Consider the following 144,179-nt stretch of genomic DNA (forward strand, 5'->3'; position numbering starts at 1 on the left):
AGTTTATAAATATGTTCTTACTCAAAAGATTCACTTCTAGAACTGAAACCTTCAAACCTAGAAACCTCTTTCACCGCCAGCTTTTTTTCTTTATTTTTTTACCAGTGCCAGCATTTTTTTTTTTTTTTTTTCACAAAACTTTCATGGACCCCAGATTATTTTGTTGTACAAAAAAATATGTGGGTGTAAAAGTGACATTTGGCGACATTTGTTGGGGGGCGACATTTTGGGCAAAGAGCTGAGAAAATTGCATTTTTGTTAAAGACTACGTCCGGGTCGGATTCAGAACAATGATCAAAACATAGAAGGAGTAGATTGTGTCCATCAACACCTCCAAAGCTTCACAGTTGTTACACCTCTTCTTAGGATTGACATTTCTTTCAGTAAAATTAGTCAGTTTTGATTTATATGCTGTTCAATATTTGGTGATCGCGTTAGCTAACATGTGACTAAGCAATGCCTCTATCTCGTTTCTGCTTTTTCTTGTTGCTGTACTCTTTCCGAAGATGAGAAATAGCGCCCCCTATATAACAGTGAAAATAAGGATTGACGGAAAATTCCGTCAATGTCAGGGAAAGAGTAAAGGGACCATATTTGTTAAGAGAAATTGTTGTTAAATGGCTAGCAATTCCCATCCCAATACATGTTTATCACATTATAAATTCATTTTATTTTACACCTGAGAGATTTTTCACAGTCTTGGGAAGTTTTGGGACTTTATCGCCTTGTTCTAACGAATGCTTAACTTTTAATGTCCTTTTAAATTTAATACAGGTGGAGGAGAGAAGCCCTTTGCACTTTGGCTGGAGAGGTACAGTAGTAGTGGATTATGGGTAGCGTCTAGATATGTGCTATGCAAGATTATGCCAGAAAGAAAAACTAATTTCGAGGTCCGCTGTGGTGTTAGCTGCTTTACTGTTTACGCTGTATTAACTATGTTGGATGTCTCTCCTTGAGTGTCTGTGTGAGTATATGCATATGTGTGTGCACGTCAGGTTCGCCCGGCTCGGAGAACGCGTGTTGGCACTGTCAGTCGGCATGACGATAAACATGCATTTCAGTGAGGGCTCTTGCTATCTTTAAAGCCCAGGCGTCGGAAAAGACAGACAACATAGAGGCAAACATTCATTCTCATTATCCTTTCCGTTAAATTATTCACACTGTGCATTGCCCACTATCTCCCAACAGCACCATTCTGCTTTAAGCTGCCCTTTAACCATAATCAAGAAGCTGAAGACTTGCCTCCTTCCTCTCCTCCCGCTCTCTCCCATTCTCCCTCTTTTCTTTGCCCTTTGTTTTTCTGACATTGATCCTCACAATAGAGGTATACGTCTCCATATCTACTTTCTTTAGCATTCAGTCTGTTCGTCAGCGCCAGTGCAATGCACTAACAGGTGGGAGTATTTCAGGGATGGAATTAGAGCGGGACCCTCAGACCAGGAAGGGCTCCTGGAGTCGTTGATGTTGGCCAACCCGCAGGTAACTGGATGTCGGTACACATCAGTCACACACACACCCCAGGGACGGCACAGGCCACGTGTACGACAGCTGCCCCCTCTCACCCTCCTCCGCGTGCATGTTTACGTGTGACAATCTCAGTTTTTTTCACCGATGTTCATTTTTATACTCATTAATACTAATGAGGCAATGATTAAATACGATAAAGAACATTTTATCAAGGCCTATTAGTATAATGCATCAGATAATAAGTCTAATTGTGTAATTAGATTAGCGGCAACTGTTTGTTTAAAGATCATAAACAGGCAGCTGTGGCAGAGATTGCAGCGTAAAGATAAAGAGAAGACTCCCGAAAGAAGTCATTATGAGCGTTTTATTGTGCGTAATGGCTTGTGAACAAAAGACATGCAAAAATGTGCACGTCACTGACATAGCTTTTCTTTAGCCTGCCGTCTGTTTAGCTTTTGTTAATTTGGCTTCAGTGTGAACAGGTAAACAAATCCACTTCCTTTGAGGAAATTATCCACTGTGAGACGTCGGCGCTGCATCTAGCGGCATTATTACTTTCCCGCTTTTGTTCAGTGGCATGGAGAAAAATCATGTGTTACGCAAACCCGTCACATTTTGGAGATGGCACAGGTCACAGCTTAAGTCTCTTGGTCAATGCCTGATCGCTCTCTTTTCTACTCTGGATGTAAGCCACTGAAAGCTCTGGCTAATCCACAGTTAATTAAGCTTAAATAGAGCTCTCTTCATGACAGAGAAAAAAACGAGGCCTCCAAACCCTTTCCATCTGTTTCTGTCAAAAACACATTTTCTTCCCCCTTCTCGGTCATATGCCTTGACATTCTTTTTTCTCACTGGCATACAGTACGCTTGCTTATTTGCTTTGTTATATTGTGTGGTCGCAAGAGCTAGCTTCATATATCTTAGTTACCTCTCCTTTAATAACACAGTGAGTCTTCTTATGTACATTGTCCATGAATACATAGGAAAATAGCTCCTATACTTTTTTATTAGGGATTGTTCACTCCAAAAAAAGTAATTATGGGCTCAACAATGCAGCGTTAAATTAGTTTTCTTCACCACTCTGGCATTAATAATCTGGATGCAAATGTTTGCTATAATTTTATGTGTTATAAAATACATAAGTGTGAGATAATAATGACAACAACAAAAACTTTTTTGGGGTTAATTATTCCTTTAATGTAGTCTAAAATCCCAAATAGTGAAAAAGCAGGAATATATTCCTGGATCAGGAAGCTGGAACAACATTCCTGTCAACCAAATATATTTTCTGGATTAGGCTTTTCAACCTGTTTACACCCAATTTATGCAATTTATCAATTTAAGCATTGACCATAAATTACAATCAATTAAATAAATGTGATTACTAAGTTAATGTTATTTAAAATGCCCATTAATGTGGCCATTGGTTGTGCTAAAACCATCTTATTATACTCTTATTAATTCAACATGTGACACATTACATTGATCAAAAGTGACAGTTAAGATATTATTTACATTGTTATAAAAATTATATATAAAAAAATGCTGCTCTGTTGAACTTTCTATTCATCAACGAATCCTGAAAAATGTAAGAAAATAAAAACACATTTTAAATATATAAAAATAGTAAGCCGTTATTTTTTTTAATTGTAATGGTTTTACTGTATTTTTGATCAAATAAATGCAGCCATGGTGAGCATAAGATATGTAGCGAAGTTAAAGGATCAGGGAAGAAGGAGTCGGGAACCGGCGAACGTTTCACACATTTTAACAAATAAACAAACATAAAATGAAAGGAAGACTGCCACGCACACATAAACAAAACATAACGTAAAGTCCAGGCCTGGTCCTCTCTCGTCCTTCACTGTCGTCGCTCCTCCTTTTATGCTTCCGAAGCTCCTCCGTGAGAAGACCGGTGTGTGTGCTCATTATCACTCACGCCACCGGCCTTGTGCTAGCCTCGAGAGACATCTTTCAAAAATGAAAAAATGACCCAAAACTTTTAAACTATAGTGTATAGGCCTACATAAAAATCTCACTACTCATATTGCGGATAATATAAAAGCTAAATTATTCCACAGCTTTGTTTTTTCTCTATTCAAGAGCTTCTTTTCGAGCTGCCACATCTGCTTGTGAAAATGAATTTAAGGGCAGGATCGGACAAAAAGGGAGGACGTTCAGGCATCAAGATGTCAAGTGTTTACCTCACTTTCCCTTCCTCCACTGGTCACTCCAGCATCTTCAGAGAGCAGCCTCTTGCTTTGGGTGACATGTTGCTGTTTATTGGAGAAGGGATCATTTCTGCTCTGCCGTCCTGTTCCCCTACAGCGGGCATGACTGGACATCGGCTTTCGGGTAGGTGAGATACTAATCCGGTGTTTGCGGTTGCAGGGAGCGTGAGAAGATTACACCATTCCCTGAGGTAGAGCTCTGTCCAAAGGTCCAGTTTCTCTGGGGCCTCGTATCGTCTTGCCATCTCTCTGCAGAGTTCTCAGTCAAGGGCACAGCTGATGGATCCTCACAGATTAGGTAAAGGTTATCTGAACATTTTGCTCAAGTGGGCCTCAGAGGGCAAATGAGTAGGTGACGGTAGTAACACACAACTCTACTGCCGCCAGGCTAATGATCACGACTGTTGATGAGGAAGGCTATGTTAAGGAATTTTTTATTTAGTTTAAAGGAGAAGGGGGCTATTTTTGATATTGACATATTTTACCCAGCTTAATGGGTATATACAACTATTAAGCTATTTGTATGTTGATTTTCTAGTAAAAAAAATAGATACCACAACAGAAACCCTCTGTATAATTTCCCGATCAGTCCAACATTGCAACTTTTGTTCAACCAACGCCGTTAATTTAGGGTGAAACCTTAATAATCTGAAACCCGATCTGGGCTATATGTCATTTGCTATCTGGGAAGGAACTACATGTACATTTAAACAAATTCAACTGAATAACTTTGAATGGTGGCTTGATAAATATTTAACTTGTTCAAACTTTGAGTTTGGCTTGTTATAAGCCTTATAGATGCCGTCTATAAATTTAGTATAGAAATTTCATATATATTTAGAGAGCAAAATTGACTTTTTTGGACTAGGCTTTTTTGGAACTGTGTTGAATTTCTCTGAGCTACAATTCATTTAATGTTTTTCCCTGTCATTCCAATTGAAAGTCCTGTGTTGTGTCGAAAATTTTCCCATTCTAAATTTTGCACAACCCAACTCCCAGTTTTATGTCTTATGTGGTGCAAGAATAAATCTTTTTTTTTTTTTTTTATAAAAAAAAAAATATATATATATTCTAGATCTTCTGTGTATTATTTAGTGTTACAATGGCTAGTTATTATCATTCATTCCTTGCAGTTATAATAAACCAGTTCTCAAAAGAACCCACATTTACTCAATTTGTGTCAGAGAGAGAAATGAGAAACACAGAGCGACAGAGATCCAGAGAGAAAAGAAATAGAGCCAGAGAGTTCATAACACATGAAAGAGAGGAGCAGTGGGGCTGGCTTAACTGTATTAATTGACTTTGCTAGCGTGGTTAATAAGGTAGACGTTCTGTAGGCAACGAGATGAGCTCCTGAACATAATGGGTCTCTGAAGGTAACTTCCTCTATGAGACAACACACAGACCTCCCTTCGCCATCTGTCCTTCAGTCCGAGCGCATGCTGAGTAAATTACGCTGCGTATAATGGACTCGAGTGAAAAATAGGCCGCTCTCAGTGCCTGAGTGCTGGGTTTAATGCTGGGGTTGCAGCAGCGATGTGAAGATACTTGGCGGTAAATTGCAACAATGTTCTAATGTCACCTCTTATGAATGAATCCCATCTGTGATTTATTTAATGGCATGTAAAGTGAGTAAATATTATTGAAAATGCCCCATCCTTTGAAACACCAGCGTGGCCCTATTTCAAAGCGGATTTGTTTAATCCTATGGCAAATTGATCTTATTCCTATAGGAAATTACACAAAATCGTTGGTAAACGGCTCTAATTCTATGATAAATTATCCCTCCTACTCCCTGCATATGCGGTTGACACTGGCATAAATTGGCCTTGGAAAATAGAGCCAGAGAGTCATTTAGGGACAAGAGGAAGCAAAACACCATTCAGGAGAATGATAACAAAGATGCACTAGCCAGAGATTTTAAAGGAAAATTAGAGGTGGGGAGCTGGAATTACTGTAACTATCCTTCGCTTCTGCTCATTTATTCAGAAAATGTTTAGCCAAAAGCTTAGAAATTTTACCCCAGACATCTTTGTAAGTGGTTGTTACCTGTACCAATTAATCATACACTTTGCACAATTAGACATGCACAAAGACCAATGTTACATTTATATCGCTTAGGCTGCATAATTGTAACTGTAAATGAAAAAATGGAAAAAAAAAAACGTGTACGGTGCATTTGCATTGGGTCCAAATGTCTGAGACCACTATAGGGAAAAACTTTTTTTTGTTCTAACATAAATTACACACAGTCACGCTTTGGTTACACTTTATTTTGATAGTCCACTTTAGACAGTTTACTAACTATAAGTAACTTTTCAACTACATGTCAACAAACTCTCATTTGAGTATGAGTATTGTAGACTGTCAGACTGTTAGGTTAGGGTTAGGTGTTAGGGTTCGGGTTAGGATAATAAGTTAACTTTTAGTTGCCAAGTTCCTTAGTCAGTAGAATATCTGTTGGGGGACCATCAAAATAAAAATTTAGCAAATATTAAGCAGACAGTCTACTAATACTCTAATGACAGTTAGTTGACATTTTGCTGCAAAGTTACTTATGTAGTAGAACGTCTAAAGTGGACTACCGAAATAAAGTGTTACCAATACTTTAAATGTGAACCTCTGTGATTTGTACTACAGCTTCCACAAGGATGTGAACTTATGAAGGATGTTCTTGATCAAATTGAATTGTTGTAGAAGTCTTTATGTCGTTTTTTAGGACATGCATCAGTATAGCTGTACAGAAATTTCCTGCATGTGTTTAGCTTTAGAGGTATTTTTAGAGGATAATTGAATCTAGCAGGCAATAAAAAGTCATATTGACCCCTGTGGTTAGAGGCATAGCTGAGTGGAATAAAGCACATGAGTCTCATATCAAAGCGAGCATGAAGTAAACATGGAGGACAAACTTGTCCCCCGGTGAGCGGCTCATCTCTTCTCAGCATGTTAGAGGTGCCTGAGTGCCAGCATATCCTGTGGGACCCCAGGAAACTAGACCAGAGTGGGTTTGTGGTGAGAAATGCACCAACCCTGTTCTCCCTTTGAGGAGCTGTGTGCACAGATTGATCTCAGCAAGCTTGTTTATTCACATGTAAAAGCTCACCATCACAGGCTCTCTGTACACAGTCATGTGGGAAGTGGATTATGCCACAAAAAAGCTCCTTGGCTTTCATTTTTCAAGAGTGTGATTTGCTGTTGTTGTTTGTGAGAGTCTGTTCGTGTTCTGAAAGGCAAAGCAAGCGGGTGAAAGAGATTGCATTACATTGTCTTTGTCAAAAGAGCAGAAAATGAAAACATGGCATTTTTTTCCAGCTTTGTTCAATATACTATTAATTCAAATGCAGTGGAACAGTCCTTAAGACACTAACAGTTTACTGATGGTTAAGGTCACAGTTACAATAACTTAGGACACTAAAGAGACATTTCTACTGACTAAACACCAAAAGAAAGATGCCCAGGGTCCCTGATCACCTGTTTGAACACGTCATAGTCTTGCTGCCGTAATACACTTAAGTGTCCATAATGTAAGATGCATATGACAGTGATACAGATAGACAGGAAGGACAGCAAGCCACATGTAACCATATGTGGAGTAACATATCACAGCAAAAACTGGTAAATCTGCTGCAGTCCATGAGGATGAGATGGGAAGCAGCTGTTTAGAAATTTGCTGGAAATGAATGCAACTGAAAATACGAGGACGTTTCTTTTTTGCAGAGTTTATATTGAATTACATAAATTACATTGATCAAACCAGACAGAAAGACTGCTCTTTAAAACTTTCTATTAATCAAGTAATTCATCTTTTTTTTTCAAATAAAAAAAATAGTATTTCAAATTATTGAATATTCATATTAATTAATATGAACTTATTTAAAAAAAACACTCCGATCTCTTGTTATTCTCTTGTTATTACAAAAAAAATCTACTAATAAGAAGCAACTGGAAAAATCATGGAAATCCATTGGATTAAAAGTTGTGGGTATAGCGATGACCAATTTATGAATTAATCATTCAGACTGGTTTCAAATCAACTCAAGGAATGATTCTTTCACAAGTCAGGCATCAGTTCTTCTCTCATTAAAAGTCAGGACAAAACTTGTGCTATGGATATTAATTGTGGACTTCATCAATCATGTGACTGGTTACACAATATTTTGAAGATACTTTTTTGTTAAAGCTGGAGTCTAAATTCTTCAGACTCCACTGACTTTCATTATATGAAAAAAAAAAACACTGAGGCATTTATCAAAATATCATCTGTTGTGATCCACAGAAGAAAGCAACTCATACAAATGACAGAATAAAACAATTTGGGTAGCAATTATGTGGTGATATACTTCAAATTTTAACTGAAGGTGTCAACTGAGAAAGTTTTCAGACTATTTAAAAACAATGCAAACCTGCTTCGTGGGATGGCAACAGTCCTCTTCTTTTGGACTTAATATCACTCCTATCTTCCGATTTAAATAATTTTTCCCCAAGATTCGCAACAGAGGTTTAAAATACAGAAGTTCTTACTGATAAAACACAAATAGGTTCTGATTGGTGTCATGGGAAGGCAAACAGGCGCCCCTGGCAGGATTCGTGGAACTTAATTAGCGCTTTTAATGCTCCATCAAATGTGCATTTTGGGTTGGAGGTGTTACTTAACCTTGACGAGATCAGCCAGTGTGATATTCCGACATGTACCTCCATTGGTCTTTATGGATGGCTTTCAACTGCTAATTGAGATCAGATGTTCATTTATGGGGCATTTTTGCAGGAATGGGCAAGGAAAGCATTAGGATAATCAAAGGTAAAGATAAGAGCAGCAATTAAGACGATTCGTTAACAGATCTACATTATTCAGCGTTATTTATCACAATATCACTTATTATAAATCATTTGTATTAAGCTGCGCTGCTAAAATATAGGCCGCCCCTGTTCTGAACATCTAGAGACATTGTTGTTTGAAGTCAGTAATTTACTGACAAAGAGAAACCTTATAGGACTACTCTATGTTATACTACTCTATACGCTATCAGTGTAGCACGCGGCTTGTGTTTTTTTTTGGCTGCATGCTTTCATGTTGTCTGGTGTGGACGCACAGTCTGTGAGTGCTCTCATTGGGGTTTCCGTGTTTGAGCACATGGTTAGTGAATGTGTTCGCTGGCCATGTGCTCTTGTTTTTTGTCATGTTTGGTCAGAGCACATAGCTTGTCATGTTTGTTTCTATGTGCCATGTGCTCTCCTGTCATTGACGTCACTTTCTCACTGGAACACACACCCCTCAGCCTCACTGAGTGGAAAAAGAGCTGCTGCGTGACTGGATTTATTATTGGAAACTGTGAAAACGTGAGTAAAACAAACGATTATCAGTTTAAATTAAAGGTTGGACTCGATAGTGTTCCTTACAACTTACCAAAGATCCAGTGATCCATGAATATTGACATGCAGCCAGGAATTGTGTTCCTGATTTTTGACGCCAGGGAAATACATAAAGCTATAATTTTCCTGTGAACGCTTTATATAAATACAATATAGGTCTAAAATAAATCCATGTGATCACTTATATCAATGCTATATGTACCGTCATATCGACCAGTCTTAAAACTTCTATAGTTCTTTGTCAATGTTTATTTAAAAACGTCCAATAGGCAGAATGGTAAATATTGAATTGATGAGTTGTCAATATATATATATAACAATACAATATATAGGGTATGATTTTACCCCTAAATTCAGCATATGGACACGATGATAATTGCAAATCCACTTTCGCTGCCTGGAGTCCAGTTGTTTCTCTGAATTGCAGCGATCCATTTGCTTCTCTTTTCTGTAGCTTTCAGCGGTTTGTAAAAAACGTACCACAAATTTCTTGTCAAATGTGGTTGTACAGTCAATCGCAAAGCTCTTTCCCGTTTTAGATGTGTTTCGTGTGTTTTTCGTGTGAAAAACAGATGCTGCTGCTCAGTCTTTTTGCCACTCAGTGAGAGTAACCGCAGTCACTCCGACCGGCGGTGACGTCACGCGCATACCCTCTATTGTCTTAACTCTTAACCTTTAAAAATTGTATCTGATTATTGGTTCATTTGACCTACCTCTTCTCCCTTGTTTGCTCTACCTATTTATCCTCCTTGTGTTTGCAATCCTGTGCCAGATCGTTCTCATATAGTGCATCATGTTTACCTGCTCCCTGCCTCGTCCTGCCTCGCCGGTCAGGTTCTCCCCAATGCGGTAGTTTCGTTTGTTTTTGTTTTATTTTAATGGATATAAAGGCCATATCTGCATTTTTTTGTCCATCCCTTCACTCAACCCTAACATTTAGATTTGTCAAACTTTGCAGTTCATCTCTTTAGATGCTTGGTACAGGTACAGTATAATATACTCATGTGCCCATACCTGCTTTTTCATCTCTATATATGTTTGTAATAGTCTTTGAATTGAAGGTGCACTGTGGGTCGGGGCGCATAAGATGTATTCTGCCTAGCTTAAGGCCCCCATTTGGCCATGTTTGCCTCTGTATTAAGCTGGGATAGGAGGAGGTATTTATTTTTTATTTTTTTACAAAGCTTCAGCTTTAACAGACAGCTTTCCCAGTGCATTAGATACACCTTTCATCATTCTTGTTAAGAGAAGTCTGGAAGTTTTTAGCGTCTGATGATCAGAGAATTTCTGTTCCTCTGGTTTTCATGTCCTTGACTAAGCAAGGTGACAGAGAATATATTAAGCTAAAACGAATCTGTGTGCGAGTGTTTATGACCTGCCTGTCTGTGTGTGCACTTAGCAGAAAATTAAATTAGTTCACGAAGTGTAATCAAAAACACACACACACACACACACACACACACACACACACACACACACACACACACACCCGCACACACACGCGCACACACACACACACACACACACACACACACACACACACACACACACACACACACACACACACACACACACACACACACACACACACAGAGAGAGAGAGAGCTCCGGGCTAAAAGCACATGATTTTGTGGGCTCGTAAATCATTATGTAAGTCTCTTAGTCTCAGCCTGCAACACAACATTATGGATACGACTGGTACCCTGGGTGAAAAACAACTTAGAGCGGTGGGCCTCTCCGAAAGATGATGACTGAAAATGAATTTAATCGGCATCCAGCAGAGAGATTTCTCGCCTGTTATATACCCCCGCTCACATAACATTGCTGTCCCTTTTGGCCCCTAGAGAAACCGAATAGGTGTGGAGGAGTCTGGAATGTGTGTTTCTATGGTTACATATGGCAGTAGAAAAGAGAGGTTTTAGCCGGAGGGAAATGGTCAGGATGCAGGACGCAACCTCCTTTCACACTCCTTTTCCATAGAACTTTCACCTCAATTTTTGCAGCAGGAGACCAGAGGGAGGAACAGGCAAAGGTCACTTCACTGAATGCCTACTGCGTTTCTCAGTGTCCCTGCATCATCTCAGCATCCGCTGCACAGTTTTAACTTGTTCTCTGCTTAGGTCTGAAAATGTTTCACAGCTAACTCGTAACAATATTTCACTCTCTCGCAAACATGCTTTCGAAAACAGACAGAGCAAAGCACACTGGGACAGAACACAAGGGTATCGAGGTGTTTTAATCTATTTTAAACGTTAACAAGCCTGAAATAACTGAGACGGCGGCCAAAAAAAAAAAAGAGAAAAGAAAGAAATCTGTCCAGAAACATTGGCCAACACTTTGCAAACGTAAGTTGTTAAGTGTGATAGAGTTATCTTCAAATATCTGTGTGACATTCAGAGATAGCTATAAATGTCTTACTTTAATTTGCTCAGCAATGGGGAAAAACACTTATTGAAGAGAAAACCAGTAGAAGACAGTACGTAATGCTGCATTTGAAGGACATTATACAGAGACAAAGGAATTTGTAGTGATCTTCTTTTTTCTTGCTCAAACAGAAAAATGTTGAGGAATGCAAGGGCGAAGCTGGCACTGTTTTTAGGGCACCTACACACTTGAGTTTACAATATGAGTGAGTTGGGGATGGTGTGTCAAGTGGACGTTAGCAAAACTGACACTTTATGTAAGCAACAGCAAGAAAAAAACAAATTTGTGGTGCCATTGACCAATGAGCATTTCAAACAAACATTAATTAGTATCAAAGACAGAAGACGGGGAAGTGACATTTTTGCATTTGATATATTGCTTGCAAAAATAAAAAATATATATAGTGCGTAGTACAAGTATGCAAATTGGCTCATAGCCGCTCTCCGAAATGTCTGTCTAATGTCCATCGCTCTCCGTCTCTCTGTGTTAATTACTGAGATCAATAGGGCTCTTTCTCAGGCACACTAACCTTGAGCACTCGGGAAATGACTAATTAAATCTTTGCTGCCTACCGTGTGTGTGAAGAAGAAGGTATGTAATTTAAAAGAGGAGCAGTTGGTCACGCCTTTAGGAGCGCCCCCTTTTCCCCTGGTGGAAAGAGGACGACCCAGACAGGCACATTAGACATCTTTAAATGCCTTTAATTTATCCAGCAGGTCACCGCAACGACACAGTTAAAAGAATGAGAGCGTGAAACTGCAGTTTACTTCCACAGAATATGTTTTTTGTTCTGTTCCGTATGGAACTTTTCAGAAATATGGAAATAGTACAAAATAGTAACAAAATATTTGTTGTTGCTTAATTTTAAAATATTATAGTGATGGTGGTTTTTACCTTTGGGAAATTATGATTGGCAACTTCACCATCAAATTTTTTTTTTTTTTTTTTTTTTTTTGTTAAAAACTAACCTCTGGAGGTCAAACTAAATATATTATGATATTTTTTTCTTTCTTTTTTTGCGAAATGTTAAAAAATAATAATAATTTCGAACAATAAACATATAAACATACAAAAATATATATATATATATCAACATTGGCTAAAATTAAGCCAAATAAATTATGTATAAACAAGGGCTAGCTTGTTTGGGGCTATTATGTAAAATTATGTCAAATTAACATAGAATGATCATTTACTTATAATTTAGTTATAAATGATGGTCACAGATAGTCACACAGTTTCGTTTTTGTAATATTTTTTAATACTGTAAATAATTACAATAAATTTAAATATCAATATATAAAATTAAATTCAGTTGGCTTTTTGGCGTATAAATGGCACGAGACGCACTTTCATGAGATCGGGCTGCAACATAGCAAGGGTCAGTTCTAGTGTTCACCTTAAATCTTCCCCTTAATGAAAGTTAATGAGTAAGGAGTTAAATTGATTTGTAAATCTAGTTCATTGGCTGTAATTCTAAGCTTCCCTTGTTCTGTTGAATCTAGACAAACGCTTGTGCTCCAGTGTTGCCCCAGTGTTTTCCCAATGAATTGGTTTATGGTGGTAAACATGTCTCTGAGTCAAGAATCACTCATTCACGTCAAGACCTTTTGTTGTTGTGACCTAATGCATTTTTGAGCAGTGCATGCTTGAAAAAAGAACAGAGGAATATCTTCCCTATGTGGGATTTAAAAAATGCAACATCTTTACTTATTGATGGTGTATTGTGTTCGTGTTTATTTCACGACAGACAAACCATCTTAGTCGGAGTAATATCCCCCGAAATACAAAGAGAAGAAACACTGACACAGAAACAAATGTTGGCTCAAACTGTTAAAATTGCCAGTGAATGTTTTAGTCAGTATTTAAGATGGAAATCCAATTTAATAAAATTTTCTAAAGAAAATATGTGGTGTTTGTCCAAAGCAAAAGTGTAGGTGAAAGAGATGAGGGGAAAAGACTCTTGTTTGCTTTGGCTCGACTCCGATGAAACTCAGCTCTGACATTGACTGTTGCGCTCTCTGACACTCTGGCCTGTAATTTGCACAGATCAGCCCTTTGTGTGACAAAACCCGGCAATCACCAGATCCAATTAGACAAGCAAGAGGGCCAGAACAGAACCCGCTGAGGAGCACTGAGGGCATTACAGCGTGAAGAGAGGTGCACGGAGAATGCTAAACTGAACGCTTCCCGTTCTCGACATTAACAGGCACCGCAGCACGGCATATACGCTCCGTACACAACCTCTCAAACGGTGTCTATTGATGAATCGATTCATCCATTTACCCTCTCATTCGTCTTCATTTCAAAGCAATGAGATGTGTAGTTTTAATTGTGCTTTTTGTTCTTTTTTTACAATCCGAACAGACTCGCTTTGTATTTTGCTCCCGGAGGCCTGCAGCACAATTATGTGAAAAAATGTTCACAGTGAATGTTTTTTTTTTTTTAGCATTGCTTTGTTTTTATTGTTCGCTCATGTTGATGAGGTTCACAGATGTTGTAATGATTTGAAATGAACGCTGTGTTATAGTATTACAGCACATCCTCTCCTTTTCAACGACTCAAACGACTCCTTTTCAACGGATTTCAATAAAAGCTGCTATTGTTGAAAAGACTACAAATATATTTACCTAGCAACAACTTACTTGCTAGCAAGATTTTTGAGTTAACATACGTTTTTTTCTACTTATTCTAAGAACCGGCCACTGTTATGCAATTGACTGCTGTAAAGTTGTTACATGTTTTTTTTCACCCTAATCTATAAAAATAACTGGAAAATACATTTGTTTATCAGAATTTTGCACGTGATCCTTCAGAAATCAATTTAATAGGCTGATTTGGTGCCCCAGAAAAACATTATGTTGAAAACAGTTGTACTGCTTAATATTCCTTGATTCGGCTTTGTTGTTTTGTCAAGTATTTTGATATATAATATAATGTTGTATTAACTTAAAGGATTCATAAACATTTGTACATCTCTAAATTTGTTCATATGCAAAATGCTGACATTTTAGATGCTGAAAATGCTTGAAAAATTTATGAAAATGCCAACGCTATCCCACGACCAATTCGTACGAATTTGTACGAGTGATTTAAAGGTGGCTAATTCGTACGAATACGTACGACCTCACTCGTACGAATTCGTACGATTTGTCTAAACCCACGTGATGGGTAGGTTTAGGGGCGGGGTCAGGGGTAGGTAATTCGTACGAATTCATACGCATTTGGCAACTCGTAAAATATGTACGATTTAACAAAAATCGCACAAATTCGTACGAGTGAGGTCGTATGAATTGGTACAAATTAGCCACCTCAAAAATTCGTATGAATTGCTGTGAGATCGGGTTGGAAAATGCATGTGATAGAGCCACACTTTACTTATATCTAATACCATCTGTTAGCAGCTATATTCAGAAAACAACTAAATTAAACTCATTATATCAAGCCACAATCTTTTAATTCTAAGGCTGAGATGTCATCACTCTGAGCTGGATCATGTATTACATGACAAACAGCATCAAGCATTCTGATTGTGACTTATGTAAGTTGTATTTTGTCGTATCTAAAGAAGACGCGATTGTCTTTTATCGCAGGTGGTGTTTTGTTGTAAATGCACTCCATTGATGCTGCATATTTGTTTGTATAAGTCTCAGAGTCTTTCTCTCTGCCCCTCAGCATCACAGCTGGAACACTTCTGGCTGTCTCTCTGAACACTTGAGTGCTCGCTCATGTTGCCCTTTATGAAAAGAGCTCTTCTGCATCTTGTTTTTACCGAGCGAAGGTAAATATGAGGATAAGTGCTCGTCTTAATACCTTTCTGCTCTCTCTCAGACACTGTCTGTTTGCATGGGGCGGAGAGTGGTGGGCGTTGGGGACTGGGTGAGCTAATTGGCCCTGAGCATAGTGCTTAATCCCCATCTAACTCATTAGACAGAGAAACAAACAGGGCGGCTCAGAGAGAGACTATAATTAAGAGAGATCTGTGACACCAAATCCTGTGTGGCATGAATCTGATGCAAACACATCTGTCAAAACAACCCACCTCAATGTTTTGTTTTTGTCCCTTTTTTCTATCTTGAACTTTCTTTCTTTTTATTTTATTTTCCTTTATTGTACCAACAATTTAATTCTTCCATAAATCTCTCATTTATCCATCTACACTCCAAAAATAATGTTGGGAGATTTGACACCATGAGTGTTAAAGTAAATACTTTCCGGGTGGAGGACATACAGGTCCATCTTTGATAGTGTTCAGTTAATACTGATCAAATGGTTGCTTTCAAACACCTGTCAATTTTAAACACCCACGGTATTGAGAAATTAATACTCAATTGTGTTTAACATCTATCTATTTTTATATCTACCTACCTACTATCTATCTATCCATCTATCTATCTATCTATCTATCTATCTATCTATCTATCTATCTATCTATCTATCTATCTATCTATCTATCTATCTATCTATCTATCTATCTATCGTATCTCTGTCTGTCTGTCTGTCGTATGTCTGTCTATCGTCTGTCTGTCTGTCTGTCTCTGTCTGTCTGTCATCTGTCTATCATCTGTATATCGTCTTTCTATCATCTGTCTATCGTCTGTCTGCCTGCCTGTCTGTCTCTCTGTCATCTGTCTATCATCTGTCTATCATCTGTCTATCGTCTGTCTGTATGTCTGTCTGTCTGTCTGTCTGTCTGTCTGTCTGTCTGTCTGTCTGTCTGTCTGTCTGTCTGTCTTTCTGTCTGTCTGTCTGTCTGTCTGTCTGTTTCAGACTAGCCTTAGTCAAGCCAACATTTAAAGATTATTTGACAAACTTTGCTTTTCTAGTTAAAGTTTTATTTAAATAATTGAAATCTCAATTCATTTTAATTCTACCTTCTTTCATTTAAATACAAATACAAATTGCAGTTCTGCATCTTTGCTAACTCAACTGAAATTCTATGTAGGCTAAATTTCATTTATTAAAATTACATTCAAATGTGAATTCAACACATTTTGACAGATTTGTCATTTTCAGGTGAATTTAATGTTGTTTTATCTTTTTGTTTTCCCAAAAAGAGAAAAATGCTCATTAAGTAAATGATTGCTCAGTGTTCCCCCCACACACCCCAAGTCCCCTCTCTCTCAATTCAGAAGAGTGACATATCGACTAATGCATCCCCAAAGCACTCCACTAATGCCATCTCGAATGTGTAATTTAATGATCGCACACACACACTCTGTCACTTCTCTTCTCCACCATCATAATCCCCTTTTCTTTCACTTATTCTCTTTCTTTTCTCAATTTCAATCGTGCATGATAAGCTCCGGCATTAATCCTGACTGTCGGAGAGAGCCACGGGCCCGTTCTGCCCTCCATGATGTGATATTTACACATGGCAATCAGCTCACACACACACAGACTCTGTTCTCTGCAGGGCTACAGATTGTATCATTACAGTGCAACATCACACATCCATCAGTTTATGATGCCAAATTATTGTGTGCAAACATCAGTCATGCCCTCTGGTCAAATTTGTACTCTGACAGTTACTGCTTAGAAAGGGATTAAATTCACTCGCTGATAACAAACACGGGCACACAACACACCTGATCAGGACTTTGTCATTCACTGCCGCCGACTAGACTGATGACACCCAAACCAGGGTTATTATCGTTAAATAAAACTAACTCTAAATATATTAAAAACTTGTATGGTAATAGCTGAAATCAAATAAAATAGAAATATTGGTTGAAAAACTAAACAAAAAGTAGAAATGTTGCCTTGGCAATAAATAAGTTTGTTAAAGCAAATTGTTGCACGTCCTGATTTTGCAGAGTTATGTATGTTCCTGGGTATGTATCAACATTTTTTGTTGATCCTGGAACAACATTTCAGTCTGAAAATGTAATATGGCTACCACTAAACCCTATCCATAAGTTTCTTAAAATCAGAGGGAAGTTAGAAGCGCCTATCCCTGGGCGTAAGCCTAAACTTGTTGTCCCTCAAAACTGATTGGTTGATTGGAATGTTGTTCCAGGATCAACAACAATGTTGATCTAGGATAATGTTGTACTTGGTGAAATCAGGTTCTGCAACATCATCATGCTATTTATAAATAAAACATAATAATAAAATGACAAAAGCACATAGTTAAAGCACATTAGTAAAAACTAATGAAAACTAAAATAAAACCTAAAATGTGACCCTGGATCACAAAACCAGTCACAAGTCACACGGCCATATTTGTGGCAGCCAACAATATATTGTATGGGTCAAAATTATAAATTTTTCTTTTATGCCAAAAATCATTAGGATATTAAGTAAAGATCATGTTAATTGAAGATATTTAGTAAATTTCCAACTCTAAATCTATAAAACGTATTTTTTTTGTGCGTGAATGCAGCGTAATTGCGATCATAAATGGACAACTTTAAAGTTTTTTGCTCCCTCTGATTCCAGATTTTCAAACCATACATCAATGGAAAGCTTTTTTATTCAGCTTTCATGTGATCTATAAATCTCAATTTCATAAAATTGACCCATATGACTGGTTTTGTGGTCCAGGGTCACAAATAACACTGACCCGAATGCGAAAATAAAAAAAAAGTAGGATCCAAAATTGTATGAAAATGCTTTTATAGCTTAATTTTATATATTTTTTTACTAATTTAATCAATTTTAAATGACAAATTAAATTACAAGGTTGTAGTGTCCCGAATTTGTCCCAAATATTTGATTGGAGACCAAGAAATAGTGCACAATATTATATTTATGATATTATTACATTTATTTGTATGAATGAATTAATGAATTAATGAATTACATGTAGTTGTATTGCTTATATTATGATTAGTTCATAACATTCTTTGTTTATATATAACATTAATATATATTAATATATATATTAATAACATATATATATTCAGTTACTTATTCAGTAATATATATATTAATATAACATTAATATATATTAAATGTTATAATTCAAAATAATAATAATATTATATATAAAAAATTGGTATAGATAAAAAAATCTAGACTTTTAATATGCTCTTATATCTCATATCTTTTAATATGCAATAGTGTCTACTCCACTGTATCTTAAAATCAGAAGAAAGAGGCAAAGCCTCTATAGTACAATCATGGGAAAAAATATTGAGAAATATATGGTAGTTCAGTTTTTTTATTTTTTTGTTTTATTATTTATATAGAGTTCAAGTGTGTGCAGGCAGCATAGCTTGTTCAGAGACAGCACTGGCCTGAGGGAATGGTTAGATGGCATGAATTAATGTTGCATCTTTGGACAGAGGTTGCACCACTGCCACAGGGCTGCGGTCCAGCACTTTCTGCATACTTGTATTATCTAGACAGAGCATGGGTGGACGACACAGGGATCAAGGCTTGAGCACAATTACTTATTCAGTAGCACTGTAAGTGCCCTGAGATATGCACTCAACTCTCACCTACCTCGTACAGTAATATTCAAACTAATGATACAGCACCACACTTGGAAAGACAGTAAGCTGCCCACATGCAAGAGAAGAGACTTTTGTATCAAATAAACATGAAGCTAATTCTGCAAACTTGAGTATAGGCCTAGAGTACATGATTAATGTAGATGTGGAATTAAAACTTTGTTAGTGTATTACTTTATTGCATAACATGATTGTTACACAACTTTAAATATGATCTAGACTTGAATGTTCAAATTTGTCATTGACCCATTTACAAAAAATGACTACATTTAAGTATGTTGAATTATGTAAAGCACTAATACTACATCTTGTCATCATAAACCCAGAACGGTTCACATAGACCGAAATCATACCGTCCGTTTCTACCAGGTAAGCGCTTTGGCGCAGTATAACCTTAATCAGCCTTAGGAATGAATAAATTACCAAACCATTTGCCTCCATTAGCCTATGCAGATGAGACTGAGAGGGAAATGACACCTGACCTGCACTGGGGAAGCAGCTGCCATTGATGGAGGACAATCCAGCCTCATTTAGCTTCAAATTACCCCGGAAACTATAACACCCATGATCACCTTCAACATGGATCATTCCACTCCCACTCAGCCAATCACAAAAGAGCTTTAAACGCAACATTTTGGATATCATTTCTCTTCGGTTATTCTCTCAGTAAGTGCAGTGTTATGGTCAGTTGACTGGTAGTAATGGTATCCTTTAAGACTGATTAAGTTCATTAGTTTCTACACTCAGGACACACAGTGGAGCGTAGGATATCTCCATCCGACCCCATCCATCTTTATCCAGGTACATTGCTTATATCCTCTCCACTTGCCAACATCTGCCAGTAGTCATCATGATATGGATAAAAATGGAAGCGCTTTTCAAAATTGAATCTTTTGTTGCAGTTCGCCCTTATAGAGTGAAATGAAACAAGCGTTCTTAATTATACTACAGCTGAGGCCCCCAATGTTCCTGCCCTGAGAGAGAGAGGCGGCGAGAAAGAAAGAGACAACTTTTTAATACTTTAAAGTTTTCTAGAATGGTTCACCTGCAGATACATTAGTGAACAATTCATGTGAAGAGCTTATATAGGTCAATATGCTATATGATTGAACCAATTATATTGCCTTTGTTAATGTTCTTTTATGTTGCATTGGGCTGCCGAACTGAGCTACTGAAATATGTTTAAAACCAAGTCACGTGACACGTGGAAATTTCACATGCCACGTTGTACAATTTTCAGACATTTTTTCCTGTATGTTTAAATGACCAAAAAAAAAAAAAAAGAGAGCCAATTTCACTCTTTCCTTTCATTTCCCTTATACACTTGAGCAATTCCATAGTCTTATCAAAATACAGTAAAATCACTTTTCCCTTCTCGATGCCCCGCTTTTTCTTTTGGACTAAGCTGTCTTTCCAAGGTAACCTTTTCGGTGAAATCCTCCGCCTCAATGACTTATTGTGTGAATTCAGTGAGGTATTAAACCGCATATTTGCTCATTTCAGCCCATTCTCATATCCATCGTTTCACATGCATTTTTATGAGCACCCCGCATGCTTACAATACAAGCTACTGTGTCTCAATTAAAAAATGGTTTGCGAGAAGACCTCAGGTAGCACATCAATATGTAGAAATGAGAATTCTCATATTTTCTGCATGTGGAATCCATAAGAATGGCAATCAAAAAGCAAATTGATTAATGTGCTGTTGGAAAATTTGTAACAAGGCAATTGAACATTGTTCAGCATGGGCTTTACTTAACTGTAATGACAAGCTCACAGCCATTAAAAAGGGTGTAAAGTGCCTCCTAATCCATCCTGCCTGTAATTGCGTATTAACAAATGGGCACTAAAATGTTAATGTGCGAGTTGGCCGGTAGCTGCGGTTGTGTTGATTAACATGTTGTGCTGAATCGTCCAGGTCACTGGGAAATGCTCTTTGAGGTCTTGAAGGCCTTGTGTTTAGATCTAGTGTTGCTATTCTGGTCAGGCAGATCACTATATTAACACAGTATCGTATTACGCAACTTTAATTTTTACATAACAGTTCCAGTCATTGGAACTGCGAGCCCAGAGGCAATATAACAGTCCAGCAATACCGAGACTTTTCACTGTTTGTATCACTCCGCTTTTCTGTGTTTGCACATTCTCAGTGGTAGACGGTTTTCATTAATTGGCTCTCACAGGTTTTATTGTAGTGAGTCATTGAATCATATACTCAAACGATTTATTCAACACGAAGTGAGTGGGTCAATTCATCCACCTAGTCGAGTCTCTCAACACATTCATTCAGTATTATGAAACAAGTATCTTTGAGTCATTTGAATCATCACTCAAACAATTTGTACAACAGTATTGATTAACCCTGGACCAAAACAAGATACTTATCTTTCATGAATCATTGAATAATTCACGCAATACCGATTTGCCTCCAGTGTTTAACAACACTAATTAATTCAGAAACTTCAATGTACTGTATGTCGCTCTGGTATTCGGTTGTTAGTCGAAGTACATTCACATAATTTCATACGCATTGAATGTTTGAATGTACATGAAATGTTAAAGTCATCAAATTTATTTTAAAACATTACATTTTCAGTGCTTTTTGGTTTTTAGTGTCTTCAATAAAAATTATGTATAATTTAAAATCATTAATAAAATGTAAAAAAAAATTGATTCACAAAGAGCCCATTTATATATGGTAATTTCATAAAAAATGCATAATGTGTTGTTTTTGTTTCATTCTAAAATATATATATATACACACACATTTCTATTAAACATCCCAATTTTCCATTAATATGTTTCTAAATCCTATACCAAAATAATTTCATTTAACAGCTTAAAAATTGTGCCGTTCATCATCTCTGTGAGTGGCTGTATATGACACAGAAGCAAGATTTGAATACCAACAAGTACCTGAGGCTTATTTGTACAGTCTGACTGCAAATGATGAGTAACACCTTTAGTCCTCCCCAGAGTCGTCCCATTAGTCCTCAAAATGCATCTAGTAGCGCTACTAGCACAGTAAACTAATTTATTAGGTCATAATCGCCAACTGAATTCTTGTTCGCTTCAATTTTGTGGCATACAACAATGCTGGATATTTGACTTGTATGGAAAAGTGTTTTTTTTATGAATGACTAAAAACATCAGGACTCTTTACACTTCATTTCCTGGTCCATTATGTTTTTGTGAGACGGTAAAAACGAATAGCCTTTCGGTTTCACTTCAAATGTCCTAAAACCATGCAAATAATGCAAAACAGACACGTATTATATACTAGACAAGCTTCAGATTTGGGGAAAACTAATCTAAAGAGGACAAAGTACTGCGTTTGAACCGTGTCGTGGAAGTTATACTAAGTTGCCCAGCTGTTGCCATGGTAACCTCATGTATTTGCCTCATAGTAAAGCACTTGATGTTGTGAAGTAAGGCCATCCAGCCTTGGGCCTGTGACTACAGATGTGTTTTTCCTCACTTTTTCACACTGTGGGAGGAGTTTCTCAAGGGCATCCTTTAAACATTGTCCGCTTTGTTCCGTTTCCACCTCGTGCTCCGTTTAAGTGAATATCATACATTTATCATCAATTCATTTTAGCTTTATTTCTCACTTCATTAGATTTTAGGGCACCGCACGGAGGGAGGGGGGGAGATCCGTGCCTCCTTTGAGAGTTAAAAATGCAATTTCACAGTCAACTTACACTGAGATACTTTACACAACAATAGAGGGAGAAAAAGACAGGAGGCCTACTTGAACACTGCAGTCTGTTATCAGACACCAGAGTCACGGAGGAATAAAGTGCTTGCTGGAGAGTGCTAAATCTCTTTAAACACCGCCAGTTAAAACGCCATGGAACGGATCTGTCCAAATGTGATAGGATCTGTCCCAACGAGATAGTGTACTGTCCCGTTAAAAACGTTTGAACATCCTCCATTGCCCAATATCGATCAAACATCCGAGATAGCACATATTTAGAATAGAAACAAAAGAAAGAAAATCAGTTTTGGAAGATAAGTTGAATTTTTATATACATTTATAAACATTTTTAGCTAGCACACAATCGTGCGCACATTTGAGTCACATTTGAACATACAGACAGCCATTTCACAGTGAATCAGATCACACTAATGAAGGAATCAAAACATCATTTATTACAGCAGCTTCCACTCAGTCGCGCTGGCACGCTTTCCTACATACACACGCTGAGAAGGCAAAGACATGACAGGGGCTGATAGATTTTTCCTGCTTCATTACCCACAGTCTTTCAAAGTGTAGCATAAGTCCGCATCAAAATCAGCAACCAGCTAATCAAACAGAGGCATAACTCAAGCACTGCTGGAAAGGGCCAAGGCAAATAGAATCGTTTGGACAATTATCCTTTTCTTCCTTGAAATGAATGGGCATTTGGCACACCTTAAAAAAATGGTGTATGGCAATTCACATTTCAGTTTTTTCTTCACAAAAAGCTGTTGTATGCCTTCGTGTAATATAGTGCACAAATCACATGGACTACTAATGCTTTATCATCCTTTTTGGACACTATGTATGTGGTCATTGTGAACTCCTGTTGGAGGAAAGGCTGCAAGAAGAATCTCTAAGGAAGAAATAAATTCATACAGGTATTCAGGGTGAGTAAATGTCCCTTTAAAATTAGATTTATTGGATTATTGTCTTTCAGAAAGGCAGAGTACAGCTGTCCATCTCAACTAAAAATGAAATGTGACAATCTGCTCTGTCGCAGAGCCCAATGAATCTGTATAAGGCTCGTTTAACCCTCATTGCGTTTGTCCACCCGGTGCAGATCAGATATTAAAAATTATAACCCTGAATTTAAGTGCAGATCATCTTGTCCCAATGCAGAGCCACAGATTTGATTCAGAGTTTGCTGCTCTTCTGGAATTGCGACACCAGTCCCAGCACCTGCTCCGAGGCCTTGATGAATTTATTCTGCATGTAGGCAGCGCTGTTAGTGCTGGTCTCTTGCAAAAAGTAGCGATAATTAACCATTATGCCACAGGAGTTGGCGATGCCCCGCGGGCTCGTGTCCGCTTGCCAGTTCAGCCTCCACATGGTGGCGCCGTTCTGAAGGTGGAAGTTGGCCACAGGGTTTAGAGCGTAGCCCCGTCGCTTCTCTCCATACAGGTACCAGGCACAGAGCCGCATTAGCGCAGGTTCCAGAGAGTGGATCAGGCGATCCGAGTGGATCCACTCGCTGGTGCCGATGAGCCTGCGCAGGGCCTCCAGAGCCGGAGCACCGGGAGCAGTTCCTGTCACATCCTCCACCTCCCTCCACTCCTGCTCAGAGAGGAGCTCGGTGGCACGTCCCTCCTTCTTGTGCTGTCCCAGAGCCCCTTGCAGCCATGAGGAGAAGCCAGGGATGGGAGACAGACTGGAGAACTGGGCCATGTGGGGGAACTCACTCTGCACAGAAAGATAAACACTGATAGTTAACTCTCAAATATCTATACTAAAACATGCACAAATTAATAAAAAAATCATGCAATTTTTTTAAAATAATTAAATCATCTATCTTCTATCTCTCTCTCTGTCCATCCATCCATCCACCCATTGTGTCTCAGTATAGATATCTATCGCTGTATTTATTTGATCAAAAATACAGTAAAAAGAGTAATGTTGTAAAATACTATTACAATTTTAAATAACTTATTTAAATATATTTTAAAGTATGCGTGAACATTTTTCAGTGTAACACTCTTTCATTATAGACTTCATTATAATATGCTATTAGTTGTTTTTATGGTGATTTGCTGTTATTATAAATGTTAAAAGCAGTAGTGCTGCTTAATTTTTTAAGAAAGTTCGAAAGAACAGCATTCATTTGAAATCTTTTACAACTTTATAATGTACGTACGGTCACTTTTGATAAATTTTATGCATCATTGCTGGATAAAAGTATTAATTTCTTTCAAAAAATAAAATTTTGAACAGTAGTATATCCTCTCTACTTCATCATCTTTTTTTCTCCTTATTTCCTATCCCACACATTCCATTTGTGCTGATTAAAAAACCATGTTGAACAAGTCCACAGCGTCTCTTTCTCTCTCTCTCTTCGCCCACAAGGGCATAGACACACTCATATTCTTATGCCCACATTCAACCAGAAGAAAGCACTGAACAAACCAAATGTGTCAGACTGGGCCCAGAGGAGCAGAGATTTTAAGTCCTCCACATCTCAAGTCCATCACACTTCTCTCTCGCTTTCATTCTTTGCCATGCATCTCTCCTTCAGACAGGCCGGAGAGAAGGAAGATTAAGCATGTCCAAGGGTCACTTTTCATTCATCAACTCAATTTACTGTAAAACATCGGTCAGCAGGTTTAAAGCTACAGAGAGCGAGAAAGAGAGAGAATAAAGAGTAAGGACAAGAAGAGAGTGAATGTAAGACTCATGAAAGTGAGTGCAAAAGAGCCCCGTGAGGATTCTGCTGAAAGACAAGCAAACCCTCCTCCTCTTCTCCTAAATCACACCGTGACCTTTCTCCACCTCTTTTTTTCTGTCTATCATCCATCCATCACGCCAATCATCCCCTTGTGGCATGGTGAGTCACCTTTTCTCTTTCTTCAGCGGAAGGATGAGCTCAGACTCTTAAAAATAAAGGTTCTTTATTGGCATCTACAGATGCTTTTCCACCGCCGTACCAAATCGTTCTCATTGCTTAACTGTGAAAACTTGAGAAGACATGTTTGTCTAAAGTTTATAGACCTTAGTCAGGTAAGACGCCATATTGAATGAAAACGAGGCTGTGAGGGATAGACGTACAGTTTTTACAATGGCACGCACTGTATAAAGGTCATAGGTCACGTGATTTTCACAACTTTTAAAACGGTTTTATGGAGTTTTTGTATACTGAAAGTTTTTTTCAGAAAGATGATTCATCATTGTTGTTAAACAACAGTGCAATGACAAAAGTCGCTAAATAAAATTGCTGAAAGCCTCATTTACTTTAACAGTTAAACTTGGCACTGTCCTTCAGAAAATGAAAAAAAAAACGATTTATAATTTACAATAGTAACTATAACTGTGGATTTTTTTTCAAATTTTGATAGAAAATATGGTTGTAAGGCTAATGTGAATATTTATGGACTGAGATGGAGAGAATTCGATTCCAAGATAAACGAGCGAGCCACACACATACTTCAAAAACAATCTAATTCAAACACAAATCCAGAGCATCAACATGCACAATTTGCATGAAATAATATCTATCAGCTGTCATTTCCACTCAAATGATGCCTTCAATCTCTCACACGGGTAAATCAGCACTCAGAGAAGCGCAGCCGTTCGCAGAGAGCTCTTTGCTAGGGTTTACCTCTATTACACGAACAGCCACCCGGCACTTTGTTTCACCAACACTCCCGCTGAAGAAAAACTCATCCAAATCTATAAACCTGAGTGCCTCTCGTTTCTTTTCCATTTAATTCCGCCTTCATCTAGTAAAGAGGCAGCTCTGTGACATGCCATGTGTCCCTCCTTCCTCGTGTTATTGAGGGTGACAGCTGAAATGTTATTAGTTTTCCTGCTTTTTTCTCCCTTCCAGATAGAAACATACAATGTATGTAGATAGAAATATACAATGCCAGGCACTAGGTGATGCTGTGGGACAAATATAGTAAACGTATAATAGTATTTAAGGTTGTCAATCAATTTTTTATTTTTTATTGAATTGTTTACAAAATGCCAATTAATTAATTGCATTTAGTATTTGTTGACAAAATCCCCTAGACAAAGATAATTTGAATACATTACATTATAAATTAACATAGGCCCCTTTCACAGATTAAACCTGGAAAATTACTGGAAAATTACCGTATTGACTTTTCTGGGAAACACACCACATATTCACACGAGTACCATTAAACTCTTGCTCAATTCTAAAACCGCATATTACTCTTACTATTTCTGCCATGGAAAAATTGTAATTTACCAGTAAAAACTGTAGGTGTGAAAGGAGCTATTGATTATACATACAAAGCGGCTTTAGAACTCGTTTATGAAATCAATATATATATTTTATTATTAATATTTATATATTGTTTTAAGCATTGTATATTGCTTTTTTCAGCATCTTACGCCATGAGCACCACAATTTAAGATGTTACATTGTTTGTTTTTTAAACTCAATGTAATTAATGTAATATTATTAATAATATATTGAAAAATTCTAACTTTATTGCTAAAAACATTAAATCAAGAGGTAAACTGAAATTGGATTGATTTTTTCCCTCAATAAGTTTATTTAAAAAAAGTTCTGAAATGTCTAAAATAATTTATTAATTACTCTATCAACACTTTTAGTTTTTGTTAATAATATATTACAGATTATTATAATAGTTTATTATATTATTAAAGCATTATATATAGGAGGATTCTTAATTTAAGAGGATTTTTAATTTACCAAGATTTCGATGCAATAATTCTTAAAACAGCTGTGATGAACATAACCAGCGCTAACATCTTTGTATGATTTATGTTCTCATTCATTTGCCCACCTGCAGTTCTCGGACCACCCTCTTGATGAGGTAATTTCCAAGCTCCACCCCCTGCAGCCCAGCCTGAGTGGAGGAGATGGAGTAGAAGATGGCAGCATTGATCTTGTTCACATCCTCGTCTGCATCTAAAGTGGCAAACTCTCTCACGATTCCCTGGAAAACAAGAGGCACATAGTAACAGACTCACAGGGGACACACTGGAGGCGTTGGCAGATTTCTGTACATTCTGAGCACATTGTCTTTGTTCTCTGTATTACTCCTCTACTGTCTCTGAATACATGTGCCTGATCCTGCACAAGGACACTTTCTACCATTCATGGACCCAATAACACATTTAGGGCCCTATTGTGGGCGGATCTCGACACAAATCTAAAATGGGTTGGTCTGAAGTAGCTACATTACTCATAGGTGTGGTTTGGGCATAACGTGTAATAAACCAATCAGAGCGCCATCTCACATTCTCTTTAACAGCAGGCGCGCTTGTTCCATGGCGGATTGCTTTTATAACGGCGGATTTGCCAGGCGCGCGCAACTTACATGCTGGTAAAGGTGATTTCGCAGTCTTCAGAATTTTGTTTCCTGGTTCTTAACGGACAGTCAGATGTCCTTATATACCCATGTATAACAGGTTTGATCCGTCATTACTACAATCTTCATGGGCACCACAATGATTTCCCTCGTGTGGTAATATTTTTCCTTGTAATTATGTATGGTTTTCAAAAATATGAACTGCTGCGTGTGTGTAGATGAGAGAAGCAAAGTGTATGCGCGTTGTGCACACGCTACATTATGGGCAAGCATGCGCCCTTAAAATAGCATCTGAGTAACGCGCCACTGACTTTAGACTAGGTTTTTCCTGGTCTGTGGAAGAATTGTTTTCGGAAACTGCAAAATAGCACCAGGGAACGTTTGCGCCGGAACACGCCTCTATTAACTGAACCGCCCTCGGGAGCGCAAGTTCATTCCCTAATTTACCGACGTGCATCTGTGGAGGGAAAAGTCCGCTGTGCGTCGGGTTCAAAATAGGAATGATACATGCGTCGGCGTACAAAGTCATTTGCGCTGGGTGCAAGATAGGGCCCTTACACTCTATTTCAATTTTGACCATCAAGCCATCAATTATTCTTTGTGATGTTATTTCCATTTGTATTTACCTGGATATTATTTGCTATGTCTTCAGTTAAGGCAACATGCAGCACCACCAGTGGTTCACCGGGCATCGAGGCGTGGGTGAAGGCATAACATCGACGGTACGGCCCCACTCTGCGTTTGATATCCGTCCAGTTCCTCACAGGGTGGACCGCCTCGTACCTGTAGGATCAGACAAAAAAAAAAAAAGGCTCAACTGGGATGGAAATTTAAAAAGAAATGTTTACACGTACGAGAGAGATCTTACTGGCTGATCTTCTGAAGGATCTCGCAAGGTGACTGCCAAGTGATTCTTTCGAGTCGGAGTAACCCAACAGAGAACCATTCTGACAGAAGACTCTTCAGAGTGCTGTTCAGATCCTAACACACCAATACACAAACACAGAAGAACAGATGAAGGATGTGAGGAGTGAACATGTAGTTTCCACACCAGCATATACCGTCCTACAAGTCCCCTTTTTTTAAGTTTTGAACATTTTTATGTACTATTATTTATGTACTATTATCATATTTTATGAATATTTTGAATGTGGTTTAGGTTTAATTTTAGTGCTTCAACAAACTTATTTTTAATATAATATTTACATTTCATTTTATTTTAATTCAGATTTATTTAAATTAACAAAAATAATAATAAGTTATAATAAGTTCATTAATAACTAAGTTTTTAATTGTTTTAGTTCACCTTAATAACCTTGGAGTGAACCTGACCCGAATTAAACCAAATCAATCAGACTCAAATAAAAAGGAATCATTTACTTTTTAAATGTGATTCCAGTCGCACACATTTTTCTATAGGCAGTATTAGGCAAAAAGTTATAAGAGTTATGTTAAAATTAAAACTGTTAAATTAATGTTTTAAATATTTTTATTTCATATTTTTTCATTACAAATCCAACACAAACCTAAAGTTACATATGGAAATACTGAATTGAACCGCCTTGAAATGCAAGGTTTGGAATGCAAAAACGGAGCAATTCCAAGAGTACAGAAATTGAAGAGGTTATATGTCTTAAACATAAATCTTTTTTGCGAAGAGGTTATATAGTCTTAAAAGTATAGCTGCAAAACCTGTTTAATCGTAAAGGTCAAAGATAGTGTTGAAAATGGTCATGCAAACCTAAATCATGTGCAACAAATATTATAAATGGACTTCAGGGGGAAAAAATAATATGCTGCAAAAGTGTAGATCATTGCCGGTTTAATATTATAACTCATATGCAATACCCAGCGATTTTCAAGTACCGTTCTCAGTACAGCTGCGCTCATAATGGTGCCTAATTATAAAGTGTGCGGCTTCCGTTGGTGGAATTAATATTTCACAGGCGCTTTCACAGATATTGTGAAGCAACCCCACCAACTCACAGTGGCTGCCATTTCATCTGTCCCGTGTACAACACTTTCAGAGGAGTCTCATTTCCCTCTGCAGCTCTTAGCGTCTGTTTATTTGCTTTGGTGGTGTTCTCATTAGAGCACAGGAATCGGTGTTAGCGTCCATTCGAGGACGCTGAAAGATTTCTGTGGTAAACACAGTTCCATTTCATCAAAGAGCTGTTGCTCTCCACATGAGATATGGTTCTGCACTCTCCCTCGAGGGTCAGATTTCTTTCATAATGGTGATGAGCAACACAACACGCATACAAATATCTAGATCTAGTTGCAGGCGCACTCACACAAAGCAGCTTTAAAAATTCTAGGCTAGCCTGTCCCACAAGCATGCGCTTAAAAGAACTGTGGGCCTGTCAATCAAACATCAACACCGGCCGTCTGCGTGTGCTTCGCCCTCATCTACAGGTAGTGCGCGTAAAATCTGACCTTATTGTAGCACTTTCGGCGGTGCCTGCAAGAAAAAGATCTCGAATTATCATTTCTCAGCACGCTTTTCCCTATAAAGCCCGCTTGCTTAGATCAGCATACATAAATGTGCGACTAAGTGATGCATTTGCATGTAGAAAATAACCAGGGGGTGTGAAGGTAAGATGTCTGAAGCTCCCAATAGCTCAATAGCACCAAAATAATCGAACAAAGTTCAGATTGTAGTGTTTCCTGAAAACAGGATGGCTGTTCAAGGAAAGCAGGCCATTGGGGACTGAACTGGAGTAGTAGTCTACAGCATTTTGCTTTTCTGTCTATCTCAGCTTTCTACAGCCTATGGCTGCCCCAGAAGTCACCGTTCCACTTAACATTAAACTCATCAAATCCTCTCTGGGCTGGGGAAATTACTTCTAAGCATTTATTCGATGTTCTACCTTCAAATTCAGGGCAGCTGAAAGCATTCGCCCAAAAAGAGTTTTGTATTTGCTTACACGGCTGAATTTACTCTGGGGCCAACCGTGCATAAGTGGAATCCAACTTTGATATGTACCATCGCACAGCAGGCCACAACTTTCAAAAGCGCCGCACTGTTTGGGCCATTTCTTTTATTTTCTTGTGTGCCTAAGAGAGGGGAAGATATCTAACTCAAACTAAACTATAAGCGTCAAGGCAGATGCAGAGATCACAAATTATTAATCCCACCAAAGTGCTCGAAAAACCTCTGCCACGCTGAAACTTAAAAGGGCAGAGAACATTTGCTGTGTGGAAACTGCACCGCACAAAAGCAAGGATGTCAAGGACGTGTCAATGACTGCACCTGAAATTGGGCTTTTGACATTCTCAGATTTTACCGACATGAATGAAAAGTGGAGAAGGCAGGTGCAAATGGAAGAAATCATGGCATTAGAGCAATACCTGTTCACACATAAAATGAAAGCCTGTTTTACACCGTGAGCATTTAAGAAAAATACTTGGTAACACTTTCTATGTAATGCCTTCTAATTGTATTACAAGTATTAATTACTTAATGCATGAATTACTTATGCGCTGTAATGCACCTTATAATGTATTCTATGGTCTCATGAATAAATGTAACCTAACCACAGTTATAATATTTATAATAATGCTTACATATAATACTTATCTATTCATTGAACTTACCTTTAGAAAGTATAATGCATTAAAACACGACAAACTAGCAATTTTAGATGTAAATGTTATAATGGATTTTAACTTTATTCACAATAATTAAAACAAAAATATATAATGCATTATAACATTCATTATAAATACCTTTATAATCCATTATATACAAAGGCTTAAAGGGATAGATCACCCAAAAAAATTTAAATTCCTTCATGATTTACTCGCCCTCTGGTGGTTTAAACCTGTATGATTTTCTTTCCTCTATGAAACACAAAACACAAAAGAAGATATATTGAAAGTCATTAGGGTCCAAACTATATTTTTTGGGGAGAACTCCTTTAATAGCAAAAAAAAAAGAAAAAAAAGAAAAAGAAAAGTATTTTCTTATAAACTTAACTAACTGTTAAGTAGGCTATTTCTATTTTTTTACACCAAAAACACATAGATGTAAACACTTTCAAAATATTAAATTCATAAATCTAGCTTAGTAAAATGTGTTGAAATGGCATATAGAAATATTAGAATGTTAATCAAATTGACATAGTTATTGCTGTTTTTGTTTTAGGATTCAAGCCAAAGAATATTTTTTTTCCTGATACATCACTAATGCTTCAAAATGCTTTTTTCTTTTTCTTTTTAAAATGCTTCAGAGAGTAGACCTCTCTGCTATAATAAAAACCTAATGTAAATCTCAAAACTAATGGACTGAGGAAATGTAAATGGCTCACTGACAAGGCACCCGATGTAACTTTCAATCACTAATATTGCAGAGGGCAAATCAGTGCAGTCAAACTAAATTGCTCTGAGGAAAACTGTGGAAAGCTTGCCGAGAGTCCAACACAATGCAGACTCAGAGGAGATTTGCAGGACAGCTGTTTGAGTCCAGACAGACTACATCTGTTTATCGATTATACATCAAGAGATGCACCAGCCCAGAGATGTGAACTGACATTTCTTTGGGATCCTGCTAATTCTGCTCGGGAGAGTTTGGGAAGTGTGATTAAAGTTTACTGCAAAGCTCAGCATCTTCTGTTCTCGTGTCTTGACCGATTATTGTCATTTTAATGCATTTTGCTCTTCAGCACTCTGGCTGGTAGGAGGGGAGCTAAATCAGTTCAGGTGCTAGTTCACAGTTTATGGGTTTTGGATCTAGTTTTCACTCTCTTTGTCGGTGAATCAGAGTTGTTGTAGTCATATAACACTAACATAAGGTACACAGTATTAAAACAGTTTATTTTTATACCAATCTTGAGAAGTGATTCCCAATTAACGGGTAAATGCTAATTTATTCCTGATTATTCATTTGAAGCATTAAGAATGTTGAAGAAAATATGGTTTGCAATGTCACACTTCATTCCAGTCCATGTTCTAATAATATCCAATGTATTTTGAACTGAAAATTGCACGTGAAGCTTGCAACAGTAACTTATCTTAGCAATGGTTCAACTGATGGACATTTTGGGTGACAGGAAAACTCTACCCTGCATCTGGCTGCTATTCCACCCCACTGTCACTAACTCAGACATATTAATGACACAGAATCTGATTTCTGATCGGGCCTAGTGGGCTGGAGGTGTGCCAGACGGTTTCTCTGAAGCATTCCTTAGGGATATGCTGTAATGCAATATTGTTATAGATAGAGAGCAGCAAGGGAAGCCAACGCTGAGAGCTGTGCTAACACTCACTAACAGGTAAAAGGGCTTTTAAATGAAGTGCAGAATACACAATGAATGGTCATGTGACCAAATTATTGCTTGGCTGAATGTCAGCTTGACATCAATTGTGCTTTCAGAAAGTATTCAGCTTTCATTGATTATTTCCCACTCTTATGTCAAATTACAACCTATTTAAATTGAAATGTTATTAGGTAATTCTGAATCATATATACAAATAGTTGTTTATAGTGGAAAAGGTTCTTTAAACACGCTAAGAAAAAGATTTGTTTCTTTTAAAACGGTTCACTGGAAGGTTTCGTGAGGAACCAACTATGATTATTATATGGCATTGTGGCAAAAAAATTATATATATATATATATATATATATATATATATATATATATATATATATATATATATATATATATATATATATATATATATATATAAGCTGTTAGTAAATCTGACCCTTATTCACAATTCACCTCATGTATTCAATCCACCTGTGTTCAAAAAAAAGAAAAAGAAAAAGAAAAAGAAAAAAACACTTGAGAAGGCCATATAAAACACTGACAGAGTTTCAAACTTTCTCAAAATCACTATGAAGTCCTTTGTAACAAAATGGGGGGAAAACATTGGAGATTGGACTGCTTCAAAAATAAGCATCAGGACAAGATACTGTGCAAGTGACCCAGAGGCCGTCCACAACACTAAGATATTGCACATCTCTTTGGCTGAAACTGTCCAGACTTCAATGATTTCTTTGCACTTCACACACAGAAAAGCTCACTTTTGAAAAAGGCAGATAATGTCATACTGATGTTTGCTAGGCACCATGAGAGAGAACCTGAAATATATATAAAAAAATTTGGTCTGGTAAGGCCTACTTGGCCTCAAAACACTCAAATCAAATGAAGCCCAACATGCCGTAATTCCTCATAGATCTTATTCAGAGTAGACGACACATTAAATTGTTCGCAAATGAAAGCAAGGCTGCCATTTAAAAATCTGAAGAACCTTCTTAAATAACCTTTTGTGCAATGGAAATGTTCCATGGATGCTTAAGGTTCTTGGTGAAAACATTGATGCCAAGACCGTTTATTTTTAAGAGTGTATGCTGTGTGAAGCATGACATTATCTTTCTATGACTGTTGCCATCAATGCCAAGGGCATTACAGATGAGGCCAATTATGGACAAATCTTTGAGGAGAAACAGTGTCAATCTGTTAAATTGAGTTCATGGAACGAAAAATAATTTTTCAACAGAAAAATGACCCAAAAGACAAGGAATGGCCAAACCAGACTTAAATCCTAATGAATATGGCTTAGTCCAGCTGGACTATTTTCACATTTTCTACAGCTGATTTTGAGGGAAAATATCTCCCGGATTCTGTAGAAAGGATTTTAAACATGGTAAATGTGTAAAATTATGCTGAAAGCATTCTTGCCGGTAGCTGGAAGCATAATCAAATTTGCCAAAATATTTAACACACAAACATGCAAGGGGATTTGTTGAATTTTGGGAATGACAGGTGTTACGATACTGCAGAATTCTGCAGAAGCATAAAGTAAAAAAAAAAAAAAAACATTCTTGATTTATGAACAATTAATTCAAAAATATTTTTTCTTCTTTAAAAATTGAATAAATTTGACCAAATTTAGAGGAGGGAGCTAAAACAGGAACAAAATGTAGACTTCAGGCACTGAAGACTGTATCACTTGTGCACGGACATGTGTCCATGTGACGTCGTGACTTAAATTAAAACAGCATGCCATGAATTCAAACGTATTTTTGGCACCAAAACATTACAAACTATGTCACAGCTGAAGTTTGTGACGTTCACAAATGTGTGACAAAGGTCATCTGGCACCAAACATACTAGCCATGTGAAATCAGAGACCACCAGGATCTGAAGTAGGGGAAAGGGCAAATCACAAGTAACCAAAGCCTTTTTTTAGGAATGCAGTATTCACTGACACCATCTGAAAAGCCAAAAGGTCATTCCATGACACGGGTGCCTGGCTACACAGTGTTTATTCAAAAAAATTATGATATTTATATCACATTTTCAATAGCAAGTTATTTACTGATTTTGTATATCAAATCTTGGAAACTGAGTTATAGAGAAATAATATACTGTTACTGGTATAAAAAAATAAAAAAGTTGAAAGACATAGCCTGGGGACACAACTCAACTTTATTGTTCACTAAAATCTAAATATATATGTAGGTCTTTATGTTTTAATTGTTAATCATGAACATTTCTGCTAACAAAGCAAGGAAAATACTCAATGTATAAATATATGTAGCCTATATGTATAGTGTTGGGGTGACGCATTACAAGCAAGGAGTTATGTAATCAGATGACTTTTTCAAGTAGTAAAGTAACAAATTACTTTAAAAAAAATGTTTTTCAAATAAGTAAAGCAAAGTTACTTTGTTTTCTGATTTATAGAGAATTTTAGAGTAAGGTGCACCGCATTTGTGTGCGCTGGATCATTAAAGGATCATCTCAGTTTTGGTGTGAAATATAAAATAATAATTTCACTTTTGGTGTGAATGGGACTTTATATTGACCAAAAATGTAACTTTTGTTTTTAGCCATTTATTTTCGGTTTTAAAAACAAACAAGCAAGCCCAACCCAGGTGAGAAAAAGTAACGCAAATTTTACGTAACGTATTTCCATAAAATTTAATATTAGCCTACTTTTTTTTAAGGAGTATAACACAGTATTACAACATTAATTTTAAAGGTAACTCTCCCTAACACTGTTTGAAGGACACAAACTCCACCTTTTTTCTCTTGGAATGAACCCAAAAAACAATTACAATTGATACAACGATGAAATTATGAGTATTTACCCTCATATGTGGGCTGTCACTAATTTTTGAGGATGCGAACTCGATGAGATCTGCCCTGAGGTCCACCAGAAACTTCACCCCGCCCTGAACCTTGCTGATGTGCGTGAGGAGCTGTCGGTACCGAGGTGTTAAACTGTACCGTAACCTGTCCTCCACCTGCAGGATCGTGGCCACATCCCGCCCCTGAGTGTCCAGCAACTTCGCAGCCAGATCCGAAGCCCATCTGTGATCTACCCCGAAATCATGAGACAACTTCTCGAGAAACTCCAGCCTTTGCTCTTTCTCTAAACTCTTGTAGAAGAGCATAAACTCCAGACTGTTGGATTCAGGTGGAGGTGGAGATTTGTCTCTCATCTCATAGGTGGGCAATGTGACCACTGTCTTTTTCAGGATCTCCTCCATGCTATTGTGCTCTGCGATGGAAGTGCATGGATACATGTTTCTGAACTCCCACGCTCTGAGTCCCGGGACTGTTTTTAATACAGCTCTGTGTCGATAATGCTTTAGCAAAGAGCGCGCGGCTGTAGAAAAGTGGAAAGGTGTCATTGCGCGCCTGACAAATTCGCACCAGAAATAAACCTTGTATACAATGTTGAAATGCACATTTACTTCCGGCATCTCTTAAAGGAACCGTGCACAATTGTATGTCAAATGCATTACCTGTTACAAAGTACTATTTATTCTGTGTGATGATCATCCTACAAACTCTGATGTGATGATCATCATCCTAAAAAGTCTTTTAGACTTTTTTTTAAAAAGCCATAAAAGAATATTTCAATGTTTTTGCCTTCTCTCAAACAATTTTGTGTAGGGTTCACCCGATAAACTTTGTGTTCGCTCGTAAATAACTTTTGACAGGTTCATCTCTTATGATTGTGCCAATGCAGTTTACAAACAGTGATAAAAAACATGGCACCCAAAAAGTGTGTGTGTGTGTGTGTGTGTGTGTGTGTGTGTGTGTGTGTGTGTGTGTGTGTGTGTGTGTGTGTGTGTGTGTGTGTGTGTGTGTGTGTGTGTGTGTGTGTGTTACTTGATACACATGTTATTTTTTGACCAGTTTTAGTTTTATTACATTTTTGTTCCTGAAATCCAACCTGCTGGGATAATCTTTATTGGAACAAAGATATTATTAAAAAACTTTTGGACACAAACTGTGATTTGATCCAGATCAAAACCAAGTTTGGATTTTGTGTTCTAATCTGATTTTTTTTAACAACCCTTTTTCAAGATTTGATTCAATCTGATCCGATGTGAACAACTGGGCCGGATTAAATTGAGATTTTGAAGGGCAGGAAACCCTGTTCCCGTTCTCCACTCCCCAGCTAAATTATTTTAGTGAAAATAAAGGTAAAAAGTAGGCTGTAAAGCAAAAAAAAAAAAAGTAAATTAATTAACAAATAAATTTTTCTATAGTCTTCAAAAGTTCAGATTTATTTTCTGGAAATGTATGCAAATGAATGCATATTTAATTAGAAATTGCATTGTTTGAGTATTTAAACATAACGTTTCAGAAAACTGGTCATACAAAATAATTGTCTTTTTTTAGGCCTACTGTGATTAACGTTAACGTTAATCAACTGGTGAAGTAGTTACAATCTCCAGTTCAGGGGCCTCATTTATAAAACTGTGCGTAGGATCCTTACTAAAAGTGTACGTGCGCCCAAAAGCCAGAAATTGCGTGCGCAAAAAAATATTCAGACTTATAAAACCGTGCGTACGCCAGAACCTGCGCAGGATTCACTTTATAAATCCCACTCAGCGGAAGATTGTGCGCACATGCGTCTCCTCCCCGAAATAACCATATATGGAGCTTACAACGCCTCATTTTACTATGCATATCCTCATCTGCATATCATTTGCATGTGATTATTCATCCACGTGATAACATGTTTAACGGTACAAGACATTAGGAAAATATGAAATACGGATGTGCCGTCACATTACATTAATAAAAATAATTTAGTAGCCTATCCTTGCCTTGTTTTTGAATAATTAAATCAAATAGTGTAAAATACATTTCAGAGAAAGTTTTTCTCAATCTTTTCCACTGACCAAATAGTATTTTTAATTGATTTATATTTTTAATGGAAACATAGATAGACCTTTGTTGTGCATTATATTTGCACAATCTGCTATTATCATGATAAGCAATTATCTCTGTAGTTAAAACATTAAAACACAACATGCCAAAGGAAAAGTGTTCAAAAGTATTGCATTCACAACAAATATTTATAGGCTATTTATATATATAGGCTAAATATATATTAACTTTTCAGTAAATTTCATGTAGGCTAGTTTAAGTGTTTAACTCCATTAATGAGAATGGCAAATTTAATCTAAATGTTTATATCGGAAGTAAAACATATTTTAAATCATTATTTTATTTAAACTATAATTGTGAACATGCACTGTAGCCTATTATGATTAGGACTCATAATGAAGATTTACAGTTTTACTTCATCTGCCGGTTAGATATGCGTCAGTTTCACTAAACGGCCCAACGCGCTCGCTGGCGCGGACATTTAAGATGTGGATATTTGCTTCAAGTGATAGGCTTGGTGAGTGAAATTATATTTGAATTATCTTTCTGTATATGTATAATTTAATTTCGATTTTCTGTCTAAAAAAGTCACCAAAAAGACATTTAACTCCAGCTCACCATCGGTGTCGCCAAACTAACTCCGTCTCCAAAACGTTCGTACGCATGGGTCAGAGTTTGCGTGCAGGTGCGCACATTTTCCCGTCAAGTTTGTTTTTATAAATCACAACTTATGCGTCGGAAGTGGCGTACGCCTCTTTCAGGGCCTGTTTTGCGTACGCACCGGTTATAAATGAGGCCCCAGAAGTTCAGTTGGTGTCTTGCCTTTAAAAAAATCAAACCATAACAAATTATATTTTAAGACATGTATAGTTGTACTTTGTAATATGTAAAATTAATTATATTATTAAATATTATTTTAATATTTATTGTCCGGAGAAATCACTCCTTTCTCTAAAGAGTGTTTACTGGCGGGATCATGTTGTTTCTGTGACAGGAGAATAACCGCGGTGTGTTAGCCAATCAGAAAACGTAGAGACGGCTCTATAACAAAACCAACCAATGGCGTGATCTTGAGGCGGGAATACCTTTTTGTCAGACCAATGGCAGACGTATTTGGGGAAACCTGTTTGGAAAGGTTTTTTTTGGCGCAAACGCGTGCGGCAGCTTTTATACTGTAACGTTACACTCCTCCGAGACCTTTCAAACTCACATGCGACTTTATTACCGATTTTAAATGATTATTTGTTGAACCAGGTAATTTTATAATTACATTTTAAAGATAGGATAAACTGGATTAAAAAATACACACGACATCTAAACCTCAAACCAGTGGATCGTCTGTATGATTAGGAACCACGCGGATTCATAACAACTGCACAATATACGGATTTGCTGGTATTACATTAATGTTTATTGATTTGATTCACATGCCATTAGTGAATTGTGTCTTTTGTGAAGTTTGTGAACCAATTAAGACACCTGATTTGCTTTCTGTGATATTGTAAAATTGTTGAATTTCTGATCGGCATCAACTTTTTAGGAATGACAGAAAACTCCGGATCTGCGAAAGCCATGGAAAAAGAGTTGAATGATAATCCATGCTCGAGTGAAGATGCATTTGCGTGAGTACAGCTGTTATTGAAATTACATCGCACCACTAGGCCCTTTATACATCACCAACAACTGTTGCACTGCTTGTCCAATCACATCACATCCCCAAACACTTGTCCAAATGTTCTGTAGGCAAGAGAAGCTCTTGCTCTTGACTTCCTGACATCCTGTAATTGTGCTCTTGCTGGCACACACACTGCATTCAAATTCACACATCACCTCTAATGCATCTATGAAGTCTGCATATGAGTGTACGAGTAGGCTAAATATTTGTTAGTCAACTGAGAATAAGCGCTATTTAATGGCAACACAAACAACAGCTGCGCATTATTATACACAGCGCTGCACTTTGCAGCACGAAACGCCTTTCGTGTTACTGCGAAAGATGGAGACAAATTGAGCCTCGCAAACAAATGATGTGCACCAGAAATCGTAAATCTAACCAAGTGTGAACTGAGTGCCAGAGAGCTTGCATTCATTATTCAGAGAGTTGTACTCCATCTTCTTTATGAATAAATTATTTTACTTTGATATCTAATGCATTATATGAGCGCGCTAACACCGGGGGGACATCCATCCGTCTCTGGCGTTTGTAATTAATCTGATGAAAGACTTGGACACCTGTAAGTGTTGCTGACAGCAGCCTGTTGTGACGAAGCCTGCTGGCAGACTGTCAAACACTCCAGTGAAGGGAGAAGTTTATTTTAAAGCGATTATATGGATTCGGATTTCACGAGCATCGTCTCATCCATTCCCACCCCTTTTTCTTTTCTCATATATGTTTGTCTTTAGTCTCATACTCATTTCCTCGTCCTTTGTGTTCCTCCGCAGAGTAAACCCAAAGAAAAAGAAATCGAGGGCCAAAGGAAAGGTGAAGCCTCAGCATGAAGGGAAGGAGAAAACGCACAGGAAGGTAGTTCTTCAATGTCACCATTAATTTTCTTTCGTCGTGCCCCTGGGATTCTCTCAAGTCCAGCTTAATTAAGAGGCCCTGTTAGCTTTGCTGTAAAGGAATATTTATGTCGTCATATCATTCAGAGCTTTCAGCCTGTTTCAGGGACCCAAATATAACAAGAACGGACTGCTACACGGAGCATAACCTAGAAGCGTTTAGTTGGCGAGCAATCAAGTCTGTGATCTGGATGACGGATTCATAGGTTACGAAAACAGAGATGTAGCAAGAATAGACTGTCACGCAGGGCAAACAATGCAATCTTCCCTTTTCAGGGCGGTTGCACCAAACCACTCATTATCTGTGAACGATAGTAATCGTATGTTCTCTAGTGCAACCTACTTCCAGCCATGCAGATATTTTTGTAGTGGAATATGACTCTCCTTGACAGCTTCGGGCGCCGGTTTGGCCTCAAGTGATCTAGATGGCTTTCCCTGATAGCAGGTTGTAAGCCATTGATTAGACTGGGCTTCCTTGTGGTGCGTCAAACCTACAAATAGCCCTTCTTTCCCTCTGCACCTTTATATCTGCATAATGCGGATTCTTCGTCTCTTTGATATTTCCATGTATTGCCTCTTCTTCATTTATTACCTGCCACCTTAATACAGTGTTTTACTGGTTCTTGCACAGTGGAATGAGATGGAATTGTAAAGGTATCCTTGTCAAGTCAGTAAGTAGGTTGCTTGGAACTTATTTTAGATTTGTATTATTCAATTTGTTGGGATACACACACAAGCACACACACACACATATATACTTATTATATAGATAAATTTAGTACTTTTTTTTTTTTAAATGTGTATACTTTTTTTCTACATGAATGCTTTAAATCTGATCAAAAGTGGCTATAAGAAAAACTGTTACTGTGTTGCTAAATGTTTTCCATTAAATGCTGTTCTTTTGAACTATATATTATTCAAAAAAGTTACTGTTAAAAAAATATATTAGGCAAAACAATTATTTTCTGTGTGTAAAAACTGTGTGTGTATTTAAATTAATTATTAATGTAATGAATATTTTATTTATATTATTTTAAATCCATAGTTGCATTAAACCCTGCTGTTTAACTCAGCATCCATTGTTATTGATCGCCGTCCAGACGATCAAGGCAAGTGCCACCATAACTGGGGAAAAGAAAAAGTTACAAAAGTTACCATCAGCTAGTTGTCATGTTTTTGTTTTTTAATCTTTCAGATGAAAACGCCTAAAGAGGAGAGCATGGACTTTGAAGAAATAAGGTACCGTGAGACCACTGTCACATGTGAGGGTATTTTTAGTAGCTAGCACCGCACATGTAGTATTGCAGATCCAGACTTTTGATTTAGAGAAATGGCATCAGCAGCTGCACTTGGAAATGAGTTTTAATCCATTTACAATTCAAATATGCAATCATATTTTTTTCCCTCTTTCCTTTAGAGTTGATGAAAATTAATTCTGATGATTTGAAAGTGCGCAGTTCTGGACAATATCCATTCCGATTTTCTCGCTACATTGGCTGTCTTTCAGGAAATTAATTTATTTATTAGAAAGAAAGATGTGGCATGTCAGAAAAGTAATAAGTGAAAAGCATTCAGATCAGAATGGGAGGAGGGGGAGGGAAGGGGGGTAGATTGGAGCCTGAGGCACAAGTCTGGGAAAGCAAACGTTTAACATGAATCTGTATTTCATATAAAGATATAATTTAATATCTAAGATTTTTAGATATAAAAGTTAGACCATCTCAAATTTCTCGTTGACTGTTTCTGTCTCACGATAAGAACGGTACGTCTCTAATCAGGGACTTTGACAATCAGACGCTTTGTAAATCAATTCCCGCTGGTGATTGCAGGTGGGAGGTTGATTTACACGACAGAGGTCAGACTTTAAAACTGCTGAAGGTGTCCGAGTGTTCTTTTACACTTAATCTCTCCCAGAAAGTTCTTCGCTGAATTGAACCATTTGTTATTGTGATTGTAATTAATTGGTTTGGTCTGCTCACCTCCCACCACATCTGAATCATGCTTTATGGAAATTGAAGCTTGCATCTCTTTGCAATTATCCTTGGACTTAATTACTGTAATTATATAATTATCATCAGTGGGCATTAAGCATTATTGTGTAATCACCATAATTTAGTCATTGTCATTGGTCAATGCGTTTTTGTCCTTTTAGGTTTTTTTTTAGACTGAAGTTCTCACAGTCTTTTAATTTGTTATTGACTGTTTGTCTCGTTTAGGTCTCAAGTGATTGTGAAGGAAGAGCCAGACAAAGATCCAGACTTTGTAACAGAAGGGAAAAAGAGGAAAAGAAAAGCGGATAAAACGGATGGTCCCTCTTCTACCCCTGAAGCACCGTTGTAAGTTTTTGTTTCCCTGGGTGTAGCAATGAATAAGACAGTAACATATCCCCTTTCCCTTAAAGTGGGGTAAGCTGTGCTACTTTTCACTTAAAACGATTGCTCACCTAAAAAATCCAAACCTGTATGACTTCCTTTTACAAAAGGAGATGTTTAGCAGATTGTCAAAGCTGCTTGTTGTCCATACCATGAAAGTGGAGGGTACCAAGGGCAGGCATGGTCACCATTTACTTATGGAAATGAAATGATTTTATGGGCCTAGAACAAGCAGCTTGTACATTTAATGAATCATTTATGGCTAATCTTATAATCAAATAATTAACATGGTTTTGCAAATTGGAGGATCACCAATATACATGTTATACCTGAATTAGAGCATCATTTAATGTAAAATTTGCATTTAAATAACAAAGACCTTGCAATTAAAACATTATCTAGCTCCATTTATTTAATGACCATTTGATTACTATTACACAAATACTATGCAACTAGACAAATTTAGTAATGTGCGTCTTGTCAGCGGAGGATGGAATTTCTGTTGATTCTGTTTATCGACTAAAATAACTAGTTTCCGGCAGACGGCCTTCGCAAGTCGACTTAAGCCAAAAGAGTAACACTTGAAGCGATGTATGACGTAGGAGTAGCGTAAGCTTTGACGCCTCTCGCGGTTCAAAGAGGACTGGGCAACAAATTTCTCCGACATTTCTCTTTAAAAATTCTAATTTTAGACTTCTAGTTTGTGACTGTTTTTTTGTTTTGCTCTATCCTCTGCGCTTCTGCGTTCGTCGATGCGTCATGCGTTGGGTCAAGGGTTACGCTTTCGCTGTTAATCTGACCTAAGCTAGTTATTTTAGTTGATAATGTTTTAAATATGGATATTTTTTTCACAAAAACACATTATTTCGCTTCAGAAGACCGGATCCGTGTGGACTGTGGAGTACTTTTATGAAGGATAGATTCACTTTTTTGGCATTCAAATTCATATCCTCCATTCACTGCCATTATAAAGCTTGGAAGAGGCGGGACATTTTTTTTAACTTTAACTGAGATTGTATTCGTCTGAAAGAAGAAAGTCATATACACCTATGTTAGCTTGAGGGTGAGTAAATCATGGGGTAATTTTCATTTTTGGTTGAACTATCCCTTTAAAGCGATGATTATTGCTGAAACTTTTTAGCATAAAAAAAAGATAATTAGGATCAATCACAGACACCTGTATATGATGCACTTGTATATGATGGGATTGGTGTTATTTCTTTTTAAAGTCTCTTTTTGAAAATATCTTTTGCTCAAAATTATGCTCACCCAGGCTGCATTTATTCCTTTCAAAACCCAGTTAAATAGTAATATTGTAAAATATCACAGTTTAAAATGACTGTCCTATTTTAAAATGTAAATTATTCCTGTGATTGCTAAGCTAAATTTTAGCAGCCATTACCCCAGTCTTCAGTGTCACATGGTCCTTATTCAGAAATGATTCATTTCATTTCATTCAACACTTATTCATCAGTGTTGAATGAAATTAAGAGACGAAAAAGCTTTAAATGTTTTGACTGCTAATTGTATGTCCCTGAAAGGCCAAAGAAGAAGAAGAAGAAAGTTGCAGAAGAGGGACAGGGAAACTCTGCAACAGAAAAGAAGAAAAATAAGGACAAAAAAGAAAAGGTGGGCTTTACCCAGAGTGCATTAGTGGTACATTGTGAAAACAGCCAAAGATACAACGTAGTTCCACAGAAAGTTTTTTTATTACATCCCTCTTCCAGCAACAAAACGTGAAGACCTCACCAGTCTCACTAACCCACGTGATCAACACATTCTCACAGACTCTCGCGATAATACATTCCCTCGCACATGAAGTTAACAATCTCCCTCTCTTCTTTAAATAAAAGAAACTAATGAACGGGTGATTTTGACATATAAAACATTGTCACCAAATATGAAATATTTTTAGAACACAGTAACATTTAAGTGAGCTTGAGTACTTAAAAAAAACTGTACCAAGATAAATGCTCAATAGTCCAGATATTACAGTTTCCATACACCCTCATACAGCGCTTTAAGAAGCATAAGTGAGGAAGCACCTTTCTTCGTCAAACAGTCAGCAAGTTGTGACTTGGCTTCTGACCAACGCACTTCTTTGATTTTGTTAGCATGTAGGAGCTCTTTGACACTGCTTATTTCTAATCTTAGTCTCTTCTCTGTGACCTGTTTAGTAGACTTAAGAGCGTCAAACAGGGAATGGTTATCAGTAACACAAATAAGGGGGAGAGCATTAAGATCAGCTTTACCAGTGGTAAGCTCAGAGTAGAGCATAGCCAAGAACATAGCATTGTCAATACCATCTGACATGGCAAGGGTTTCTCCTGCCAGCGTGCTTCTTACCACACGTCTGATTTTTTTAGATTGCCAAAACAGAGGAGAGAATTTTCCTGTTTTTTCCATGAGGGCAATTAAAGCCCCTCCCTGTGTACCTCCATCTGGTAGATTGCCCAGTGAAGCATCACTAAAGACCACCAAACTCAAATCATCACTGTTGCCCAAGTGTTGAAACTTAAGTGTGACCTTCTCTGACTTAAGTTTACGGATCACTTTGTTCACTTCATGTATGGACTGAACAGTAGCATTCTTAATGTTGGATGCTAGGCTACATGTGTCAAACATAACATCTGGTCTTGTTTGTTTAGCAACCCACAGAATCTGTCCTATCTTGGACCGGAGTTGTTCTCTTTCTTTCTCGTTTAGTGGAGCCTCTCTCTGTACAGCACGTGCTGCCTGTAAGTGAACTGGTTGTAGGTTTTCAATGTAACTGTGCTGATGCACCTGCACAACACCACCCACAGTAGCAATGTCCATCCCCACGTATGAAAAACTCTCATGCTCTTCACGACCCACATGAAATGCAGATTTAAGTACAGGGATTACATTAGTTACAAAGTGCTCTGAACCTGCCCAAAAAAAATCATCCACATGGCATGCCAGTACTCCTGTCACCTCAGATTGCTCATTCTGCCAAAAAAACACTGCAGGATCAACCCGGGACATTTTACCACCACTGTTCAGCATGAGTTCTTTGACCTTGTTGTACCAGTAGAGGGAAGCGTCTGCAAGTCCATACACGCATTTCTTTAGTTTCCACAACGCATTGTCCACGCCTGCTTCTGGTGGAGGACGAATGTAAAGGTCTCTTGAGAGTTCCATTCCCTGCAAAAAGGCAGACTTAATATCCATAGAATTTACTTTCCATTTGTTTTGACAAATAACAGCTAACAGCAGCCTGAGTGACTCTGATGCACATGTGGGAGAATCTTTCTGTAATTCTTGAATATTGACTTCTTCAAAACCTCTCGCCACAAGGCGAGCTTTGGGAACAATACCATTAGAAGTTTCCTTCAACGTACAGACCCATCTAGTAGAAATACATTTTTGACCCTTGTCTGTGACCTCTTCGTAAACATTATTATTTTGCCAGTTTTCAATCTCTTGCTGTTTAGCAGCATCAAAAGAGATGTCTTTGGAAATGAGTACATCAGCATCGGTGTTATCACATTCAGTGAGAAGATCATCAACATGTGACATGTCTAAAGCTTCCTTTTGACCCTCGCTGCCATCTGGTTCAAGATACTGCACATTGTACCAGTTTTTATATTGCCCTTTTGCTTTTCCTGCTCTGCCTAAAACTCTGGCAGTGTGTTTAGTACCATCATCTCTGTTTGTAAATGTTACTGTCTGACCTGTTCTCAGTTTGACACCAGTGGAACTCACTGTATTAGTAGCATCACTCTCTGTCTCATTAATTTGTCTCACGTCTTGTCTATCATCTGTTTCTGTGTTTTCAGGGATTTGCACGTCTCCATTAACACTCGTTTCATCAGCTGAATTCTCTGACACATCTGTGTGTATTACGTTTTCATTTTCTTTACTATTTTCAGGAATATCCGGTAGTACAGGTTTATCCTCATCCTGTGCATTGACTTTATTCAGCCTGGACTGGTGTACTCTGACAAGAATCCCACCATGTCTGATAAACACTACAGAGCTATCCTGACCGATAACTACAGCAGGGCCTTTCCACTCTGTACTGTCTGCTCGTTTGTAGTACACTCTGTCTCCTGTCTCATACTTTTCATCTGTAGGCCTGAGCTGCTTTCGTAAAGCTCTTCTTATTCTTTCTGAGCATTCCACCTCTGTGAAAGCTCTTCTGGAAGCATGCAATGCTGCTAGGTGCTGTCCTACTCTAGTACTCATAGAAGTGCCCTCTAGAGCAGGCAGTTTATCAACCAAAACGGAGGGAAGATTAGGACTGTGACCAAACACAAGCTGATGTGGGCTATAACCATGCACATTAATCATACTGTTTTTGGCCATTAGAGCCCAGTCTAGAGCAGTCTGCCAGCCACACCCGTTTTCCTTTTTCACCTTCAAGAGGATCTCCGTCAGTGTCATGTTGTGTCTCTCCAGCAGCCCGTTGCTCCAAGGACTGTATCCCGCTGTAGTCTTTATCTCAGTGTTGAATTTTTCTGCCATCTCTCTTATCTCCTCATTGTTGAACTCACCACCGTTGTCTGTGTATATGCGTTTGGGGGCACCATGAACACTTATCCACGAGTGAATGAAGGAGTTGACGATCTCCGAGGCTTTCTTTGTTCTCACAATGTTTCCAGCGCTGAAGCGTGTGAAATGGTCGATGATGTGGAGGTACCATACGCCAGGTTCCAGCTCATGTAGATCCATTGCCACCGTCTCATTGTACTCAGAGGCTAAAGGCAAACCAACAGCAGGCCTGGGCTTGGTCCTGCTATATCTTTGACATACCTCACAGTCACGGATGATCTCTTGCAGAATAACTGGACAGTCTTTGTCAGTATTTCCAGAGCTGAGGATGAGCCTCTGCAGCCGGTCTGCGGAGGCGTGGCCAAACTGCTTGTGGAGCTTCAGGAGAACTTTACGCTTCTCTTTTGTAGACATCTCTGCTGTGACGACAAGGATTTCACTTTCATTGGTGTCCGCTTCAGTAGTACCATCTCTAATGTCAACACAATAGTGTCCCGAACTAGTGAGCTCAAGAGGCACTGGTTGCTTGAACATAACAACTCTGTCATTCTCCATGTCTAAAACAGTTCCTGCTCTCTTTAGAGACATTTTGCTCAGCAGTAAAGGAATATCAACAGGAACAACTTCCGTTTCAATGTGACATTTTGTTAGACCGATCTTAGCGGGAAGCTTCACCTTTCTATTGGAGTGTACCACCTGACCATCACCAAATCTGAAAGGTCTGCAGCTTAAAGATTCAGTGTGCAGCAGTTTGTTTATTTGGCTTTGGGTCAGGTCTTTCATGTAACTATCCAGCCACTTCTCACCACAAACAGTACGTGTGCATGCAGTGTCAATGATAGCTGATCCCAGTGATTCAGTTAGGAAGATCTCAGAGTCCGTCATGACTTTTGTAAACAGTGTAATGTTACACTCTTCCACATTTTCATCTTCTGCTAGCTTTACTTCATTTCTCCGATGAGGACAGTCTTTGGCCCAATGGTACGTGCTCTGACAAATGACGCATTTTGTTCTCTTACCATATTTGTCGAGTGGGTTTGTACCTTGCTGTGGCTGCCACTGTCTGCTCTGTGACGGGCCGTTGTTCCGTCTGAATTTTCCCGGTTGCCTCTGCTCCGTGAAAAACGCCGCATCTTGAGTCTCGCTGCCGCCGCTTGCTCCACTGGTTCTTCCTCCGAAAATCCGCTTCAACGCTGACTTCATGGATGCGAATGTCAAATCCGTGCACGCTGTTAGTGCTAGCTGCCTACTCTTCTCGTCGAGACAAGCCGTGTCCAGGAGTTTAAACGCTAACACAGCGTCAGGCAGGGTCATGTTGTACTTCTTCATGCGGTTGTATCTCTGCTCAAAGTCTATAATGTAGTCCGTCATGGACACCGCACTGTCTTTGGAAATCGAGTCGAAATGAGAGTATGCTTCATAAGCGCGGTCTTTTTCTTCTCTCAAAAATATCGCGTCCAGCTTAGCTAGCAAGGTTTCCATACCGTCGTCTTTGTTTAGATCGTTCGCGGGTATTTCCAAAGCGGTCTCTCTGGCTCGCCCCTCGAGCCCCAGCACCACCGCGAGTGCCTGCTTTTTCTTGTCCAAGTCCGTAACAAGCCTCCAAATACTAACTTCATTTTTCCAGCACTCGTATGGTCGGGCTTCGTCAAGCTTAGGCGGTACTCTGTAGTTGGAAACCATCCTCTGCTACCATTGAAAACAGCCAAAGATACAACGTAGTTCCACAGAAAGTTTTTTTATTACATCCCTCTTCCAGCAACAAAACGTGAAGACCTCACCAGTCTCACTAACCCACGTGATCAACACATTCTCACAGACTCTCGCGATAATACATTCCCTCGCACATGAAGTTAACACATTGATTATAGAGAGAAGAACTTAGTGACTGTGTGCTGAAATGCTAGTAATTTTGGTATTGAAAATAAAAAATCTTTAAAAAGGACACATGCTGAGATGAGTTGCATAAAGGCACAGTCGGAAAGTTCTGAGGTACTGTACATTAGTGAGTTTTGCATTATTATGAATGGATTTTATATTAATGCCTCCACCAGGTTTTTTTTTTGTGCATAAAACGATGAAAAGAAAAAATAAATATTTTTGATTGAAACTTCAGTTCACATGGTGAAAAGGCATGTTAGCACTTTCAATTTTTTTTCTCACAAATCATTTCATTCATCTTTTGCTATTCAGCTAAACTGGCATCTGCAGGTCAACGCAGCTTGTCCTTTGCAGTCACCCTACAATCTGATGGATTTAAAAGACCATGTCACAAAAGCGATTCCATGTGCTGAAAATACATAATTTTGTTCAACAGCTGTCTGTTGATAGTCATTTTAGTGCTGCGGAGAGCAGTTTTGCAGAACATTTCTCTCTTGCAGAGCTCAAAATCTTATTCTCAGGGGAAACCGTTTACAGTTTTGTGTTTGGCTTACTGTGAAAAGATGCTGCCCATCTCCACACTGCCCCTCAGGATTTCATTTTGGTCAGGTGTTGTCTATTTTCCCACCGCAGACTTAAATTTTCCAAGTATTTTGATCTGTGTAAAAGTAAATGTTTTTTTGTCTCCTGTGGATCCACCAACATTTCAACCAGTAAAGCTTTTTATCAGAATAGTCACTGTTGACGCTATTGTATTCCTCCATTATAACAAAAAAAGTCATGTCTAGAGATGCCCTGAAAGTTTTACATAAAATACTCTCTAAACACCAAGAACTTGTGACAAAATTATCAACAGCAGTTAATCATGTTTGTACGTACATCCTATTTTTACAGTTTCACAGATCATACCTGATAATCCGAGAGTGTTAATCCTCCTGTTAGTTTTTGGTATGTAATGTTGTGGCAAAGCTGTCATGTAAGTGATATGTTCAATTAAAGTGAACATCTTTTCAGGGCTCCTTTTTTCATTTTTGGGAATTCTGCTTATGTAAATGTAAAAAAAAATGTATATATATATATTTTATAACTAGAGCCCTCTTTAAAATGTGCTTCAGAGCTTTAAATTTGTAACTATTGTATTTGAAAGGAAGCAGCAATTTTAAATCTAATTTTCAGGATACAGGATTTTTAATTACCACATAAAGAGAAACTTAAATTATGAAGAAATGTGGTAGAAATGTCCTCCACAGGTGGCGTTGAGTCCAGCAGTGCTTTGCTACTTTTGCAAAATGTTCACAAAGTTTGCAGCGATGACCCCTTTTTCCCTTTCAAAGGTGATAAAAGAAGAAGGAGAGTGTTCTGTCTCCACTAAGAAGAAAAAAACCAAGGAGGAGATCCAGGCAGCCAGGGCTCTCAAGATAAAGAAGAAAGAGGAGGAAGAGAAACAAAGATGGAGATGGTAGGCTCTCTCTGCATGCTATTTCGTGAGACCTCTTTTTGCCCAGAAGTTTTGTTTGATACTTTTCTTGACTTTTTTTCACAGGTGGGAAGAGGAGAAGTACGAGCATGGAATTAAATGGAAGTTTCTAGAACACAAAGGGCCGTATTTCCCCCCTGATTATCAACCCCTTCCTGATGATGTGAAGTTTTACTATAACGGTATGTGTTCAGACATTATGAAGTACTGATGCATCGCGTGGAAGCGTTTCACAGCAAAACGTGTAAAAAAAAGAGAGAGATTTCGTTCAGAGAGGGGGTCAGTTCACTGGTCAGTGCTGTTCCCATTCATTTTTCTGGTCTGGGCACTCAGCCCAGCTCAAGGTTGACCTGTTCCTCTGTTGGTGTCAGGCCTACTTCAGAGAGCACAGGAAGAGTCTTTAATCTCTTCGCTAAACTTTAAGGTCAGCTTCTTCTATTAATATCCACTCTGCCATTTACCGTAGAGAGGCGTTTCTTAAACTATAAGTGCGTTTCGGAAGGCCCAGAGTCCCAGACCATTAATCTTGGTACAATAGCCCTGAGGGGGAAGTATTTGGATTTTGTACCTGAGACTCCCTGAACGGTAAGCTATAAATGCAGTTTTGATTATATTTGTCCTAGGCCATGATTCTCCGTGATGCATTTAAAGTCCTATATTGAGGGGTTTGCTGTCGAGTCCTGTGGGACTCTGTCTGAAGACTCATCTTATTGTGGTTAAAAAAAAAATGCATTGCTCACTCGTTCTGTTGGAGATCTGTGGAAATGATATCTCGTTTATCTCTGTGCTTTTTGTTGTCACCAGTTATCTTGTGAGAAATTAAGTTAATAATAATGTTTATCTACTTTATTTGCAGATAAACTCATAACTCTTAGTCATTAGTGATGTCTATTATTTACATAATTATGGTTTGAGGGGGTTTTTGGGCCCTAGAGATGTTTTGACATGCCCTGATATTTGTGGTTACTTATAACAGATTGTACCTCTCATTGGTTTCATACAGATTACATAATCAGTGACTATTTATTTCATTTCAAAGTAGACATTTCATGCTTTCTATATGTTTTTTGGCAAGTATTTGCTGAGGTTCGGTTTTTGTGACGGGTTTCAGAAAGATATTCACAGAGACTCTTTACAGTTGCAAATTATGTCTTTTAGGCCTCGTTCAGACTGATTTATAATATATTTAGTTGTATGCCTGAGATTTAAATGAAAACCACAAAAACATGCAATTTGGGTAAATATTTTTTCCAAATATTTGCTTCTCTTACCTCCCTAAAAATGGTTTAGTCCGATCTAAAGTATTTATTAATTATTCAGTCAGAGACTGACTGACTGAAAAACTGTCGGGGGAAAAGAAAACCTAAATCAGGGTACCAGAAACGCCATGACCAGAATGAGAGTTGTAGTACCCCAGTCAATCAAGACGTTCTTAAAGACAGGTTGTATTGTTATTTAGCTGGGAATTAGAAAACGTCTCGGTTACGTCTCTGAAGGAGGGAACGGGAGACGTAACGTCGACTTGAGCGACTGAAAGGAACTACCGTCTACAGCCTGCCGGGTACTGTCACTTTGAATTATCGGAGCGCACCACAATCGTCTGAATGATTACGTGGTCAAAATCCCTGTCATTTTACACTATTGTAAAAAGAGTTAAAAAAAATTTACACGAGTCACGACACTGACCTGCCGGCTGATGATGTATTATATCAAGAAAACACGAAAAATAAGACAATAAATTATTTTATTTTTTTAATTTGACTGCTTTCTTGTCAATTTCTAAATGTTTACTTTTTGATTTACAAATTATTAGAAAACTTTTTTTGGGGTTTTAAAAAATTGGTTTTAAAAATTATTATGAATATTTATTAATATTATATAATTAGCCTATATTAAACAATTTCTTGTTTTTTGTTAGTTTTTATTAGTTGTAATTTTTATATAAACATTTAACTTTTACAATAAAGGTTTTACAACAACAACATCACCATCTTCTGTTATATGTGGGCCTCCATGCTCATCTATTGACAGTATATGATATTGGTGGAGGGTGGTGGGGGCCCACATCAATATTTTTTCAGGGGGCCCCAAATCCACTAGCTACGGCCTTGAGGGCGAGTACTTGGTTCTATTAATCAGTTGTTGATTGAATTTAGAAATGTGGGCATTGCACTCAAAAACGGAGGCAGATGAATGTGAGTTTGCAGGGGCAGAGTTTAAACAGCCTAAATGATTGGAGAATTCCTGCATACGTTACCAGAGAGAAGTCTTTTCGTTTTTATCGGAAGATCCAGTTATGACATGTGTCATGCCAAAACTAGATGGTGGTAAATCATATGCATATTTAGATTACATTTTTTATTTTAACAGTATGACATTTATGTTGTTCATACTTGAACGCAAACAACTCCAAATTGGTTGCTTTTTTTCACACTGTGTGAATGTTCTTCTTGTTGTAGGAAAGGCAGTGAAACTCAGCCTGCCAGCTGAGGAAGTGGCACTTTTCTTTGCTCAGATGCTGGATCACGAATACACAACAAAAGAGGTCTTCCGCAATAACTTCTTCAGGGACTGGAGAAAGGTAAACCATTCCTTCACATGTAAGCCTAGCTCAGTGTTTAACCAGTCGCTTTTACAGTGAGGAGGGATGGATGTCAGGTTATGGGTACGGAACAGTTATGAAGCTTGCAGCATCCCAGAAGGCCTCAGGGCGTATCATGCAGAATTAATTTCGTGCTGCTTAGTGCTCAATGCTCTTGAAAATACGATTTGTGTAAAGGCATTGATATGCTAATCCAGACAACTCGCTTCCCGCATATGAACAAATCCAATTTAACTGTTTTATTATAACACGGAAGCCCCTGCTCGCTTCACTGAGCACAGTCTCCGCCCCGTCCCCGACTGTCAATCACGAGAATGAGCGAGAGGAATTCAAGTGATGAGACATTGGCTCTATTATTACAGCGCTTTCGAAAAGTGTTGTATGAGTGTTTTTGTCTCTACCTGATTGTTGCTCACTGTTTTCTTCTGAGTTATCTGCAGCATGTAGCAAAGCAAACGGTTGTTTAAAAATGTTCATATAGATATTTCATGACCTTGTTTTGACCCATTAGTACTCCTTAATAGAGACTAAACCTCTGAATACAATTAAGTGTTCAGTGGATAATGAATTTCTTGTGTTTCAGTATATGACCACCCACAGTTGTGCCCACATTCATTGACTGTGCAGTGCAGACTGCAATTAGAAAAACAAGGTCAATGAAAAGTGGAGGGAGGAGGCGTGTTTATGTACTTCTTAGCATTTGGCAATTACTGCACATTAGAGACCCGCCAGAACTGGGCGCCACAGGACGTAATCGGAGAGCCTAACTCCTGTCTAGCTACAAAACTGTGTTCAGGATAAGTGGATTCATCTTTGATTGTCTTAGTGATATTGAAATTCTAGCTGATTCTGATTATATATAACATTATGGCAGGTAATCTAAACGCATTATAAATGTTAGAAATGTATTGCTAAAACGCATTACAAAGACTGTGAAGTACCGAATTGTGGAGTTAGACTGTTAAACAGTTTTTCACCATTGCTGTGTTCAGAATTTTTTGGGCGGGGCTTAAAACGCCCCTAATAATATAACTAGAGCACATTCACATCAGTTCGCCGCTTAATCGCGAGTTACTTTCAGTACTATTAGTTACTACAGCCTACAGTTTGCTGTAACTTGCAGTTAGCGTATTACCTGGATGCCATCACTTACAAAACAGATCGGTGTCCTTATTTCAATTTCCAAAAACCAATCATATCAAGAAAAGGTGGTTTCATTTTGTGAAGAGCCACCTTGATGGAGAGCTGAGGATCACCACCAACACTCGCCTCTGTAGTGATCATTTTACACAGGATAGTTTTATAAACTATCGTCGGAGACAACTGATAATCCGCTGTTACTGGTGAATATAGGCCTAACCGACTATCTCCCGCCTCGGCCTTCATCCTCCCGTGGTTTCAGCGCAGCCAGCGGACATGCCCTCAGCGCTTGAGAGCATGTTTTTCAAGATTTTGATAGCTTATTTTATTTACTTGGCGGCTTTTTTATCACTCAAATTTGGCTGGGTGGCTAAAAATTATTTTTTCTGTGGAGTGACAAACTCAGAACACATCCTTAATTTTGACTTTACAGGGACTTAAAAAAATGCTTTATGTTTTATAATGCACTAAAAACGGTATACTAGTGAGGTATTTAACGGTATTTTGGCATCACATCAATATATACAGCATGAAAAATAGATAAACTATCCATACATCCATACAATGAAAGCCAATGGACACCAAAACTGTTTGGAAAAAACATGGGAGTGAGTAAATGATGATTGAATTTTAATTTTTGATGAACTATCCCTTTAAATGAATGTCATCATTATAATAGAGGAGGGACCTTTGAACTGCTGGTTACATTTTACCTGAAAAAAAAAACATCTTTGCAATAATCTACAACACTTCAGTTGTGTCTTACCTGTCCAATATATACTATGCACTATGTACTCTACAATCTAGTCCATCTATCAATGTTATAGGGTTATAGAGTCTGATAGACCCTCACATTTTAATTTATTTATAAACAGTAAGGTTTTTTTCTTCAGTTGATATAATGTGACAGGAAAGACTTACACAAATTGTCTATTTTAAACGAATACAGTTTTTTTTTTTTACTCTATACATCAAAGAATCCTAGAAAAAATATATATATCTCAGTTTCCACAAAAATATTTAGCAGCACTACTATTTTCAAAATTGATAATGTGAAATGTTTCTTGAGTGTCAAATTATCATATTAGAGAGATTTCTGAAGGATCATGTGACACTGACTGAAGACTGTAGTAATGATTCTGAAAAATCAGCTTTGAATCACAGGAACAAATTATATTTAAGTTATTTAAGATTATATTATTTCACAATATTACTGCACTAGCATTACATATCATTTTAACAATAGCTATAGCAATGTACTATTTGTAATACTGCAGCAACATGAAACCCATTATTCACAACAAATCATGGGCTTTATAAATGGATAAAATTGCACTTTAGCATTGCACTCAAGGTAATTTCCATTTGTTGCAACACAAAAATGAAACGTTTCCTGTAATTGACGCATTTCTCAATTGCCAGTTATTTGTGATCGCCATTTAGTACATTTGATTTATTCAACAATATAGAGTCATGGATTGTGCTGCGCTCTAGTCCTGACCAATGTACAGTAGTTGATTTGTGAGTCTATGAGGTTTGAGAGTGTCTGTTTGTGTGCCATTTTTTTGGGGACCTTTCTTTCCCTTTCCCTCTCATTTTACTCTTTTCCTTCTCTGTGCTCTGGGCTCTGCTCCCTGGCTAATGGCCCAGGGGTGCCATTTATGGTCGAGGGTGTGTATGTGTGTGTGTGACAGAATGGGGAGATGGAGGGGGGCAGGTCAGATGAAATTGCTTGTGTGAGGTCCCGTGGCGCAGGTTCTCTTCACCAGCCCCAGGAGGAGAGATTAGAGTGAATCAGTGTTAGTGTGACATTTAGCACCGCAAAAGTGCAAGAATAAATCATAAGCCGACAAAAGGGAAACGCGTATGTCAGTCCTCTGTGACCCCTCCATCCGATACTTGCTTTTCTCTCCTCTCGTTTTTTGGTTATCCTCTATCTCCTTTCCTGTGCCCCATGGGAAACTGTGATCATCACAGGTGAGGGGATCTCGGTCCTCTTGTGTTGTTTTGATGATCTTTAGTGTCTTCTGATGTAGGAAGTGCTTGTTGTTATCGAATGTCATGACACAGGCCATATCCCGAAGCAATATCAGTGCAAAGGATCAGAAGGCACCCTTTTTCTAGTCATTGAGATGTATAAAACTGCTAAAAAATATCAGAAGTGGCTCACTTAAAAGGACTTAACTTTTGAAGTAGGGCTGTTTCACATGATATATCAGTTAATTAGTGACATATTTCAGTATTTGCTCCTTAAATCTTTGAATAAACAAAATGGAGCTTTAGAAATCAATTTATTGTTTGCTTTATGTCATTGATTTTTTTTATCTGTCTGAGGTAGACTTGGGCGTGGTTAAACAAAACGGGTTCTTGTATTTTTATTTTATTTTTTCAAAGCAGCACTAGGCAAGAAAACCAATTTTGACTAGGCATAAATATTGCGAGCAAAAGGAGAAAGGTTCTAAAAAAAAAGACAGCCTAGGCATATATGATCAGACAGCCATTGTTTGATCAAAAGTCTCAAGCCCTTCCACTGAACTGAATCTTTTGCCTAGTCTGATGTAAAATGTATGATGTTTCCTCTTACTATGTTGCAATTCATGACAGGACTGCCAATTGGAATCAACCTGAATGCAAGGTCAACTCAAAAACCTGCTGTAAATCTTGACCCCTAAGCAAGTTCAAAGTCAAATTTCAGCCTTTTCCCAAAATTTAGAGGGATGTAAATACAGATTTAAAAGTTTGAGGTCTGTAAGATTTTATTTATTATTTTAAAAAAGTATTTTATGCTCACCAAGGCTGCATTTATTTGATAAAAAATGCATTGAAACTGCAATATTTTGAAATAGTATTACAATTTAAAATAGCTGCTTTCTATTTTAATATATTTAAAAATGTATTCCCATGATGGCAAAGTGAATTTTCAGCATCATTACTCCAGTCTTTAGTGTCACATGATCCTTCATAAGTTACCGGTATTCTAATATTTTGATTTGGTGCTCAAGAAACATTAGAAAACATCTATCCTTGAAAGATGAGGTCATGCTAAAAGTTTTTCCAAAGTAGTAGCTGTCTCATGGAAGATGTATTGATCTGAATATGTACTGATTGCTGTCATGAATTGTTTTCGTCCATCATTCTACTTCGAGTGTGATGATTCAAAGCCTTTTATTACAAGACAATTTGGATAATGTTTCATTGATTCTCTCACATCAATTTCTTTTCACATATTCTTCTTTGTAGCCGTTTTTGCTGCTGTTACAAAAAAAGGCCAAGTTCTGATCTGTGAAAATTTGCAGTCTTGCAATGTATGTGTAGCTTAAAAAAAAAAAAACATGAGGGTGCGAATCTTTTCTGATCCTCACACATATACGCTTACCCAAGGTCAGCTAAAGTTCACTCAGTTCAAGAAATTTGTGCTTGGTCTATCACCCTATGTGGATACAAAACAGTGCCCTCAGCTTCTTTCTTATAAGATGTCTGGTAGATGTATGAAGTGAGCAGAAACTACCTTAAAACCCTGCATGGATGGGACTTGTTTTCCCTGAGGAGTTAAGTTACATTTCTGTTTCACAGCCTTTCATATTGATTTTAATCCTGTCCAAACTGTTTTTTTTCACCTAACCGTGGGACAAGTTTTGGTGCAAATTGTCTACTGTTTCGTCTACCCTGGGGTCCTCTGAGAAACAGTAAATGTCATCTGGCTAGGGATGTCTATGATTGCTGTGTATTATTTTGGTACAATGATTCTCCTAATGTTTATTGCTACTAAGGCCGCATTTACATCACATTTTTCAAGTGGCCCAATCCAGATTTTTTTGTGGCACAGATCCGATATGACACATGAATGTGTAAACAGGAAAAAAGCACATGGATTCTGATATCCTCACACCTCTGACATCCTAAATATGTGGAAATAAATCTGATATGAATCGGATACATGCATTTGCGTCTGCCATGCAAGCGGACAGATCCCGTCAAAGCCTGTATTACGTTATTGAAAAAGCGATGGTGGCAAATGACGTTGACTGTATGGAAAGCAAAAGCTTGTATCCATTGCAAATCGCGTCGTTTTTACTTCCTTTTCGGCTTACGCTTTTCCAGGTCAGTACATCTACCTTGGGTTGTTTCACCAAGTATATAGTATAAATGCAGATAATGGATATGGGTCACTTTTAAAAGATGTAGTAAGCTGGTCATCAAAAAAATCAGATATAGTCAACAAATTGGAATTGGCCGTGGGGCATCATTGTAAATGTGGCCTAAAGTAAAAAAAAAAAAAAAAAAGAATCACTGCCTGGTGAGCCTTTAATAAGAACTTTTTGGTTAAAATAACAGTTGGTGGTTCAAGTACTGCTGACATCTCATCCGATTTAAATCAAAAAGGAAAGTTACAGACTGCTGAGAACACGGTCACTGTAGAGCAGTGTGTGGTCTGATCTGATAGTTCACCCAACAATTTAAATTCTGTCATTAATGTCTCACCGTCATGTCGTTCCAAACCTGTAAGACTTCCGTTCATCTTCGGAATACAAATGTATCTTTTTGATGAAATCCAAGAGCTTTCTGTCCCTCCATAGACCGCTACGCAAATGACACTGACGCCTCAAAAGAGATAAAGAGATAGTAAAACTAATCCATATGAATTGAAAAGTTTAGTTAACATTTTGTGAAGAGACTCAGATCACTTTATATGATGACCAGATTGAATTTAGGCTTCGTTTTGAAACACTTCCTCCTTGATGGTTTTGATGGTTTGTGCATCTTCTTGTGTACAGGAGATGACTTTGGAGGAGAGACAGCTAATCATGGATCTGAACAAGTGTGATTTTGGGGAGCTCCATACTATGCACAAAGAAAAGGTGGAAGCCAGAAAGAACATGAGCAAAGAGGAGAAGTTGGTGGGTGTCCTTCGTAACATCTAAATGTTTGAAATATAAATCAATCTTTGAATGGACCGTCTCATCCCTTACACTAGGTAACCAATGTTCTTCTGAATTGATAAATGTTTTCCAGGTTAATAAAGAGGTCAATCAAAAAATTGTTGAGGAGTATGGGTTCTGTGTGTTGGACCACCATCGTGAGCGCATTGGGAACTTTAAGATAGAACCTCCAGGGCTTTTCCGAGGCAGAGGAGACCATCCTAAACAGGGGATGCTGAAGAAGAAGATTCGACCTGAAGACGTCATCATCAACTGCAGCAAGTGAGGCTTTCGTGTCGTAACACTCCGCAGTCAGCATAGCTTTATCAAGAAGTATTATATGTTCAGAATCACTGTAGCATGAATGTGAAGACTAACAAATGGGTAAAAGCTATTTTTACTCAAGATCTCTTTTGAAAAACCATATATATGCAGTTTCAAGTGATATTTCTTTCATCAATCAGTATTTTGTTTTCAGAGGAAGTATAAGGTATGAATTTAACCCTACAGAGACTCTCGTATCCCAGAACCTCCTGCTGGTCACCGCTGGAAGGAAGTTCGTCATGACAACACTGTAACGTGGCTAGCCAGCTGGACTGAGAACGTACAAGGATCTTGCAAATATGTGATGCTCAATGCCAACTCCAAACTTAAGGTAGATATTAGTCTCCGCTTCAGATTCAAAGCTTTAGCACTTGTGTATTTATTATTTTTATATATTTATTTAGCTATTTAACTATGTACAATTAAACTGCATGTATATGGTTAATTGCATTTGACTTTTTTACTTAACTATTTATATGTACTATTACTAATTTGTTTATTTTTTTATTATGTTTTTGCTACCATATCAGAACAAATTTGTTGCAAACCACCATAGATCTAGAGCAGGGGTTTTCAGACTTTGCAGGGAACCCCCGTAAATTATTATAAATGTGTGTGAAATATATGGAAAATTATTAAGTATAATGTCAAATTCTGTAGATTTTAACTACCATTGTTGTTGTTATTATTAACTAACTGGCCCCTGGAGGTCCTTGGACCCCAATTTGAAAACCCCTGATCTAGAAAAACTTACTTAAGATAAATCCATCACTAAACAACACATAAAACCATAACAGAAACTGAGATCGGTCACTTTATGTCGGTGGGACAATCTTTTCCTTCATAGAGTACATTAGCCTGTCCACTTTTTAGTATTTTTATTTCCATTCATTTTTCCCATTGGAATTTTTAGTCTTTGTTAATTAAAGCGTCACAAGCCTTAAACCAATCCAACCAGCTACGAGGTAAATCATGACATTACAAACTTTTATTTGAAGAAAAAAAGTATTTGATTAAGAATTTGATTAAATGGTGCTTCATGGGAGTGTGCATTTCCCACCAGCTATTTTTGTGTGACTTCATGCTGTTAGTCAAAAGTCTGGTGGTGTGATGGTAATATTTCCTTACCATTGACTTGATTAAAATGTACTTATTGCCCTCTCCTTTCTCTCTCTGCCTGTACACCCCTTCATTTACAACTCATCTTCACGTCCTTTTCACCTCATGACTGTCTGTCTCTGTCACCTTGTTAATAATAGATGTGATTTGATGTTGCCTTTTAGCACTGAGTCCGGGCCAATCAAACAGAGCTGATGTGTATTCTCGCGTTCTGCCGAATCATGCTCACTTAGCACCTCATCATCACCCTCGTTCCACTCACTTCCTCTCGCTAATTAAATTAGGAAGAAAATGATCCATTTCATCAGAACTTAGTGATGGACACCTCTCAAGAAATCTAAAAATCAAAACAAATTCACAGCCACCGCATTACTTTGCTTTTCTTTCCTAACCGAGGCCATTCATCTGTCTGCTTTCTGTTGCTTTTTATGTACTGAATTAGTGTGTGAAGGTTATTCTACACTATGTTGGTCACTATGCTGTTGCTGTGACAACAAAGTTACTTTTTTGTATGTACAAATTAAAGTGCTTGTAGCTGGAATCAGACAACCTGACCGTAACATGCAATAAGGTTTTTTTAAATGCCTGTTTTCAGGATTTATTAGATGGGAGGTGGCGAGGCGCGCTACAATGTCCTGTTCATTCATCATCAACTGAAAACAGCATCTAGAAAAATATTGATTCTTGGAATTTAAAGAATCTGTATCGGTTCATAAAAATCAAGGAAAAATCTATATATTTTTTACCCAGTCCTAATCTATATTAAAGTAATGTTCTTGTAAACGTTAAACTTTTAGCTGAAATATAAGCCCTTAGATGTTCTGATCCAACTTCCTTGATCAGCATGGAGAAAATTGCACTGAAAATGCTGGCAAGAAATTTGCATTTGTTTCGTGGAGTCTTTAAGATAATTTTTTCTAAATCTTTTAATATGATTTTTTTTTTTTTTTTTTTTTTTTTTGTCAGGCTGAGCTGCCCCAATTCATGTAATTTAGTTAATTGCTTTACTTTGTTGATTTATTTTGTTTGCCGCAGGGTGAGAAGGATTGGGAAAAGTATGAGGTGGCTCGTAGACTGAAGTCGTGTGTGGATGCCATCCGAACCCAGTACCAGGAGGACCTCAAGTCCAAACAGATGGGCACACGCCAGAGAGCCGTTGCCCTCTACTTTATAGACAAGGTCAGGCCACACAAGCTGCTCAGACATCATTTGTGCACATTAGAGGACTTTCGATCGTGACTGCTTTATTTTGGAAAAGACCAAAGGGTTTGAGTGTACCGGTAATCACCTCACGTCAATTAAGCCTGTTGAGAATAAATACAGCAGATATCACAGTTCTGAAAGTTACAGGTATGTTTTCATAATATAATTGAATTAATTATTTTAAAAGATCAAAGTTCAGTTCCTCATGTTATGGTCAATTTAAAGGGGTCCTATTATGCCCTTTTACGAAGTCTTGATTTGGCTTTTGGGGTGTACTAAAATGTTTTCATGCTTGATTGTTCAAAAAATGCATTGTCTTTCACATATTTTAAATACATCTCGAACACAGCAATTTCGATGAAGCCACCCATTCCGAAATTCGAAATGTGCTGTGATTGGTTAGCTGGCCCAGTGTGTCATGATTGGCACCGCATAGCGCGTGTTCTGGAAAGGTCCCACCCCTCCATAATTTCATAATGGCAATGTGACTTTTTTTCATAATTGCAACTTTTTCATAATTGTGAATTCTTATCTCACAATGGGCTTTATGCACAGCTGCACTACTTTCTGAACTTTAGCCAGCTCCTTTGTTTCCTGTCTGGCATTATTGGACAAACTGATTAATCCAGGTGTGTCTGATTATTGTTGTTGGTCAGGTCACAGTAATGGCAGACAGGAAACAAAGGAGCTGGCTAAAGTTCAGGAAGTAGTGCAGCTGTGCATAAAGTCCTTTGCGACTTGTCACAATGAAATTATATTTCACAAAATGACTATTCAAATGCAACTTCATATCTCCGAATTTAAAATATTTCTTGTAAATTTGTCATAATAGTTTTTTTTTTTTAGATCTTATAGTGTGACATAAATAACATCATGAATGAAACTTTTTTTTCCTAAAAAAAAAAGTAAATATTTTTAGGCCGGCAATCATCTTTTGCTCGGTTTACAAAAACGCGTGCTCACACACAGCCTAGTTCTGTGTGGAGATACTGGATCAAAGGTTACATCCAGTATCAAAGGTTTTCAGAGTCTTTTCTTATTACATTCAGACATACTGCAGCTTTCAGTCCACTGTCATGTCCAAACAGCATTCACTCTAAGATGTTCTGAAGATCTAGTGTCATGTCTGTATGAAGCAGGTGTGTGTTTGTGTTAAACTCTTCAGCTGGCTCTGAGAGCAGGTAATGAAAAGGAAGAGGGTGAGACGGCAGACACCGTGGGCTGTTGCTCACTACGCGTGGAGCACATCACTTTACACGACACACTAGATGGGCAAAAGTGTGTGGTAGAGTTCGACTTCCTGGGTAAAGATTGCATCCGCTACTACAACAAGGTCCCTGTGGCCAAAAGGGTAAGAACTTTTGAAAAGTAGACAGATTGTGCTGGCTTACATTTACATTTCTTACATGTATTAACATTGGAACAACACAAGCTTAACTAAAACACTTCCAACTGGAAATGCAAATCGGATTCATCGCATTTATCAATTACCTCATGTATGATACTTTTAGTCATAACAGGTGGGTTATTGTTATTTTAACACAGCTCGTAGCTGTAGAAAGTATGTGTGCTAGCGTGCGGGTCAGGCTAGAGGGGCAGTGAGACGTGTGCTGTACTCAGACGCTAGATCTTGTTTGCTTGCATAGGTTTCGAAATGTAAATGAGAACATTTGAAAGAAGCTCATCAAGTGAAAATTAATTAGTTTCTGAATATCTTGCAAGTTTATTTGGCGTCAGGCAGACTTTGCGGAAATGTCAGATATAATTGCAGGTATTGTGAAAACCGACCCCCACTTTCTCATCATCGCATTACGACATAATGAATAACAATTAAAGCCTTTGGAACTTGAGGCCACGTGGTCCTGAGCTGCATTACCATCAATATGCTGCTGTTCATTTTCCTTTTTTATAGAATAACAAGTTTGTTTGAATAACAAACTTTTTGTTGGAATGTATCTATGTCCTGAAGTCTGAGATCACATGAAATATCTGGGATTCAATCTGTCCTAACCCAAACCTAATTTGAGAAATTATGGTTACGGTTACATTAATCCGGATGCATATTAGAACAGCGCAAAAGAGTGAAAAGAGACTTTCTGTAATTCGCATTCATTTAATTTCAACTATTTTGCTGATAATGTAATTTGTAATGAGAAATGTTGAGCTATATTAGAAAAATGCAAAAAGAAGCGTTTTCGCTAGTGATCTGTGAGCTTTGGACCCGCATCATCTGGTCATTAAGAGTGTGTTGAATATGTGATAATGTTAAGTGTTGATCTCCCCTCTGTGTGCGTATTAGACAGGAAGGTCAGCATATGAATCAATCATTACTAACATACGGCCGTGTTAAATTGGGGGAAAATATTCCAGAAATATAAATTCTGTCATTGCTTGGCGAGCGGTCTGTTTACTTTCTTCTTCATGCATTTGGCTCAAGGATAAATTGTTATTCAAATGAGACTGATTTAAAAGCACCACATCTGCTACCATTAATTAGTTCCATGCATATTTTAGCTGGTTTATTTAGTAGGAGTGGAGAAAAACAGGACTTCTGCGAAATGTCAAATATAATTGAGAGTGCCTCTCCCTCTTTCTTTCCTTTCCTTTTTCTTTCTCAACCTCTGTTCTATGCATATGATAAACAAGCAAACATGTGTTTTCTGTTTTAGGTTTTCAAAAACCTTAAGCTTTTCATGGAAAACAAGCAAGGAGGAGACGACCTCTTTGATCGACTCAATGTGAGTGTAATGTTCTGAAACAGCGGCAGACAGTCATAGATTTTTCATTCTGAGGGATACGATTCTCGAGAGGCTTGCGTCATACGGGCTCGCACTAAAGGATGGTAGTTTTTCTTTTCAGCTCGTTTAAAAAAAACTATTTCAGTCTTAATTTTTGCAGACAAAGGATTCTGCCCTCGCTGAAGGACAGAAAGAGAGAGAGACAGATTGTGAGAGAAAATTGGAAAAAAACTGTGTATGAGAGAGAGATACAGTGACAGAGAGAGAGAAGTGTGCCCCCTCGGTGAGGTCAGGTTGGTAATGGTGGGCCATCATGGAGGGGGGGGGGAGTTAATCTGTACTTTGGGCTCTTCCGATTGATATGGCGAAAGGCCGAGCAAAGGGGTGAACGAGGGAGGATGCGGCAGAGACTCTAATACTGGCCCTCTTCCACAAAGTGCTGCAAATCTTATTACATGCTGCTGTGCTTTTAAGCTCGTGTGTGTGTGTGTTTATATATGCTGCTAAAAAAATCTTCAACTTGGCTGAACCATCACCAGTTTTATATATTACATACAATCAGACTCATTTTTTTTAGCTACATAGATTTTTACTTCTAATGATGGGAGCTTGCATAGGAGAGTCGTCTTAAGATGTTTCCCCCAGCGTACCATAAACCAGAAGAAAATGTACCATAACTTGGGATGTTTTATTTTGTTTTTCGTTTCGTTTGAGACATGGCCAAAGGCTTGAGTCGGTAATTTCTGTATCTCTTTCTATTATTGTTTTGTATCTCACTGTTTGTATACAGGTACTTACAATTACTTTTTTTATATATTTATATATATATTTTTGGCCTTGTTGCCAATGTCCCCAAAAGTAATTTGTCCGGTTTAGCTATCACTGGAGGACATTGTGCAGCAGTCGTGTTCCCAGAAGTATAGCCTGGGTAAACACTTAACACACACACACTTAAACCTTTACCTGAGTTCCTTTGAGTCACTGGGTGTCTATGGCAAGCCGTTTAGACTTTTAATCATTTGCAGGATATATAATTCAATAGTTAATTAAATTAAATAAAACAAGTGTTAAAATGCTAATTCTTGATATCAGGAATTTTATATTTTTACTAGTTACAAAGTAATTATTGAAATCAAAAATTACGATTTTTACTAGTAAAAATTGTATTTCTGATATGTGAAATTGGAATTTCAACTAGTAAGAAATCAGTTCTTGATATCAACAATTGAATTTAAATGGCAGCCCATGGTGATATTTAACTAGTAAAAATACAATTGCAGATATCAAAAATTCACATTTTTAGTAGTGGAAATGTAATTCCTGATTATTAATTACCATTGTAACTAGAAAAAATCCAATTTCTGATATCAGGAATTAGCATTTTAACTAGTGAAAATTGTGGGGATGCACGATTTAGAAAATTTTGGTCGATGCTGATAACCGATGATTCTTTATATTTGAAAGCCGATATATTGGCTAATAAATCCACATTTTTATATACTTTTTGAAAGCCTGAATACACAAACTAAAGTCTCACAATTAAATCCATGCCCCAAACACACAATTATACTGATGTTCTCATTATAATTGTATGTAGCCTTAGCCTGTATGACAGACTTGCACTTCACATGTTGCACTAAACTGTATTTTCCTTTTTTTAAATGATTCCAATCATATTTCAAGCAATTCAAAACCATCATGGTCAACTTACAGTGTGCATCTGAAGTGTTTAAGCTGAAGGACATAGTCCATTATTTATTGGCTTTAATATATCAGCCAAATTTTCTTATTGGACAAAACATTAAAAAAGTGAACATATATCGGCCAATATGGTGCATCCCTAGAAAATTAAAAATTTTATATCACAAATTCATATCCTGCGAATGATTAAGTCAAAACGGCTTGCCATAGGGTGTCCTAACCCAAATGTCACAGTGTTCCTTGGTGAACAGAGCTGAAGAGACCGACATGTTCAACATGCTTCAAGCGCCTTGCCCTGCGCGTGTCATCAGACGGCAGCACGTGCTGAACATTAGCAGTGGTTGACATGCTAGAACACAACTGGTGTCATTAGCATTAGTATCTTTAAAGATATCACATCTAGCTTCATTTAGAATGCAGATGCGTGTGACGCCTTCCCCTGGGTCACACAAAACACAGTTTCTGGACTGAATATATGTATTTTCAGTACTTTCAGCATTAAAAGAAAAGTGAGGAAGGATTTTTCGATTTAGACGTTTGAGTCTGATATAAGTGTGCATGCACTTGTTGGTCGTGGAGCTTGTCTGCGAGTCCTTTTTAAGACGCTCATCTTGAAGATGTAGCAGCAGATTTAATGGATATGTTTTCTTTATGTCTGGAACATACAGCCCATACTCCTCCACTCATAAATCCATTAAAGTTGGTACGAATTTCTGATGTCTTTGGGGAAAGCTTGCTCTTTTTTTTGTGTATTATATTTATTTCTAGACAATCAAGGCAAAAGCGCCATCTAGGGGTTTGCAGTGAAGGTGGATAGTAAAAAAGTGATTTCTCTGCTTTTGTGTGCGAGTACTACCTTTAATATCTTGTTTTTGTCTACAGACTCAAGTGCTGAATAAACACCTGAGTTCACTCATGTCAGGATTGACGGCAAAGGTTTTTAGGACATACAACGCCTCTATAACCCTGCAGCAACAGCTGAAAGAACTTAGCCACAGTGAGTGCCTCTCTTTCTCTCTCCCCTTTTCTTCTAGCATTCTATCAGTCAAACTTCAAGTGAATATTCAACTTCAAGACAACTTGTACAGTTTCCAGATGTTTAGCCATGCTGTCAGTATGGATGCGAATTAGAAACATTTGCTAAAAACACTCAAATATGATGCCAATATGGATTGCTCTCAGAGTGTTGAAAAACAAAACGTACATTTTGACAACTGTGAGTCCACGGGAACATATGGATATTGTTAGTATGACAGCGTGTCTAAACTCAAGCGAGTGACATAATCAACCAAGTTTCTAGTCTGCGAGCGTGCAGCGTGACTGGCCGCAGTTTCACATTTTGTTTGAGTCTGGAGTTCATCGCAAGCTCACTGATTCTCCATCAGGGTTATTATAGTTTTCATTTTTAACTTAATTATTATACAGTTTTTATTTCTACTTTTTCATTTAGTCTTTTTAATGTATTTACATTTCTATTAGTTTAATGTCAGTTATCCCAGTTACATTTTGTTTAGTTTAAGTAGCTTAACTAAAAATAAATGTTGACATTGAGTTTTGTTTGAGTTTTTCCCTATGTTACTGCCCATAAATCAGATGTATGGAGCCCAAACCACAAAGTATAAGCTATAAACTGCTCAAACATCTGGATTTAGTCAGATTAGAAAGTGTTAAATGCTTTTATGTTTGTTCAGGAAAACTCTGTTTTGCTAAATTTTTATATGCAGTATAAGTATTTAGTGCAAATTATTTGAACCACTAATCTGATTTGGACAATATAGAACTGTAAAACTAACTGTTAAATAAGGATTAGTTATACACTGTGCGAGTGTGCGTGTATGTGTTTATATATATATATATATATATATTAGGGCTGTCAAAGTTAACGCGTTAATTAGGCGTTAACGCAACATCATATTAACGGCACTATTTTTTTAACGCGCGATTAACGCAGCGCGTATTTTCAATTTGACCCGTGGCCCAACCCCTAGTTGGAGAAATGGAGATACACCGTGTTGCCAACTTAGTGACATTGCAGACACCTTTAGCAATTTTTTTCTCTTCAATAAAGCGCCCAAACCTTTAGTTTCTGAATCGCCGGTGCTCTCCCAGCACGCGCGCACCTCTCTCTCTCTCTCTCTCTCTCTCTCTCTCGCTCGCTCGCTCTGCGTCTCGCGCGGTAGAGAGGAGCAGCGCTTTAATTCAGTTAAACACAGATATTATGTTGCTTCTCTAATTTTACATGCACTTATAGCAGAAATCACAGCACAGATATTGTCTTTATCTTATTTGTATTTGATTTCATCAGACGACGGCTCGATTATCAGGATTGTTGTGCAGATTAACATCTTGGAAGGAAGAGCTGGTTATGTTTAATGGGTCGCGTTTCAGTCACTATTTCATATTCATTCCGTTGTTTGACAACAGAAACAGTAAAATATACCAATGAAAACAGTTTTATTGAGAATTTAGCTTCATCAAAATGGGCACAGCGAGAGACAAACTAATGTAATAATAAATAATAAATGTACATTTAGCATTTTCAGAAGAGCTGCCCTGCCATGCAAAAATCTAAACATGTTTGTTTTAGTAAATTGCTCAGTGCAAAGAAAGAGAAGTAATGGGAACCTGGTATTTCTTTATTCTTTCTTCATGTGTCTAATAGACATGAACAAGTTCTTTGAAAAACATCTATGACCTTTGAAACATGTCTCGTCTTCATGCTCTATGTTGACTATGGTTTCAATAATAAACATACTTTTGCATAAAGCATCCATATTTATCCATGCCCATAATGATTAGAGTATTACAAACTTGAAAAGTATTAATTTAAGGTACATTTAGAACAAATAAAAAATGTGTGATTAATCGCGAGTTAACTCATGGCAAGCATGCGATTAATCGTGATTAAATTTTTTAATCGATTGACAGCCCTAATATATATATATATATATATATATATATATATATATATATATATATATATATATATATATATATATATATACATATTTTATGCAGTAGGTTATTGTCTGGCAAAACTACCTTTTTCTCTTTGTTTGCCATAGTCATAAATTGTTGCAACAAAAACTGTTTATTAACATGGAACAGATACTGGATGACGGACATGTTCTAGTCTGTTGTACCGCTAGCTGTGTAAATAGGATTCTCATCATTAATTACCGAGTTGTTTTTGCGCTAATGAGACCGTTATGTTTGTTTGTGGGTAGTGTAACTGTGAGCATCTCTAGAGCGAGTGTCTGTGTATGTGATGTGTGTGTAATGCTGGGGTTGGTGTGAGGTGTGTGTGTATTGCTGAGGTGTCTGAGCGCCGCTGAGAGGGAATCTGTTTTCTGCATCCGCTACAAGCTCTAATTAAATCAGCTCAGTGTGTGGCAGGGTCTCGCCCATCAGGTGCCATGTGCGGTGTGTGTTAGTGGGCCACATGTTGGCTTGTAATTTACACATTTGCACAGAGAAGCTTGTTTAAGATTCTAGAATTATCCATTTGAAGCATTACAATATTTATTAATATTATATTCGAATGAAAATGTTAATTATAATGAACCTCAAAAAATGCATTTTAAGAATGTGTAATTACTTCAGCCCAAAGTTAAAAGAAAAAAATATATATTTGTATTGAAAGGAACAAATCATTGTTTTATAGCTATTAAGAATTCATTTATAATTATATTTATTACAATTGTTTTTTTACTATAATATGAATAATAATTCATAATAATATTTTGTATTATTATATTTAAATTAATACTTTATCTACGTACTGTCTTGTTCCATTTTAATTTTTAAATCATTTTCAAATCAGGGTTATATAAACTATTAAAATATTTCTGTTAATTGAATTTTAAATAAAATATAAATAATAGTTTTAGTGAATTAATAATACAAATAAATGAAAACTAGAAATGTTGCCTTGGCAATAAACTGAAATGAATAAGTTGAAGCACTAAAATCATTAAATGGAAATTAATAAAAACTAAAACTAACTAAAACTGAAATAGAAATAAAATGAATTATACCTATATATCAATGTTTATTTTTATAAAATTGTAAAAGAAAATTAATAATAACTAGTATAATAATATTATAATAAAACTAAAATGGCACTGATTCGAATAGGATGATTATTAAAGTAATAAAAAAATGTATGTATATATATATTATTTTTGGGAGGGCTGCAATATATCTTCATATTTTCTTTGTATAATTTTGGGTTACACTTTATTTTAAGTTGGCATAGTTACATTGCACTGTACTGTAACTGTCACCTTTTTTTAATAGTAATAAGTCATTTTGAATACCGGTAGTTATTTTTCAAATGCATGTGACATGATTGCTCTGAAGGAGGAAATCTTAAAGGGTTAGTTCACCCAAAAATGAAAATAATGTCATTAATGACTCACCCTCATGTCGTTCTAAGCCCGTAAGACCTCCGTTCATCTTCGGAACACAGTTTAAGATATTTTAGATTTAGTCCGAGAGATTTCTGTCCGTCCATTGAAGCTGTATATACAGTATACTGTCCATGTCCATAAAGGTAATATAAACATCATCAAAGTAGTCCATGTGACATCAGTGGGTTAGTTAGAAGTTTTTGAAGCATCGAAAATACTTTTTGGTCCAAAAATAACACAAAATAAGACTTTATTCAGCATTGTATTCTCTCCCGGGTCTGTTGTCAATCTGCGTTCAGGACTCCGCAGTGACGCTGCTGACGTAAGACGCTGATGACGTGTTATCTGGTGCGCCCGAGCTTCGTTTACAGTCTGAGGGAGACGCACGCTATATTCAAGCTATTCTACATTGTTTGCGTGGATATCATTTTTTTAATGGTGCGTAAATGTGCATGTCGCGGATGAGACACTTTTACAGCGTGCGTCTCCCTCAGTCTATAAATGAAGCTCGGGCGCACCAGATAACACGTCATCAGCGTCTTACGCCATCAGCGTAACTGTGAAGGATTGACAACAGACCCGGGAGAGAATACAATGCTGAATAAAGTCTTATTTTGTGTTATTTTTGGACCAAAAAGTATTTTCGATGCTTCAAAAACTTCTAACTAACCCACTGATGTCACATGGACTACTTTGATGATGTTTATATTACCTTTATGGACATGGACAGTATACTGTATATACAGCTTCAATGGACGGACAGAAATCTCTCGGACTAAATCTAAAATATCTTAAACTGTGTTCCGAAGATGAACGGAGGTCTTACGGGCTTAGAACGACATGAGGGTGAGTCATTAATGACATTATTTTCATTTTTGGGTGAACTAACCCTTTAACTCCACATTTAAATGCATCTCTGACTCTCAACATATCTTCTCTCTCTCGTTCTGTATGTGTGTTAATGTGTCTTTCTCACTACAGTGAAGGATAATGCGGTGGAGAAGTTGCTCTCTTACAACAGGGCAAACCGTGCGGTTGCAATTCTATGTAACCATCAGCGGGCGCCGCCAAAGACCTTCGATCAATCCATGGCTAACCTGCAGGCAAAGGTACTGGAGATATGAGACCGAATAGTAAAATAAGAAACATTTAAAAAACAAAGGAAATGTTTCAGTGTGATGCTGTTTTATTAGGTTTGTTTTTCCTCTCATCTCTTGCTCCATTTAGATTGACAGCAGGAAAGAGCAGCTGGACTTGGCTAAGAAAGAGCTAAAGCAGGCCAAGAAAGAAGCCAAAGGGAACTCCGACAACAAGCTGCTCATGTCAGTATCTCATTCCAGAAAAGCGGCGTTTATTTGCTCTTCCAGCCTTTGGGATCGTTTATATACATGAGTACGGTATACTGTGTTTGTGTTCAGTGTGGTGGAGAAGAAGAAGAAAGCTGTGCAGAGGTGTGAGGAACAGCTGCTGAAGATGGAGGTTCAGGCTACAGACCGAGAGGAGAACAAACAGATCGCCCTGGGCACCTCCAAACTCAACTACCTGGATCCACGCATCACCGTGGCCTGGTGATGATGTCACACTCAAACACACAAACATGCTATACTGATAGGTTTGTTATACATTATATCAAAATTATTATTTCAGTGTTTTACTTTATTTTCTGCTTCTAGGTGTAAGAACATGGAGGTGACGCTGGATAAAATTTACAACAAAACCCTAAGGGATAAGTTTGCCTGGGCTGTCGACATGACTGAACAGGACTTTGTGTTCTGAGTGGGATTTCTTCATTTTTCAATTCAACCCAATGTTTTATGCAAACATATATATTTTAATCCAAACTGTTAACTGAATTGTGCAGCCATGTTCTTTGGTGATGTTGGCTTTTTATATTGTTTTTTTATATATATACATATATAATGTTTAACCAAATTCAGCTGTTCTAAATTATTTTAAGAGTTCAATAAATGTTCATTCCATAAAATACAAGATTATTTTTTGACCGTACGGATTTTTTTGTTTTTCTTGCAGTGTGACATTATCACAATTATTCTAATTATAATGATGTGAAAAATAATACAGTAATGAAAGCCTTCTGGTCCAGAATTAATTTTAATAGATGTTCTTCTTATATTATTATTAAAAACACAATTAATTAAATTCTATGTGACATATACTGCCATGATGTATGAATACTTTTAAATTTAATGTTTTAATGTATTGAAACATTTATTGAATATTTTTATGTTGGGGCAAAATGCAGACATGTTCTTGACAGATTTAGATCCAGTGTGATTCACCAATATACATACACTTATACACTAACTCTTTATCCTGATTTAAAATGAAATATTTCATGAAAAAAAAACTTAAGTCTTTAATAATGGTGACTTGATTTTATAATTTCTAAGGTGTTAAGGCATTAATCATCAACTTACCCAGCTTACATATTGACCGATTATGACAGTCATATAGTCATTTTACATTTCCAAGAATTCACCCTGTTAGTGTATTTGAAGCACACTTTCATTTTGTCATTTGCATGTCAAGATGTTTCTTTGACGCATTTAACTCACCCCTGCCAGTAAATAAATGGAGGTAAAATAGTGAATGGTTTAATAAATCTATCAATATATAGAGATGATGGCACAGGTTTTAAGAAACAACTTTAATTCAACAACAAATTTATTTGAACAGGAATGGTGTTATCTTGGCACTTGGGCTAGTGCTGTTATTACAGTAACGCAGGGTTCATTTCTACAGTTGGATGTCAGGTTTAAAAAGTTCTTTGCAGTCCATTAAGCAAAAAGGGAAAAAAAGGGTAGCATACAGTCACAGCATTAAGACTGACTTGAATTCCTCCTAAATGTTTTTTTAAAAAAGCATCACATCAAACCAAAATGTTAGTCACCATAGATAAAATCTTGCTGCTCCTGAATAGTGTGTAGTGTCTTCTCAGCATCCTGTGAAAGATAACCAGTGCATTTTACTACAGTATGCCAGAATTAAATGCCATTTAGAATCAAACCTAAAGTACTTTTAAACAATAGAAATCAAATGAAACTACCTCTACTAGGAGGCCTCTCCTCCCTCTTTGACCTTGTTCTCTCCTTCATTCTCTTCCACTCCTGCCTGAGTCATCAGGTCTGCTATGTTCTTCTCTAGATCATCGATACGGGTGCTCATTTCATCAAGTGAATCTTGTTAAGGAAGATGGGAACTAGTACAGGTATATCAAGAGGACTCCTAAGTCACTAAGACAAAATCACAAACAATCCTAATGGCTGTTGCTGGCAATCCGCCCAGACACTGTACACCATTGACACAATCGTGATAGAGCCTTGGGTGCTGAACCTTTTTTTCATAAATGCAATTAAAAAATGTTTTACTTATAGATCTTAAGGATTAAACACCAAAAAATAAATCTTTATTAAATAAATAATGTCGGACTACCAGTGGCAGTTTTCACGAGTTCACACTTACAAAGTGATTGAATAAAGTAAAAAGATATAATAAGCGTATTTGGCGTGCTGTCTAAGGGGATCGAGGGGATCGAGGGCTCCGAGCTTAAAATTTTGCCCAAACCCAGAGGTCTACCCTGTACATCCCCAGCCGAGACTGAGGAACGGGGTAGCGGAGGGATGCAGAAAACTGTAGAGGAACAGGTGAGTCGGCTGTCTGTGTGTATGTATGTATATATATATATATATATATATGTGTGTGTGTGTGTGTATATATACCTCTTCTCGAGATGATCAGATAGACCGTTTGAACGTGCTCCTAAAACATAATTTGTCGCTCGGGGGGACTACAGTGGCTCAACCATAAGTTTATCGTGAGCCTACGTTCTGACATACAACCCAGAAGCGCTGCGCTGTAACACTACGTGAACTCACTCAGAGACCCACACAGAAGAAAATTAATAGTTAAATAAAGTTGTTATTTTAGGGGTTTTTTTTGCACACAAAAAGTATTATCGTCTGCCTGTAGTCACTTGGACTATTTTAAACATTGTCTTTACTAACTTTCTGGGCATGCAAGTTTGGATTTAGAATTAGAATTGGACCCTAATCTAAAGTGTGCACAAATTCTAAATATGACATTCAAAGTCAATTCTAATCATAACTTTGTAACTCACCATTTCGATTCATTATGACATCATATAAACAGCATCTCAATTATGACTTAGTATGGTAAAATTTCGACTTATGTCATTATGATTTACAAAGCTTGCTTTTTCTTTTCTTATGTGGCGGAAATGGGCTTCCAATACTATTTAAATAATAAAGCATATGCTAAATATGAAGTAACCTCACTTAAACACCTCTAAATAGCTTGCTGTGATCTTAAAAGTTGAGGTAACGTTATATCGGAGACTACAGTGGGCCTACTTGGAATTACTCTATAGCTCTATAAAAAAAAACAAGAAAGGATATTTCTCCCGATGATCTGGTCTGACATTGTCTGGAACTTGTCCTGCATCTGCTGCAGCAATGTCTGCACCTGTTAGGGAAAACATGCATTCAATCTAGCGTGTATAAATGCACAAATATATGTAAATAAGTTAAAATAAAAGATTATAACAAATAAACCTGCTTCTTTAAAACACAACAATAATATTATCCGAAAGAAAATCTAATTTGAAACGTTAAACGAAGTCTATATCGCATCAAAATAATCTAAGTAGAAAAGATAGCCTAGCCTATGCTGGCCTAGCATTAGCCTAGCTTCGCAAACCACAACAATTTCGTTCATTTTCAAACCTACCACTGCTGTGAGATCCTGAACCGATTTCGGGTCTGTTTCGGCCATATTTTTTTTATAAATAGATTAGTTCAACTGCAAAATACGCTTATTCTTCTTAAAATTGTGTATCTTCCCAGCTCTTTGCTTTCTAAAAATCAGCTGTTGGTCAAATCACGGAGTCGAGAAAAATATCGCGAGATTTTAGAGACCTCTCGGTGAAAGATTCTCCCAGCTGCAGGCACGCAAATCTGCTTCTGGCGTGATCGGACAGACGCGCAGCAGCAGGGCAGGGCTTCTCATCCAAAAGATGCAGTCATTTATTTTTCATCTATTAAAACCAGCGACAAATTACAACAGAACATGCCAGAAATTAGTTAAATTATTAATCTGATTTTGTTGCTTAATGGCAAAAATGGTTGTTTTGTTCATTTATTTATTTTTACATTATAGGTGTGAGAGGCAGAGATTAAGTATTTGTTATTTGATAGAGATATGTTGTCCTTTAAGCAGTTTTAAAGTCACGCTTAAGACTGTAGGTTCAAATGGGCAAAACAAAATATAGATTGGACGATATTAGTTATTTTTAAAAAGATGTTGTGGGGGCAAGTTGTTTATTTGTCATATTTGTTCAGTGAGCAGTTTATAAAGCCTAAAAGGGTTGTTGTTGTTGCTGTGACGTTAAACTTTACTGTCAAAATGAGTACAATGGTAGCGCTATATTTGGTTTGATAAGATCTGGTGTTCTCCCTGTTTATTTATTTTCCCTCTTCCTCTGTAACATTAGACCGATGAAAGCTGCGCGCGGCCAAACCCACATCTCCTAACTGCATTAGCCTGATTTAGACTAGATGATGGCTAGCCTAGATGAGACAGCATATGAGTGTGCTGCTGCTATAATAAGTTGTCAAACAAGTCTTCGGCCGAAATAAGGTATGCTTGAGAACTTACTAGCCTACGTTTTGTGTGTGTGTGTGTGTCTTTGTGACTTCTTTTATGTTGTTACAGTAAAGCGAAACCTGCTGAATATGCTGAGAGTTTTGAGTAACGTTATAGTGCTTTGCTTCTTTCTCGGTGCCTGAAATTGCTGATCTGAGAGTTCTTAAAACGCGATACTGCATTAATGTTCACTCTGATTCATCAGGTTCACTTTATTGAACAAGACAATACATGCAGACAAGGTGTAGTAGCTACACACAGCGGTCCTAATGGCTCGAGAACCAATGAGTGAGAGAACGTGGTAAGGCGAAAAGTTACTTTAATTGGCAGATAAAATAGCATAAATAACTTTTACATAACTTTACACCTGATGATGAATTTTTTTTAAAGATGAATTTATCTATAAAGGCCTATAGATAAGTAGCCTACATTCAAATTAGCCTAGTTGGGTTCGAGTTGAATCATACATGACTGGGACACGTATAGCTACAATTAAACTACAACTAAAACTTAATTTAAAATCTAATAAACAGCAACGATGACGTAATAGAACCACTATATTTTTTGGAACCATTGGTTGACATTTATCAAAAGAGTCGACTCGCGTAAATGATTCAGACTGGCCATCGTTTGTTTGCTGCGCTTTAAACAGCTAGAGCGCGTGACGGAATTAAATTCAGATCTCGACTTTCGAGACGTAAATACTTGCAACGAGCAGCCTTGGAGCTACTGTCAAAAATCGCATGTCCATACAGAGAAAAAGAACACAGTTTAAAAGGTGCTCGGTGGTGGAACGCAAAAACGGGTTCTGTGTGAACCGACTCTTCAGGTTGGAACCCCATGAGGAATTTATCTGCTTTCCCAATGTGCTATCCGGTTTCTAAAGACCACAACACAGACGTGCACATTGCATGAAGTGCCTCAAGCATACGTGTTTTATGGCCATGTTTGCCATTCCAGAAAATGATAGTCTCTTCTTTTTTCTTTTTCTTTTTGAACCTAAATCTATTTACTGTAAATGTGCATGTATTGTAGCCTAAACAGAGAGAGGTGGAGACATGTCAGAAAAGCCCAACCCCCCTACAGAATGCAGAAGTTATGCAACGCATCTATGTACTACAGTAGCACTTCTCAGAAAGTATACTTTACTGAAAGACCTCCACTAGGATACTGCAATGAGAAAGTTTTTGGTTCTAGTTGACTTGTATATGGATTATACCTTGCTAATCTGACTACTTAAACCCACAAAATACACTTTAAAATGTTGCAGGGCCCAGTTTGATTTTGATCTTGTTTTTTTGTTTAGTTTTTTTTTTTTTTTTGCATGATAATTGCTTTAAAAATATTTTTGCTGTGAAATGTAGTTGCTCATGCTGCTTTTCAACCATGAACACTTGTCAGCAAGGTAATAGATTTTCTAACTGGCTAACCAAGATAAAAGTTATGAAGAAACTGATAGTCTAGTAAAATCAGTAATGTTTTGTATGCCATATTTTTCCAGCAATGTTTTTTATAGATTTATTTATTTATTCCCGTTTTGGAGTTATATATATATATCATTTTTATTTTATTTTATTTTTTATAAATGTTGGCAGGTCAAGTAGAAATCTGAATTACATTTGAAAAAACAAATATAATCCAATGCAATAAACTGTGGGAAATAGGGGTCAAGTGTTCAATAACACAGTGTTGGTTTAAAAATTAGCTTCTTCCAGGCTTTGTGTTAGCATAGATTACACATTCTTCCCTTTTTTACATCCTTTAAAGAATGTCCACCCCCTCAGAACACATATGTCCAAGACTTGTGCTGAATAGGGGAATTGATGCTGCGACATAAGCTCAACTATTTTGAAACTTCTCAGCAGTGTATTCTAGATCTTGTGACTCAGCGTATATCATTTTGAGGAGATGTTTGTCAGGTCAGAGACAAAGAGAAGCCTTATCTTTTGCTGCACAAATGTCCTGTTTAGCTGAGATACCGTCAGATTGGGGTGGCAGCGTGTATAGACGACTGTTACTGTTTCACTGCTATGAAAATTGCCCCTCATAGGATTTCATTTCTAGAGAGGCACACATTAATCCTTTATAATGTGTTTATTGTAAGTATTGTTGATCCTGTGAGAGCTTTAAGGATACTGAAGGTGGCAGTGTTGCTTTTATTGGTGCTGTAAGGGCATGTTGCTGCCTCTTTTTTGCATTGCATTGTACTTTATTTTATGTGATCAAATGTAAAAGTGTCCTAACCTCTTCTTGCAGGGGATATGAGTGTAAAGACAGTGTTTTGTTAAGGACTGAGTGATGGAGCAGGGGTCAGAAGAGAACATAGAGAGCTCGTGGACTCTGCTGTCCTGGGTGGCTTCGGGTGTGTTGGTGTTTGGGGGTGCGGTGCCCTACGTCCCCCAGTACCAGGAGATCCAGAGGACCAATAATGCTGAGGGCTTCTCCACAAGAGTCTGTCTGGTGCTGCTCATTGCTAATATACTTCGCATTTTCTTCTGGTGAGTGGAGGGGAGTTACTGTTACTTCAGCTGCAGTTAGAGTTCACCGGTGGCGAAATGTGGAAATCTAAGTGAAATAAACAGGAACAAAGCTTAACTAATAAAGGTTGAATTTTTGTGTGACATTTTGTAGGCCTGTTCCTTTATTTATTTATTTGCTCCCCCTTTTGTTTGGAGAATAGCCTTTTTTTTTCTCAATATATTTTTATTGTGCAGTTTTATGCATGTTTTAAGCTAAACATTCAAACATTAAAATGGAAAAACACTCAGTATGAAATGGAAATGCATACCCAAAATAAAGGTTCCAAAATAAATCTTCATCAAAGATCCTTTCAGTGAACAGTTCTTAAAATAACTTCTTTTTTTGTGTGTGAAAAACATTTTAATACCCTAAACAACATTTTTCCACTATAAGGAACCTTTTGTGTAATGGAAAGGTTCCATGGATGTTAAAGCTTAATGGAACCACATGCCGATAAAGAAGCCTTAGTTTTAAGAGTGCATGTTCCAAATGCATCTTGCTGATCGTATTGCAAACAATTCATCCATGCATGTGTTTGTTTTTTAAAATGTCATTATTGATAATTCAGCGAAAAGGCGTATGCTGTTGGCGGGACGTCTCCAGTCATTTAGTCTACTTTAATCTGCCCCGTTTTTACAATCGACAAGCTCATTTTTATTTTTGATAAACCGTTTCACTCGGATGTACGTCAAAATGTGAGAGAAAAGTCTCTGCTTTCTTTACATTGCGACTTTAATATATAAAGAGAGCCATAAGTTAGCCATTCACATGTTGTATTCTCTAAAAAGCATAAACATTTTCAGCTCTGTGGCTTCAAAAATGGCTTTGTTTGTGTATCCGAACTAGGCCAACATAACAGCAATGGCTCAACCGATGGTGTGCGTTTGGGGCACGGTTTTCAGTTTGTTTGACAAATAGAAAATGGCTGGGGAACCTGTTTGGAAACAGTTGTTATATTCGCAGTTCTGTCTGGTTTATCTAGAGGCACAGCTTTTACACACTTTACCTTTAAATGATGTATTGCTTTGTTTTGCAGGATAGGCAAACAGTTTGAGCTGCCTTTGCTCCTGCAGAGTGTGGTGATGATTCTCACCATGTTGGCTATGCTTCATTTGTGCTGTTCCATCCAGTCCACCAACCGTGTCAGTACCAAACAGCACCACATCACAGGTAATCACATTAAACAACACGCCGGATCCATCGGTAGTGTGAAACCGTTTTCTTGAAAGCTGTGCTCATCTCAATTCAATACCATTCATACATTTTTAAGTGTGATTAAAGTGTCCAATATTTTTTTGAGGATCATATTAAGACATAACTCGTTGAAAAGCATAGTGATAATCTCTTGGATGAAAGTAGAAATTTGTTAAGTGCCAGTTATATTGATTGCTACAAGGCCTTGCCGTATTCAAGTGTTGTATTTACGCCTGAGGTGATGTGAACGGTATATATGCAATATATATGCAAGAACATTACTAAACAGATAGCGGATCTTTCTCTTGCTGTCATGTAGATGTAGGGATTAAAAGAGCATGAATGTTACTCATTGCCTGGGGCGCCAGTCTAGTCACACATTAATTTATAATGAAGATGTTAAGTGTCTGAGAATATTGGTATCACGTGGACCAGGGCGCAAACTGTGTGTAATTTCCTTTTTGCTCATCCGCAGAATTGATTTATGATAAAGTCAGGCTTCAGTTGATTGGCTTTTTCTGGTTTTATAACTCAATCTCAAGTGAGTTTATGAGATCTCTGTCTTGGAGGGAGCTTATGATAAAATGTTTCTATGTTGTAATATTCAGAAAAATTGAATGTGAAATCAGACAGAGCCCTAAATCACCTGCGATGTTGATTGATTATGCTGGAGGCGATAGCTCTTTCTTTCACTTTGTTATAAAGTGTGTGAAGCCTGTGTGAATGCTGACCACATTGTTGAGCACACATTGTTGGAAAAAAAAAAAAAATGTGGACAGTCAGCAAACAGTTTTTTGAATGAGTCCATGATTAACTTGTGAAATAAAACCATTAAGGCTGAAGCTGTAAAAAGCTTCTTCTCTATTTAATGAGACACCTGAGCTTTGACTGAGAGTTTTGACAGTTGTGGAAGAAACCATGGTGAAATTCAGAGAGAGACTTTTCCGAATGGTGAATTTATTTAGAAATGAAAATCAGATGGGATAAGCTATCAAAAAGTAATGTTAGTGTCATTATCATTGACACTAAAGAATTATTTTAATGTTTTGACAGCCCTAATATCACCCATTATACTAATAATACATTCACAATTTGTTTTTATAAGTTTAACAATGCATTCGTGATTTTACTTAATTAACTTTACTTTTATAATGTGTGGAAAATGATACACCTTGTCAGTTAGCTTCTATAAAATAATGTTTCCCAACTGAAAGATAACATTTGGATATTTGTTTTGTTTTTGTTTAATAAAGCAGACTATTCAGTGCTGAACATCCAGTTTCACAGAGAACTGTGTGTGTCAGCAGGTTTGCCTTAATGGCAGTTAAGGTGTCCGGTTACAGCAGGAACAGAAGGGAAGGGTGTGTGCTGGACCCAGAATAGTACGGACATCGGGTCCTCCCTCTGAAAGTTAGACGTCAAATGAGACCCTCTTTAATCACTGGCTGTCCCGCTGGCTATGTGTGACCTACAGCCCACCTGTCCCTGCATAACTTCACACCTATACACACACAAACACAAGCTGTGAGTGTGAGGCTACAAAAACAGATCTTTAAAACACACACACACGCACGCACGCACACACACACACACACACAACACGCACGCACACACACACACACACACACACACACACACACACACACACACACACAAATGCGTCTCTATAGCACGCAGTGTGTTTATCGTGCAATTTATACGCGAAAATGAGTTTTTACGTGGATATGATACGCAGTTTTGCGCGTGCATATGATACGCACTTAATTTCGTGATATACACACGCACCCCACACCACTAATCCTACCCAAGCGTATAATACACACGCACCCTACCCAACCCTAAACCCAACCATGTGCTATCCATGCGTATACTATGCACGTAAAAACTCATTTTCGCGTATATATTACACGATAAACACACTGCGTGCTATATAGACGCATTTGGTGAGATCGGGTTGCACACACACACGTGTACACTTGTAAAGGTATGCTCAAAGTGACCAATTAACCTGCTTTTGTATACACACTGTATGACGTGCCCTCACACGTTTCATTTGTAAGTTATGGGGAACATGTAGGCCTAAGGTTATGTATAAGTGTAAAGCTCAGGTCTGTTTTACACGGCAGGAAAATGCATTATTTTGCATGGATTCGCAATGATTGCCCTCAGGCTGTTCATTAGATTCACACTGTTGTTGTTTTGACATGAATTCATAGATGTTGAGAGAAGTGTTATGGTATGACCTTTAGGAGAATGAATTAAGAAAGCTAATGTCCCGTATTTCTTTCATCTGTTGTTTTAGAGTAGGGCCTATGCTTTAAATGCTAGTGAGCTTTGCCCCGGAGTTTGTGTCAGATCTATTTCATACAGTCTACTTTTCTGTCCAGTGGCCTTTTCAGAGTATATCTGCATATTTAAACACAACTGTGTCACTGCTTCACAATAATTAGCTGTTTTATTACCGTCATAAGGACAAAAATAAATGTACCCTGCAGCTAAAGATTACACACAATTTGGGATTGTAATATATATATATTTTTTTTATTACAGTTTTTCTGTTCATCAAGGGTGCATTTATTTGATCCAAATATAGTTAAAACAGTAATATTGTGAAATATGGTTACTATTTAAAATAACTTTTCGATTGTGGTATAATTTAAAATGTAATTTATTCCTGTGATGGCAAAGTTGAGTTTTCAGTAGCATTTAATTTCAGTGGCACTTACGTGTCGCATGAAGATTAGGTATTTGATTGAATGGTAACACTTTTAGTGTGTACAAATTTATTTTTAAACCGTAAGATGTTAAAAACCAGAACAGCAGAGTCCTCTTGTGGAGACACGTGGTACATGACTTGAGTTTGATGGACAGTGTCCCCAAATGTATTTAGCTGTAATGTTTATGTATTTATTTTAATGGGAAATATATGAAGTTAAACTGAAGAAACATACTTGCGTAATTTGTTTGCAGATGTAACTTGGTTTGATATTTTTCTGTGAAACTCAATTTTTTAAGTGTCGAAATACTTTTTGGGTCACTGTGATTTAAACCAGGTGATTAAATGTAGTGAAGTGTTTGTTTGAGCATGCTCAGTGAGTTTATTGTATTATCTGGGCAGACGAGTGGCAGGTGCCGTTATCTGTGCCTCGCAGAGCTGAATTGTGACCAATCAAGTGCGGCCACTTACTGGGGTGTCAGCTCTGATACTCATTTCATTACGCCCTGGTGTGTGTCCAATTGAAATTTAAGAAGTACATGTATCCAAGTGACACCATTTGGCCAATGATGCAATTGAATAAGGTTTACATTTTCAGAATTCAGTTGATGTATATTACATTTACATTGTGTTTATTCATTGTGCGCACATTTTCAGTTTTACAGCAGTGTGAACTGGCTCATGTTTATGTGAAAAGCAGCTGGAGCTCCCACTGTGTTGTAAATATGGTATACCTGACATAACTTTAAGGTGAAAGCTTAACACTTCTGCTGTAAAGACCCTTATGAATTATTAAGACTATATGGAATATATCATGGATCCTTGGAAGAACCTCTGCCTCCTCTTTTCCATGAATGGGTTTTGATGTTTTTATATTGGTTCCTGTGTAATTGTCAGATTTTGTGATATACGTATGATATCAGATGGCAGGAATTAATCTGCTCACATTTCCATCCTCTTGCTAAATCAGAAAAAATTGTAATGCAGTTGCACTGTAAAAAAATATTTTCATAATTTGTTATCACAACTTTTTGTCTTTTGTCAAATCAACTTCGATAACGAATGTGTGAAGATAACATACTATTTTGAGTTTCTGTTTATTAAACCATTCTTATTCATTGTAATAACTCAGTTTTTATTTACAATAAACTCAAAATTTTAAGGCAACAAGGTAACTTGCTTTTTTAAGTTAAACCAAGATTTTTTTTAATAAATAGATTATTTTTACTTTTGTTAGCACATTTACATTGGTTGTCATACCTATATACCATGTGTGAGACTTAAAATCATTTACTTAGGCTTTTTTATGTGACTTTTTGTTTAGACAACAACAAAAAAACTAAGATTTAAATCTTATAATTGGATTTTTTTCCTGCTCTTACAACCAGAAACCCCATAGAAACGCCTTGGAAACCACATACAACATCCTCACTTGTGAATGCATTGCATCACTCACAGTACCACTGACAGTATCTGATTTTAGTTTTTTAAGTACTACTTAATTAATTTAACATGGGCTCAAAGATCCACTATTCCTCAACACCTAAGAGACATGCCAGGGAAAAACAAGAAACAGTTGATTTATGAGGAGAGCAATCACAAGTTTGAAGATCAAAATAAAACTGAACACCTCAAAATTGCAGTAAATCAAGGTCGACACAACGTCTACAAGCACTCAAGTCTGAGTTAAGCTCAAGAGTTCAAAAGGGGTTTAAGGAACAATATTCTTCAAAAAGTTCCCTTGAATATAACGGATAAATAAAATAATGTTAAATAAAATGAAATAGCCAAAGCCTACTTGCACTGGACACTGGTTTCGGCCTCTTCACCGGCTGCAGTCATGTCCTCATCTCAAATATAAACACCTCTGATTCACAACTGCTAATTCATTCGCATTCGTGTAAAGTAGCCTTGTTTATTGACAAGTTTGTTTGAGGAAGGGCAAAACTAACAAGGTGTAGTACCTTTAATGCCCTGCAGATGGTGATATTACTTATTTTGCAGCAGAAATAAACTGCGGAAAAAGTTAGGTGCCATGCAAAATGTAACAATTAACAGCATTTCTCGTTACAAATGTATTGGAGTAAAGAGTGCACATACTTATTCAAAAATGTAATCAAGTATAGAGATGGCTAAATATCTTTGATACTAAAACTACAAAGTAGCCAAAAAGATACTTAAGAAGTAACTAATTACGTTTACTCAAATACTTAACACTACTGAAAAAAAGCTCTTTGGTGTCTGACTGTGGCATAACTATCTGCTGGTTATGCGTGAGCCGCTTTTATAAATTCCCGAGTTCATCTTTGACCCTCGGTCCTCGAGTCTGGTCTCAGCAGGGGCTTCTCGCTCACTGAATCAGCAGTGTATTCTGACAGGCAAGTCCCCTCCCCATCCCTCAATCACTCTGTGCTCTGACAGAACAGTCAATGGCATGTAACAAGGTGAAAGCTAAGTAAGGGGACAGTCTTCTGAAACAGTGCAGCAGGGTCATCATCTCTAGCTCTTCTGATGATCGCTTTTGAGAGTCTAAATCTCGTTCTCCTTCTATGCACTTTTATTTTCTTGCTGCCCTTTTGCTGTTCTTTCTCAAATCTTATCTCCATAATACCTTTGGCTCCTACTCTATATCCTTCTCTAACTTTTTTTATATCTCTAGATGGATGAATCTCACAGCTTAAATTTCATGAAAAAAGAAGGAAAAAATAGACCTCATTTTCTTTATGCATTTTTTTTTCCCTTTTGATTTTGGGGTGAAATGTGACCCTGGGCATGTTTTAATGAGATTCACCCCTCTAGCTTTCGCTTTGTAGTGAGTTTTTACACTCATTAATGCTCTTATAGGGGCTGCTGCATTGGTTATTCCTGATTCAAGATCCCTAATAAAAGTCTGATCCGGGTGACCCCACTATTTTTATTTGACTTAAATTACTGTTCAAGGCGTGCAGCCCACATTGCACGACGACTCATGAGCTCACACCCACAATCAAGTTTCACAGTCCAAAGATGCTTTTTGGCAGCATACTGGCACATATTATGCCTATTATGCAACATATGATGTTCTCATGATCATTTTCTGCATCATCGTCTTGTTTAGTTTAGTCGTAGTGTTCATTGTCACCTTTTGTCTGAGTTCTAGTCATTCATTAGTTGTCATGGTTTCTCTTTAGTTCTCACCTGTTCCTTGTTTTGTTGATTGCCTTCATTGTATTTAAGCCCGCAGTTCTCCTCTGTTCATTGTCTTGTGGTAAAGTTATGTTACTGTGTAGTGTTTAGTGTTCATTAAAAGTGTTTATATCGTCTTTCTGCGTCGCGCATCTCGCTTTGTCAGGATTATGCTACACGCAACCCCTGACAGATGTACAGTAGACGGCGCAATGGCTCCTAAACTCTCCCTCTTTTTCACACTGTAGATGTGAGAGCTCTGGTGACAGAGTCCAGATGGATGATAGATGAGAGTGCTGGTTAGCCCCCGCTTACCCCCAGGAGCCTCTATTCCACATGTTGCCTGCCTCATTTCTATTATTAATGAGAGTTCACTTAGACCCAGCACTGTAGGAAAGAAATCCTGTTCAATTTACAGTAAAAAGCTGGCAGTTGCCAGAAATTCGCTGTAAAAAACAAAAAAAGAACTCCTGTGACAACCAGCTTTTGTATTACAGAATGGAATATTGGTGCATGTTTATTTAACAATTTATAACTGTATATTTCAAGTGATATAATGTTAATATACCATGCTACCTTAACCACCAAAGTCTCTTCTTTATCTTAAAGTGTACTGATACCTACCATAATTATGGAGTTGACAATAGAAAGCCACATGAATTCGAGTTCATTGTAAGCATGTTGCAATAGTCTTATCTTCGCTATTGTGACATATATATCTGAGTGAAACAGCTTCTTGAATGAGAAACAAATGTGGGGCGGGACTTGATTTTGTCAATCGGGAATTGATTGGATCTTTGGATCGTTGTTGTTTGCTATTGCTGTGACCTTGTGTGAGTGACTGACAGGACATCCCAGCCTCACGCCGAAAAACACGCCATCAGAGCAGAGAAGAGATGTTGCCCTCAAGTGGATGGGGAAGTTATTTTGATTAGAAATGATGAGGACACATTAATTTAAAAAAAATTATGATGTGCACGGATATATCATTTATAATAAATACTGCAATAAAAAAACAAGAATTAATGATTTTGATTTAATGGTGACTTAAATCAGACCAATCTCATGAAAATGCGTCTATATAGCACGCATTGTGTTTATCGTGCAATTTATACGCGAAAATTCGTTTTTACGTGCATATGATACGCAGTTTTTCACGTGCATTTGATACGCACTTCATTGCGTGTAATACACACGCACCGCACCAATAATCCTAACCAATCGTATAATACACACGCACCCCACACCACTACTAAACCTACCCATGTGTATCCTTGCACTAAAAGGATTGACACGGGGGCACTGATCCATTACCTATTACTTGCAAAACCCATACATTTGACAGTATTTTACAGTAAATTACACCCAACTTTTCACCACATGTGGTACGGTAACTTAATTAACTTTCCCGGTTTCATTTGGACTTTGTTCTGTCCTGACCATGCGTATCATGCTGTGCCTTCTGGACTTCAGTTCCCTCGCTACCTCATTAAAAATGACCGGCATCAGATACATCTCTCCAATGCCCACTCGGACCTCGGAGTTGAGTTCTGCCTTGCTGTTAGCGCCACTGCATATTTCCTGTAATGGATCCCCACTATTCTTCACTTCTTCCTTTTGCTTTCTCCAGTGAGCCCAGATTCTTTCCTTTGATTGCACTCTCTCGTTCTCACTCGGACTCTAGCTCTCCATCTTTATCTCTCTCTCTCTCGGCTGTTTCTCTCATTTCCTCACTTGCTCTATCCCTTTCTCATTTTCTTTGCTTTCTCTCTCAAGGCCCATTAAAACCGGATCTGTATCATCCATCAAACGCGTGCAGACAGATTCCACCTATTTCATTAGGTAGGAGATAAAAGATGTCCACTGCTCTGTGCTACACCGAGCTACATGAGCAGAAGACAACTTTTGTTTGTCTACCAACAAACTTTTAATTGTGTATCCGTGTGTGACGGCTGTCATTTGTCCTGTGGATAACTTATTGTCTTGACTTGTCACAGCCACTACACATGGAATTTATGTTCTAGATCAACCATATCTGGGTGCTTCTTTTTAAGCGATTTTATATTTTATATCATTAGTGAAAACGACACAATTCTGTCTATTTGAAGGGTAAATCTCACTTGTGATCACAATATGTTTCCGCCCAAGCTGTAATTTTAAATATGCAAGAAGGGTGAAAATATTATTTAATTGTGAGTACTGTGCATGAAATGTCACCTATGAAATTAGTCAAGCCATTTAATTCCAAAATTGTTCAAAATGTAATTTCCCACACAAAAATGTATGAACGTGACTCTTTTGGTAGGAATTTTCATGACTTTCCTATATATTCTTTATTCTTTACTATATTCTTTCTAGTTTATTTTTTTATATTTCATGTTTTGTACATTCACTGTTGGACATTGTTAGGAGACATAAACTAGTGTAAAAAAAAATAGTTTTAAGAGATTAGATTTTTTTTAAAGCCCACAGGACCAAAAGTGTCCATAATTGGATGTCACTTGATTTTCTACATCATTGTGGCATCCTTGAATACACAAGGTCATCTGTGTCCTTCTTTACACTTAGGTATAAGCATCAAGTTAAATATATGTAATACATATATATATATGTATGTATGACCTTTCACCCTCATGACTTTGTGGTGAGATGGTGAGATGAAGACGACAGTAAAGCATCAACATTAAAAATGAATGACAGAAATCAAGAGGAGGTTTGCTGAAATGCATTTGCTAAAAAGAGTCACAGCCTGTTAATGGGATGGACTGTTGAAAGTGCATGTGTGTGTGTGTGTATGTGTGTGTCCTGGTAAAATATCCCCACAAGGATATAGGAATACCATATTTCTGGTATTTCGGAGAAAAAAAAATCTCCCCATTGAAAAACTGCTTAAATATATATATTTTTTTATTATTTAATTTTTGTGTGAAAATGTAATAAAAAGACATTAAGATTTCTTTGTGGGTTGTGTTTAGAGGTAGGGTTGCTTGATAGAATATAGTTTGTACAGTATAAAAATCATGTCTATGGAAATCCAAAGTGTGTGTGTGTGTGTGTGTGTGTGTGTGTGTGTGTGTGTGTGTGTGTGTGTGTGTGTGTGTGTGTGTGTGTGTGTGTGTGTGTGTGTGTGTGTGTGTGTGTGTGTGTGTGTGTGTGTGTGTGTGTGTGTGTGTGTGTGTGTGTGTGTGTGTGTGTGTGTGTGTGTGTGTGTGTGTTGGTAAACCCTACATTAGATGGCGATATCCAAAATCCTTGTCCTTGTGGGAAAAATGTTTTTGTCCCCATGAGGAAAACAGCTTATAAATCATATGAAGTGAGTTTTTTTGTGTGAAAATATTAAGTTTTAAAAGTTTTCTGTGATGGGTAGGTTTAGGTTTAGAGTTAGTGTAAGAGGATAGAATATACAGTATAAAAATCATTATGTATATGGAAAGTCCCCATAAAACATGAAAACATAGTGTGTGTATGTGCGTGCGTGTGTGTTGCATGGCTCTGTAGTCCTGTCCATTTCTTTCTGTTTCTAGTGGGGGCAAATAGCTGACAGTGGTGGGATGTTAGCTCCTACAGGCTGCACTGCAGCATATCTTAATTCAGAGAGAGATGCAGTAAAAGAGACGGTCAAACTAAATAATTCATTCAAGTCCTGTGGCTGTACATCCTGCTTTTTTATTACACAGCTCTCTTGAATATTTGAGTTGTGGCATTGAGCGGTCAGATATTTTTGACTAATGACTGCTAAGATGTTTATCACTGTTGCCCATGCAGTGCTACTTTTATATTGCTTTTATCACTCTGTCTCTTTCACAGCAGCGGAAGAATAACTAATTGGCATAAATATCAGAAATTGGAGCACTTAGTGGTAAGTCTGTAGACACACTTATTTGGTCAAAAATAAATATTTACACACTTTTTTAGCATTTTTTCCTCGTTTTTATTCATTTACTTTTTAAACTTATTGTGTTGAAATGACATGGCAGTGGTGGAAATTACATTTGAAACATTTTTGTAATAAAATGTCTAATTTCACCGCTGGCATAATATATCCAAGATATACATTGTTAAATAATATTTTCACACTTTTTGCATAATTTGTTTCTTTTTGCAGAACTGTTGTCATGGTGGAAATGATGCTACAACTGAGAACTGATTGGTTGACAAAATTGATTATGCTTAATTTTCACTCTAAATATTGAAGCTAAATGCATTGATTCAGGATTTCATTCATGATGAAAGTATAACACATAAATGATGAAAATAAATGTTGAAAGTCACGTTGAGAAATGTGTGACCTTCATATAACAAAACGATTCTTGAAACCTTAAAATCAACTCCTCCTGGAGCACAAAATTTCCCGTATTTGAAGAAACCCACATTTATGAAGAGACAGATTCACCTTGCGCCATTATAATCCCACATCCTGCTGTAGTTGTTGATGAATTGTTCTGCTTTGACTTTGAAATGAGTTTCTAATCTTTCTTTTTTTTCACCACTCTCTCAACCTCCATCTGTACATTGTCCGTTTTTTGTCTTGGTGGCACTTTTTTCCCCCTATCTCATTAACACGAGTTTCACGCCCTTCCCTTTCACTGTGAATTATGCAATTGAATGGATTGTGCAGCACGGATCTCTGCAGTCTTTACGCAGTCATGGTGCGGCACAAACGGCTGCATTGTCATAGCAGGTAAATATTGCGTTGGCTCAGCTTCGTTGTTTGGGGAATCCCTCCTGCAGCGTCTGTGTGTGTGTGTGTTCTCTATGCTGTGTCCTTGGCTCACCGTCAGTGTGTTGCGTAGTCTTATGTAACCCGTATCTGTTTTGCTTTTAGTGCTCTCCTCTCTCTCTCATCTAGCCTTTCTCTCCCTCTCCTGCATTTCGAATGCTTCCTAACTCCAGAATCCCTGATGAAATACTGGTCAGTGCTGACAAGCTGTCCGTTGTGTATTTGGCTGGGTAATCGCTGACATGAGGTTAAGATTTCATCATACAGGCAGAGAATCCATCACTTGACATTGATGTGGTAGTTTGGACGCATGAATTAAGAGTTACTTAATTGGTTTTGAGTGACCTCACACATCCCTTGAAAGTGGACTGTGGCCTCTTATATTGGATTGACCACTTTAATTCTACATACCATAAATTTCCCTTATGGCTGACGCTTTAAATAGCTGATGTAATCATTAGTATTTAAATAAGTATATTACTATATTTTATATTTAATTAATGTTATTAAATAACAAGTGTTTTTTAAAGATTAACTTTAAGTGACCGATTGATGATTGTTACTAATGATCTGATATTTAATCTAAATCTAAAAATAGCAGATATTGGGGAAGGTGTGCACAATCAATTAAATATCTTAACATTGGCACAATTAAATATTTCACATGTATCCAATTTATATTGACTGAGACTATATATTAAACATATTTAATATTGCAGATAATTGAATTGCATTGAATTGAATTGAATTGAATTGAATTGTATTGTATTGTATAAGCCCTAGTGTTTCCTGTGTTCATGGTCAGGTCTTGTTCTTCCATGGTTGTGTGTCATTGCTCTCGTCTCGTCTCTTTATCGGACTGTATGATATCCATATTTAGCTCTGCATATGTCATAAAATAAAGCAACTTCCGGGAGCTTCCTCCGTTTCTCTGACTGAAAATAGAACTGTAGAGAGTGCTAAAGCTCCTCAGGTCATATTTTTGATGGCATATTTGTAGAAATTATTATTCTTTCTAAATGTTATGTGAATATGTCCTGTAACTACAAATGAACACGCGACTGTATAAGTATAGCCTAGTGTGTCCTCTTTCTTTTGTGAAATAACGGTAAACCACTTTATTTCTGTGTAACTCACTTTTTTATTGTAAACCTGTGGTAACATGATGCTTGGGTTTTAAATCTTTAAGTAAACAACAAAAATGCCAGCAAACATTCACTGTTATCATGTTCGTTTTACGACCTCGCTAGTTTTCAAAGATTTCTTTCCGATTCGTTTTCTGATAAAACTTCCATTCATTGGTGAAATGATGGGTTTGTGTGACGTTGTAGAGAGGCGTGTTACGGGCTGGTTTTAGTGAAGCGCTGCAGAGCTTCTGGCCCGACGGTGGAAACGCAGCATGGTTTTGGGCTCGGTGCTACAGGTCCGAGGCTTTTAGCCCAGCACGGCCCGTTTAAAGCCCTGGCTCGCACTGGCCCGACAGTGGAAACGTGCCTATTAAATACCTTTATCTGCTTTCCTTCATCTCTGAGTGCACCCGTGTTACAGTACAAATATATTGTGAATCTTTAATTCAAAGTCCTGACGGTTATGAATGGTTAACCTCTTTGCTTTATAAACATTTGTGTGTTTGTTGCAGGCTCAGGGGGCATGACTGTAGTTAAACTTCTGTTTTCTCAGCACAGCTGGGAAAAGTGATAGAGCTTTCTGCATGAGCCCTCCCTCCATGGCCACCTGCACTTACCGCATTTAGCTGGAAGATGACTGAAGGCACAGGTGGACCTAAATAATTGCCTTTGCAAAGCGATCTCGATGTCACTTCCTGAGGTTAGAGATTGGTTAAGGATGACTAGTGAACTCAAACAGAATAGACATGCAGGCTACAGTCTGAGACAATGCTTTCACACTCAAACAACTAATCTCTCTTTTCCCCTCTCATTTTATGGCCACTTAGATTTATCACAGAGAACGATTAAGATTTTGTAGGATAATCCAGACACATGCACACACACTGCGCGAAGGTGATCTGTATGACCATCAGTGGCAAAGCAGCTGGACAGGGGGAAAGTGTGATAAGCAGAGATGGTCTGAAGAAAATTAGGCCTCTGTTCAATAATGGATTCAAATATCGACCAGTATACACCATCAACAAGGGAGCTGAGAGGAAGATAGGCAGCTTTAAATGACTGATAATCCCTAGTGTACGTGCTCTCTGATGTGCTTGGGAGACCTTCTTCATATGTTTAGTTTGCGATGAACAATGACTGACCTCGTAGCTAAAAACCTGGTGTACCTAACAATTTATTGTGTACTAAAAGTTATAGTTAAAACTAAGATGGAAACCAATAATCTAAAAGCTTTTTTGTAAACTTAAATGTTGCAAGGTTCGTATGTCATGGGAAGAAGGAGGCGGGAACCGGCGAACATTTCAAAGACTTTAATAAATAAATAAACAAATACAAAAACGAAAGTATAAGACAGCAGCCTCTCGCGGACGACTGCTGACCACACGAAACATCAACTAAAACTCAGGCCTGTTCCTCTCTCGATCTTCACAGTCGTCGCTCCTCCTTTATGCCTCCGTTTCTCCGTGAGAGATACGAGACCGGTGCGCCTCACAGGTGTCGTTCATCATTAATCACTCCACCGGTCTCGCGCCGTTCTGTCACGTCCCTCGACCTCGTCCTGCTCGCCACATAAAACTTCTGTTAAGTTGGTTTTTCCAATTTGACTTTTTATCCAAACAAGGGGTAAAAACATAACTGAAAACTACTCAGACAATATATCCACTAAGGACAACACCAGACAAAGGTCATAAGAAACACGGGTATACACACAAGAGGAGATTGGCAAAAAAGACACACCTGGGAACAATCAGGAATTAATCAAAAAGAAACACTACACTACAAGACATGGCACGAAACAGGAAATAAAAGTCCACACAAGACAAGGGGATCACAAGGCAGGAATCATGACAATCTGACATAAAGCTGTATTAATATTGAATTTCAATGCCAAGTTACATGGAACATTCTGATAGCCCGTTAACCCAAATGTAAGACCAGAGGTCCACAACCTTTTTGTCATGATGTGCCATTTTATAATTTTCCTAGTTAGAGGTATACACTGTACATTTTGGTCCCTCTGTCGGTTAAAAAAAGAAAACTGCATGCAATTAATGGAAGAACAATGTTTTGGCTGTGTTTCGGGTCTACGTGACTCTATGGATAAATGTGGTTCTTTCTTATAACTAAAAAAAGAGATTTTACTGCTCATAAAACTTTCACTACTAAGAGATATTTAGATGGAAAGGATCTTAAGCTGACTAGCTGAAGGCGTTACTGTAGCTTTACTCATTAATAGACAGGGTACTTCCTTGAAAATATATTCCAGCACAGTGCTACAAAAACCCATAATAATGACCCTTCACAATATAACGCTTTACAATGAACTATGTTAGAGAGCTACATATGGCAATTTATCTGTTCAATAAGATACCTTGTGCTGAGTTCACGGTGAACGATTTTAGGCCCAATTTTCAATCGCTGACAGGTTTTGTGAGATCGCCGACAAATGCCCGGAATCATAGGCAAATCGGCTCGTTCACGTGAGTGACAATCACGCAGTGTGAATTATCAAAGACGGTCAAAGTGGTTCCCTGGAGGTTCGAAATTCCATGTCAACCTGTGACAACTTACCACATGCGTCAAAGTAGCCTGAGCAACTTTTCTCTATTTATAGATATGAGACACGCACATTCGAGTGACAGTGTATGTAATTTCCCATAAAAAAAACTTGACTGGTCTAAAATATAAATATAATAGGCGTACCATAGTGAATTAGAAGACAAAAAATATGTTTTAGATGAAGAACTGATGATGTATTGACTCGTTATTAAAATGTTGTTAATTTTAAACATAAAACAGTTACATAGTGCACCTTTAATTACTCTATCCTAAATTAATATTCATGAGTTGCAGTAATATTCATCAGTGAATTATCAGCTCTCCTATTTCAAGCATCACTGTTGGCTACCTAGAGTAATCTTGCTGTGCTGTGATTGCAGTATGTTCTAGTTTTGGTTGTTGCGATAGAATTCCGGAAGGTTGCGGGCGATGTTACGAGTGAAGTTAATCCGCAAGAGTCCTCTTTAACCCAAGAGTGCTTTGTGAGAGAAAAGCATCGACCTTCATGGATCACAAAAGGTCACACTGTAGTGCTGTGAATTACTAAGGTTAAATTAATCATTCGCCTTTGTATTGTCAGGCAGTCAAACCCCTAGTGACATCTCTCTGGCATCTTCACAGATGTTCAACCTCTAGATGCTTAAGTATTTTCTCAGCACAAGCTGTTTTAGTCATTCCCCTTGGGGTCAAATGCTTAATTACCCCTCCTGATCCCCTACCTAATTATCTTTTTCATCTAATTTAAAGTCACTTATAGGTAGGATCTCGATCGATTACCTATTTCCTACACGAAATGTTATCCAGCCAAGGGCAAACCTTGAGGCGACCCATCACACTATCATAGTTTTCTCAATGATGTATTGCTGTAAAGTTGCATCAGTGCATCAGGGCTGTCAGAGCTCACCAAGGTTACCTGTAGGTTGTGGAAACATTTGGGTCGGGGTGTTCGAAGTGGGACTTTTATGCTTGACCTCGGACTGTTCCAGATGTTTCCTCATAATCCCATCAAGCTGTTTCACAACAAATTTGACACATGGATGTAAAAGGCACTTTTCCTTGATAAACAGCTTCACTAATTAACCCACAAGGTTGCTAATTAAAATTCAGAGAGCTCCACATGGATGTTAATGTAGATAGACTGGTCACACTTGGCAGGAATTAAGTGCATGCTAAGGGCACACATGCATGAAATCCTATGCAAAGTAGTGTGCGTATCACTGTATTGCATGAATATTCATTGAGTGGATCAACTCAGAGTAGTTTTGATTGTGTCAGTCAAAAAGACAGAATGAGAAGGTTCATTAGGACTCATACTGCTTATCATGGATAAATTGTGTGCGTAAGAGAGAGAGAAAGAACTGCTTAATATAAATAGAACGGTCACACTTGACAGAAAGTATGTTGAACGCATGCATACTAAGCATTAATGCAAAGTAGTATCACCACGTTGTATAAATATTCATGAAGTGCATCAGGTCTGAGTAGTTGTGATTATGTCGGTCAAAAACACTAAGAAAATAAGAACTGTACTGAATGTTTATTTGAGGAGGTGGAGTCAAGACCGTGTGTGTGTGTGTGTGTGTGTGTGTGTGTGTGTGTGTGTGTGTGTGTGTGTGTGTGTGTGTGTGTGTGTGTGTGTGTGTGTGTGTGTGTGTGTGTGTGTGTGTGTGTGTGTGTGTGTGTGTGTGTGTGTGTGTGTGTGTGTGTGTGTGTGTGTGTGTGTGTGTGTGTGTGTGTGTGTGTGTGTGTGTGTGTGTGCTATTTCTGAACAGTTCTGGGCATCTGTTCTTAAGCATGCTTACTTTAATTAGTGTTCTCAAAACCCAGAAACCTAGTACAACCACCATAGATGACATCCACACATTGGCAGGGACATAGAAATATAATTCTCAACACATTATAAATCTCATCAGGCTCTTTTCTTAAGTATGAAATTAATGCAAGTGCCATTTAAAAGCCTAAAAATTCAACTTTCCGCAAATGTATTAATTTTGTCTGAAAAGTTGATTGATTAGGCCTAAAGTATTATTGCAACAAATGTCAATCTAAAATGCATATAAAAACGACGGTGAGACGGTGACTAATTAAAATTTCTGAACTTTTGTTTGGTGATTGAGTCACGTCACTTGACATGTTTACAGCCAAAAGATGCCAGATTAGCAAGAACCGATACTATAGACATACACACATATACATGCATATACATACATACTTTGGACTATATATGCCTATATGTATCAGATGCTCACCAGGACTGCATTTATTTATTTAAAACAGTAATTTTGTGAATCTTTTTATATTTGTAAGCCCGTCTAAATCGGTCCAATGGCGGTATCCGATAGAACGGTTGAAGGTCTTTTCCACATGGCAAAGTAATTTAGTTCCAATTGAACTTATCTGACTCCATTTTATCACAACCTCAAATGTTGGTTAGAATGCCAGTGGTCATTTTAATAAGTTTAGCAGCACATTAGATTATTCTTTTCAACTCTTTGCTTATATTATACACGTTCATATTAGGAAGCTATGACGCTTTGAGGTCCTCACGCCTTCTGTTAAACGCGGGTCTCACGATCACAAGCTCGTCAGTTTTGGTCACTAAACAGAGGTAATTGGCTATATATCTGAGATGGTCGCATTCACGCTTACACAATCAAAGATACTTTGTTATAGCCCCCGTGGTTTTACATACTTGAATTATGAAGTATGGCCCCTACTACAGATATGAGTAGACCAGCATTACAGCATTCAGAGTCAGTCAGAATGAAATCAAATGCTTACAATTTATTATGTCAGGTAAATGTATCATGCCAATTTCAGAATCAGTTCAAAGATATTAAATACAAAACATCAAATGCTCTGGAATAAAGAGAAAATATGTGAACCTGACATTAGAAAATACATGATGCTGAGTGTCTTGCCCACACTCTGCATCACGGGCTAATTTGAGCTACAAATCGCGCTGCGCCGTTGCATTTCTTTTTATAGACAGAAACTTCTTTCGCATTGAAACATTTGCTAACAATGGGAATTTGCATTCAGAGTTTACACCTTTTGGGCAGGATGCCATTTGCCTGGAAGACACACCCTCCTCTGTGTGCAAGTTATCTCTAAACTCTTAAAAACTTTAAACCTTTTGGTTTACTTCTTTGGGAATGAGACATTTGTACCAGTCACACTGAGACATTTCAAATGATACCAAACATGTATAATACTGTATGATGTAAAGAGATGTAAATTAGGATGATTCTGAGGTGAGATTTGCGTCTCAAATGGTGATGCTAACTTCACAAGAGAGAGTTTAAATGTGAATTTCCTTTGTTTTCTCAGAGAGTTGCCCTCTCTTCCAATTTGTCCAGTCTTACATATGTATTGCTTTAGGATTCACTGTTTTGTGGTAGCACATAATCAAGCTTTCATAGCATACTAGAGACATGTGCATCTGTAAATTAATATGCATGATCATACATGCATGCAAAATTAATCTGTGTATAAATAAACACTCATGGAATTCTGCAAACTGGACTACTTCTTCAAAATAGCCTTGAATGGCATTGAGTGTGCAGCTTATTAGCAGAGCCAGCAAAATTATACATCCAGGCACGGAGAGAATATAAGAAAGGCTTCATCAGGCTACAGACCTTGGGAACAATGGTTTCTCCAAAGTTTTTTTTTTTTTTTTTGCTGAGATTGAAGTGCCTCATAAATCAGTAGGGAGGTAAGACCTCTTGTATCTGCAGATGTTGTGGCCTGAAAGCTTCACTTGATGTAAGTTTTTTTTTTTTTTTTTCAGAGAATAGAGCCACTGCAAATACAAAGGTTACGCCAAATTTCCGACATTGATAGATGCTATAGTAATTGATATGTTTGATCTGTGGACATCTGAGAAGAAATGGCTCTGCTCTTGTTTTTTGCACCTTTATATTCTGTTTTGAAGTGTGACCGTTCCGTTGAATGCCACCAGTGGATAACAAGACGTTCTGGAGCATGACAGGTTATAGCTTGCACATCAGCCAGGATGAAGGATGATGGCATTTTATAAGCGGTTTCTAGGGTGTTCTGGTTGTTTGCAGGTCAAAAAAAAAAAAAAAAAAAAAGAATCTATGACATTCTGGTCCAAAATTATGGTTTGGATGACCTGTTCTGTGTGTAATTCTGTGGCGTGTGCTTTGTCTGTTTTTTTGGTTTTTTTGCCTGTAATATTGTCGATCAGTTCATTTGTTTAGAAAAATAACAGCAGATCTCTCCTCAAGGAACAAGCAGTGATCTATTAGTTATGTTCAGTTGAGCAAGATTGTGGGTTTGCTTTTTCTTGTACTTTCCTTCCTTGCTTAAGCACGTAACTTTTATGTGCTTTCCGAGGCTTTCTAATTCCTGATCTTATCTGTACTCTCACTTTAAGCTGTGAGTTTTCTGATAATATGATGCATTACTTACTCAAACATGCACATTGAGATGTCCTTTACAACACAATCATGCAAATGTTTCTGAGCAGTGGATTGCTAGGCAGCCACACCACAGTACCGGTGCCTGTCCGGTAGATGCATACAAGTAATCAGAGCATAAAACCTTCTAAATGACAGCGTGTGGTCTGTGGGCTCTCTACCACTCAACGTGACACTCCAGTCAGAGCTGTAACAAATAGGGCTATTATTTAGCTATCAATTCTCTGGAGCTGATGTCAGCTCATTTAAGGATATCTGTGCTATCAGTATGGGAGAGAGACAGGTAGTCATTGATCATGTCAGGATGTCTTACATGGTCCGTGATCACTAATGTAGAGATGACCAGTGTGACGAAGAAGCCCGTCTTCACTATCCTGTGTCTTTTTTTGTCTCCTCACTGGTATTTGAGAGGCTGGACAGAACATGTCCTACATTTGCCATATATTCTGAAAATATTTCCATTTTGATAATAATTAGAGAAGATCACTATCTATCTATCTATCTATCTATCTATCTATATAGAACCGGTGCCTGTCCGTCCGTCCGTGCATCCATCTATCCATCTATCCATCTATCTATCTATCTATCTATCTATCTATCTATCTATCTATCTATCTATCTATCTATCTATCTATCTATCTATCTATCTATCTATCTATCTATCTATCTATCATTTCAAATATGTCTTCTGTGACCAATTTCAAATATGTCTCTTGTGACCACTTGCATTCGGGTGTCCTCTTATATCATCTACATCACTTTCACTTTATATACTGTATATGGAGATGTTATATTACAATGGCGATGCAACATTTTCAGTGGCCATCACTTCAATCTTCAGTGTTTCTTTCCAAAACAATAAATCGTACTGCACCTAAACTTTTGTATATATATCCATGTGCATATAACAGTATATATTTAATAGATATGGCCTTCTTTGCCTTGGACTCGATTACCTTCATGGTTTTGTGTCTTTATTTTATGTGAGTGCTTAATCTTCACTGTTGAATGTTTGGCTGTGTTCCCCTGTAGAGCCTGGTCATTTATTTCATGGCTCTCAGGAAAATTGTAAATGAAATGTTGAGTTGTCGTAAATGGGTTTCTTTTTATAATGCAGAATTGCAGAGAGAGGCATACAGGTTTCAAAGCTCATTTAACTTTTCATAGCGTGAGAGAGTTTGTGTGAGGTGTTGAGCATTGTGATATGCATACTAATGATAAAATGCTTCAAAGTTTCCCTTTCCCTTTTTTCTTGGGTATAGAGAAGATGCTTGGAGATATCTTTTTGTCTGTAAATGAAATACTTGGAGAATATTTTTAATGCATTTTTATGATTCTTTTTATCTTTTTCTTTCTTTGTCTCTCTTCCAGATTTGGACCTTCGGTATTTCTGGAGCTGGAGTTCTTTTGAGGACTATCTGGTGTTCTGCTTTGTCTTCACGTTGCTGTGTGCTTTCATAACATTCCTCTTTCTGGACTGGGTCCTATTTGTGGAGGCTCTGGGCTCTTTGGCGGTGATGTTTGAAGCCATGTTGGGCCTGCCTCAGCTGCTGCAGAACTACAACAACCACTCCACCAGAGGCATGAGGTAAACAAGGGCCAAACTGTTCTTGATCATTCTTTAAGATGCTTCATTTGGGCCCTTTAATTGTTGTGTGTAAAATGCTGCATTAAGGGTGTGTTCTACGGGTCTTTTAAAAACTAAAGATTTCAGATTCCGACCCGATGGCAATTTTTTTCTAACCTGATTGGACCCAAAAGTTTGGCCTTAAATGCATTTAGATGGTTTTCTGCAAACGATCTAGCAACAGCACATTGTTTTTCCACTTGGGCGAGCAACTCCAAGTAGATAAAACATAATCATAAGCATTATGTTTCATCTCAAATGACAAGGAAATGTATATGTATTTTAATATTAGGAAGAAAATCCCCAAACTCATTCTCGGGAATGGCTTGGGTATTTGGTTTATAGGAAGTGAGCGCTGCTGCATGGACCAGTATCCTGGAGGGTTTGGCCATTTATACAAGGAAGTGTGTATTGACAGAGAAGGGGTAAAATAACATTGTCATACAATTATTTGGTATGCATTTGTTTTAAATAATAATATATTGTTAAACACCTGAACCTAATAGTGGAAAGTTGGCATTTTTTAAAATAATTCAGATCTTCTTGGGTCCATTCTGTAAAAGCACTTTTTTTTTTATTACCAGAGACTCCAGGCTACTAATATCAGACCTGGGGTGCGTTTCCCGAAAGCATCGTTAGCCAACTATGGTCGCAAGTTCCGTCGTTATCAGCATAGTTCAACGATTTGGTGTTTCCCGAAACCATCGTTCCAACGAACGTTCGCAAACAGCATCGCAAACTTGTGTGGTTGGAACGACTGCTCTCGAGCTGTGGTTAGAAGCATAGTTTCTAGTTTACATGAGATGTAGACTGAATAAATCCTTATCTTTAGCTAAATAAGCAAGCTGACATTCAGTACAACCCGTGTTATTTATTTAGAATACATACAAATGTAATTTACGTATTTTAGTTTGTCAAGAGATTTAAAACACCGTTTTTGAAGACTGCGCATGTGCGAACGCGCTCTACTATGTAAGAACGAGCCAAATATTGAGTCTGGTAATAAAGCAAAATAACTGAGAAAAATTAGAAATGGTCTTCAGATGCCATGTCTGTAACTTATATGACAAAATCTAGCGTTAATTCGATCTCAAACAGATTAATTAAAATAATTTATTAGTCCACCACGTGCGAGACGTCATAAACCAGCGTGGTTGAACGATACTTTACGACATTCGGTTTCGGGAAACACTCGTGACTAGCTAGTTGATTTCTCCAACGATGCATCATACTATGGTAGTTAAGCAGTGAGCTATATAGTTGTACGGGAAACGCACCCCTGATCCGTATCCAAGGTAAAAGTTTTTGACGCAAACCTACTCAGGTCTTGGGTCGGACCTCTGATTTTCGGATCCAAGTGGACCCGTGAAGACCTTTACACTTGTAGCTTGGTTCTCTAGGTTCTTTTGTTCTAGAACCAAAAAAGAAAATGATACATTTAGTCTGGGTAATTTTTAACACTGTACAAAAAGATAAAATAAAAAATACTTTTATGATATATATTTTGCAACGGATCTTACCAAACATCCAAAACAATGCTGTGTTGTATGTGCTTGTTGTACGTGCACACATATGATGGTATTTTTTACCAGCTGAGAACTCACGAAGAGCCAAAAGGGTCAAAACAGAGCCAGGAATTCCACCATTGCACACAAATAAATAATCTACTTCAAGGAGATGGCGGTTTTGACGCCTGTACCAAACTGTAATGGGTAACATTGCTCCTGCGATGAGAAGAACCAGGTGTTCTTGAGCATTCTGTCCTTTTTAGGATTACATCTTCTGACATCACATCCTGTTTTTGGTTTGTTTAGATGTCTTTAGTATGTGTTGTGTTCATAGTTCAGTCGAACCGCACCGCAGGTGGGTCTCAGTCTGCTTTTTGGTGCGCACTAGGGTTTGGATGGCAGCTTTCACACGTATTCCAATGAACTGCACTAACAGAAAAAAATGCACTGAAGTTCATTTTAATCAAACCAAACCTACCAAATGTGAACAAACCCTGTGGAAAATGCAAACCCAGAATGAATTGTAAGAAAAATGCATTTAAAGTTATATTGACTAAATTTTAGGGATGCACAATATACCATTATCATATAATTTATCAGCTGATATTAGAGGTATTGGTCGATATTTGATACTTAATTGTTCATGTAGGTGTAGATGATGCCAATGGTAAAGTTAATTTTTAAAAACAATAATCATTTATTAACAACTCTATCCTAAATAAATCTCAAAATGATTATATATTTTTTATACTGTACATTGTAATGTTGTGATGCATAAATCCACTTGTACTATTTTAAACAATTGATTTTAGTTTTCAGTGTTTTATATTTAATTTAATTAGACACAATAATATATTTGTTTTATATTGCCACTTATCGGCTTACCTGTCTGATTTGTATTATTGGTGAATCCCTAATAAATATATAGTTATATTTCATTCAGTACTGAAATTATTTCAAGCTACTGGAAAATGGACTATTTACCCAGTATTGGTGAATATAATGTAATCCAATGTGCACAGATCTTTTGCCCTTGTAAAAAAATCACTACAACACTACTGTCCATGTATTTTATGGTTCCATGGCATGTAGCATTTAAAAAAATTGTAGCATTCAAAACATGTTACAGCCTATGCTACACAACCTTTGTTTTTGTTTTTTTGCAGTGTTTGCCCATTGGTTGCCATAATGTGTGTTAATGTCATCTGTGCCATGGCAGGTGGAAGGAGAGAAGGTTAAATTCACACACAGTAATTGTTTGCAGGACATGCCTCACTCGAGACATCCCTCATTAAAGGCACATAATGAAGATTATTAAAATTAGACAGCTAATGAGCTTGTTAATTGATGTTACAGCCCACGCTGCTCAAATCCAAAGACTCCTTGGTGAAACAAAGTCGACCTTACTGGTACTTTTTGAAAAAAGCCCAAAATGAGAGCAAGAGAGAATTTAGAGTAAATCTAATATCTTTAGCCTCCGGCTACAGTCAGCATTATAATCACAATATCAGCTCCACCTTAGCTGAAGCCAGCACTTTTTTTCTCTCTTTCTTTTTTTTTTTAAATAAAGGGAAAAAGCCCTTCATCTCATGGTCTGTTCTACAGAACTTGATGTGACACACGCTCCAGGCTCCTCTTTATGAGCCAAATTAAACATTGTGAGCACAGTTTAGGCTGAGAGAGGGGAAATGGAAGCCAATGTAAATGGTGTTTCTCCGGAAATCCATCTTTTTGTGAACACAATGAATGTGTCACCACCGTCACGTGTAGTGTGTAATGCCTTTGCCCTTGATGTGATTTCAGTGTCTGCAGGCGTCGAGGGCCCTCGACCGATCACTGCACTGACATCTGTGTTTTTTGTACATATGAATGTGTGAATTTATTGTTGGTGAAGCCTTTGGAAACATGGTTCAGAGTGTATTTTTGAAGCTGTCCATCAACATATATCCGTGGAAGATAACTGTCACCAAGACACTTAGCCAGTGTTTGTGTGTGTATACAGTATATTGTGTATTTATCAGTGTATAAATAATGAACCCTTAAACCTGAGAAGGCTGCACCCAAACCTTTTTGGATTTGATCTAAAATGATTAAATGTGCTACTACTAACAACAATACTAGGGTTTAACATAATTGGTTCTCGCATTTGTGATCTCTTTACAGAGCACTTTACAGAGTGCACCTCTTGATGGAAACATTTATATCCATCAGGAGGTGCATACATTTTTGGTCAAGATCTTGTATTGACAATGCAAGAGTCAAGCACTCTGTAAAGTCCCAAAGACTTTCAATGAATTTAAGGTCTGGACTCAGTGGTGCCAATTCATGTGTGAAAGTTATTCTTCGTGCTCCCTCCCAACCATTTTCATAATTTAGGCCTGATGAATCTTGGCATTGTCGTCCTTGAATATGACCATGATGTGTCTTCTTACATGTTTGTTTAAGAAATTAAAAGATACGCACTCCATCAATTAGGGTTAGAAGAACTGTTGCCAAACATATAACCTAGACACATAATAATCACTGCAATAAGGATCCAGTCATCGACTCCTAAGCATTTGCCTATTTAGATCCAAACAGCCATTTTTTTTTTGTCTGGGCACTGTATATTATAGTTTACTATTATGCAATATGGTAAAAGTGTTTTGATTTCATGACATAGGATAATACAACCACTCAAAATAAGTCCCTTTTGTCTCTGAAATACATGTGAAAAGGAATGAAAATAGTTGATGTTTAACTGCCACTAGTGTTCTTTTTAGCTTAAAAGTGTGTGAATTGTAGGTAAGTTTTTGGAGTTTGTTTTAAATGAGCCTAGGTTGTAAAATGCTGTCTGTGGGCAGCATACAACTCTAGGTTGTGGAACAGAGCTTGTGTAGGTGTTGCCGTGCCCTTGTAGAGAGAGTTTTATGAGTTATCGTGACAGTCTCCACATCACTATCTTCACTAACGACACGTGAAGTACTGTCTTTAACAAGACCAACCACCCATACCCCCCTACAGTCTTTAATATGGGCCAGTAAAGCTGGGAGGGTCCAACACTGTGCCCTTGAGCCAGACATTTATTGAACCTGAAGGATTTAAATGGCCCATCTCCCCTTGCTATTTTTTGAAAGCGCCCTTCTCTCTTGTTGACCTTTTTTCTCCTTGTTTGAATCCTGTGTCCACTTCTGCTGCTGTTTAAATTCATGTGTTCATTTCTGGTTAAAACACAGATGTAAGTAGCAGTGTGTGTGTCAGCCTGTGACTGACATTAATGGACCAGGTACCCAGTGGCACGCTGACTCCCCTCTCCCATGAGCCTTTGTCCCATTTTACAACTTCTAAAAGTTCATATTTGTATTTTTACTGATTCCTAATCTTTTTCTTTTTAGATTTTGGACCCTGAGGGAACTGTTTATTTGAGCATTCTATTTTATCTGACGTTATCCCTCACACTATTATGTGTGTGTGTCTGACAACCATATTCAGTATGAATTATTTTATGAATATATCATCTTTAGCTTTGGGGTGGACTGTTTGATAATGGTTTTAATTTTAGATATGTAATGGCCCAGCAGACATGGACTCTCACCTTGCGAATCCTCTTTTCTCTTACAGACTAACACTCATTATCCTTGTTTTAAAACATCTCGCCTGATGCAAGCAAAGACCTCAGATACAGGTTGTAAAGGGATGTGATCGAGAAATTTTTTTTTTTTTTTTTTTACATTTTAATAATCATTCTAATTCTAAGAGAAAAGGGAAGTACACACCACAACTATAACAAATATAGAGAAACGATATCATTGGAATCACTTTCAGAACAATTGTTTCATGCTGATGTACGATAAAAACATTGTTAGCCAATTGGAATCCATACAACTTTACAATGAAATCAAAAGGGACAGTTTTGGGGAGGGTGTTTATGGAATATTGCAGTGTTTATTATAAATTATTTATCCGTGCACATCATTCTTCAAATTCATGTGTCCTCGTAATCTTTAATCAAAATTGTATCACCTGCCTCTTGCAACAACATCTCTTCTCATCTTTTCTCCGATAACGTGTTTATGGGGCGAGAGGGGGAAAACCTTAGTCTGGCTATCACCAGACCAAGCTCAATCTTTTATAATTGAACATTGGTCTGGGGAGTCTGATGTATATTTCTACTGCACAAGAGGCGTGGTCAACGGGCATAGTTCAAATAACTGTACGCAATTGGATAGTCCTTCAACCAATCAGCGACGCGAAAACTCCAGGCAGGAAACGTGTCAACAAACGTGTTGGTATGTAGCATTGATCAGCGTTTTGCAGAAGTAGCAATGGATTTTTGCAGGTTGTGCAAAAAAAAAACATGAAAGTGAGTGGTATTTACACCCACTCGAACGATTTGTTTGCTAAAGAACCCATTGAGCATCGTCGAGAGGTTAAACGGAATTGGATTGACGTTCGTGCGAGAGATGGGTAAATCAGATTCTCTATCGTCATTGGGTTCAACCCCCCAATAGGTTGATAAGCCAGTTTGTGATTGGTTCCCGCAAATTTGGAAAGGAAGCAGGATAAATAAATGTGCAGGTTTCCAGCCTGATCTGCAGGGCGAAATCAAATCGCCGGCAGATCAGGTTGGGTTTACCCAGTCTAGGAGAACCTATCACTCACACGAGATCACAGCAATAGCAAACAACAATGATCCAACAATCCAGTCAATTTCAGACAAAAAGAAAGTCCCGCCCTACATTTTTTCTTGTTTGCAAAGCCATTTCACTCGCATATACGACATAATAGGGAAGAAAAGACTATCACAACTTCCATTCCATGCCGACTTTAAAGAGCTTGAGCATTTTAAGTACCGGTAGTATGGTAGTAATAAACAAAACATTATCATCTTTCATATGGACGCTAACAGTTATCTTTATTGTTTGGAGTTTCATTTTATCCCAACTATACTCAGATTAAAAACAAGAATCACACTGCTGCCACTGTCTTTCACCTGCCGTCTCTCACCTGATGTCTCTCACTTCTCCCAGTTCAGACGCCTCCACACAAGCTCCACACAAGATTTTTTTTTAAAAAGTTAACCAAAAAAGTTTGAGCCACTCAGCTCTAATGTCGGCTGAAACCAGTTTCCGGGGTTTGGGCTCCATGCTAAGTCGAGAGCGTAGTTAGCATCAGGACCCTGCTGTGTTGATGAAGCCAAGTGCACTGTAATCTGTCTCCCTAACAAGCAGGGACACGCCGCCAGATTCTCCCATGAGACCGAGCTTCGCCATGGGCCTCGCTGCTCACACAGAGCCCTGATCGGCCCTGATTACCCCTGGGAGTTTCACGCTCATAGGAAACGTTTCCCGTGTTTATAAAAATAAGGAAGCAGTGGATTTAGCTGTACTGGGTATCTGGGGAACGGAAAGTGTCCTCGCTAGCATAGATGTAGTTCTGTTTTGTTGTGGCTGCTGTTATGACAACTGGTCGGAGCTATTTGTCTTTCTGTGGTCTGTTTGTGCATGTGATCTATATGCTTCAAATGGTGCTCAGCAAAACACCCAGGTGGAAAAAAACTCATTTATCATAGGTAGCGAAGCAACATCCATGAAAATGGACACAAGCAGAGTGAAAGAAATGCTTTATTAGCCTTACACAAGTCAACAATACTGAGAGAACCTGTTTCTTTTCCTTATTTGCCAACAAGAACATGAGCTATACTGTTGTTTGAATGGAGAGTACTGCTACAAAGTATACATTTGTAGCCTATATTGTATACTTACTGTTGTTAAAAAATATGTGAAACAGTTTTAATTGATGACGGGCCATTTAATTATTAGAAAAATAATGCATACCTGAGGTGGTAATTTGTCTTTTAATGGTCCAAAGTGTTTTGGACCAAACTTTTTGGTGCAAAGTGTCATAATTTTTGGCAATCTGATAAAATTAGCCAAGATGTAATAAAATCATTGTATATTGTTGTTCTGGTACTTTACCCATTTTCAATTATTTTAAGAATTCAATGTATAATCTCTGAAAAAAGTATGATTCGCTTACACAGTTTCACTTTGCAAATAAATGTAGGGTTTTAGAATTTATTTTGATCATTTTACTGCAAGACAAGAGAAAAAAATATTGATTAATTACATATTTGTATATACTACAGTTTAAAAGTGTGAACTATACACTTTTTATTTGTTTATTTTTGTTTCAGTTAGTAATGTTTTGTCATGTTTTTCAAAGAGGTCTCTTACTGTATGTTCACCAAGGCTGCATTTATTTGATTAAAAATACAGTAAACCCCATAATTGTGAAATAGTATTACAATTTAAAATAGCTATTTTCCATTTTTCCCAAGCTATCCCTTAAATTAGCCTTTTAATTATGTCAGAATATATCATAATAAAGCTTAAATAAATAAATCTTAAAAACAGTAAAATATATTTAAATACCCAATTCTAATAAAACCAGAAATGAAATACCCAAAACTAATCAAACTGATAACCGATATCTTGCCTATTGTGCATCCTTAATACTGTGCAATAGTATTCATAGTGATTGACTTGCTGAAACCTGAAAGTGATGTTTCACCTCAGCACATATTAACAAGGTATGTTTTGACACACTTCGATCTTTGAGTTGCTATCGCTTAGAGGCACGCAAACATACAGACCTCTGTCAGTAGAGTTGTTGCCCTCACAGTTGTTGGCTGTCATGTCTGGGTTAATTAGAGAAGAAAAAGCCAGTGGAGTGAATCCCCACCTGACCCAAGATGAGCGGAGGTACGCCGGCTTCCAGCACAGTCCCCATTGATCAGACTTAGCCGTGTGATTGAATTAGATGAGCCGCTAGCAGCCACGGCTTGCCAGGACCAGTACCGCAACAGAATTATTCACATTCCCTCCAGGTCAAAGCACAGCGGAGTAGGGGAGGAGACGAAAAAGAAAACATTAAAAAGAGCAGAGTGCCGGCATTCTGGAGGGAAAGACAAAGAAGGGAAAGAGGAAACCATCCGTTTTTCCAGTTGACATGCCTCTTTGTATGACATTAGCATTGCTCTTAATGGGTTTGTGTATATAGAAATATATCACACGGGACATTATAACGTCCAACTGAATTGATTTAAAGGCTGCTGGAACACTCCGTTTCCATCCAGAGCGCATCGCAGCTGTGCTGTATGTATTTCTAGATTGTTCTGATTTTGTTTGTAAGACAGTGATCTGTGTGAGCTTGCTTGTTAGCCATATGGTAGAGAAACATAATTCAATTTAAGATTTTTAATGTCCCCATCACTCTATCTTTCTCTTGGAGGTTTTTCTGTCTTTTTTTCTTTTGTGTGGTGGAGATCTCTTTTAGAGAATGTGCAAGCTCTCCTGTGTTTGAGCCGGATGGATCGATCTACATACATATTTCATTTTCTTTCTTCTTCTTTTTCCCCTCTCACCAGACTTTTGAATTCACTGGCCAAAGTTTTGACGAGCCCACTTTTCCTCCAGCCCATGAATGGTTCATACGGCAGCTTTCTCTGACGGATTCTCTTTTTCTTTCCATAGGTGAAGAGCAGGACTAGTTTAATCAGGTCTCTTCACTCCCTTTGTGAGCATATGTACTCAGTGAGGGTTTATGTGGGAGCTTTGGTGCCTTTCTCTCTTTCAAAGGCTTCTCGCTGGTCACGGTTTATCCCTCCATCGATGTAAACTCAGTAGAGAGAAACCGGAGAGACTGCGCAGAAGAAAGAGGCCGGTGTGTCGATACATCTGTCTGGAGCAGATCTACAGGATGTTTCCCCTTCCTTAGATATCTCTGGCAAATGTCAAAACTGAATTCTCTGTCTGTCTGTCGTTCATTCTATCATTCTGTCTCTATTGCTGCTGTTCTGTCTTTCTATCGTTCTACAGTATGTATCATTCCATCATTCTGGCATTCTAGCTATTGTTCTGTCTTTCTATTGTTCTATCTATTATAGTTTTACCATTCTTTTTTTCTATTGCTTTATCTATCATTCTAATTTTATATCATTCTATTTTATTATCATTTTACTTTTTTCTTTCATTCCATCATTCTATTTTTCTGTCTATTTTACTGTCCTTGATACATGTTACATGTAGTTACTGTAGTAATAACTAATTATGCATAATTGCATGCAACCAACCCTAAACCAATACCTATTCCTAACCCTAACCCCAACACCATAGTATTGTTCTATCACTTGCTCTGTCTATCATTCTATATATGTGACCCTGGATCACAAAACCAGTGACATGTTGCATGGGTACATTTTTGGCAATAGTCAACAATACATTGTATGGGTCAAAATAATAGATTTTTCTTTTATGCCAAAAGTCATTAGGATATTAAGTAAAGATCATGTTCCATGAAGATATTTTGTAAATTTCCTACCGTAAATATCTAAAACTTTTATTGTGAATGCAGCAAAAGCGTTTTTTTTTCCCGTTTTTTTGCAGCCTCAGATTCCAGATTTTTAAATAGTTATATATCTGCCAAATATTGTCATATCATAACAAACCATACATCAATGGAAATATTATTTATTCAGCTTTCAGGTAATATATAAATCTCAATTTCAAAAAAGTGCCCAATGTGACCAGGTTTTGTGGTCCAGGGTCACATAGTTCTAACTTTTGTTCTAAATTGTTCTATAATTGTCAATCTGTCTATCATTCCATGCATCATTCTTTTTATAGTTTTATCATTCTGTTTCTATATCATTCTGTCTTTCTTTACATTGTTCTATCATTCTACATATCATTCTGTCCATCTGTTGTTCTAGCTAAAAAAAAATATATCATTCTATCTGTCATATTTTATTCTATCATCCTATCCTTCTTTCTGTTGTTCTATCTAACATTCTTTCCCTGTCTGTCTGTTCTTCTTTTGTCTGTCAATCTATGAATTTAACATATTCTACTATTTGTATATTGCTTTCTTTCTTTCCTTTCCTTTCCGTCCTTCCTTTTGGCGTAGGGATGAGAGTGTCAGGTTGAAGAGGATCAATCGAAGGCTTGTCAGGGTTGAGTGCAGGGCTGTTCAGTGTGGACGGGAGTGCTGTAACCGTGGCCTCAGTTCTCCTAATCAATGCAATAATCACTTCTACCTCTCTCACAGGCCCTGAAGCGCTGCTCGCTGTTTGCTGAGCATTTCTTTCATCTGCTGTCAATCCGCAAAGTGCTCGGAGAAGGGAAGGAGAGCGGGGGGAAAGATAGAAGTTTGTCTTTGTGAACGAGAATGAATGAATGTTTGGGAACAATTAGATGAGTTTCTGTTCTCTGAGCGGAAGATGGAGAACCATTAAGTGTTTTTTATTGTGTGGGTCCACTGTTATCAGTGCTCTTGTACAGATGACCCACCTTAGTTAATTACCTCATTAATGTTTCATCCCCATTAATGATGTTTGAGAATGGTCTCTAGAGTAAACTAATGTAGAAGACAAATGAAGGAGGAGAAAAGTGTGGGGTGTAACTTTGAGATCAGATACAGAGGACACGCTTTTTTTTCTCTCAAAGCACTTTAAACAGGACATTTTAATGGAGATTTTCATCTATGAAAAGTTCCATTTCACGTAAAGTATTTCATATAAGTATAACTTTCAGGATACAGCGTTTTCCAGTTCATCATCATTTTCACAACCACATAGTACTTTTTAGTTCTTGAGTTTGTGTTCCCATCACGACTCTACAAACCCCATTTCCAACAGTTTATGGATTAGATGTTGTATTGATATTTACTATTATTACCTTATGTTTTGACACTAGACATTATGTGTTTAACTTCAAATAAACGTATATTTTCTCTATTTATACCCGTCTTGTAAATTGTCCTCTTTATGTTTTGACTTTGAGCCGGGTCGTAACACCAACTATGAGTATTTTGGTGACAAAATGTAAGCAAGTGTCTATAAAAGGTTGTTTTAGCACCGTATTTCACACTGATGTTAAACATTGCACTTCCTGCTTGCAAATGTTACTTCATTCTCATTCACAATCTTCCTGTGATACCAAAACAGCGCACAAAAATAATAATAAGGAACAACATAATCATAGTCAATGTCATGTCTAGATGGGTGGGTTTGTATAGACAAGTTGGAAGAATGTACCATTTCATTAGTTGTCTGCTTCTGCTTCCTCACATTGTGTAAAAGCCACATTTCTATTGTCGGGATGACCGACATGAGCACAATAAGTCCAAATTCTCATCCCTCTCCATCTGTGACAGCATGTATAGTCTGTGCTCATCTTTAGACCACTTTTCTCTCTTTAAGCTTGAATGAAAAGAATAAACGTATTCAGCATAAATACCGCTGAGAACGCAGCATCCCTCTTTGCCCGAGAACACTTTAGCTGGTTCCTGGAAGTTTTCAAAGATTACATTTTCTCTGCTTTTCAAAAAGGAAGGAGGATTGACATTTACAAAATATTGTGCTTTTGTGGTCCCCCAAGCTTCCTGCAGGTGGTTCAGTCCTTCTCTGGCTAATAAAGAGCAGGTTATGTCCCAGGATGCACGGTTCCCCCTGTCGCTTAACCTCACGCAGTCAAATTGACATTTGTAGAATGTGAATTCTTCAGCATAAAATGCACAAATGGATCTATTTTTAGATTTTATGAGCTGTTATGTACCAGAAGTTAGACCATTGGACTCTACGTTTTACGTCACCTATTCACAATTGTATATGAAATAATTGCGTCCTCAGATTCTTATTAAGTGTAGCCACACTGGACTCAATAGCACAAGACTTCAGAGACTTGCAAATGTGTGAGATATACAGATGTACGACTTTATCAAGTGGGAGGACAGGACATTGTACGATGCATTAGTCTGATGTATTGGTGACGCCTTTAAAAGCTTCCGAATGAGGTTCATTTATCAGAACTTTATAGCTGAGTGGGAATCTTTCCAACTGCTGAGACTTTATATAATTCTGAATGCTTCAGTAAAATGTTCTCTTTCTTTGTCTCTCTCCCTCTTTTTCAGCATAAAGATGGTGCTCCTGTGGACCGCTGGTGACATCTTCAAGACCACGTATTTTGTGATCAATGAAAGCCCAACTCAGTTCTTGGTCTGTGGTGCGGTACAGATCTTAATTGACATTGCCATTCTGCTCCAGGTGGGCTTCTACAGCCAGGACACGAGAATCAAAATGGGCTGAACTCACTACAATAATGATGGTCATCAACACTCCTAAACAAGGACATACTACATGCTGCATACTTACAAAACTGCACGCTCTTACTTTTTCAGTACTTGTTTTTTTGTACAAATACTCAGTGGTGTTAAAAAGTCTGAGACTACTATGAAAATGTTTCTATTCTGATTTTTTTATTTTTTTATTAATATAACTTACTAATTGAATATTAAATCATATATTTATATATCATTTTAATTACTTTTTTTTTATTAAAAATGCTTTAGCAAGACAATTCAATTAAAAAGTTCAGTTGAAAAATTTATAAAATGATTTATTAGGGGAGGAAATAATCTGACCGTTTGTCATAAATTAGTGGATTAGAAATAGAGCAAAATTTTAAATGGTTTCGTATTCGTTTTGTCATGATGTGTTTTTAATTGTATTTAAAATCCTAAAAAATATATATATATTTCTAACTTTAATTTTAATTTTAGATTCCAGATTTTCATCTTGGCCTCAGTCTTTTAAACCCCACTGTGTATTTATATTTATTATATTTTTCCTGAGTTCAGGCTTTTCTCTCTCTCTCTTTTCAAGTTATTTCACGTCTCACCAAACAACAAGTCTGTTCAAAGAAGAGTGCAGGCCTTAAATGAATCTGCTGAACATCTTAAAATTTTAAATAGCAAACATTGAACTAATCCAGTCTACACATTCACTACAACCTGACAGATGAATGACCTTTCACATTGTTGTTTTTATAGTATTTGTCTTTTTGCTAGCTTTTGTGAGAGCCAATATGCTCTTAGTGCAATGAAATTGCTTTGAAATGCATGTGCCAAATGCATCTGCTAGAAACTGAATTCAAACTGCTAGCTCATTTGTCAACCATTTGTGGCCCTTTTTCATTTTAGAGCACTTAAATGATTGTTACTTGCATACTTGCACACGAAAATCTATATTTTAAGCAGCAGATTAATGTTAGACATTTAAACCTGACCCTTTGAGTCAAAACCAGTTGCTGATGAATGATTTTATTACCAAACTTTAATTACCTAACTGTATCAGTGGAACAGCACGAGGGTATACCATAAATATATAATGGACAACTGATTTATCACGTATGATTGTGTAGTGGCTATTTTATGATATTCACTGATCTTTAGTAAAATATAGATGATTCAAAGAATGTCACATGTGTGACTCTCACTTGTTAGTGTGAGAAGATTCTGTTTATGTACCTGGGAAGGCAGAAGGGAGAGACACTCCAGAGAACAGACGAACGAGGACCTCTGACCTAGATGTCAGAAGGCCATTTGGTGAAGGAGGGCTTAGGAGTTGGCTCTAGTGACGAATCGAAACTAGTGTTATGGCTTCCTTGTCTATGGAAAACCACTGGATGGAAAACTACTGTGGGAGGAGGGCTCTGAAGAAGAAGACCTTGAATCTTAGATAAAAGCTGGTTCAGTCTGTCTGGGGGTGTGTCACTCTTCTGCACAGGGTAACAACTGTGTATTAGACTGCTCCTATTCTTGCAAGAATAAATACTTTAATTTTATAATTTGACTCTGAGTCTCCCTTACGCAGTGATGTTTGTTTGATGAATTTTTGCCACAACAATTTGGTGTCAGAATAGTGGGATTCCTTGGACGATGCCTCCTGGACCTGAGATCGGACGGTGTTTGGCCACCTGGACTGAGTAAGTTCCAGCTCTACCTCGTAAACTTAAGAGAGAGAGGCCGGCCGATGTCAGAGCCCGGGAGGATCGACCACTGGAATCAAAGAACTCAGGTGGCTCAGAACAACACATCTCTGGGTAATGTATAATGAAATTAAGTTTAATTGGGGGAAGAGTGAAATTGAACCATATTGGCTGAGAACTGTTTTCTGTGGTACGTAATCTGAAATTAATTGAGATCTACGTACAGATCAAGATATTTCAAACAGATACGAGGAAAATAATCTGAAATTAATTGAGGTCTGTGACAGAACAAGATATTTCAAGCAGATAAATAATCTGGAATTAATTGAGAACTGTGGCAGACCAAGACATTTCATACAGATAGGTACCTGGAAATTAATTGTTCCACCACGGAGCAAATTATTTTTGGGTGCTGAGGCTAATTAGGGGGAGCCAAGAAAGTCGTAACAGATTTTTTGGTAAACCGTAATTAGGAGGACACTAATAGTGACACTAATAGTGTAACCCGTCCGACTGGGTTAAAAGAAAGGTCGGGTTTGTCGGGGACGCTTGACAAATAAAGAGAACGCGCGTAAAAGAGAAATCCACAGAAAACAGATGAGCGGCTAATATGGGGAAGTCTCAAAAGCAAGCTTGCGAAATTTGGTACACCGGTGTTTTGTCAAATGAGATAGAAATTAAGGGCAGAAATGTATGATATTGAGCACCACAAGATTAAAGACGGTGCGGGAATCAGTTGAACAGGGCAGTGAGAAACAAAGGTTGTTGTGTCTGCGTTCAACGTGTGTAAAAGTGTGAAAAGACAATGAGTTGTTGGCTTGAAGCAGATAAAAGAGTCGATGTAGAATGTATTTCCATATAGTAAGATTGAATATAACTGATAAAAGGGTTTTATTTTTTAAGACATTAGATGTCAGAAGATTTTGTTTGTAACAAAAGTTGAAGTAGCAAGCAGCAATAAGGCTGTCTTTGTGAAGGATTGAGATATGAGTAATATGATATTTTGGTTTCTGTAAAAAAAAAAAACAGTAAGTGGTAAGATAAGTGGCACAGAGACAGTAATGATAATAGTTGTTGAATCGGCAGACTAACCATTTTGAGGAGAAAACAACTGTAGAAAATTTATGTTATGAAAATAACATTTCTGATAAAATGTATGGAACTATTTATGAACGCCTGTTAAGTCAGATTAAGAAATGGTATGAAAAGTGAGGTTCAGATTAAAAATAATAAGGTATTGAGTATGATTAACAGGGATTAACATGAAATAAAGATAATTAATGTTTCATTTAGCAAAATGGGGAACAATTCTATATTTTAATGGTAAAATAAAGAGTGAAATTATGTTTATTTTTGGTTTGACAACCATTATCTTTTGAACCTAAAGACTCCAGCTATGCTGGGAGTACAGCAACAGCGCGTGCTTATTCAGCCCGGCTTCTGGGTGTTAAATGTGTACTTGCTATTGTAATCACTGTTGTTGATGATAATACCGAATTAGAGAAATGTAAAGACAGATTTTGGAATTAAATAATGTAAAATGTTGGATATTTTGTTGATATTAAGTCATTGAGGGAAAAAAAGACATTGTCTGTTTTATAAAGGAAATTATGGGTCGGGGATAATTTTCCCTGGACAAGTGTTAAAGTTAAACAGAAACTTTGTGAAAACTTTGTTAAAACAATTTATGGATTTCCGTGCAGTTTATGAAAATGAATGTTCTGCTAATAATGATGAAGATTATGATTTGGCTAGTGTGATAGAATCCGCCACTGGTGGACTGTAAGAGGAACAGAGAACTGCTTATCAGCTCTGTTTACAAACTGATTGGAATACACTGCTTCAAGGGTGTCAGTAAGTTGGTGCTGCTAGAAAGCTCAAGGTAATCGAACTATAGGCAAGGGGACAGAGAGTGTTTTAATTGTGGTCAGCTGCATTTAGCAGTAACTGTAAATGACCACTCAGAAAGGTGTAAAAGAAAGTTGATGGAATGTGAAAGTGACGTGTATTAATGTGGGTTTGAAAGTAGAACAGGATTTGAAGACGATATTAAAGTTTTCGTCTGAGAAAGAACTGATAATGTGAATGCAGTGCTAAGTAAATGAAAGAAAAAAGAAAGTTGATAGATGGAAGTCGTAAGTAGATTGAAAGAGAAAAAAGAAAGTTGATAGATGGAAGCCGTAAGTAGATTGAAAGAGAAAAGAAAGTTGATAGATGGAAGTCGTAAGTAGATTGAAAGAGAAAAGAAAGTTGAAAGATTTAAGTTGTAAGGAAATCCTTTTAAAAGGAAAGAACTAAAGTACCAGTAGATGTAAATTGCAGATAAGCAAAATATTTGTAAAAGTAAAGGTAACTAAAAATATGATTGTCTTATAATGAAACGCTTAAAAAAAAAAAGGTTTTGGAAGATCCTAATTGTAGATTGGTAAACCCCTAGAAGAGAAAATATGGAAAATATTGTCAGATAAAGTAATTGAAAACCTGACAACTAAAATGTAGATGTTTTAATGAAACGTTATTGAGAAATAGAATAACTATTTGTTGCTAAATGTAAAAACAATTTTGTAGAAATGGATCTGATTAAACAAACAGCTTGGTAGTGTTGACCATGAAGCAGCTAGAAGATGTTTTGGTTTCAAAAGATAAGATTGGGACTTGGCTGAAACTGACTCAATATGAGTGGGAATTTGTAATGTCTAAATTCCCTGTATGAGTAAAAGACAACTATAAAATTATTTTAATATTGAAAGCGTATGTAATTTCTGGCAAAGATGCCTTAAGCTGCCAGAATTAAAAGATAAAGTAGAGAATGTTTAGTATGACAAAAAGGCGTACCAAGTCCTGAAGGCCTCAGAGTCTCTGTCTCATTCAATGTCAGAAGGCTGTTATCTTAGCCTGTCATGACAATAAGCTATTTAGTAAAGCACAGTGTTTCAGTTGAAAATTATAGACACAGATGGTAAAAGAAATCATGTTAAAGGAAATCATTGCCATTCAGAGGGCAATTTGTACTTAAATATTTTAGATTGTAAAACTGAATGACTTTAAAGGAGTCTTTAAAATAATAATGTAGACCTGAATGACAGAAGTGACATTTTTGTACTTGTTATTTTGGGACCAGTATTTGTCTGATCTTAGCCTTCACCATGACACAGGACCTATGACCATGGCTATAGATGTACATTGAATAGACGATGTGAATTTTGTTCACTGAGATTTTGTTGATTCGGACATGTCTAACAGATTTGAGTGATTAAATACTGTTGTTGTTAACCTGTCTCCCTTAACAATATTAGGCAGTCCGGATGGAGCTGAGGTGACTCCTGAATGTGTCTTTCCTAAGCTCCAGAAAAACAGCTGAGTTCTGTTGAAGAAACTGATTGTGTGATGCGAGCGGGTCACCAGTGGGTACGTGGCTACTCAAAGACGGGATGATTTTCCTGGCCAGGAGACATTCTAACGCAGGGGGTCCCGGACACTGCATCTCCGGATGGAGGTGTTATATGTGAGAAGGTATGAGAGTTGAGCGCTGATTACCAGAGGCCACTGGGGTCAGCAGAGCATTGTGGGGTCAGCAGAGCATTGTTTGACCGAGAAAATGTGAGTTCCTCTATACCACTCACCAGAGAAAACCCCCCCTCGCAATTCACTGTATGGCTTGTTTTCAACTGTGACAAGTCTGATGGAAATTATAGATAAAGAGCTGATGGGAGATGTGCTTTCGAGAGCCAGCTGAGACCATCTGATTGTCATTATTTGTTGGGGAGACAGTGACATAACTTATTAATTTATATCAGGAACATGTTGCCTTATTGGCAAGGAAAATTAAAGAAGTTGATTTTGAACTAATATGTCTATAAGATGGTTTTAACTCCTGAAGGTTAGACATGGTGCTGGTTAAAGATTAAGGCAGTTTTTGTAAGAGTTTGGATAATAAAGGTGAATTGAGAATTTATACAAGTATTCAAACTAAAGATAACCTTAGAAAATGATAGCATAATGTATATTAACATTTGTGAACTATTAAGGGTTCTAGACTATGATTAATTAAGTTTCAGTCTTAGGAGGCTGTTTAAAAAAATATTATTTCTGTGTAGTGAGAGAGAGACTGCTGAGTGGAGGAAGGGATTGGGACGCTGTTTGTCTTTCTGTTATCAGGCCTGGTAAGGCAAGCTTAAACAAAATAATGATAATGAACCAAAACAACCCAGCTGACTTTTCTAAAGACAAATGAATAATGAACATTTGAAACGGTTTGAAGAGGCCATGTAAAATTATATAAAAGCTACAGAAAAATGTGAAGTTTAAATCTTATTTAAACCTTAAATATTATACTTTTAGAGTTAATATAAAAAAAAAAGAGCGAACATTGTAAATGAGCAGTTAACATGCTGTATGTGTGTCTAGCATGAGTGTGTGTGATGGTGACAGCACTTTATGTCTTGTAGGTGTTAAGTGTAGGGCAGCTATTCCGCCTGAATAGTGAGTATATTGTGTCTTTAACCTCTGGAGAGTGTTTTTTTTCATTACAGATGAGTTAAGGCAAGTGACAAATTTTAAAGAAGGCAAATGCTGAGTGAATCTGATGAGAAGATGATAGAGAACATGGGACGAGCTTTAAGATCACGCTCCGTCTGGTAGTAATTACTTTTGTCATTTATGATGTGGATTTGAATTACTTTTGGATAAGTTTAGGTATTTATATAAATTGGAATTGTGGAGTTGTAGATCATGGGTTGAAATAAAAGAAGATGTTATAGATTTGACAGCAACAACAAAGATGTGACACATTGGCTAAGTCAATATCAAATTATGCAGAGAGCCATATATGATTATCGTAAACAAGAGGAGAATGTTTTTTTGACTGACATTGACCAAGTCTGTACAGCACGACCTGACGAGATGAAACTACTGATGACTTTTAAAAATGGTTGCGAGACAAAACAACAGGCCTGAAAAGCAGGATACGCAGTGAGACTGAGGGCCGTTGCCCTTCAAATACTTCGATAAGAAAATGAAATTGTGGCTTTAAGTGAAGAATGTAATATTTTTGTTTCAGAGACAGAGAAAGATGTCTGGAGGAAATTTGTCTGAAGACACTATGTTAAATGTTATGTTAAATTGATGATCGAGTTGTGTCGACCATCAAAAGGGGGATGGTATAACAATTGCCAAATATGGTTTATTTAGGGGTAATTGGGTAAAAGCCCTGAAAGAAGCCATTCTTCTGCCTAACAAAATTGCTGTCTGGATTGTTTCAACAGGAAACGCCAGGACATCGAAGGCCGTGGAAACTACGTACTTTACTATCTGACGATAACCTCGAAAATTTGTTTTGCTTTACAGAGAGCATGCAGGATTGGGAGACAGGGCAAAATGTGCCCAATGAAATAATGGCAGAGCATAACTTTAAAATTTTCCTGTTGCAGAATGTCAGGATGGATTGCATCGAGCTGAACTGATTCTGCTTCCAAATGTATGAATATTGACTTGTGAACGATATGTGTTTTTCAGGGGAAAAGGACTCTGACTTTATTAAGAAATGTCTAATGATAATATGTTTCAATTTGTAAACAGATGGTGAAAATTCCACAGGTCACACCAAAAGGGACGAGGGAAAGACAAGCAGTCACTAACAAAATACTTAAAGTCTCCATTCACAGGTGACAGCAAGCAGGAAGTGGTTCATTCCGGTGGGGGTGTGGTTGTGATCTCAGGAGATCAGTGTGACACCTGGGTCCAAGCCGCTCACCTACACCAACAGGCCGCAACCATCCCATTAGTCCATGGGGCGAGAGGATGTTGGCCAACTAATGAATTAAGAATGTGGTTTTGTGATGATTTTGAGGATTTTATCTGATTATATTAAAATAGGGTTTAGTATTGATATTGGTATATGACAAATGATTTGATTGGTTACTGATTTATTAGAAAATATTTAAGGCAAAGGTTTTCAGGAAGAGAAGATCTATTAATTCATGTAAATTATGGGGATTATTATTGAAGCTTATTAAGTAGAACCACTGCCTGATTGAATTAAAAGTAAAAGAACAAAATATGGTTAGGGAAATGGATATGGGGGAAATGTTGAATGTGTAGGAGTTATGATTGTATGTGTTATTCTGATAATTTTGTTATTCATGGGTGAATGTGAGAAAACTGGAATGTCTGTTCAATTGAAAATGACAGTCTATCTGGATGATGATGATGGTGAACAAAATTATGCAGATGATTCAAGTAGAGATTACAGTTAAATGTGTTGATGTTTTCTTTTTCTTTCTGAGAACGATTGATATGTAAAGAGGGTTAAAAGTAGCAGTCATCCGTGTTACGAGATGGCGTACAAGGACAGGGTTTGAAACTGAGGGATTTTTTTTATTTTTTTATTTTTATTTATTTATTTATTTATTATCTGTTTGTTTTCCTACTGTGCTATAATCTTTTTCCTTACTAGTGTGACTGCGGTAGTGAGCCCGGCATTAGTAAATTGTTTACTTGCTTGCTAAATAATTAATGGGGCTTTCCCCCACAAAAAACAGCCTTATGCTTCTTCATTCTAAACTTTTTCTTCACAGGTTCAAGGAGACTGATCTTTTAGGATGGTGATGTAATGACTTGAACTTGCATTTTATTATTATTGTTATTATTATTATTATGTTTGATTAATAATGATAAAAAGTGAGGAGTGTAGTGGCTATTTTATGATATTCACTGATCTTTAGTAAAATATAGATGATTCAAAGAATGTCACATGTGTGACTCTCACTTGTTAGTGTGAGAAGATTCTGTTTATGTACCTGGGAAGGCAGAAGGGAGAGACACTCCAGAGAACAGACGAACGAGGACCTCTGACCTAGATGTCAGAAGGCCATTTGGTGAAGGAGGGCTTAGGAGTTGGCTCTAGTGACGAATCGAAACTAGTGTTATGGCTTCCTTGTCTATGGAAAACCACTGGATGGAAAACTACTGTGGGAGGAGGGCTCTGAAGAAGAAGACCTTGAATCTTAGATAAAAGCTGGTTCAGTCTGTCTGGGGGTGTGTCACTCTTCTGCACAGGGTAACAACTGTGTATTAGACTGCTCCTATTCTTGCAAGAATAAATACTTTAATTTTATAATTTGACTCTGAGTCTCCCTTACGCAGTGATGTTTGTTTGATGAATTTTTGCCACAACAATTGCATTGCAAACAAGAAAAACAGATGGATTTGTTCTGTTTAATTATCACAGATCGATAGCCCCTTTTCAGCAAAGTCATTTTGCTAAAGGATCACTTTACTATGGCTGCCAGCATTTTGCAAACGCAATATTGTTTTCACCCAAAGTTTTTGACACAGAAAGTAGAATGGTAATGCGTAATGGTCCAGTGGAAAACCAGTTGCAGTTCATCATAACCACACAAAGCCAATGATGGACAATTTTTGAGCCATCTTGGGTTGATAGTCTGCTATGTCCTGTAAAGATGGCAATGATTACTTCTCCACATGACCACAACCAGTCATATACTGTATCGTCCATGTTTATCCATGCACATCACGCCAAGATGAAGAGCAGTCTGCCCGCAAATAATTGACATTTGGGCTGTTTTTATATGGGAGTTGATGGGACTGGTGGAAAAAAAATGCAGTCACCTCAATTCTGCTGCTGCAATTTATCAGCTATGAGGAGTCTTCATCATAAAAGAGTTCCACTCTATTAAGTTACCGTTCGCATCAGCACTGAGTTATGTACTATTTATCACTGCAAAGAAAAGGTCACTATAACTTTTAAATCCCACTATAGCGCCAGGCTACTCAGGGGGGACTACAGATGTGGCCTTAAAAAAGCACTTTCCAATTCCATCTCAGTTTTGGCTCTCTTTCTTCCTCCCGGCCCATGTTTCACTGTAGGGATTTTGACACTGCGATAGACTGATTAAGCCTGGTGGCTCCTTTGGCATTAGTCGAACGTCAAAGTTTAGCCGTTGGTTATTACAGATGGTCACAAAGCTACTGCCTCTCAGCTGTTTCCTCCCTACATGGGCAGGTTTTTTGGCTTTAGTTCTCATTGTGGTGGACTTTGTTTGCGGTAAATCTTTGTTCTGTTGTGCTGTTAGTCAACATGTCTGACCCCAGCTAAGGCCAAAGCCACTGACACATTCATTCACAGGAAAATACATATACATTGTTTTGCAATTCTGTGCATATTTGCGTTTAGAATGTACTTTTGTACAATTTAAGTTAAAATGGCCTCTTGGATAATGTACACTACCATTCAAAAGTGTTTTTTTTTTTGTGTGTGTTTTTTCAATTAAGGATGCCTAAGATACTAAATAGATTAGGTAAAGTAAAGAAAGTAAAGTTACTTTCTTTCAAAGTTTGTTAGTCAAAGAATCTTGAAAAAAATGGATATGGAAATGGATTTTTCCACAAAAATAGTAAGCAGCTGATAATAAATCATAAGATGATAATAAGAAATGTTTCTTGAGCAGCAAATACGCATATACAAATCATTTCTGAAGGAAATGTCTCCTGAAAATTCAGCTTTGTCATCGCATGAATACATAGCATTTTATGTATTAAAGTCCCCCTGTAGGCAATAATTGTATCCCTTAAAACTCATCTTTGATAACCAAAATTACATATTTAAGCGTTTTTTTTTAAATGTCTTGAATGTAAATCATCCTTGCCTCATTTTGTATACGCGGTTCTATTTATATGCGAATTAGCCCGGCCTCCACTCACTCACACCAGTTCAGAGATCCACGCGTTGTCGTGATCGGTTACAAGGTAATTTGTGACGTCAGAAACACCAGCGATTTCAAACTGCGATTTTGAGAATGTCTTTGGTTCACTGTTGTTTTAAAGAAAAAATACTCAGCAATGGAGTTGACTTATGAATTTGCACATGGTTTGTCTTAAAGCATATTAAAAACATATAGACAAATAAACAACATTAAAAGCTTGATTTTTACCACAGGGGGACTTTAAAATAATTTTTTTTTTAAAACAGTTACTTTAAATTGAAATATTATTTCACAATATCGACACCCAAACGTTTGAACGGTAGTTTACGTGATTTGTGTCCAATCAAACTGTCCCATCTCACACCAATACACTCCTCATGAGAAAAGTTTGATTGATCAGAGGTTGTGAGATTTTGTTTTTGAGTTCATATATGTATTTCTCAATTTTGAGAGCTGCAATTGGTATCCTGGACGGTTTACTTTAGTTTGAGATATCTTATGGAACTCTAGAGTGAGATTGATCTTTCTCTCAGAAGAAACATCTGAGAAGCTGTAGTCTTCATTTGCTCTCTTGGTCTTCTTATTGCTGTCTAGGAGAAATATCTGAGATATGAGAGATTTTCTATGCTCTTTCTTTCTTTTGAGCCAACTCGTTTAACCATTCTGAACCTCTCAAAAATCTTGCTGTAAAAAAAATGGTTGTTACATCCAAAGACATTCTTGTTATGTTTAAAAATCACACATATGTTTCTATTGTGTCTGTTATTTTTTCCAATTTTCATTGTTCTGTTAGTTGCACATGACTGGTACAGTAAATAGCTTTGCCAAGCTTTGTAATTCTCTCATCATCAGTGAGGAAATCACACTGATGAGCAAGATAACGCTCTATTATGTGTTTAATGTTGTGTGATAATGACCGTTTAATGTTGCCTTAATGGTCTGAACATTTTTGGCATTCGTGTCAAAAAGGTGCCTTAAAAAGTGACATGATAAGAAAATCTTTAACATGTCATTATGAATACAGGTTAATGGACATAATTATTATTTTTTTCAGGATACTATAACTATGCACCCTTGATTATGGCATTATGTATGATACAGGGCTAAAAAAAAATGGGGTTGGGACTGAGTCCAGGGTGTGAATTTCATAGGGGGATGGAGTTCCAGTTCAGAATTTAGATAATTTTCATCTGTTATCCATGTAATAGCCTCCAAATGCTATGGAAAAAAAAATAAATACATAAATATAGTGGGATTTTTCTGCATTTATAGCTTAAAAATAAAGAAATGTTCCCAAAGGGTCTTGGCCATTTCCACCACTATCATTTCCTTGGACCTGCAAATGCTATCCTGTTGCATCTCGATGAACCCACAATGTCAGTATGTTATGTAACAATTGCTTGTTGAATGATTTTATTTTATTTTATTTTATTTACTACATTATTTGTATTTGCAAAGCTCCAGCAACATACTTGATTTAATAACATCTGCTGCATGATTGCACATTTTAAATTACATGTAAATTGCTTGTGTGACCAGTGTAGTGGGGTGTAAAATTAAAAAACCAAGTTCCATCCTTTTCTGATTCTGTACTAAGTGTGTGTGACAGGAGACAGTGAATGACCATTATGAATAATACAGACAGCATCACTGATCAGAAAGTTTTCGGCTCTACCGCACCGCAATGACCCACGGTCCTGAACTTGACAGTACTGCACTCTACATGGTTTTACATTCCTTTGGTGTCAGCAGTGAAAGAGACTCGGTATGAAATATTCATGTTTGTGGGGAAGACTGGATTATAGATGAGTCTAAGCCTGCAGGATACCTGTATTACCTCATATCTCCATTAATCGAAGTTCCATACATTAATGATATGGTACAGGATGTCACATTGATGACTGCGGGAATCGGGTGTTCTTGCTCAATCCCAGGAATTGGGACATTCAGGTGGGCGGAGGAGAAGCCTGATGCAGGGATAGGGAAATGACGGATTGAGTTACTACATTTGCTCGTTTTTATCTCCTTCTGTAGACACAGTCCATTACAACGATGAAAGCAGACGTTTCAAGTTTCAAATGCTCCAGTAGCACTAAGACAAGCAAGGGGGTTACATGCATATTGGGCTACTGCAAGTTTGGGGTTGGTATGATTTATTGATCAAAAATATTTTTTACATCAATGTTGAAAACAGTTTTACTTTCAGTTTTAATCAATTAAATGTGTCGTTACGGAATAAAAAAAATCTTACTGACCCCGAAGTTTTGAACGATAGTATGTTGTGGCAGGCCAATGTTGGTGAAAGGAGCCCAGGAGCAAAGAAGTAGGTCCCAGCTAGGAAAAATCATCAATTATGAGTACTTCCACCTGTTCACCCTTCTAACAGATGGGTTGGTTGAGAGGTTTAATCAGACCTTAAAGCAAATGTTGAGGAAACTGATTGAGGTGGATGGGAATAACTGGGATCAGTTGCTGCCCTATGTTCTATTCTCCATTAGGGAAGTACCACAGAGCTCCATGGGATTCTCACCATTCAAACTTTTCTATGGACGAAGGCCCAGAGGGTTGATGGATATTGCCAAAGAGGTCTGGGAGAACCAACCATCACCACATCGCTCTGTGGTAGAACACGTGGAGCAGATGCACCAGCGGATGACTCAGTTGTGGCCAATTGTTAGATGGCACATGAAACCGGCTCAAGAACGAATCTACAACAGGGGGGCCAAATTAAGAAAGTTTCAACCAGGAGAAAAGGTCATGGTGTTGGTTCCCACCCACGAATGTAAGTCTCTTGCCAAGTGACATGGGCCGCATGAAGTGGTTGAACGAGTGGGTCCAGTGAACTATAAGGTGAGGCAGCCCGGCCGGCGCAGGGAATTGACTCTCATGTGAATTTACTCAAGAAGTGGTATGACCCAGAACAATGTCTGCTCTCCACCCTGTCATCCCAAGTCCCCTCCCATGGAAGTGGAAATGGGAGCCCAACTGACTCCAAACCAGAAACAAGACCTCTGGGCGATGGTAAGCCAACATTCAGATACACTCTCTCTACTGCAAGGTTGGACCAAAGTTGTGTAACATGACATAGTCACAGAGCCTGGGATGAAGGTGAGACTGAAGCCCTATCGCATCCCAGAAGCCTGAAGAGAAGCAATCCGTGAAGTAGTAAGGAAGATGTTAGACTTGAACATCATTGAGGAATCCAACATTGCATGGACAAGCCCAATTGTTCTGGTACCCAAGCCTGATGGCAGTGTACAATTTTGTAATGATATTAGAAAAATAAGTGAAATCTCATGCTTTGATGCTCATCCTATGCCGGCATTCTCCACCAACTGTTATACATCCCCAACGCAAGGAGAGGTTTCAGCTGCCACAAAACACAACCACAAGAGAGAAGGCAGCAGCGTTAACCCTTTCACACGTAAGTTTAAAATATTCTAGTGTGTGTTTTTCAAGGCGACCGTTATTTAGAACCTGTCACTTTATCGTGTCCATAGTGACACGACATTGCTTGTCACATGACACACCACAACACAGCGCTGAATGAATGATGATCTGCTTTTGTCATTTTTCCTTTTTCAAAATATTCACACATTTATTAGCTATAGTATGAAACACTGATATTCCGATTGTCAAATATGTGCATGTGGATGTGTTTTGTTGTATAAACACCTTTATAACGATCGCGTTAGTTGAGCTATATGCTCGATCTGCGGCGCCATTTTAGTTTGTGTCACAGCTCAGAGAATCGGATCTGTTGAATTTACAACACGTCAATTCATCCACTTCTCCCGAAATACATGAAAGTGACTGGTGAACTGGGAGAAGAATAGGGTAAAATGTAAAGCTACTTACACAATGTGTATCTGATATGAATAAAACGTGTAGTCTTTCATTCATATTATGAAAGATTACACATTTTATTCATATCAGATACACATTGTGTAAATATCTTTCAAAAGATTATTATTGCCGCTTCCATAGACATCAGTGTGTATTTTACAAACACAAATTCATTGTTTTTTAGTACTTATGAGATTTTTAAATGTCTGAAACCTGAAATAAACATTATGTGGTTGAAAACACTGAATAGTTGTGATATATGACAAGCACTGAGCGCAAGAATTTAGAATTTAGTAGTTGAATTTAGTAGTTGATTACGTGATACACTGACCGTTCTAATCACACCGGTGTGATCGTACGCTCCAGGGACCAGCCAAGACTGATCACACCGGTGTGATCGTACGTGCGAAAGGGTTAACAGAAACTGTCTTTTATTTAATCAAAAATATATAGGATGGCCAAAAGGGTTCCAAACTGGAACTTTCTTCCCGGTACTCGTGACAGCTGTGTTCCCACCGTCCGCTTGAACACTAGGCCTCCTTGAAGGGGGAAGACAGAACAAACAAAAGGCAAAGTTGGTAAAGCAGAGGTTACAAGGTTACCTGTGTCTTTTCTTACTCTTACTTTTTCTTTTCTTACTCTTACTTTTTCTTGTCTCACTCTAGGCCTCCCTGTGCTTCTTCATCTCATCCTGGGGTTGTCTGCACTCAGGACCATCTTCTTTTTGAGTGAAGCACAGATCCCAGATTTATAGTGACCTCCATTGGGCCGTTATTGGCGACAGCTGTGAGTGGTTCCATGGGCGAACAGCTGGAAGTACACTCGTAATTGATGATTTTCCCCAGCTGGAACCTACTTCTTTGCTTCTGGCCTCCTTTCTCCAACGTTTATAGTGATATTATTTAAATATTATGATTATATGCATCATGGTAGTATTTGTCTTTTATTCCTGGCGATTTTAATGTTAAAAAATATATATTTAAAAAAATAATTATTTTACTCATATACAATATAATACATTATGGTAGTGAGAATTTGACAATTAGGAATTTTAATTTCACTATGGCATGGTCTGGTAAATAGACTTTATTTTATTAATGTAAAAAAGTATTTAATAATTTTTTGGTTCTTCTTATGTTGGGGCGAAATGTGACCTGGGCATGATTTCATTATGAGATTTACCACTTTCACCTGTGTTACGTGGAGATTTATGGGGAACAGATTCTGGTTTATTTCTCTGATATCCACTGATGAATGACTCTTGCTCAACTCTCTCGATGGACTTTCTTATGTCATGTACATTCAGAACATCTCTGCTATGCTTTAAATCTGTTCTTGAGATGTCCTGATTATTGCTTGTTTATAGGTGGGTTGACCTGACATAATATGATCTGACCTGAGTTATGGTACATTTGTCCTTTACCTTCAAATCGTTTTTCCCATTTATACACAGTTACGTGAGAGAAAAGGCAGTTGTGTGTCATCTGTGAAACAATTGATGTTTATATTAACTTCCTTTTATAGACACAGAAATGTTGCCAAGGGAACCATCCTTCAGCATGATGTGTATGTTACCTAACTATAGTGCAGGTGTCATATATCAAGGGACATTAGCTACTTTGATAAGGTCAACATGTCAGAAAGTGTGTACTGTACAATATTGCAATGCTGTTTGAGGTTCTTAAAGCGTTCAGTGTCTAGATTCAGATGGCAGTGGGGATGTGTGTGGGCAGGAGATATTTTACTCCTAATTGCAATCCATCAGCTAATGGGGTCAAAGGGTCATGCTGTACTTTAGCTCTTCACTTGAGATACCATTACAGGTATCATTACACACGTATGCACGTGACAGACAAACCGTAGCTCTGTAGGATTTTTCCTCAGATGGTCAGATAATCGATAATCAATCGTCAGTGAAGATGAGTATTCTTAATATCTTGGGTGCTTTTACAAAATCAATGATACTATGAATGTTTTTATATCAGGCTAATGTGCAGAATGTATATGTAAGGGATAATTCCCGGCTAGCTGTGCATTGAACTATTTTAATGCACGACGTGGAGGCAATTAAGTTAATGTAGCGATTCAGTAGCAGGAAAGTTAATTTATTAATAAAAGTCATGGGGCAGCGTTGAAAAGAAGTTTCAAGGATTCAGACAGACCATGGTATAAATGTGTATGAAATATAACAAATTTTGTAATTTTGCACTTGTTAATGATGTACATTAATCTTTAAAGGGATAGTTCACTCAAAACTTAAATAATACCTGTCATTATTTACTCAATCTCAGAACATTCCAAAACCTTAAAGTCTTCTTTTAGTCTGATTTTTTTTTTTTTTTTTAAATAGCATGAAAGTATTTTGCAAACTTTTAAGAAATTTCTCCTCATATATGAACGTTTTAGGGTTCTTTAAAATTGAGTCAAGAACCCTATAGTGTTCTATAGAACCCCATTGATTTATTTTTATTTGTATTGTGTATGTGCTTTTCAAAACAACATGGACCCCACTGACTTTCATTTTATGGACAAAAACACTTTTTACATTTTTTAAATAGATTATTTTGTTTCCCATAGAAGAAAGAGTGGCATAGAAGTTTGGAATGACATAATCACACCGTTTTTTGTTTTTTTGTTTTTATCATTCTCAAATGTAAATAATGCAAAGCCCAAGTACTGTCAGTTTGCTGTCTTTGCATCCTTTTGTATTCATCTGTCCTCTATCAGTTTCCCTATCTTCCTCTATTCCTGTCCTGTGTATGAACAATGACTTGATTAGACACTGGGGAGACTGGCTTCACTGTGTGATGGAGAGGCCCTATGATCCTATTTGTTTTATTCGTTCATAAACGTCTCTTTCAGTCAGGCTGAATTCTTCAACCTGTTAGTGTAATGAGAAGGTCTCACGCACCAGAAGAGGTTGAAATATATTCCTTGTCTTGTTCCTTGTCATTACACCTGGCTGCACCATTCAGCTCAACTGCAGGGAAAGCAATTGGGAAAATCAGGTTTATAGGCAAACTTTACAGACTTTCAGCTGTTTGCAATGAACAGATCAAACAAAAGTAATTTAAATTGCTCAACACAACAAATGTTTCAAGTGGTTTCCCCAAATTCAAATAAACATGCACATTTTAATGACAAATGCAGTCTCAAAATGATTCAACCCCTCCATAGCAAGCATCTTTAGTACTTAGTAGAATACCCTTTTGCAGTTATGACCTGCTGCATGCTAGATGTATAACCAGACACCAGCTTCTGGCAGCGTTTCTGAGGAATCTTAGCCCATTACTCATGAGCAGTGGCGTCCAGTTATAACTTGGTTATAGTGTACCAAATGAGAGGATTCCCTGTATAGTTTGCAGCATTACTGGAGAGATATTTTTCCTTAAGAAAAATCAAGCTATCGACATCGGCCGATATTATTATGAAAAATCGGCTATCTGTGGATAATTTTAGTATCGGCACATCTCTAGTAATTATACATTTGTTACGGTGTATTAAGTGTAACCAAGCTAACATTGGTGTAAGTATACATTTATTGTTACAGTGTAATTATAATGTATGTAAGACATTTGTTACCGTGTAATAATACATTTGTTATAGTTTAATTAAGCATTTGGTAAATGTGTAATTACACTTTTGTTACAGTGTAATTATTATTTTTCTACAGTGTAATTATAGGTTTATCACAGTGTAATTGTAACATTTGTTACAGTGTAATAATACATTTCGTCCCCTTGGAATTATAAGGTTCTCTCTGAAATTTTTGTAAAAAATTAGTTATTCACATATTCTTGTTCTGTGACCACTTCTTTACATTATGTGATGTTGTTTTTTAAGTTGTGTATATTTTGGAACTTATTTAGAAAATAAAAAAGGTTCTTTCTACACAGTCGAATGGAATGCAAAAACTTTAAAGCTCAATATCTCAAAACCAGTCAGAATGCAGATAGAACTTTACAATTCCAAAGTGGCGTTTGTTCCAAAGTCTATACGTTTGTTACAGTGTATTCATATTTTTCTACAGTGTAATTATAGGTTTTTACAGGGTAATTATTTGTTTGTTACAATGTAATTGTATATTTGTTAGAGTGTAATAATACATTTATGTTGTAATTATATATTTTCTGACTCTGCAATACATTTGTTGGTATAGTTAGTTTTTTTCCAACTGCGCATCCGGTGCAATGAAGCCTGTGCATGTCCTAGTAATTCACTTCAACCTTTACGAACTTTATGAAAGATTATTTTACGGAAGGTTTGAGTGGTGTATGTGTGTGAGGAATTAGAAGCAAGCAGAATACGGGTGTTTCTAAAGCAAACTCGGCGTCATCGCTCGATTTTTTTCTCCCACCCCTAAACATTACTAAATTTGTTAGTGTTATTATAACATTGGTTACAGTGTAATTATACATTTGTTACATTGTATTAATACATGTTACATTGTAATTATATATTTTTACACTAATACATTTGTTAGTGTAATTAAATATTTGTAACAGTGCAATTATACGTTTGTTACAGTGTAATTATTACATTTATTAGGGTGTAATTATAGTTTGTTACAGTGCAATATATTCGTTTGTTACAGAGCATTAAAAGATTTTTTTTTACAGTGTAATAATACATTTGTTTTTTACAGTGTAATAATACATTTGTTACTGTGTAATAATACATTTGTTACAGTGTAATAATAATACATTTGTTAAAGTGTAATAATACATTTGTTACAGTGTAATAATAATACATTTGTTAAAGTGTAATAATACATTTGTTACATTGTAATAGTACATTTGTTACAGTGTAATAATAATACATTTGTTACAGTGTAACAATACATTTGTTACAGTGTTATAATAATACATTTGTTAAAGTGTAATAAAAAATTTGTTCCTGTGTAATAATTTTTTTTACAGTGTAATAATACATTTGTTACTGTGTAATATTTTTTTACAGTGTAATAATACATTTGTTACAGTGTAATAATACAGTGTAATAATACATTTGTTACAGTGTAATAATACATTTGTTACAGTGAAATAATACAGTGTAATAATACATTTGTTACAGTGTAATAATAATACATCTGTTACAGTGTTATAATAATACATTTGTTAAAGTGTAAAAAAACATTTGTTACTGTGTAATAATTTTTTTACAGTGTAATAATACATTTGTTACAGTGTAATAATAATACATTTGTTAAAGTGTAATAAAATATTTGTAACTGTGTAATAAACATTTTTTACTGTGTAATAACACATTTGTTACAGTGTAATAATACATTTGTAACAGTGTAATAATACATTTGTTACAGTGTAACAATACATTTGTTACAGTGTAATAATAATACATTTTTTACAGTGTAATAATACATTTGTTACAGTGTAATAATACATTTGTAACAGTGTAACAATACATTTGTTACTGTGTAATAATAATACATTTGTTAACCCCCTGAGGTCGGCAAACGCGCGGGCCCGTTTTGCTCGTTTTTTTTTTACATAGCAGCAAAATAGACCTAAAATACTCTGTCAGTTTTGGTCATACAGCCTTAAGAAATATGAAAAAATAAGCTGTTAAATGTCTACTTTTTTATGTGTCCACTTACAATCGAAATAAAACATTGTGCTTTTGTAAAATAAAGAAAGTAAACAGGGAGTGCTTTCTGCCTCTCCGTCTCCGTGAACTTTTTTTCTGAAGCACTTCTCTAAACTCAAACAAAACTCAGCGAATACTATTCACTCAGACATGAGCTATATATCTCTGTAATCATTTAAGTGTGTAGTTTTAAATTATCTAATTCAAAACTAAAATAAATATTCTCTGTTTATGTAATCTATATAAAAAGAGCGAGAGATCAGCCGTGCTCATTATCGTTCTGGCAGCTCATTACTCTGCTAATGTGACACGCCCATCGAGAGCGCGCGCTATTCAAACGCAGATGATCTGGAGCAACACATGCAAACCAGTCAACGCCCACAACAGCTGGACAACACACTCGCTGTGAGGAATAATAATATCGTGATAATCCTGGAAATTTTACCTCAAACGTGCTGGAGTAGCCTAACAACGGATCCAGCTGCAGATCATCAGTAAGTGCTTTGTTCTAATCGCGATATGAAATGGTGTCTGTAAACCGCAAAAGACTGTTTAAATTTGAATCACGTTTCTGTGTTTGAATGAATGAACGGCACATATGTATGTTGTTGTTTAGCTACTATACAGCTTGCGCGTGTCTGTGTGTGAATGAAACTATCTATATTGCCTACTGAGATGAGTAAAAATCGACTGAATACATTGAAATAAAATGTCTTTGGATTAGCAACATATTAAACTGCAAATTAACATTTATGCCCTAATATATATTAGCCTATAAAAGACAATATGTTACAGACGAAATATGAAAGACAACATTTCGTTTTGGATAGATTATAAAGTTTTACTGCCACATCAAAACCTAATTTACAAGGTGCAAACAAAATCTTAAAATATCAATATAAGCCTTGTCTTTAAATTATTTTTGTGTTTTATTAGTGACAAATTTGGGGAGAGAATAGCCTACATCCAAAACTTTCTGAAAATACGAATGAGAATTAACTGCACAATTACTAGAAATGTTTACCTTGGATATTATACAATTTGCAAGCATACACAGTTTGTGGAAAAATACACTTTTTTCAAGATGTTTCCAACTCTGAACCAATTCTGTAGTTATACATATATACATACACACACACACACATATATATATGTATATACATATATACATACACACACACACACACATATATATATATATATATATATATATATATATATATATATATATATATATATATATATGTGTGTGTGTGTGTGTGTATATGTGTGTGTGTGTGTGTGTTGTCTTTGCATCTTGTGGCTCAGTGACACCTATGAATTGCTCATTAGTATGCAGCATTAGCAGGTCTTTGTCTTCTCTCAGGTGGGAATGAGGACATTATTCATGACCTTGTTGGATCATTCACGCCCACCTGCATATTGCCTTTCCAAACAAAAAGTGTCTTACAAAATTTAAATCAATCTATTGTTTAATGTGAACGATTAGCCCGGATGATTTTCAGATCATTTTAAAGTAAACACTTTAGCCGACAACATCCATTAGTCAAAAGTATTGTGGGAATATGTGAAGTTGGTCGTTTGTGGTCTTATATCAGACCATTTAAGTTTGAGTTTTTTGAATAACCACGCATAAATAATATTCTCTCAAAAATGCAAACATGTACATGCATGTTGCTCACATATTATGATAGCCATGTTCGTGCTAAATAGAGTGTAATTACACCTTTGCCATTAATATGTTTATAAGCAACTGAAAAAAATACAAATATCAGGTCATGTCAAAACATCTCAAGCACCCCAAAAACGCCTTAGACTCCAGAGGGTTAAAGTGTAATAATACATTTGTTACAGTGTAATAATACATTTGTTACAGTGTAATAATACATTTGTTACAGTGTAATAATACAGTGTAATAAAACATTTGTTACAGTGTAATAATACATTTGTTAAAGTGTAATAATACATTTGTTAAAGTGTAATAAAACATTTGTTACAGTGTAATAATAATACATTTGTTAAAGTGTAATAATACATTTGTTACAGTGCAATAATACATTTGTTACAGTGCAATAATACATTTGTTACAGTGTAATAATACATTTGTTACAGTGTAATAATAATACATTTGTTAGTGTAATAATGATTCATTTGTTCCTGTGTAATAATGATACATTTGTTAAAGTGTAATAAAACATTTGTTACTGTGTAATTTTTTTTTTACTGGGTAATAATACATTTGTTACAGTGTAATAATACATTTGTAACAGTGTAACAATACATTTGTTACAGTGTAATAATAATACATATGTTACAGTGTAACAATCAATTTGTTACAGTGTAACAATACATATGTTACAGTGTAACAATACATATGTTACAGTGTAACAATCAATTTGTTACAGTGTAACAATAAATTTGTTACAGTGTAGTAATAATAATACATTTATTACAGTGTAATAATACATTTGTTACAGTGTTATAATAATACATTTGTTACAGTGTTATAATAATACATTTGTTACTGTGTAATACATTTGTTACAGTGTAATAATACATTTGTTAGTGTAATAATACATTTGTTAGTGTAATAATACATTTGTAACAGTGTAATAATAATACATTTGTTACAGTGTTATAATAATACATTTGTTAAAGTGTAATAAAACATGTGTTACTGTGTAATAATAATACATTTGTTACAGTGTTATAATAATACATTTGTTAAAGTGTAATAAAACATTTGTTACTGTGTAATACAAATTTTTGGTAACACTTTATTTTACGGTGCCCGTGATACAGAGTAATTACATAATTAAGTACTTAGTAATAGATGTTATAATAACATGTAACTACATGTACTTAACATGTAATTAAGTTATGGAACAGCCTGTACTTACACATTGTAATTACGCACATGTAATAGACAGCTACTGTTACACATATGTACAAGCCGGGTCAGTTACATATGTGTTATCGACTTGGTACAATGTAATTATATAAGAAAGTACTTAGTACTACACAATGTAACAAATAGTACTTAAATATGTTACTAAGGTGAGAAAAAGCCTGCAGGGGTAACATGGGCTTTTACGCCTATGTAATGGTCAAAGTCTGTTACAAAGCTGTTAGTGTAACCGGGAGATCCAGATCTGTACTTTAGTTCGAATTAACTCACTAGTTCACAGCATAAATACATGTAGTAGTTTCCTAATTACATTGAAATTACATAATATTACACAGGGATAAGCTACGTAAAATAAAGTGTATTAAGATTGTACTTAAGTGTACTTCATGTGTATCGACATACCTTATCCATCTGTACCTTAGTTTGAATGAACTCACTAGTTCACAGCATAAGTGTACTTCATGTGTATCTACATACCATATTACAATGTGCAAGTACAGGCTTTTCCATAACTTAATTACATGTTAAGTACATGTAGTTACATGTTATTACAACATCTACTACTAAGTACTTAATTATATTAATTACTCTGTATCACGGGCACCGTAAAATAAAGTGTTACCTAATACGGTAGTTAAAGTGTAATAAAACATGTGTTACTGTGTAATAATTTTTTTTACTGTGTAATAATAATACATTTGTTACAGTGTAATAATACATTTGTTAGTGTAATAATACATTTGTTAGTGTAATAATATATTTGTTAGTGTAAAAAAAACATTTGTTACTGTGTAATACATTTATTACAGTGTAATAATTTATTTGTTAGTGTAATAATACATTTGTTACAGTGTAATAATACATTTGTTACTGTGTAATAATACATTTGTAAATGTGTAATAATAATACATTTGTTACAGTGTAATAATACATTTGTTACAGTGTAATAATACATTTGTTACAGTGTAATATTACATTTGTTACAGTGCAATAATACATTTGTTACAGTGCAATAATACATTTGTTACAGTGTAATAATACATTTGTTACAGTGTAATGTTACAGTGTAATAATACATTTGTTACAGTGTAATAATACAGTGTAATAATACATTTTTACAGTGTAATAATACATTTTTTTACAGTGTAATAATACATTGGTTACAGTGTAATAATACATTTGTTACCGTGTAATAATACATTTGTTACAGTGTAATAACAATACATTTGTTACAGTGTAATAACAATACATTTGTTACAGTTTAATAATACATTTGTTACAATGTAATACTATATTTGTTACAGTGTAATAATACATTTGTTACAATGTAATAAAAATATATTTGTTACAGTGTAATAATACATTTGTTACAGTGCAATAATACATTTGTTACAGTGTAATAATAAATTTGTTACAGTGTAATGTTACAGTGTAATAATACATTTGTTACAGTGTAATAATACAGTGTAATAATACATTTTTACAGTGTAATAATAAATTTTTTACAGTGTAATAATACATTGGTTACAGTGTAATAATACATTTGTTACCGTGTAATAATACATTTGTTACAGTGTAATAACAATACATTTGTTACAGTGTAATAACAATACATTTGTTACAATGTAATAAAAATATATTTGTTACAGTGTAATAATACATTTGTGACAGTGTAATAATACATTTGTTACAATGTAATAAAAATATATTTGTTACAGTGTAATAATACATTTGTGACAGTGTAATAATAATACATTTATTAAAGTGTAATAATACATTTGTTACAGTGTAATACATTTGTTACAGTGCAAAAATACGTTTGTTACAGTGTAATAATAAAATCAGTTTGTTACAGTGTAATGTTACAGTGTAATAATACATTTGTTACAATGTAATAATACAGTGTAATAATACATTTGTTACAGTGTAATAATACAGTGTAATAATACATTTGTTACAGTGTAATAATACATTTGTTACAGTTTAATAATAATCCATTTGTTACAGTGTTATAATAATACATTTGTTAAAGTGTAATAAAAAGTTTGTTACGGTGTAATAAAAATGTTTTTACTGTGTAATAATACATTTGTTACAGTGTAATAATACATTTGTTACAGTGTAATAATACATTTGTTACAGTGTTATAATAATACATTTGTTAAAGTCTAATAAAACATTTGTTACTGTGTAATAAAAAATTTTTTACAGTGTAATAATACATTTGTTAGCCTGGGTTTCCCCATACTGCCTATGCGCAGCGCGACTTTATTCACGCTGAAAGGCAGTCTGGATACCATGGACCAGATTTTCGCCTCGTCTAGGGAACCAATCACAGAACGGGCAGGGAGCAGCAAGACGTTGACGACATCTATGCGACACAACTAAGCAGTTTGTTTATATCCACATATACCTTCGACCCTCATGTTTATCTTCGCTGAACGTCAATGTTTACAAAAAAAATATCGTACCCATCGTCTTCTTTCTTGTCTAATTTCTTTCGCTCTGCATACGTCATTTGGTATAATGGAAACGATTGGTTATGAGCTACGTACAGGCGCATTTGATAGACATTCTTAGCACCCAATAACCGGCGCCGGGCATTCGTAAACCACGCCTCAAATACGAGAAAATGAACATGTGGTTCCCAGACCCAAGTCTCAACTAGAATTGGGCCTGGCGTTAGCCAGGCTATACATTTGTTACAGTGTAATAATACATTTGTTACAGTGCAATACATTTGTTACAGTGTAATAATAATAAATTTGTTACAATGTAATGTATTTTTTTAACAGTGTAATAATACATTTGTTACAGTGTAAAAATACAGTGTAATAATACATTTGTTACAGTGTAATAATAATACATTTGTTACAGTGTTATAATAATACATTTGTTAAAGTTTAATAAAACATTTGTTACTGTGTAATATTTTTTTTTTACTGTGTAATAATACATTTGTTACAGTGTAATAATACATTTGTTACAGTGTAATAATACATGTGTTACAGTGTAATAATAATACATTTGTTACAGTGTAATAATAATACATTTGTTAAAGTGTAATAAAACATTTGTTACTGTGTAATAATTTTTTTTTACTGGGTAATAATAATACATTTGTTACAGTGTAATAATACATTTGTTAGTGTAATAATACATTTGTTAGTGTAAAAATACATTTGTTACTGTGTAATACATTTGTTACAGTGTAATAATTTATTACAGTGTAATAATTTATTTGTTAGTGTAATAATACATTTGTTACAGTGTAATAATACATTTGTTACTGTGTAATAATACATTTGTAAATGTGTAATAATAATACATTTGTTACAGTGTAATAATACATTTGTTACAGTGTAATAATACATTTGTTACAGTGTAATAATACATTTGTTACAGTGTAATAATACATTTGTTACAGTGCAATAATACATTTGTTACAGTGTAATAATACATTTGTTACAGTGTAATAATACATTTGTTACAGTGTAATGTTACAGTGTAATAATACATTTGTTACAGTGTAAAAATACAGTGTAATAATACATTTGTTACAGTGTAATAATAATACATTTGTTACAGTGTTATAATAATACATTTGTAAAAGTTTAATAAAACATTTGTTACTGTGTAATATTTTTTTTTTACTGTGTAATAATACATTTGTTACAGTGTAATAATACATTTGTTACAGTGTAATAATACATGTGTTACAGTGTAATAATAATACATTTGTTACAGTGTAATAATAATACATTTGTTAAAGTGTAATAAAACATTTGTTACTGTGTAATAATTTTTTTTTTACTGGGTAATAATAATACATTTGTTACAGTGTAATAATACATTTGTTAGTGTAATAATACATTTGTTAGTGTAAAAATACATTTGTTACTGTGTAATACATTTGTTACAGTGTAATAATTTATTACAGTGTAATAATTTATTTGTTAGTGTAATAATACATTTGTTACAGTGTAATAATACATTTGTTACTGTGTAATAATACATTTGTAAATGTGTAATAATAATACATTTGTTACAGTGTAATAATACATTTGTTACAGTGTAATAATACATTTGTTACAGTGTAATAATACATTTGTTACAGTGTAATAATACATTTGTTACAGTGCAATAATACATTTGTTACAGTGTAATAATACATTTGTTACAGTGTAATAATACATTTGTTACAGTGTAATGTTACAGTGTAATAATACATTTGTTACAGTGTAATAATACAGTGTAATAATACATTTTTACAGTGTAATAATACATTTTTTTACAGTGTAATAATACATTGGTTACAGTGTAATAATACATTTGTTACCGTGTAATAATACATTTGTTACAGTGTAATAACAATACATTTGTTACAGTGTAATAACAATACATTTGTTACAGTTTAATAATACATTTGTTACAATGTAATACTATATTTGTTACAGTGTAATAATACATTTGTTACAATGTAATAAAAATATATTTGTTACAGTGTAATAATACATTTGTTACAGTGTAATAATACATTTGTTACAGTGCAATAATACATTTGTTACAGTGTAATAATAAATTTGTTACAGTGTAATGTTACAGTGTAATAATACATTTGTTACAGTGTAATAATACAGTGTAATAATACATTTTTACAGTGTAATAATAAATTTTTTACAGTGTAATAATACATTGGTTACAGTGTAATAATACATTTGTTACCGTGTAATAATACATTTGTTACAGTGTAATAACAATACATTTGTTACAGTGTAATAACAATACATTTGTTACAATGTAATAAAAATATATTTGTTACAGTGTAATAATACATTTGTGACAGTGTAATAATACATTTGTTACAATGTAATAAAAATATATTTGTTACAGTGTAATAATACATTTGTGACAGTGTAATAATAATACATTTATTAAAGTGTAATAATACATTTGTTACAGTGTAATACATTTGTTACAGTGCAAAAATACGTTTGTTACAGTGTAATAATAAAATCAGTTTGTTACAGTGTAATGTTACAGTGTAATAATACATTTGTTACAATGTAATAATACAGTGTAATAATACATTTGTTACAGTGTAATAATACAGTGTAATAATACATTTGTTACAGTGTAATAATACATTTGTTACAGTTTAATAATAATCCATTTGTTACAGTGTTATAATAATACATTTGTTAAAGTGTAATAAAAAGTTTGTTACGGTGTAATAAAAATGTTTTTACTGTGTAATAATACATTTGTTACAGTGTAATAATACATTTGTTACAGTGTAATAATACATTTGTTACAGTGTTATAATAATACATTTGTTAAAGTCTAATAAAACATTTGTTACTGTGTAATAAAAAATTTTTTACAGTGTAATAATACATTTGTTAGCCTGGGTTTCCCCATACTGCCTATGCGCAGCGCGACTTTATTCACGCTGAAAGGCAGTCTGGATACCATGGACCAGATTTTCGCCTCGTCTAGGGAACCAATCACAGAACGGGCAGGGAGCAGCAAGACGTTGACGACATCTATGCGACACAACTAAGCAGTTTGTTTATATCCACATATACCTTCGACCCTCATGTTTATCTTCGCTGAACGTCAATGTTTACAAAAAAAATATCGTACCCATCGTCTTCTTTCTTGTCTAATTTCTTTCGCTCTGCATACGTCATTTGGTATAATGGAAACGATTGGTTATGAGCTACGTACAGGCGCATTTGATAGACATTCTTAGCACCCAATAACCGGCGCCGGGCATTCGTAAACCACGCCTCAAATACGAGAAAATGAACATGTGGTTCCCAGACCCAAGTCTCAACTAGAATTGGGCCTGGCGTTAGCCAGGCTATACATTTGTTACAGTGTAATAATACATTTGTTACAGTGCAATACATTTGTTACAGTGTAATAATAATAAATTTGTTACAATGTAATGTATTTTTTTAACAGTGTAATAATACATTTGTTACAGTGTAAAAATACAGTGTAATAATACATTTGTTACAGTGTAATAATAATACATTTGTTACAGTGTTATAATAATACATTTGTTAAAGTTTAATAAAACATTTGTTACTGTGTAATATTTTTTTTTACTGTGTAATAATACATTTGTTACAGTGTAATAATACATTTGTTACAGTGTAATAATACATGTGTTACAGTGTAATAATAATACATTTGTTACAGTGTAATAATAATACATTTGTTAAAGTGTAATAAAACATTTGTTACTGTGTAATATTTTTTTTTTACTGGGTAATAATAATACATTTGTTACAGTGTAATAATACATTTGTTAGTGTAATAATACATTTGTTAGTGTAAAAATACATTTGTTACTGTGTAATACATTTGTTACAGTGTAATAATTTATTTGTTAGTGTAATAATACATTTGTTAAAGTGTAATAATACATTTGTTACTGTGTAATAATACATTTGTTACTGTGTAATAACAATTTTTTACTGTATAATAATACATTTGTTACAGTGTAATAATAATACATTTGTTACAGTGTAATAATAATACATTTGTTACAGTGTAATAAAACATTTGTTACAGTGTAATAATACATGTGTTACAGTGTAATAATAATACATTTGTTACAGTGTAATAATAATACATTTGTTAAAGTGTAATAAAACATTTGTTACTGTGTAATAATACATTTGTTAGTGTAATAATACATTTGTTAGTGTAAAAATACATTTGTTACTGTGTAATACATTTGTTACAGTGTAATAATTTATTTGTTAGTGTAATACATTTGTTAAAGTGTAATAATACATTTGTTACTGTGTAATAATACATTTGTTACTGTGTAATAACAATTTTTTACTGTATAATAATACATTTGTTACAGTGTAATAATAATACATTTGTTACTGTGTAATAACAATTTTTTACTGTTTAATAATACATTTGTTACAGTGTAATAATACATTTGTTACTGTGTAATAATACATTTGTTACTGTGTAATAATACATTTGTTACTGTGTAATAACAATTTTTTTACTGTTTAATAATACATTTGTTACAGTGTAATAATACATTTGTTACTGTGTAATAATACATTTGTTACTTTGTAATAACATTTGTTTACTGTATAATAATACATTTGTTACAGTGTAATAATAATACATTTGTTACAGTGTAAGAATACATTTGTTAAAGTTTAATAATACATTTGTTACTGTGTAATAATACATTTGTTACTGTGTAATAACAATTTTTTACTGTATAATAATACATTTGTTACAGTGTAATAATAATACGTTTGTTACAGTGTAATAATACATTTGTTACTGTGTAATACATTTGTTACAGTGTAATAATTTATTTGTTAGTGTAATAATACATTTGTTAAAGTGTAATAATACATTTGTTACTGTGTAATAATACATTTGTTACTGTGTAATAACAATTTTTTACTGTATAATAATACATTTGTTACAGTATAATAATAATACATTTGTTACAGTGTAATAATACATTTGTTACTGTGTAATAATACATTTGTTACTGTGTAATAACATTTTTTACTGTATAATAATACATTTGTTACAGTGTAATAATAATACATTTGTTACTGTGTAATAACAATTTTTTTACTGTTTAATAATACATTTGTTACAGTGTAATAATAATACATTTGTTACAGTGTAATAATACATTTGTTACTGTGTAATAATACATTTGTTACTGTGTAATAACATTTTTTTACTGTATAATAATACATTTGTTACAGTGTAATAATAATACATTTGTTACAGTGTAAGAATACATTTGTTAAAGGGTAAGTTCGGTATTTTACACTTAAAGCCCTGTTTACAGATCGTATCTGATGAAATAGAACGGTTAAGATTAAAATTTGGACACATGCTCCTGTCCCGAGAATTTTAGGTTTAGT

The 144,179-nt window shown here is 36.5% G+C and overlaps 4 protein-coding genes across 7 annotated transcripts; 2 read left to right on the forward strand and 2 right to left on the reverse strand.

Annotated features, from left to right (window-relative positions):
• Positions 1-22,529: 22,529 nt before the first annotated feature.
• Positions 22,530-36,685, reverse strand: mlycd (malonyl-CoA decarboxylase). The gene is made up of 5 exons (XM_079622012.1): positions 36,090-36,685; positions 28,857-28,969; positions 28,615-28,771; positions 27,461-27,613; positions 22,530-24,371 (listed from the first exon to the last, which is right to left on the reverse strand). The coding sequence occupies exons 1-5, from the start codon at positions 36,633-36,635 to the stop codon at positions 23,826-23,828; spliced, it is 1,515 nt and encodes a 504-aa protein (XP_079478138.1). The 5' UTR covers positions 36,636-36,685; the 3' UTR covers positions 22,530-23,825.
• Positions 36,686-39,202: 2,517 nt separating this feature from the next.
• On the forward strand, positions 39,203-73,352 carry LOC307003398 (DNA topoisomerase I, mitochondrial). 2 transcript variants are annotated; one of them, XM_079621749.1, is made up of 20 exons: positions 39,203-39,525; positions 39,671-39,752; positions 40,573-40,654; positions 41,888-41,931; positions 42,909-43,028; positions 44,606-44,693; positions 50,795-50,919; positions 51,004-51,119; positions 53,397-53,518; positions 59,455-59,577; positions 59,693-59,880; positions 60,109-60,253; positions 62,077-62,220; positions 63,410-63,595; positions 64,914-64,982; positions 67,566-67,680; positions 72,077-72,204; positions 72,323-72,417; positions 72,514-72,663; positions 72,769-73,352. In XM_079621749.1, the coding sequence occupies exons 2-20, from the start codon at positions 39,673-39,675 to the stop codon at positions 72,869-72,871; spliced, it is 2,223 nt and encodes a 740-aa protein (XP_079477875.1). In that variant the 5' UTR covers positions 39,203-39,525; positions 39,671-39,672; the 3' UTR covers positions 72,872-73,352. The 2 variants fall into 2 exon arrangements, with proteins under 2 accessions (XP_079477875.1, XP_079477876.1); XM_079621750.1 differs by having other exon boundaries at positions 39,240-39,384.
• A 392-nt stretch (positions 73,353-73,744) lies between these two features.
• hsbp1b (heat shock factor binding protein 1b) lies at positions 73,745-76,129 on the reverse strand. Its single transcript, XM_079621754.1, has 4 exons — positions 75,863-76,129; positions 75,532-75,598; positions 74,163-74,289; positions 73,745-74,058 (listed from the first exon to the last, which is right to left on the reverse strand). The coding sequence occupies exons 1-3, from the start codon at positions 75,905-75,907 to the stop codon at positions 74,168-74,170; spliced, it is 234 nt and encodes a 77-aa protein (XP_079477880.1). The 5' UTR covers positions 75,908-76,129; the 3' UTR covers positions 73,745-74,058; positions 74,163-74,167.
• A 504-nt stretch (positions 76,130-76,633) lies between these two features.
• Positions 76,634-115,018, forward strand: LOC307003399 (solute carrier family 66 member 2). 3 transcript variants are annotated; one of them, XM_079621751.1, is made up of 5 exons: positions 76,634-76,771; positions 79,034-79,275; positions 80,334-80,467; positions 100,595-100,811; positions 113,309-115,018. In XM_079621751.1, the coding sequence occupies exons 2-5, from the start codon at positions 79,076-79,078 to the stop codon at positions 113,481-113,483; spliced, it is 726 nt and encodes a 241-aa protein (XP_079477877.1). In that variant the 5' UTR covers positions 76,634-76,771; positions 79,034-79,075; the 3' UTR covers positions 113,484-115,018. The 3 variants fall into 3 exon arrangements, with proteins under 3 accessions (XP_079477877.1, XP_079477879.1, XP_079477878.1); XM_079621753.1 differs by lacking the exon at positions 76,634-76,771 and adding an exon at positions 77,012-77,078 and having other exon boundaries at positions 113,309-115,012; XM_079621752.1 differs by lacking the exon at positions 76,634-76,771 and adding an exon at positions 77,896-78,182 and having other exon boundaries at positions 113,309-115,012.
• Positions 115,019-144,179: the final 29,161 nt, after the last annotated feature.

The sequence above is a fragment of the Phoxinus phoxinus genome, assembly GCF_949152265.1.
Source record: "Phoxinus phoxinus genome assembly, chromosome: 8".
Lineage (NCBI taxonomy): Eukaryota > Metazoa > Chordata > Actinopteri > Cypriniformes > Leuciscidae > Phoxinus > Phoxinus phoxinus.

Coding starts and splice junctions, on each gene's coding strand:
- mlycd (XM_079622012.1), bottom strand. CDS start 36,635: ATGACACCTTTCCACTTTTCTACAGCCGCGCGCTCTTTGCTAAAGCAT. Junction 28,970..36,089: donor GTGACAGCCCACATATGAGG/GTAAATACTCAT, acceptor TTGGTGTGTTAG/GATCTGAACAGCACTCTGAA. Junction 28,772..28,856: donor ATCCTTCAGAAGATCAGCCA/GTAAGATCTCTC, acceptor CTGATCCTACAG/GTACGAGGCGGTCCACCCTG.
- LOC307003398 (XM_079621749.1), top strand. CDS start 39,673: ATGACAGAAAACTCCGGATCTGCGAAAGCCATGGAAAAAGAGTTGAAT. Junction 40,655..41,887: donor AGGAGAAAACGCACAGGAAG/GTAGTTCTTCAA, acceptor TTAATCTTTCAG/ATGAAAACGCCTAAAGAGGA. Junction 60,254..62,076: donor ATGCCAACTCCAAACTTAAG/GTAGATATTAGT, acceptor TGTTTGCCGCAG/GGTGAGAAGGATTGGGAAAA.
- hsbp1b (XM_079621754.1), bottom strand. CDS start 75,907: ATGGCCGAAACAGACCCGAAATCGGTTCAGGATCTCACAGCAGTG. Junction 75,599..75,862: donor TTCAGGATCTCACAGCAGTG/GTAGGTTTGAAA, acceptor TTTCCCTAACAG/GTGCAGACATTGCTGCAGCA. Junction 74,290..75,531: donor AGACCAGATCATCGGGAGAA/ATATCCTTTCTT, acceptor AACAAGATTCAC/TTGATGAAATGAGCACCCGT.
- LOC307003399 (XM_079621751.1), top strand. CDS start 79,076: ATGGAGCAGGGGTCAGAAGAGAACATAGAGAGCTCGTGGACTCTGCTG. Junction 79,276..80,333: donor ATACTTCGCATTTTCTTCTG/GTGAGTGGAGGG, acceptor TTTGTTTTGCAG/GATAGGCAAACAGTTTGAGC. Junction 80,468..100,594: donor CAAACAGCACCACATCACAG/GTAATCACATTA, acceptor TCTCTCTTCCAG/ATTTGGACCTTCGGTATTTC.